Raw genomic sequence first — 143,464 nt, 5'->3', positions numbered from 1 at the left:
AGCCTGCACATGGACAAAACTCCCTTTTTGCAAACACCTCAGGCACTGAGAAGCTGCTCTCTCTTGTCTCCGTCTATCTTGGTTTCTACTGCTTACTGCACCGCTCTGTTGTCCTGCCTCAGCCCTGGACTTTTTGCTTGCAAACCCCATGCACAACACTGCAGTGAGTCTGATGCAACGCCTCCTGCTGGTCATCTTGGGATTAGGTCTTTTCCAGCATACAGAGCGCCCTCTGCAGGCCAGTTGTCCCCATGTCCCTCACAGACCCCGTTGCCCTTTTACCTTGGGGTTCTGCCCCTGCAGTACCCCCACACTCTGGGTCTCCCCTCCTAGGGGAACTCCCAACCCTCTAAACCCACCTTGCCTCAGTGGCTACTGTCAGTCATCATCGAGCCCCCACTCCCTGGGGCAGACTGCAGTCTGTCATGGCCACTCATCATTGGCAATGGGGTAGGACCTGCTGCCTATCCCCGGGCTGCCCCTCTGCAGCCCCAGTACCTTTTGTCGGCTTTCAACAAGGCCTGTAGCCATGGCGTTTACCAGGCTGGAGCTCCCCAGATCCCTTTGCCCTTCCCCAGCACTGCTCCGCTTCAGGTACCTTCCTCTCAGGCAGGCAGCCCTTCTCCCTCCAGGGCTGGAGAGAAACTCTTCCAGCTTCTGCCCCACAGCCCTCTTATCAGAGCCAGCTGGGCCCTAACTGAGCTGTGACTGCTTCTCCAAACAGCCCTAGCCTGGCTGTTTTGAACCTGTTCTCCAGGAGTGGGGCAGCTGCCCCACTACAGTCTGGCATTAGGACTCTTTTGCACAGCTGCTCTGCAACATGAAGGAACCAAATGCTTACCAAGAGCTCTCTAACCTCTACTGTCCTCTTAGTAACTGCCTGCCCGAAACCACTACTCAGTGCCTCAGTGCAGTTACTGAGGGTGAAATTCACCGCTGTGCAGAGGGCCCCATGAAGGTCTCATCCTAAAAGTTAGAGGCAGGTTTAAATCTTGAAGCATGAGGTTCCAAAGCCAGGAGGGACCATTGTGGTCATCTGATCCCATCTCCTTCATAACACAGGCCTGAGAACGTCCCCAAAATAATTCCTAGGTCATATTTTGAAGAAAAACATCCCATCTTGTTTTAAAAACTGGCAGTGACGGAGAGTCCACACGCCCCTTGCTAAATTGCGTCCATGAGTTCTACAGGCTAGCTGCATGTGGCCAGAACATTTATTTCCTTTCATCTGTTTTGGCCCCCTGGTTTGGATGTTGTGGCTTAATGGACTTGACCAAGGTCACTCAGGAAGTCAGCAGCAGAGCCTGAAATAGAAGCCAAGAATACTAAGGTGTGACTCTCCTGTTCTCACTCTTAGGTCCACTTAGCTTCCAACAGAATAAAATATACCTATGCAGAGAAGATAGGGTAAGTGATTTCATACTGTTTGGAGAACCAGACAAAATAATTAGCATAAATCAAAGGAAATAAGACAGATTCTTGTGCCTCAAAAGGAAGGGAAGGAACGGAAAGAAAATAACATTTATTTATTCCCCACTGTCCTCTCAACAACTCACTGCAGTAGAAGTCTCCAAAGCCCGAAGCGGGTGTAAAACTGTCTGTTCCAGTGCGAATGGCGAGATTCCAAAGGCAGTGAGCACATGGATGCTGATGAGAAAATTATAGTTATCGTGCTTTGGGTTGTGTGACAAGTCATTTTGTTGAATTCCCCCAAAAAGCATCATTTGTGGGAGGCATGTGTCAGTCGGAATTTAGTAACTTAATTAAATAAATCAACCAGCCAGAAAGACGAGATGGAGAAGAGCCCGCACAGCCTGATGGGAATATAAAGGCCGAGTCAATGCATCTGCCAGCATGCATAGATCTTCTTGCAATGGAGTCTTTAGTACCGCGGCTGGGTGGGTCACAGAAGGTATTGATCTGCCAGAACAAAGGTGTCTCTGCTATAGGACACCGAGGATGGGGGTGACACCCAGCGTGAAAAATCACAGTAAACCTCAGGGGCATAAGGATATAAATGATCAGCTGAGATAAACCCCTGCCCCCAAACAACCCCAATCTCAGCTAGCAGCGTTACGGAGAATCGAAGCCAGCCAATGCCTTCAGATAGAGCTTTTGCTTCTTTCCCCTCTGTTCCTCCTCCACCGACACCTTGAGTGGCGATTTCAGCAGAGACACCAACGGCCTGTAGAGACTGAGGCTACGTCTACACTTAAAACACTACAGCGACAGGAGAGGTTCTCCCATAGCTGTACTAAATCCCTCTCCCCCAGAGGCAGTAGCTAGGTCGACGGAAGAATTCTTCTTAGCTCTGTTTATGTGGTGACTTAGGTCGGCTTAACTATGGTGCACGGGGGGGGGATTTTTTCACGCTCCTGAGTGACGTAGCTGGGTCGCTCTGATTTCCTGGTAGAGACCAGCCCTTTGACATTCCACGAGCATCCCAAAGAAATGGTCACTACCGGGCAGGTGAGGGCACAACGAAGAGGCAGCACAGAGCTTTGTACTGCCTATGACCAGGGTATTTCATTCTGTGGTGGGGGGAACAACAGGGGTGTCTGTCTATCTCTTTGTCCAGCCAAGAGAGAGAGATACTGTGGTCACCTATCACAGTGAGAGGAGAAGTAGGAATATCTGCGTAAACAGATGGATTAGGTAGACACAGGATGGCAATTTCAGGGTTACGGACCTAGCACCTGTCACAAGCACTAAACTCATTTTAAAACCATTTTTGCAAGTACCCGGGCTTTATGATTGTTACTTCATGGTAGCACGTAGCAGCCTCAATCAGAGGCACCAACCGTGCCCAAACATATATAAGAGATCCTCCCCGAAGGGCTCACAGCTGAAATAGACAAGCCATACTACAAGAGCCTGGGAGGTGGAGGGGGAAGGATGCAACATCCAAGCAGAGCGATCAGAGAGCTGGTAGGGGAGAGAGGGACAAAGAACATGTACAGTGGATAAACAAAACACACCCCTTGGCCAGGAATCTATTATCCCTACTGCTTCAAAAAACCCCACCACCGCTGTAGCCCCTTTGCACATTTTCCTCTGGTGAGGATTTTTTGCGGCAGGAAATTGATTTCAGTGGGCTCTCATTCATTTTCATGGCCCCTGCCGTGTGCTTTCAGAACAAATAGAATTATTAATGTACAGAGTTGCTTGGGCACCGTTAATATGCAACGCCCAGGGCAGCAGCTCCAGTGCTGACGAACTGGGGTGGCTATGGTAGGCACTCACCTGCTCAATCATTGATTGCTTCCGATGTGCATTTCTGGGGTCTGAGTAAAGGCAGAGAGAGAGAGAGAGAGAGAGAGAGAGAGATGCAGAAATGATGCAGAAGAAAGCCCATTCCTGAAGGATTCCCATCCTCTCCTGAAGCAGAGAGAACTAGAAATCTCCCTCTCGATCTAGATATGTATATTATGCTATATCCATGGTATGTGAACTCCTGAGATTTCTATGACAATTTCACGAGACTCCTAGCCCAGATCCAAGAAATAGTATCAGTAAGATTTAAATTAGCATCAAGAATGTTGTCTGGGAATTAACATGGGAGCCAGGCATTTAGGAGTCTACTTCTTGTGTGACCAAGGGCAAGTCACTTCCCTGCTCTCTGCCTCAGTTTCCCCATCTGTAAAATTGAGATAATAGTACTTCTCCTTAGCTCTTTGGGGCAGGGACCATCTTTCAGGCCTGGGTTTGTACAGCACCTAGCAAAGTGGAGCCCTGGTCCATTACTGGGGCTCCTAAACTGCTACTACAAAGCAGATAAATAATAATAAAAAGAAACTCTTTAGAGGGGTGTGCTTAGGCTCGATTAATTAGCATTTGTAAAGAGCTTTGGGATCTTTGCTTTGCTCTAGAAGCGCAAACCATTATTGCCTGCACTGATCCAACCCTCCAGCACGTCGAACCTTCACAAATTGCGAACTTATTAAAATCCAAGCAGCTGCAGCCAGCAGAAAGCCGGGTAATTCCACTATGCCAGGGAAGTGCCAGCGAGTTGGCACAACACAGCACGCGATCTTGTACTATTAGAGCAATAGAAAATAAGTACCATTTGTTAACATGCCAACAGTTCTTTACACTGGCTGATTAAAAAATAATTACCCTCCGCTATTATCGAGCGCTCTCACAAATGAGCTGTGGGAAGCCGTTCCTGTGTGTTTAGCACAGAATGTGGCTTGGTTGTTCCAATATTATTTTAATTAAGTATTTCGGTAAAAAGCTTTTTAATGTAACTCTCTTTTTATAAACATTTGGCCAGATTCTGGTCTCACTGATACTGGTGTAAAGTTGCAATAACCTCTCCACAATCAGTGGAGTTAATCTGGATTTACACTGAGGCGAGACCAGAATTTGGTCTATGTCGTCTTTCAGTGTGAGGGTGAAGACACTACTATGCTGACAGGAGAGTTTCTCCTGTCGGCGTAGTTAATCCAAAAGGTGGTAGCTATGGCGACGGGAGAAGCCCTCCTGTCAGCGTAGTGCTGTCTAGACCAGGGCTTAGGTCGGTGTCACTGCATCGCTCAGGGGTGTGGATTTTTCAAGTCTCTGAAGCGTCGTTCATTCTCTCTCGTCCTCTCCCAGAGGGGGAGTTGTGTGTGGAATGGTTTGGTTTGGTAGGATTTGGTGTTTGAGGATCCATGCTCCTCTGTGTTTCTCTCAGAGAAGGCCGGCTGGAGAAGCCGGGTCCTAGTTCCTGGAGGAGTTCATTCCACAGTCCGAGTCCAGGCCCCAAGAAAGCTCTGGGCCTTTCACAGACAAGCTTTACCCTGATGGTGGAAAGTCCCATGGTACCCAAGGAGCAAAGCTGTCACCATAGTCTTCATCCCAGCGCTTTAGGCTCTGAGATACGGGCCCAGGTCTTTGAGCACCGTGAAGATAAGGACTGAAGCCTGCAACCTGACTTGCTATTCTATGGGGAGTGGAGGACAGGTCTGCTGAGGAGAAGCTCTACAGCGTTCTGTACTAGTTGGAGTTGCCTAAGTGATGATGGCTCCATCCCAAGGTCTGTGGCATTGCTGTAGTCTAGACAGAAAGTGAGGAAGGTGTGGAGAACCAAGGCCAGATCAGGATGGGATGGAGTCTCCTAGCCAGGAGGAGACAGCAGAAAGTACTATTCATGGATGCTGCTATGTGAGGACTCAGCAGCATCGGTGAGGAATCCACAAACCCCTGCTCTGTTTTGCTTTTGTAGGATTTCCTCTGCAAAGCATTTTGCAATATAAAGTACAAAGATGCCTGTAGTGGGGTGGCTGCAGTAGGCCAGTGGACCTGCGCAGACAGGAAGCTCATCAGGGAAGGCCTTATAGGGAGCCAATCAGGGCCCAGATTGGAGGTAGCCAATCAGGGCCAGGCTCAGCCCTATAAGAAGGCTGCTCAAGACAGGAGCAAGGGGTCTGTCCCAGGCCTTCGACAGGGGAAGGTCTGACTCCAGGCTGGGAGACTAGCACCCGGGACAGCGCAGTGCTGGGCAGGCCCAGGGGAGCAGAGGGTAACTCCAGCCAGGTGTCTGTCAGGCTGCAGACCCTGAAGGGAAGGGCCTAGCCGGTGCGAGGGGCCGAAGGGGAAGCGACCCAGGGACATGGACAGATGGAGGGAGAGAAGGAGGACAGGACGGCTGCCACTAGAGGGTCCCTGGATTGGGACCCAGAGTAGTGGGCGGGCTTGGGTCCCTCCCCCTTTCCCCCTTGCCTTGTACCCGGCCGACGGAGCAGCCATCTAGAGCTGCACCAACCCCCTGCCAAGAGGGGCGTGACTTTGAGGGTGCAGTTGGCCACATTGGCCAGGTCGCAGAGAGGCAGCTGATTGACCCCCCCTGGAAGGGGGCGAGGATGGACTAAGGGGCACTGCCGGAGGGCAGTGGCTCGAAGAGGACGCCACGAGCTTGGGAGCAACGCGGATCCAGACACGCCAACCGAGGGCAAGACGATGGACGGGACAACCAGTAGGAGGCGCCAAGTGGTGAGTCCCAACCCCGTCACAATGCGACAGGAAAAACAAATTCTCTTGTACTAATAAATCCCTTGTGCTGCGTGCATAGGACAATTGCTTCTTGGTAACCTTTTTCTCTGATCCCTCCAGACTTTTATTAATTATTAGTAGTATTTATTATTTGTGTTATCCTAGCACTAGAAGCCTCAGTCATGGACCAGGGCCCCATTGTGCGAGGCGCTCTACAGACACAGAACAAGTTAGTCTCTGTCCCAAAGAGCTGACAATCTCCCACAAGCAGTCCTCACTTAGTCCCATGGACTTCCCTGGGGTCACGCACCTGAGTAAACTTCTGCATGGTTCCAGGGCAATCAAAAGTGTCGAGCAAACGCCCATGTACCTCCTCTTCCTTCTTAGAATGCAAGAACATAGGAACAGCCAGACTGGGTCAGACCAATGGTCCATCTAGCCCAGTATCCTGTCTTCTGACCGTAGCCAATGCCAGTCGCTTCAGAGGGAATGTACAGAACAGGTAATCATCAAGGGATCCATCCCGTGTGGCCCATTCCCAGTTCTGGCAAACAGCCTTTGGAACGAATCTGGAAACCCATGGGGTCAGAAAGCTCCACCACTCAAGTTCGCCCATCATCTCTGCAGCCTTTCACCCTACCCGAGGTTGCCTCAGCCTAAAGCTTTCTGAGGCCCTGGTGATCTCTGATCATTACAGACCCTCTGCGTGTGCCTTTGTGTAATAGTGCAGACACTTTCCAGACTGACTCGGAGAGGTGGCATCGGGCAATTCCAGACCTTTGGCATCTTTTAACTTTACAAACCCTGGCCATAGCCAATAAGTGGCAAATGCAGACTAATTTTCCTTCCTTCCTCCCTCTTCTCCTCCCCTCCCCCCATTTGCCTTTTGGCATGTGCTTAAATCGCGGGTCTTGCAGACCTCTTCCCTGATTAGTTTCACTTATCTATTGTTTGTCAGAGAATTAACTCTGCTCATAAATTTTAAGATCCTCGACTGTGTCAAACTGCTGCATCTCCATAGAAGTCCATGAAGCTACACCAGCAGATACCAACTGAGAATCTGGCCACGCTGACTCCAGTGGAATTATGCCTATTTATACTAGCTGGGGGTTTCACCCCATTGGCCTCTTAGGCGCTACACCAATTTATACCAGCTGAGGATCTCGCCCATAGATTTCCCTTGATTCCTGGATCCTTTCCTTTCAGACGGGAGTTCTTTCTTCACTTTATTTCCATTTGAAAAAAACAGGCAATAAATGCAATTGACAGGCCAGATCCTGATGTCCTTACTCAGCTCTGGCTGCTTAGAGGCCAGCGTGACTTGCGGTCTTCCAGCCTGGGGCCTGGCTTAGACCCTAAATCATGAGACTGACGTTTCACAGGTTTGCAATCCTCAGCCATGCCTCCGGCTCCTCTCTCCACATGGCTGCCTTCTGCCCCAGCTCTCCAGAGTCCAACAGGGGAAGGGTTGCCAATTTAGGTTGGATCACATGACAATCTTTAATTAAAGATTAATCTTTGATTCCTGGAGACTCCAGGACAATCCTGGAGGGTTGGCAAACTGTGGAGTCATAGATCCAAGCCACTGCAAAAAGTGGCTCTCTGCTGAGAATGAGCTAAACATTCTTTCCTGGTGTGTGTTATTTCAGCCAGTGCTGTAGTTCAGCGTATCTGCGGTCTATCTATCTTAGGTATTTATCGGACCCCATCACCACAGTATCTGACGAGCTCACAATCTTCAATGCATTTATCCTCACAGCATGCTGTGTGGCAGGGCAGTGCTGTTATCCCCATTGTAAAGGGGGGAAAATGAGGCACAGGGAGGCTAAGTGACATGGCCAAGGTCACACCGGAAGTCAGAGGCAGAGCAGGGAGTTGAGCCCATTGGCAGCATCTTTGGGAAAGATTCACACTCCAGATCCCTCAGTGAGTCTTTTCATTTGTCACTACCAGAGCTGGCCAGAAATTACATGCCGTTTTTTTTTTTTTACTAAATAGAAATTTTTTGCAAGAGAATTTCCATTTTCATCAATATTTTTTTGGATTTAGGTTAAAAAAACTGTAAACCCCCAAAACAACAACAAAAAAAATCAGTTTTCAAACCCTGGAAAAAATTCCAGTTTGGGGGTTTTCTGCTTTTCAGGGAAATAAACTATACTTCCCAATCAACTTTAGCTACTAAAGACAACTTCATGGCCCAGCACTGGTTGCTCAGATACCAACATGGGGAGAATAGTATAGAGGCCTAGAAAAATAGATTAGATTGAACATGCGCTGCTGAAAAATTGCTACCTTTCCCCAAGTGAGGTCTTGACCACTTGTGGTGATTAGAGACCCAGTTTTTCTACCCCAAGGGTGAGATATTAACCCCAATGTCCTGGACAAATACCAGATTGGGTAGTTTCATTCTGCCTCCCTAAATTTCCTCGGGCAGTTTCAGATGTTTCCAGTTTATTAGCCTCCTCTCTCTGTGCTAAGTGGTCGTGTGTCTTATATTACTGCTGTGCTCCAGCCCAGAGGTGGCTGCTTTCCACAATGAGCGTGGCAATTGCTGTATATAGCTTTTGGGAAAGTGCTTTGGTGTCCCTCAGGATGAAGGATGCTAGATCAGTGTACAGAATTATTAGTACTTTGCTATCGTCCCCAGAAAGCCAACCTAGCAATTTCCAAAATGATTTCTTTAATATTACAATTCTTCCTTTCTATTTTGACCAAAGTAATGTCATCATTTGCAGTGGGTGGCCCAGGGAGCATGAAGAGGGCCTGTGCGAGCGCTTTCCTGTCTCCAATTTAAGACCACGTGTATCTATCTTCTGCTGCCTTAACCTCTCCCGGAGACCTCAGCGTGGTTGCAGACACAGTGCAGATTGCTAGAACAGTCGCTCATTTTTCTTTCTTTCCTGGATAATAATTTCATGGTCCGTTAGTTTCCTGTAGCTGATGCCTTTTTTTTTTTTTTTTGCTACTCTGTTTAAATGTTGCTAGCACAGAGAGTGACCAGGTTACCCAGGTAGTGCTCCCACGTCCTTCCAGGGTGACATGGAAATGGTATTAGTGATTCAATAAGCAGAACCCATTCGGTCTATACGGGACCAATCCCAGGCAGCGCTGTATTGCCGGACAAGCCCATCTCTCTAATGAAATGTAAATCCAAGGTGATTAAAGCTGCCCTGGCTTTTTCTCCCCGAACAGGAAAGAGTTAATCCCCGTTCCCTGATTACACTCCATCCTACCTTGCTAGATTTTCCCGCAATTGGAGTTTTGGGATCCTATGCAAATATCAGGTTGTCTTCGCCTTGCCTTCGCGTGGCACTGAGAAAGACACCCAGAAAGACCCTGATGCAGGCACATCAGCCGCAAACTCAGACAAACTCACCCTCCGTTTGCTTCTACTTCCAGTTCAAATATGCCATCTCTTTAGAAGCCCTCCATGGCCTCGCCTACCCTCTGGGTCCCCGCTCACGTTCCCGACTCCCCTCCTTGCAGGGAAACGGGCCAGATGATCTAACAGCCCTCACCCCATCTCAGCCTTCTATGATTCCTTGTGCTTGGCACTCAGATTCCCCTGGCCTCCTGAGCCCTCCTTTCATGTCACCTGGCCCTCAGCCTTCTCCCCTGCAGCTTTACAACTACCTATGGGGGGAAGGGGGGCCAGTAAACAAGGGATTCACTCCAGTTTGGCTTACCCCTCCCTTTTCACAGATGCTCAGGGGAAGGGCCCTGCTTTGTCTGCCTCTGGGAAGGGTGCGCTCCACACCCAGCATCACAGGGCAGAGCCGAACCCCCGGCGGGGGAGTCGTTTCCCTTGAGGAAAAGCCCCGGCTGACTGTATTTTTCTGCGGAGTCCGTGCCCCGTGTTACACTGCCACATTCTGGGTCTGAGTCTGGAGCTGCAGCACCGCGGGAAGAGGGAAAAGCAGTTCTAAGCCACCTGTCTTCCAGGTTCTGGTTGCTCCAAGGGCTGAAATAGGGTTGCCAGTTTTGGTTGGCCGCATTCCTGGAGGTTTCATCACGTGACATAAACGTTAATGAAAGATTAGTCTTTTATTCCTGGAGACTCCAGGATGATCCTGGAACGTTGGCAACCCTAGGCTGAAATAACACCCACCACAAGCTAGAGACGCCTCTGCCTGCTCTAAATTGCAGCACCCTGGCCTGGGCTGCCTATGGACAGCCCAGAATACCTGCAGCACCATGCCCCATGGGTCTGCTCCATCGCCCGCACCATGCCCTCTATACTGGGGGCTGTGAGGGGAGCAGTAGCAGCCAGGGGGAATTCTCCTTTATGGCAACTGAGTGGTGCACAATGGGAGAGAAAATCTGTCCTTTATTCTTAAACCATCTGCGGGGAAAATCTATTCAAGGGGACTTTGTGGCTGGTTTGCATTAATGTAGATTCAGAAGCTCCAGGGAGCGGGGACCAGAGCTGGTTTCTAAGGGTTAAATCATGTGTGTGAGATGTGGCCAGGACTTCGCTCAGGAAGACCAACATAAACACTGGTTGCCCAGAGGCTGGCAGCTTTTCTTGTATGGTCTCATTCTGCAAGCAGCCCCTGGAAGTTGGAAACTGATGTGATAAATGCCTCACATGTCTCAACTGCTGGCACTTGCTTGGAATTCTCTCTCTGGCTCAGACGATTGCATCTTTAAAAATCACCAGGACCATATGCATGCATGCAAAACGCAAAGAAACAGATTCTGTGTAGCTACAAGACAAAGAAACTTTCTTCCTAGGTGTTATCGATTACGTTTTGCTCACTTGGCTATTGCATTCGTCAACACTTATCTTTCAAACGGAAGGAGCCACGCGAGCGCTGGAAGGAAGAAGAGAAAAGATGACTGAAAACGTGAGGGTCAGAGAAACATCCGCCTGCAGGGGATGCATTGGAAAGATAAATGAAGATGCTTTTGTTAACAAATCTGTCTGCCCAAGCCCAGGCGAGATGGCAGGCAGAGATACTTGCATGAGCTTTGATAACAATGGGAATAAAGTATGTGGGGCAGATACTCACCTGGTGTAAATCAACACAGCTGCATTGACCACTCTGGAGCTATCCCAATTTATACCAGCTCAGGGTATAACTTGCCTCCAAGATGGCCCTTTGCCGGCAGACTCACAGGCCTTTAGGGAGAGAAGCTGCAGTTCATTACTAGCACCCTAGGGCAACGAGAAAAGAGAAGAGACTTTCAGAGGGAGAAGAGTGATAAAAGTGCTGAGCGAGGGGAAGCAAAGGGTAAATCAGTCTAGGGTAGTGGTTCCCAAACTGGGGTTCATGAACCCCTGGGGGTTCGTGAAATGTTACAGGGGGTTCTCGGGGGGAAAAATTCCATAATGGCGGACAGAGCTGTCCCTAGGGACCCCGGGCAGCACGGAGTCAGCAGCCCAGAGCCACTGGACTTCTAAGAGCTAAGCAGATCAAAGCAAGCCTATCTATCACACTGAGGAGATTTAAACGTCAAGACTCTTTATAAGAAATGGAAAGGGAGGGGGATATTTTTTGCTGTTTTTAAAATTAAATAGGCAGCTAGTATTGTTTTTTTTTAAATTATTATGAAGAACAAGTTTAAGCTTTGTTGTAACGTGCATTGTTTGCCTGGACTGCTCAAGACCTGAATGCTTGTGTAAGAGGAACTCTTTGAGTTGGCTTCTTAAATACCTTCATTTTGTTTCATATCTGATACTCCTTGATGAAACATAGGAGCCTTGTCTTATAACAGGCTTATTCAAAGTGATACAACTATGAAAGTGAGATCTTGGAAGAGTGTCGCCATTTTCATAATGTAATAAAAATACTGTAATGATAAATAATAATTAATAGTGTGTAATATGCATATCATAAAAACAAATTTTATATTTCCCAGATCACTGCTTTTATCATTTATATTCAGATAAAGGAGAAAATCCCTGGAAATATTCATTTTTAGGAGGGGGTTCACGAGACTTGACTTTTTAAGTGAAAGGGGTTCACAGGTTGTTGAAGTTTGGGAACCATCAGTCGCTCTTCTGTAAATGCAACCCAACTTTTCAGCTGAAGAAAGAGCAGGTGACTATCTGCATCCAAATAACCCTCACCAAAAATGGACAGTTAGGGAACAGCTAGGTTGTGGTGATTCATAAATTCATGGATTCCAGGGCCAGAGAGAAGCACTGTGATTCACCAATCTGACACAGGGCCAGAGGACTTCACTGGGTTAATTCCTGTTTGAGCTAGAGTATATTGCTTGGGGAAACAGCCAGTTTTGTTTGAAAAATTTCCAGTGATGGAGAATCCACCACAGCCTCTGGTAAATTGTTCAAATGGCTAATTACCCTCATTGTTAAAAACGTGCACCTTACTTCTAGTCTGAATTTGTCTAGCTTTCACTTCCAATTACTAGATCTCGTTATACCTTTGTCTGCTAGACAAATGAGCCCATTCTCAAAGTTTGGTTCCCCATGCGGGTACTTACAAAATGTGATCATGTCACCCCGTCACCTTCTTATTGTTAAAATAACCAGATTGAACTCCTGCACTATACGACGTGTTTTCTAATCTTTTAATCATTCTCGTGGCTCTTCTCTGAACGCTCTCCAGTTCTGGAATTGGGGACACCAGAACTGGACACAGGATTCCAGCTGCGGTCACACCAGTGCCAAATACAGCGATAAAATAACCTCCCTGCTCCTACCCGGGATTCCCCTGTTTATGCATCCAAGGATCACGTTAGCCCTTTTGGCCACTCTGGCACCGTATGCTCAGCTGATTATCCACCACGACCCCCAAAGTTTTTCAGAGTCACTGCTTCCAGGATAGAGTCCCCATTCTGTACGTGTGCCCTACGTTCTTCATTCCTGGACGGATACATTTACATTTGGCCATATTAAAAACGCTGCTTGCTTGCTTGCCCACAGTTTACCAAGTGACCCAGATCGCTTTGTGCCGGTGACCTGTCCTCTTGATTATTTATCACTCCCCCAATCTTTGTGTCATCTGCAACCTTTATCAATGATGATTTGACATTTTCTTCCAGGTCATTGACAAAAATGATAAATAGTGTAGGGCCAAGAACTGATCCCTGCGGGGCCCTATTCCCCATCTACAGTTATGTTTGGAGACCTGTCAGTTAGCCAGTTTTGAATCAACTGAATGTGTGCCATGTTAATTTTATATTGTTCTAGTTTCTTTATCAAATTGCCATGTGGTACCAAGTCAAACGCCTTACAGAGGTCTAAGTATATTGCAGCAACACCATTAACTTTATAAACCAAACTTATAATCACATCAAAGAAAGATATCAAGTTAGTCTGATAGGATCTATTTTCCATAAACTCATGTTGATTGGCATGGATTATATTACCATTCTTTAATTCTTTATTAATGGCATCTCATATCAACTGTTCCGTTATTTTACCCAGGATCAGTGTCAGTTTTATAGACCTATAATTACCCAGGTCATCCCATTTAGTTGTTTAAAATATTATTAATTACCACCATGATTGTGCCTAGGAACCTAGTCATGGACCAGGACCCCAGTGTGCTCTGCGCTGTACAAACACAGAACAAAAAGCTGGTACCTGCCCCAAAGATCTTATAGTCTAAGTATAAGACAGGAGAGTCTGGCTTTCTTCCAGTTCCTCGCATCTTCCCCAGTGTTCCAATAGTTATTGAAAATTGATCCAGAGAGCTCCTTGGCCAGCTCCTTTAAAACTCTTGGATGCAAGTTATCTGGACCTGCTGCTTTTAAAATGTCCAACTTTAGTAGCTGCTATTTAACATCCTCCTGAGCATTTGCTTATGTAAAGCAGGAGTTTTCAAACTCTTTACTACATTCGTAGATTTTAACGGCAACAGAGACCATTATGTTCATCCAGTCTGATCTTCTGCATGGCACCGGTCAGAGGATTGGACTTAGTGGTTCCTTCATCTTGCCCATAATTTCTGGTTTCATAGCGGGCACCACATTTTGCTGGCGAGATTGTCTCATGGGCATATCTCCCCTTGCATAGATTCCACCTCCCCTCCCATTTGCAGTCAAGTAGCCTCCAGGTGGCAACAATAGCAGCTGCTCTCTTGGGAAAGGACTATTACGTTTCAAATATATTTTTATGTCCTTTTAATGTGATTTAGCAGCGGGAACAAAAAGGAGGAGCCAGAACAACGTGGCTGGCAAGCTCCCTGCAGACCACCCACAAGGGAGTGTTCCCTGGACCAGTGTCTGAGAGCAGCTGTTGTATGCACCAGAGAAGGGCAACTAAAATGATTAGGGGTTTGGAACGGGTCCTATATGAGGAGAGATTAAAGAGGCTAGGACTTTTCAGCTTGGAAAAGAGGAGACAAGGATATGATAGAGGTATATAAAATCATGAGTGATGTGGAGAAAGTGAATAAGGAAAAGTTATTTACTTATTCCCATAATACAAGAACTAGGGGCCACCAAATGAAATTAATGGGCAGCAGGTTTAAAACAAATAAAAGGAAGTTCTTCTTCACACAGCGCACAGTCAACTTGTGGAACTCCTTGCCTGAGGAGATTGTGAAGGTTAGGACTATAACAGCATTTAAAAGAGAACTGGATAAATTCATGGAGGATAAGTCCATTAATGGCTATTAGCCAGGATGGTAAGGAATGGTGTCCCTAGCCTCTGTTTGTCAGAGGGTGGAGATGGATGGCAGGAGAGAGATCACTTGATCATTACCTGTTAGGGTCACTCCCTCTGGGGCACCTGGCATTGGCCACTGTCGGTAGACAGGATACTGGGCTAGATGGACCTTTGGTCTGACCCAGTACAGCCGTTCTTATGTTCTTATGTTCTAACCTCCACTGAACACCTGAATTTTGCAAACGACGCCCGATCTGAACATTCACCCACTCGGGAGAGTTCGAAATCTGACTCCAAACTCATGCCCACCTCTGATATAATGAACTAATGACAGATTCAAAGTCTTTCCCCGCTCAAATGGGGAGGCTTTTGTCAATAACCACATGCTCTGCCTTTGGGATGGGAGTAAGGATCCAGCGTGAATAAACTAAGAACAGAGAGAACCTTTAGCCCTACACTGGAAACGAACTGACTGCTCCAAGGCTCAAAAAGGACAGATCACAATTTCTTTTCAGCAATTGTTTCCCATTTTTGTGCCCCTCTTTATTTCCTGGTTCAGATGGTGAGGACTGAGCCTGCCATTGCCAGAGGGTGAGGGAAAGAACCATTTGCAGCGTCTTTCCAGCCCAAACAGCAGCAGAAAGTGACTAGTCATCTCAGAACACAACACCTAGGCACTTTACAATCAGGTTTTCGCAGTCAGGTTTGTCCAGCGGCGAGGATGCGAGGATCACCGCTCTGCCTGGGGGCTTAGCTGAGTCTCCAAGAACGCTGAGAGAATGTGGCCTAGCCAGCGATACAAGCTCGGGATGGGGAGCTTGGGCACCTGTGCTCTACTCCTCAATCTGCCCCGACGCCCTGTACGGTGTCACTGCATCTCTCTGCCCCTCAGTTTCCCCACTTCATGGCCGCTACATTGCGATGTTTAATCACAGCTGAAAGGCAGCGGCGGAAGCACAAAGGATCGCAATGACTGGTTTACACGCCGGGCTTTCTCAATGGAACATCTGCAGGGAAAGGACCGGTTCTAAGTGTAACGGGACGGTTGCCCCCTTACTAACACTCAGGGGGTGTGTTTTGGTGGCTAGCTCCCAGCACTAAAAGGGGAGGGGTCGGTGGCAAATCAGGGGCCTGAGACTGACAGTCCCCAGGAACAATGGGGAGAGGCCAATGCTCCAGATCAGCCTATTGACAGGGTGGGCAGCTAATCAGAGAGTCAGGAGGCCAGGGGGTCCCGTCCTCCGTGGGAACTGGAATGGCCTGAGTCAGACAGAGTGGGGCCGAGCTAAGGAGAGAGCAGGGGCCCGAGCTGAGCTGCTGGGAGCAGAGCTGCAGCCCCAAAGCCGGAGCACGGCCCAGAGAGAGCAGAGCTGCCCTGGGGGCAGAGCTGCAGCCCCAGAGCCAGAGGGGCCAGACAAGCAGCCCAGGGAGCTGGGGGCAGAGCAGCAGCAGCAGCCGTGCTGAGGCCGAGTGGAGCTGGAGTTGGCGCTGGAGCTGGGGCCGTCCGGAGCCGGGTGCAGGGAGCAGCTGGGGAGAGCGAGGGGGACCCTGGGCAGTGGGCCCAGCGCAGGGAGACGCCTCAGCCAAGAGGCTCTGCAGGCCAGACTTGGAGGGGGATCATAACCCCGATCGGGCAGGGGCGACGCTGGGAAGACGGGTCCTGCCCCCTAGAGCCTGAGAGCGTGTGGCCACCGCCAGAGCAAGTGTCCAACCCACAGCGTCTCTGCAGCATGGCCAGGGCCTGAGAAGGAGCCTGGGACCTACAAGGAACAGACTGTGACCTGCCCTGACGTTCCAGAGACACTGGTTGTGATGTTCTCGGCCACAGAGCGGGGTGATGTGTTTCCTTTAACCTTTCCCATTTGTCCTTATTCTTTTTTAAAATTAATTGTTAATTAAACAACTTGTGTGGGTCAGGGAGGTGCCCAGTGCAGAGAGAGTACCACGGAGTGGGGACACCCTAGCCCCTGTCCTGGATGACCACAGCAGGGTTGGGGGTCGAGCCCCCCAGGAATCCTGGGCCCAGCCTTGTCGGGGTTACAAGGACTCTGCCAGACAGGAGAGTGGAAGGGGAGCCCTCGAGGGCAGGGAGGCCTCTGGGTAAAGGAAGTGGGAGCAAGGACTCAAATCCTTTCGCTAGCCAAATTCACCGGGGTAGTGCAGAAGCCAGGAAAGTTCCCCACAATAGCGGGACCATTCTCCCGCTTACATAAGCATGACCTTTCTGGTCTCCATCGCTCTCAGATTTTAAATACAGGCAATAAAGTCTACAGCACTTGGACCTAATTAACTGAAAACTCGGGAGCAGTATCAGGGCGGCCGTTGGTGGCTACAAGCCAGGGAATATCAAGAGAGGTGCTGCTTATTGTCAAACCACCTGCCTGATTGGGACATTGTCCGTTCTGTTGCTCTATTGTCCCAATGCCCATAAATTTGACTTCCCCTCCCTCCCTGCTTTACATCTTTATCTCTGGCCTGGTCTACACTACGGGTTTAGGTCGACTTTAGCAGCGTTAAACCGAATTAAGCCTGGACACGTCCACACAACGAGGCCCTTTCTTTCGAATTAAAGGGCCCTTTAAACCGGTTTCTTTACACCACCTCCGACGAGGGGATTAGCGATAAAACCGGCCTTTGCGGGTCGGAATTGGGGTAGTGTGGACGGAATTCGATGTTATTGGCCTCCGGGAGCTATCCCACAGTGCTTCATTGTGACCGCTCTGGACAGCGCTCTCAACTCAGATGCACTGACCAGGTAGACAGGAAAAGACCCGCGAAGGTTTGAATTTCATTTCCTGTTTGCCCAGCGTGGAGAGCACAGGTGACCACGCAGAGCTCATCAGCACAGGTAACCGTCATGGAGTCCTCCCAGGATCGCAAAAGAGCTCCAGCATGGACCGAACAGGAGGTACGAGATCTGCTCGCCATATGGGGAGATGAAGCAGTGATAGCTGAACTCCGTAGCAGTAAAAGAAATGGAAAAGTATTAGAAAAGATCTCCAAGGCCATGAAGGACCGAGGCCATAACAGGGACACACAGCAGTGCCGCGTGAAAATTAAGGAGCTAAGGCAAGCCTACCACAAAGCCAGAGAAGCAAACGGAAGGTCCAGGGCAGAGCCGCAAACTTGCCGCTACTACGCGGAGCTGCATGCGATCCTAGGGGGTGCAGCCACCACTACCCCAACCGTGTGCTATGACTCTCTCACTGGAGAAACACACAGGGAAGACGGTTCGGGGAACGAGGAAGATGACGATGGAGGTACTGTAGGTAGCTCACAGCAGCAAGGAAGCGGAGAAACCGGTTTCCCCAACAGCCAGGATATGTTTGTGACCCTGGACCTGGAACCAGTAACCCCTGAACTCACCCAAGACCCTCAGGGCACACAGGAGACCTCTGGTGAGTGTAACTTTGTAAATATTTGTAAACATTACAAAAAAAAGCAAGCAAGTCTGTTAACGTGTATGGGGATGGAGCGGAAATCCTCCAGGGACATCTCCAGAAAGCTCTCCTGGTTGAAATGGGGTGATTTTATTAAGGGGGACATTCAGAGGCGCCCGTTCCTGCTCTTCTGACCAGAAATGTTCCCCGCTGTTAACCACGCGGTGGGGGGGAGGGGTGAAGTGATCATCCCAGAGAATCGTGTGTGTGTGTGGGCGGGGGTGGTTTACTTGTGTTTGTGCCGCATGTTAACCGGGAAACCGCAGCCCCCTCCTTTTACATTGAAACCCCATTTTAAATGGACAACCCAATTCATCCTTGATATGGGAAATGCGCTGCTGTTTGCAACCTTTCCCGCATGTTAAGAAGGTTAAAAAAGCCAAAACACTGTGGCCTACGATGGCTGCCTGCAAGCCGAAATATGCGACCTTGTAATGAAAGAGTGTACCCATTGTTCCCTAAAATGTGTCTTTTTTAACCACCTCTCCCTTCTCCTCCACCAGCTGCAAATGTTTCTCCTTCGCAGAGGCTCGTGAACATTAGAAAGAGAAAACGTAAGACGAGGGACGAGATGTTCACGGAGCTGCAGATGTCCGCCCAGGCTGATAGAGCACAGCAGAATGCGTGGAGGCAGTCAATGACGGAGATGGGAAAAGCCCAATATGAACGAGAGGAGAGGTGGCGGGCTGAATCGCGGGAAGAACAGAGCAAGTGGCGGGCTGAAGACGATAGGTGGCGTCAGCTTGCAGACAGACGGCAAGAGGCAATGCTCCGTCTGCTGGAGCATCAAAGTGATATGCTCGAGCGTATGGTTGAGTTGCAGGAAAGGCAGCAGGAGCAGAGACCGCCGCTACAGCCCCTGTGTAACCAACAGCCCTCCTCCCCAAGTTCCATAGCCTCCTCACCCAGACGCCCAAGAACACGGTGGGGGGGCCTCCGTCCACCCAGTCACTCCACCCCAGATGATCGCCAAAGCATCAGAAGGCTGGCCTTCAATAAGAGTTAAAGTTTTAAAATGCAGTGTGTCCTTTTCCATCCCTCCTCCCCCACCCATCCCAGGCTACCTTGGCAATTATCCCCCTACCTCTGTAAGGAACTAATAAAGAATGCATGAATGTGAAAAAACAATGACTTTATTGCCTCTGCAAGGGGGAGGGGAGGGTGGGGTGGGGTGGTTGGTTTACAGGGAAGTAGAGTGAACCGGGTCGGGGGGGGGGGTTGCAGGGTTCATCAAGGAGAAACAAACAGAAGTTTCACACAGTAGCCTGGCCAGTCACAAAACTCGTTTTCAAAGCTTCTCTGATGCGCACCGCTCCCTGCTGTGCTCCTCTAACCGCCCTGGTGTCTGGCTGCGCGTAATCAGCGGCCAGGCGAGTTGCCTCAACCTCCCACCCCGCCATAAAGGTCTCCCCCTTACTCTCACAGATATTGTGGAGCGCACAGCAAGCAGCAATAACAATAGGGATATTCTTTTCGCTGAGGTCTGAGCGAGTCAGTAAGCTGCGCCAGCGCGCTTTTAAACGTCCAAATGCACATTCCACCACCATTCGGCACTTGCTCAGCCTGTAGTTGAACAGGTCCTGACTCCTGTCCAGGCTGCCTGTGTACGGCTTCATGAGCCATGGCATTAAGGGGTAGGCTGGGTCCCCAAGGATCACGATAGGCATTTCAACATCCCCAACGGTCACTTTCTGGTCCGGGAAGAAAGTCCCTTCCTCCAGCTTTCGAAACAGAGCAGAGTTCCTGAAGACGCGAGCATCATGTACCTTTCCCGGCCATCCCACGTTGATGTTGGTGAAACGTCCCTTGTGATCCACCAGGGCTTGCAGCAGCATTGAAAAGTACCCCTTGCGGTTTACGTAGTCGGTGGCTTGGTGCTCTGGTGACAAGATAGGGATATGGGTTCCGTCTATGGCCCCGCCACAGTTTGGGAATCCCATTTCAGCAAAACCATCCACTATTGACTGCACGTTGCCCAGAGTCACTACCCTTGCTATCACCAGGTCTTTCATTGCCCTGGCAAATTGGATCACAGCAGCCCCCACCGTAGATTTGCCCACTCCAAATTGATTCCCGACTGACCGGTAGCTGTCTGGCGTTGCAAGCTTCCACAGGGCTATCGCCACTCGCTTCTCAACTGTGAGGGCTGCTCTCATCTTGGTATTCTGGCGCTTCAGGGCAGGGGAAAGCAAGTCACAAAGTTCCATGAAAGTGGCCTTACGCATGCGAAAGTTTCGCAGCCACTGGGAATCGTCCCATACCTGCAGCACGATGCGATCCCACCAGTCTGTGCTTGTTTCCCGGGCCCAGAATCGGCGTTCCACGGTATCAACCTGCCCCGGTGACACCATGATTTCCACATTGCTGGGGCCTGTGCCTTGTGAGAGGTCTATGGCCATGTCAATTTCCTCATCACTCTCGTCGCCGTGCTGCAATCGCCTCCTCGCCTGGTCCGGGTTTCGCCTTGGCATGTTCTGGCTCTGCATATACTCCAGGACAATGCGCGTGGTGTTCATAGTGCTCATAATTGCCGCGGTGATCTGAGCGGGCTCCATGATCCCAGTGCTAGCTATGGCGCCTGGTCAGAAAAAAGGCGCGAAAGTAGTATCTGATGGACCAGGAGAAGGAGGGCGGGAGGGAGGGAGGGCCGAGTGACGACATGGGGTACAGGAACAGGGAGAAACACAAACAACTGTCACACAGAATGGTCCCCCCAAAGATTAAACTGGAAACCCTGGGCTTAGCAGGCCGTTGATTTCACGGAGGAAGGGGAAGCAAATGAACACAGAACAAATCTATTTTTTACATCTTAAGGTGGCAGCCGACGCTGCAGCATGAGTGACAGCCATACCAGTACGATGATGATGGGTACCAATCATAATATACCATCATCTGCCAAAAGGCAAGGGGCTGCTGCTGTGTAGCAATGCAGCCCCACGTCTGCCAGCCCCACGTCCGCCAGCACCCAGCATCGCCCTCGGCCTCTTCTGGGTGCTTAGCAGACAATATTGGGCAATTGGCAGAAAATAGTATATTATGACTGGTAACCGTCATCATCAAAACAGTAGCATGTCTGCCCAGGTGGCCATGATTGACAGCCATACCAGTATGACGACGACGGGTACCAGTCATAATATACCATCGCCTGCAAGGGGCTGGTGCAATGCAGCACTACGGCTGCCAGCCCCACGGCTATCACTCATGCTACACCGTCTACCGCCAAAAGGCAGTTAGCAGCTGCTGCTGTGTAGCAATGCAGTCCCACGTCTGCCGGCACCCAGAGGACATATGGTGACGGTGAGCTCAGCTGTGCTGAGCGGGCTCCATGTTGTCTGCACAGGTAACACAGGTAACCCAGGTAAAAAGGCGCGAATCTATTGTCTGCCGTTGCTGTGACGGGGGAGGGAGGGGCCTGACGACATGTACCCAGAACCGCCCGCGACACTGTTTTGCATCATCCGGGCATTGGGATCTCAACCCAGAATTCCAAGGGGCGGCGGAGACTGCGGGAACTGTGGGATAGCTGTGGGATAGCTACCATAGTGCAATGCTCCGGAAGTCGACGCTAGCCTCGTACTGTGGACGCGGTCCGCCGACTAGAGCACCTAGAGCATTTTATTGTGTGGACATACACAATCGGCTGTATACAACCGATTTCAATAAAACCGGCTTCTATAAATTCGAACTAATTTCGTAGTGTAGACATACCCTCTGTGTGGCCTAGGCAGGAGAGCTGCCTGCGGAAAGGGAGAAGTCTTAGCATGCTGCCTTCATTCATTCCCCTGAAAGCCTCCAAACCCACAAGGCCCCATTTCCGCTTGTGCAGGTAGCGATCAATCCATGGGCTGCCGCTCGATACCATGACGTGCGACACGTCCGCAGGACTCGTTAGCGTTGCTGAAAATAGCACCGTCTCTGGCACAGATTGGGTCACGCGGCTGATTATTCTGAACCCATCGGAGCTGCTATTCAGTCGCTAATTGTTGGCACTGGTTATTGATGAGCAATTCTATACAAATCTTTAATGACTGCCTGGAAAATCATTGCTCCTTTCTGTGAGCTGCCCATGGACCCACAGCATCACAGAAATGGAGGGCTGTTCAAAGTAAATGAACGCAGGGCCTTCCATCTGAATCCGAGAGGAGGAATGAGTCTCTTGCTTGAGATAGGAAGGGGTATTCTAGCAGTTGATAGACCTGAGTGGCTAGTGTAAGTATGGCTGCCCTCTACTGGACAGAATCAGAACTGCTTACCTGTGTGCCATAGCCCCTCCATTGACAGCAGAGATTCTCCGTTGGCTCAATTGCTAAAGGCCCCTGCTCTTTGATTTCAGTTCTACCCTTGCTGCAGCTCTGATGTTCTGAGCTTCCATTGCCTGTATCGCAGGGACAACCACAAATAAGTGATTTATTACAACACGTATAAATTCGCACCCGCTCACCATGCTCTCTGGGGTTCCCAAGGCAGGTGGGTTTGTTAACGTGAGACAAAATAAATCTATCTCCCAGCTGTGGCGCAGCCAACGGTCTGCATTTACAGCTGCCTGCCTCTGTGTCAGTGTATTGATTTGCTCCAAGCATGAGCAAAGCGTCACTTCGGTCCTAATTGAGTGCTTTGCTGCGATAGCCACTTTGAGCAAAGATGGGAACTCAGACTGAGTACATTTTCCTGCACAAAGGCGTTCCAGTTTGGATGCTGGAGGCCACAGTACAGAGTGTGACTGAACTGCTGATGTACACAGAAGCATTAGATTCATTTAATGACTCCTTCTGAGATGTGCTCTGTGTATGTAACTCCCATGGGAACGAGCCAAGGGAAATCAAAAGAGCATGGGTGATTTCCCTGGAGAATGTATCGTGGGATCAGGCCCCCAGGAGGGTCATAGAAGCAGAGAGGCATTGGCTAAAACTAAGCAAAGGAAAACTGAGGATGGACATCAGGAAAAGTTTCCTGAGAGTGCAACCTACCAGACTGTGACAGGGTCCCCGTGAGCCAGCAAGCCAATACACCAGCAATTAAAGCTCCAGTTAAAGTTTAGTCTTGACTCAGAGGTTGCATTTAGGGCACAAGGAAAAATCCTAAACAACAGCAAAGCAAGTCAGAACACTGGGTAACACCTCCCCCAGGGCCTTTCCCTTCAACCAGCCAGCTGGGAGGAAAGAAAACAGTATTCCCTTTCCTTCATAGCCCCATGCCAGATGAGCAAGGAATCTGGTAACCCCGTATGTGCTGGAATGAAAGGAGCACTGTTCCACCCTGTTACACTCCCGTAGAAGAAGGCAGAAGCACAGGTAGAATGGGACCCATCATAGTAGCTAGGTCAGGTGGGCTGGGTAACCCAAGAGTCTTTTTTTCCATGATTCATTTCTATGACTCTCACAATACAACTGCAGCTTTGATTGAAATGTTGGGCATGGAAATGATGCTGGCGGCATAGAAAAATCAAAGTGAGGAGAAAGTCCTTCCATCCGCTCAAACGAGCTTCTCCTGCAGATTCCAGTCCTCCTGCCTTATCGAGCTTTATGCAAATGAGCCACAGCTTGCAAGCTAGCAAATGAGTGTGAGGGGGAAATAAACAAGCCAAAACATGGAGCAGGCTGCCAAGCCATTCTGGTGACAGGAACACCCAGGTCAGATCAGATGAGGATAGACAGATGTCTAGATTAGATAAACAACAATTATTAATTATTATTATTATTATTATTAGATGCTCTTGTGCCTTATGATACACGAGACAAGCCAGTGTTTCCCCTCCATCTGTCTAGTGCCATGTTTTTTGCTCCATTTTACTCTACTTCCATGACAGCAACATCTTTCTCCATGGTTTTCCTATACACCATCGGTTGTCTCCCTCCTTTCTGTCTTCCACCAAGTGGATTCGAGTCAAACGCTTGTCTAGGAATATGGTATTTTGACAGCAGTATAACATGCTGATCAAGTGTCTGATCAACAGGCATATCAAGTGGGGTCCCACAGGGATTGGTCCTGGGTCCGGTTCTGTTCAATGATTTAGATATTGGCATAGAGAGTACACTTACAAAGTTTGTGGATGTTACCAAGCTGGGAGGGGTTGCGAGTGCTCTGGAGGACAGGATTAAAATTCAAAATGATCTGGACAAACTGGAGAAATGGTCTGAAATAAATAGGATGAAATTCAATAAGGACAAATGCCAAGTGCTCCACTTAGGAAGGAACAATCAGTTGCACATATACAAAATGGGAAATGACTGCCTAGGAGGGAGTACGGTGGAAAGGAATCTGGGGTTCAGAGTGGATCACAAGCTAAATATGAGTCAACAGTGTCATGCTGTTACAAAAAAAGCAAACATCATTCTGGGATGTATTAGCAGGAGTGTTGTAAGACACGAGACACGAGAATTCTTCCGCTCTACTCCACGCTGATTAGGCCTCAACTGGAGTATTGTGTCCAGTTCTGGGCACCACATTTCAGGAAAGATGTGGACGAATTGGAGAGAATCCAGAGAAGAGCAACAAAAATGATTCAAGGTCTAGAAAACATGACTTCTGAGGGAAGATTGAAAAAAATTGGGTTTGTTTAGTCTGGAGAAGAGAAGACAGAGAGGACATGATAACAGTTTTCAAGTACATAAAAGGTTGTTACAAGGAGGAGGGAGAAAAATTGTTCTTCTTAACCTCTGAGGATAGGACAAGAAGCAATGGGCTTAAATTGCAGCAAGGGCGATTTAGGTTGGACATTAGGAAAAACTTCCTGTTAGGGTAGTTAAGTACTGGAATAAATCACCTAAGGAGGTTGAGGAGGCATGTACACAATGGGGGCTACCTAGCCCCCCATCACAGCAAGGATCTTTCTAGCATCTGGAGAGAAAACATAAATGAGGGTTGATGGCATCATCACTGGGTCTCTCTCCTCCCCCACCTAAGCTGAAGGCAACAAGAACGCTGGGAAGACAAAGACTTTGAACTCCAGAGACTGGCCCCAGACTGAGAAGGAAATTCAACCTGAGTATTAAGAACCGCAACCTACCTGGAACATCCAGTGGGGTGAGAAAAGCTGTTTGATTCAAATTTTGCTTACTCTGTTCATGTTAAAATTTAGACTGAGATTCTACTTTTATTACTTATGTAACCAACATTGACCTCTGTGCCTAACACTTACAATCCCTTAAAATCTTCCTTCCTGTAGTTAATAAAATTATTTTAATGTTTTATCCTTATCAGTGAGTTTGCCTAAAGTGCTTGGGGAATCTGCTTAGATTGCAAAGGCTGGTGCATGTGCCCTGGCCTTTGATGAAGGTGAACTAATTAATGAGCTTGCCCTGTTCAAGAGAAGGTCTTGAGCAGTGTGAGACAATATATTTCTGGGGTGCAAGGCTAGAGGCTTGGGAGTTTTACTGGTGTTTCCCTATATATAGATCATGAGTGGCATGGAGAACATTCATGCAACTTAGCTGGGTGTGTCCCTGCATTCTGGCGGCTGAGTGATAACAGTCCCTGGAGGGGTTTGCTGCTTCTCACTGGCAGAGCATTGTGAGGGACAGCCCAGGCTGGAGAGGTAAGGGGGCACAGCAGTACACAAGTTCCAGGTTGTACCCCGGGGATCCCGTCATAATAGCAAAGCTCGTATCTCAGAAATGTTATGCAGAAAAAAATCAGAAAGACATAGACATAAGTCGGATGTGAGGACTGAGACAGATCAGCATCAAAGATGAGCCTGAGTCTAGCCCAGTCTCCTGTCTCTGACCATGGCCAGTCCATTTGCTTCACAGGAAGGTGCACGAAATCCTGCAGGAGGCAGTGATGGGATAACCTGCCCTATAATCTGTACAGTGCCCGACAGGCAGACAGACAGCGAGAGTGGGAATTCTTTGGACTCAAGAGCAAAACAATCACTTACTAAAATCCAGTAAAAATAAACAATTATCCCATGCTTCCCGCACTTCAGACTGACAAACCAGAATACGGTGCATTATTGACACAACAGACTCACTAACGTCTGACCGCTATCTCATCAATTATGCCAGGTAACTTACACAACATGGCTAATGTCAATAATGCAGCCCGGCAACTTTATTCCCCGGCAGTATAAAAAAACAAAACAAATAAGGCTCTCTTAATAGGGGAGCTCTGTGACTCAGACCTGTGTGAGTACGCAGTGTCTCCTGCAGCATGGAACGCCTTTGCCTGATGCTCTCTAATGGGGACTGATGGTAAAAACCAAGTCTGCTGAGAACCTGTTCCACTTGGTTTCCATGAGCAAAGCTGACTTGACATGACATCCAGTAACAGAGCAGCGTTAGTCTATCAACGTCCATTCAGAGCTCAGAGACAAACTGCATTTGAATGACTTAAACACACACGGCTACTGCAGAAGGCATAATGTATTAGTGAGGGAGCAAGCAGATTGCATCCCATTGAACTCAACAGCAAAGATCTCAATGAATTCAATGTGATTGATCCTTAGGCCTTTGGTCTTACGACCTGCAGGCATTTTGCCTCCAGGTATGATCTTAGCTCTGGATAGTTAAGCAGCATTGGACCTTGTTGTTCCAGGACATCCATTATGGACTTTGCTATTGCTAGTGATTTTAGGTGGAAGGAGTTCAGATACTACAGTGATAAAACCCTGGGAGAAAGTGTAGGTACTTAGAAGGCTACAGGGTGACTTGATCCTGGCCTATAATTAGCTACACAGGAAGTTTTCTGATACACAAGGGTCTTCAGTCTAGCAGAGGCATAATAAGTTTCAACAGCTGAAGTCAGCAACGTTCAACCTGGAAATAAAGTGCAGTTTTTTACAGTGAAGGTCATTAACCCTGAAAACAGATCGCTGGGGGGAGTGGAGAAATCCCCACCATTTGGTGTCTTTCAATCAAGAGGGGTCTTTCTGAAAGATCCGCTGCACTTCAACCACCAGTTACTGGGCTGGATGCAATCACCGGGTAAAGGTCTCTGGCCGGTGCCATACAGGGGGTCAGACTACATTATCATGATGGTTTTCTCTGGTCTATCAGGCTACTTGGGCTAGAAACACCATCTGCTTCTGGAAGTAACGTAGGGGATTCGTCACATGGGATTCATCCCTCTGAGTCCGTATGGAACCAATGCCCCAGCAATGCCAGGGGACGCTGGGCCGCCGGGCAGCCCATTGCAGTGGTGAGCCCTGGGTTACAGAGGTTACGCGCTCTTGGAGAATCTGGAAGGAAGATTGCCCCCAGCAGAGCGCTTCTCTCGGAGAGGTGCGGAACCGGGCAGCTAGTGCCAAATACAGAGGTGAAATAACCTCTCTGCTCCTACTCGAGATTCTTCTGTTTCTGCAGCCCAAGATCACATCTGTCCAGTTAGCTGTCTGCTTCCCAACTGTTTGTAGTTCTCCTGACCCCCCATGCACGTCCCTGGACCATATTCTGCTCCCATAGGATAAAAATAAGCCCCATAGAAGTTAATAGGCATTATAAATATATAAATCGATGGTACGCCCACATCTTGAATACTGCGTACAGGTGTAGTCTCCTCATCTCAAAAAAGATATACTGGCACTAGAAAAAGTTCAGGGAAGGGCAACTAAAATGATTAGGGGTTTGGAACAGGTCCCATATGAGGAGAGATTAAAGCGGCTAGGACTTTTCAGCTTGGAAAAGAGGAGACTAAGGGGGGATATGATAGAGGTATATAAAATCATGAGTGGTGTGGAGAAAGTGAATAAGGAAAAGTTATTTACTTGTTCCCATAATATAAGAACTAGTGGCCACCAAATGAAATTAATGGGCAGCAAGTTTAAAACAAATAAAAGGAAGTTCTTCTTCACACAGCGCACAGTCAACCCGTGGAACTCCTTGCCTGAGGAGGTTGTGAAGGCTAGGACTATAACAGCGTTTAAAAGAGAACTGGATAAATTCATGGAGGTTAAGTCCATTAATGGCTATTAGCCAGGATGGTAAGGAATGGTGTCCCTAGCCTCTGTTTGTCAGAGGGTGGAGATGGATGGCAGGAGAGAGATCACTTGATCATTACCTGTTAGGGTCACTCCCTCTGGGGCACCTGGCACTGGCCACTGTCGGTAGACAGGATACTGGGCTGGATGGACCTTTGGTCTGACCCTGTATGGCCATTCTTATGTTCTTATTACTGCTGGAGAATATAGGGCTCCCCAAGTTCTGGACAGATATGGAGGTGCCAGCATGCACCCGAAAGACTGTTCCCTTGAAACTTAAACTGAAGCACCCAAGAGCCAGCTCTCATGAGACTTCCAGCCCAAATCTCAATGAAGCACCAGGGGATAACTGCTGCTCTCAATTACACGGGTGTCCACACCATCTAACCAGTGTTTCTCAACCCCTTCCATAACTAGAACCCTCCTTGCCCCTCGAGGGACCCTCTTTCCATCTAACAAGCATCCCCCTCCGATTTAGCAATATGAAATGACAGGATTGTTGTGAACCCCCCTGGACACGTGTTCACAACCCCCAGATTGAGAATGGATCTTCTAAGCGGACGGAGGTAGCTGTCTAGAAGGAGATCTCCTTCGCTGTGCTGGCTTTGCAGATCCCTGGCTTGTCTAAGGAATCCGGATTTCTTACGTTCTGTGGGTGGTTTCCTTTATCTTTTCTAGTGCTGTCAAGGCTGATTCCCCACTCTGGCACTTCGAGTGCAGAAGGTGGGGGCCCACAAGGATTCTAAAAATTAATACTGGCCACTCCGGGCTTGTATTAAACTCCCAAGGTTACAGCTTCTCTCTGACCTTGGCTTAGTAGATGCTGCCACCACCCAAATGCAGAACCCCTTGGAGAGCCCAGGAAGGCGCACTTGGGAATTCCTTCCTGTGGGTACCCTCAAGCCCTTTCACACACACCCCCGGGGAAGAGCTGAGAAAGAAAAACAAAGGAAATCAGCTGTTGCCACCAGCTAATTAAACTACCTGCACAAACCTCTTAAGACACAAAAATCCAATTCTGTTCTTAAAAAAGGTAAATTTTATTAATAATTAAAAAGAAAGAAAGAGAATCCATCTGGGAACTCAGGTTATTGCTAGATTTTTAAAAGAGCAACCACGAGGATTAAGCACCAAGAATAGCTTTCTTGAGGTCCAGCTTAAAGGTTACAAGCAAAACAAAAGCCCCTGGGTTTAGCCCAGAGGAGTCCACAAGCCATAAAGAAATAAAAAGAGATAAACCTAATCGCGTCTTCCTAGACACTTTTCCTGATCTATTACATAGCTGGGGTTTTAACTGAGTAGTTTCTAGCTATGTTACCAAGGATTTTTCATACCCGGCCCCGAGCTTCTTACCGCATAGCTCTGCCCTGTCTGCCTCTCCCCGGGAGAACAACAACAGACAAAAGGGGAGCCTCTGTTCCCGTTTAAAAAGTTCTAGCCCTCCCATTGGCTCTTTTGGCCAGGTGCCCACTCACTTCCTTTTACCTATGCAGAGCAGTGAGACTTTTTAACCCTTTACAGGGAGCGCAATTAGAGAAGAGCTACTAAGACCGTAGCTACACTCAAAACTTCAAAGCGCTCCCGCGGGAGTGCTCCCGCGCAGGGCCGGCTTCAGGGAGTGCGGGGCCCAATTCGAATGTTTTCGGCGGGGCCCCAGTAGGGATGACTAAAAAAAAAACATGTAAAAAAAAAAGCCTTTCATTTCTTAGCAACCGGTTCCCTATAAAAAGTTCTGATTTAAGGGATGTGCCACAGAATGTATTTTTTGTACCAATAGGGTTACCATACGTCCATATTTTTCCAGGAGGAATTTTTAAATTTTAAATTTTTTTAAATTCCTCCCGGACGGCGATTTAAGAACCAAAAAGCCTGACCTGTCTGGGAAAATATGGATGTATGTTAACCCTACCTAAAGTTCATTTTTAAAAAGATGGGCCTGAACTAGAAATGAGCTCCGTTTCACATGGGTGGGTCCCCACCACTCCCTGGGGGTGCACATGTGTGGGTCCCAGCTGCTCCCTGCCCCCCCCCCCCCCCATTGAAGCAGGTGTGCAGGGTTACTGCCCTGGGAACTGCAGGGCACCCGTGGACATAGGGCTGACTGGAGGCAGGGCTGGCTCTAACTTTTTTGCCGCCCCAGGCAAAACAGAAGAGAGCCGCCCTGCCGTACCCCCCCCCCACGAGCGCCGCCGAAATCCCCGCCCCACCAGCGCCGCGCCACCCAAAGACCCGCCCCCCTCCAAGCGCTGCGCCGCCCGAAGCCCCCACCCCCTCCGAGCGCCGCACCGCGCCAGCCCCCGCCCACCCAAGACCTCCCCTGAGCACCACGCTGCCCGAAGTCCCCGCCCCCCCCTTTGAGCACCACACCGCCCGATGTCAGACCAGGCCGTAGTTCATCCTCTTTCTACATTCCTAAAAAGCTCTTCCTGAGTCAGACCTGCAAATGCCACCGCTGCTCAGGCAACATGTGAGGTAGCAGGTCTGTCTGCCCCCTCAACTCAGCCGTCTCTTTTTAAAAGATTATGGTACTTATGCATGCACCAGACTTCAAGCACCTGAGTTCTCCTGCTGGAGACATGAAGAAACTCAGATGTGGAAAATTGTACCAGCAAATTCATGGGTGCCCAAAGCCGCAGCCACACTTTTAGAGGCCACTTGGATAACCTGGGCCCCAAAAGCATTTCCAATAGTATTTAAAAAAATGAAATAAAGTCAATGGAGAGTCGTTAAAAGCCCTGCACTGACCATCTTGGAGACAGACATTCTGCATCTACTGAATAGATGGTAGGTGACGATGTCATCTTCCCACACGAGCCCATGCTATTATGTCTTTTCCTTATCCTGGAGGGGCCGCTCTCTACAGGTGCGGGGCTACTTGTGGTCCATGGTCTAATTAGCTCTTAGTCTCTACAAGTGGGTCAGTTGTGCCGACTAGGGTGAAGTTTTTGTGCTGTGGATATCTGGAATGAGTTGAGGGAACGTCTGAGATGATTATCTGAACTGATTTGTCTAATTTAAACTCCATCCACCTCCCAGTGGCTCTGGATGACCCTGGATTTTTGGCAAAAAGAACAAGGAGTCCTTGTGGCACCTTAGAAACTAACACATTTATTTAGGCAGGCTTTAGCCCACGAAAGCTTATGCCCAAATAAATGTGTCAGCCTCTACGGTGCCACAAGGACTCCTTGTTTTTTTTGCTAATACAGACTAACACGGCTGCTTCTCTGAAACCTGGATTTTTGGGTTGACCTGGATTTCTGGTCCCATGCAGAAAAGGTTGTCATATGGTGCTTACAGTACTTCCTTCCTGGAGAATTCACACTGCATAACTTTCTGTTGTTTTCATAGACAGATTAGATAGTTTGTCACCATAATTAGCTTTCAGACTGAGGTCGTTTATTCTGATTTTTAATGTACAAGAAAAAACAAGAAACAGGATAAAAGTTCATTCATTTTTGTGACAGCTATAGTTAACAGCTTATTAAAAAAAGAAAAACAAATGAGTACAACTTGTCTCCGCTCTTCTGACAATGCAAGATCGCAGGCACCAACTTTATCCATTCTCATGGCACCGGAACAGAAGGGGAAGAGTTATAACATCCATCTATTCTCAAGAAACATTCATCTTCTGTCATCTTGAGGCTTCCTCCTGTGCAGTAGATCAAGTCATTTACACAACATCGTTTTTGACTTAGTCTAGTAAGCTTCACTCATTTACTTTAAAGCATAACAACACGGCTGATGGGCTTCGATGAAAGCGGTACCTACCAAAATGTGCCTAACTATGCACTTTGGTACCTAACTTTTGATACTCGAGTACTTAGCTATGCAGGAGCCTACCCCCTGTTCACAAACGAAAGCTGAGAGTCTCACATATTCACCTGAACCACAAGCTAACAAAACCTTACATATTGCACATTTCGGGGTGAAATCACGTGAGTTGACAACACTATGTTACAAAAAAACCCACCTGATTTACTTTCTGCTATTTCCCTAGGGGATTAGGTCTTGCATTTCTCTCTGCTTGGACCGTGAAACTAGATGAGCCAGTATTACTTTTGTTTCACTTTCTGGGTCCCTGGCACACACACAATTTGAGTTACAATCAGAGCTAGAGGATGTTTGTTGAAAAAAACTTTTCCACTAGAGCCGGGGGAAAAAATTCCCAGAGCGTTACTGCCGGTCGCCGAGCTCCCAGTCCAGGAAAGTACTCTAGCGCGTGCTCTGTTTGAAGCATGTGAGTAACCTGATGGAGGTCAATGAAACCGCTCCCGGGCTTTAAGCTGCACATGTGTGAGCACGTCTTCCCAGAACTGTACCCAGTCTTGTACGCGATTGATGGCCTTAAAGAAAGCTGTATCTTGGGCCAAATTTGACCCAAGTGTGTCACTTCAAAAGCCAAGGTTGTCAAAATACCCTGACCTAAGCAGAACTCCACATCCTAGAGTGCAAATGTCCACACCCCACAATTACTGACGTAGTTGGCTCTAAGTGCAGACAGACACGCGCCTGGGAGGCAGTCCCAGTGGAGAGGACAAAGACTGAACTGGCCATGAGACTGCACTCTCCTTTCATCCTTCCAGGCCAGGAGGGATGGACATCAGCTGGGCGACATACTGCGATCTGCAGTGTCCTTTATACACGAGTGGCTGCGTCACAGCACCACCCGGTGGCCTCAGGGCAGCCATGCACACAGCCCAAGGCCAGAGTTTCCCCTTTTTGGATCCCCAAATAAACACCCCACAGGGTTTTTCCAGTCCCGTCACAACAGGCCTCCTTAGGGGCTGATCTTTTAATTTAACATTCAAAACTAAACACAAACGCCCCTGGCCTGGGCAGAGCCCTTCTTGCCTTAGCAGGCTACTTCCAGCCCTTCCTAGTCGGAGCAATTCCCCGGATCTCAGGGTCCCCCTGCAGATGCAGCTCACTGTGTCATCAGGGGCTGGCTTGGCCCCAGGCTGTCCAGCCCAAGCCACCCTGTCACATCCTTGTTGTGTAGCTCATCGGGTTTTAGTCTCCAGGGCTGGCAAGCCAGGTAATTTCACCAGCAATAAACTCACTGGCAAGTGGTTGTGTTAATGCATTGCTTCACAGACAACGTTTTCAATCCAGAGATAAAACCCCAAAGCCCCGGGGTAGAGAAATTCTAAATGGGATCATTGGTCCCCCAGAAGAAGGCCTGGCGTTGGAGCGACAAAACGTTCTCGCCGGTGGTCGATAAGGCGTGAGAGGAAAGGGAGTAATAATTCCATGAACTCCATGTTTTATGGAGTGTGTATGTCTGGGGTCGGTCAGAGAGCAGCCATGTTATTTGACTGCCAACAGCTGTTGCAAACGGTGCCTGCTTAGCCTTGGGGAAGGAGGCAGTTGTGCTGAGAAAATGGCTACCATATTTGCATTTGACATTTGAAGTCCTTTGCTAATTACACTTGATTTTTATGAACAGCGAGGTTTGGTCCTATCTCTGATGCAACGTATCCAGTCCTGCCTCAACCGTGCTAATTGTGTGGGGGTGGGGAGGGAGGGAGTTCTTTGTCTTGAACTAGCATCTTATGCTACTGAGCAGGGATGGTTTCCAGGGTAAGGATCACAATCTGGCGCTCGATCCCATGACGAGAGTCACCTCCGGTTCAGATGAGATCCATTCAGACAGGGCGGCAGGGACCCTGAGTTCTTTTCCCGGCCTGGCTGTGGTTGGCTGAAGTCACGGGTCTCTGCCCAGGGATCTCTCGTGCAGCCGCCAGTCGAGCATGGTTTGGGCTCTTGTTTCGTCGTATTAAGCCCTCCTTCATGACGGAGATCCCACCTCAAGCCTCCAGCCAGTCCCCTGTCCCGGTGCCCTTAACCTCCTTCCAAATCCCTTCCCCTTCAGCTCCACAATTCATCTCCCTCCCATAGCAACCAGCTGGAGCTAAAACTGGCTCACCTGGGGTGTTCTCCGGGCTCACAAGGCGATTATGGCCAATTGAGCAGCATAATGAATGTACACGCGTTGCAGTTATGATTCAAACGCCTTCATTAAACGTAGTCACTGGCTCCCGGTACCAAGCGATGGCGCCTCTGATTCCTGCTCGGCGTCGATGACTAATTGCGGCACAGCAGCTATTAGACTCGGTTAAATGATCCGTGTGCCTCCCAAATAATGGTCTGTCAAGCTGCACTCGCCCCAAATCAACTTGACAGTCCAAATATTAGCTTGTTTGGATTAATAAACCCAAACTTTCTTACTCCCTGGCGCTTGGTTTGCGACACAGAGGAGCTGTCTCCTTAATTGTTAGGGAACGGAGGTACCTCCACAGCTGGGAAGGTTCAGAGAAGCAGCTGGACTGGATGAGTCGTGCTGAAGGCAACAGCGGTTAAAAATCCAGAGGTTAGTTCGGAAATCGCAGCGGGGATGGCTAAGATCTGGACAGAGTAGCCAGTGCTTCCACCCTGCCCCCAAACTCACCAGCAGGAAATTGAGAGTCGACACCTCGGCCTATGTAACACCAAGGGTCTGTCTTCACCGAGCAGCTGCCCCAGGTTCTTGGCACCTGGCTCTGAGCGCCCGGGTTAGCATCTCCTCAGTGTCAGCATCCCCACAGCAAAGCCCTACCCTCCTCACCGTGTCCTCACTGTTTCTGCATTCGCCAGGTGTGTCTGGCGGAGGGCATGGTTCTTTGCACAGATACGCTCTAGGATTCATACCCGGTCAGCTGTGGCAATTGCGGGAGAACGTCTCTGCCCTCTGAGGGGCATTGTGGGAAGGCACTGGAGGACTACCAGCACTTAGCATGGTGCCCTCAATGCAAAGTGGGTGGGTTCCCACCTGAGTTAAATTGGACCCCGGCTCCACCACCGCCCCGACACCTCCCAGATGTGCCAGGGAGTCCAGGCTTCAGGCTCTTCCAAACCTGGGTTATAGGTTTTTCTGTGTGGATGGTAGGGGGGCTTGGGGCTAAAACTCAGATTAACAGTGCAGTGAACACACTCCCGGAGCCAGCAGGATGAACTCTCACTCGCTGCTTGCACTCCGAGGGCAACATATTGGAAGCCTGTGAAACTCGCCTCTTCCAAGTCACCTGTGTAATGGGCATCTCCTGCCCCACAGTCTGATTCCCAAAGTCTCCAGTGGTTTGGGTGCTGACCCGAATGCATCTGAGCCACCCTGAGTTGGAAATTGGATCTGCAACTCTCATGGCAACAGAACGCCTCGCAGAGACACCCAGTACTTCCTGATACAATTTCCCATCAGTGGTGTAGACTGAGGGGTCAAATTGAGGGGAGGGAAGCAGCGGGGCTCTTCTGAGCTCCGCCCACAAAATAAGCTCCACCCATGCGCATCACCAAAATGAGATACGGCTCAGCTTGTGGTAGGTTGTGCAGATATTCAAAATATGATTGTGCATCAATCTATGCTCACTGAACTTGTCTGCCCCTCGCTGGGGCATGAATAGAGGTAGGCTTGTAACCATCAGATTTTTGTCGGTAAATCTTGATTTCACCGTACACAAAGCCACAAAAATGATATTTCCACTGACAATCGAAACTGACAGAGAGGCAAAGTAAAGAAAAATGCAGCTTGAGAACATATTAGAATCTGATTTACAGATACGTATTTTGTACTCTTTGACATGTGATGTTGACCCCCCATAATTCCGTAAAAGTGTAAATCGATAACAAAAAATTTAAATGTTTTAAAATAAACATTGCCAGTATCGATCGAAATTGTAAAAAATAAAAAATTGAATTCTGCCAAGCCTAAATATGGGCTTTGCTGGGCTGCTTCCGGACTGAAAATAAAATTATAAACACCGGGTCTATCTCCCAAAGGCCACCCACCTGTGACACCAACATAAGCCATCAATCACAGTAAACTACGCAGATCTGCAACCTTCCTGATCCTTTCTTTCCTGGAGAGTGAAACGGTTAACTATGTTGTCATTTAAATTCCCATCTCTGTCCACCTGAGTGAACCCCTGCCTGAGCTGAAGGGAGCAATTCACACCTCTCTCAGCGATTCCAGGCTCTCTGCAGACTCAGGCAAACATCCCTCCAGGAGGCCCACTCAGTTCACATGTTTTAGGTTTTCTTCGCCACCATCCCAAACACTTAAAATGAGATTCTGGAACAATAGCTCAGAGAGGTGTGAACTGCCCCCTTCAATGAGCAAGGGGTCAGCTCAGGTGGACAGTAATTTACGGGATGGCTTTGAAAACACACAAAAAGCCGTGGCCCAAAGGGGAATGATGCCTCAGGGTATGGAAAAGCTCTGCAGTTAGCACAAGACTAAACTGCCTGCTGAGTGCACTCATCAGTATGAACAGAGAAAAGATCTGTACTGGGCCACTCTGAGACTTCTGTCTTACCTAACCACCATGGGAAGGCAAGGGCAGGATGGGACGACCAGCCCTCCTGATGGTTGAGAGGAAGAGGTTAAGAAAAAGGGAGCAAAGGAGGAAGGCAGACCATGGGGATTTGTTAGGGGTGGAGGGAAAGAGTCTTTGGGGAGATGGGTAAGAGCTATTGCGGGGGCTCCCCCAGAATTCACTCACAGGATCCACTCTCTCCTATCCAGACATTGGCACTATGTACCCAGAATGCCATGGGTGTGCCTCACTAATACCCTGCCCAGGAACCAATCAGGAAACACAACATTGCAGGGCGGGGTCTATTTATAGATTCCAAGGAGAGAGGGGACCACTGTGATCAGCTAGTCTGACCTCCCGCGCCACACAGGCCACAGCACGGCCCCACAATAATGCCTGGAGCAGATCGTCTAGAAAATTCTCCAGTCTTGATTTTTAAATGGTCAGTGCTGGGGACTCCACCGCGACCCTGGGTGTTCTGGGGATTCCCAGCTAGTTACCTGCCTAGAGAGCTTAAGAAGCATCTTGATTTTAAATGGGGCATGGGGATAACTTGGAAGAAGCCGCTTTGCCTGCCCCCAGGTTGCTCCTGGGGTGAGGAGACTCACATACATCCCCCGTCCCCAGTTCTGCACCAGCCAGTTTCACATCAACTAAGCACCTTTACGGATTCACTAGCTAACGTGCGTCTTAATCACAGCCGAGGGGGAGCAGCTATCGGTGACCTCTAGTGAAGAACGGCACCGTGGCAACAGGCAATTCTTACAGCTCTCCAAAATGTGCTGCCCCAGTGTCTGGCTAGCTCTGCACAGCTCACTGCCCCCAGCTCTGAACAGGGAATTACAAAAGCAATTACCTACATTAATGAAAACCGCCACTCCAGCTCGACTCTCTTCTCCCCACGGCACCTTGCAACAGCACATTCTAAACTTTCTCCAGACATGCCTGCAGCCCCCAGAGCCCCATCCAGCCTCTCCTTGTTGGTACGGCTTCAGTCAGCAGGATTCAGAATGCTGGAGCTGTTCTATGCCCAGTTACTGGGAGGCAGCTCCTTAAATTAACTCATGGAGAGCTTAAATCCTCAGAGCCAGCCAAGAGGAGAAGGAGATACCACCACTAACTCCCTTAATCCTGGGGCTGTCAAGTACTCATTCAGCCTCCAGCTCAAGCTAGAGCAGCCTCAGGGCTGCTCTAAGTTTCATTGGGCTGCAAAAGCCCCCAGCGGGCGATTCTGGCTGCTGGGGTTCAGTGGAGTGCAGAATGTTCTGGCCACACACCCTTTCTGGTCCTGACATGACACCCCCCGATGCTGGGTGTTGAAAGAGGCGTGGCCCTAAAGCTCGCAGAGATTTCCCTGTACAAGAGGCTGGCCAGGTTTAAGTCTGATTTGCATCACCAGAGTGGAACAAAGCACAGTCTGGCCTATGGACATGGCGGTGAGGTACAGAACCAGGAACCTTATTGATCACGTCTGTGCTGTGAGCGTGAGCAGTTGGACCCAAGCCCCCAGAATCCCATTCTAGCATGCCCTGGACTCAGTGTGAAACCTAGGATGCATTCTCTGGGTGCATAGCCCCTCCTTTGGTTGTTCCAAGTCCTGGCCAGGAATCTAAAGGGGATGTCCCAGGATAGTACAGAATCAATGGACCTCGAGAGGTTCTTGCCAGGTCTTGTTTTTAATACACCTGTATCTGTGTTTCTTGACTATTCATCTGCCCTTTCACTCCAGCCAACATTTCTTTTCCCTGGGTTTGCGGCAATAGAGAGAAGCCTCACCTCCCAAACACACAATCAATCATTCCAAACAGTGTGCAAGCCACGCCTCGAACCAAAGCCCCCGGAAGCCAGGCCAAAGGCTCCCGCTGACCTCGCTGGGCTTTGATCAGGCCCCTCCTGAATAAACGGGACTGGTGAAGAATTCAGAAAAATCGAGACCTGCTCACGGACAATTGGTGAGCGGACAAAAAAGGGGGAAATCCGAGGAGTAAATTGCCCGTTCTGAACAGTTTATCCGCTTTGCGGTAGTGTCGGCGCTGTACTTTAACCTGTTTGTTGCATAGATTCTGAGCTTTTCAGGCCTGAAGAGATCAGGCTGATCTCCTGCATAACCCAGACCGGGGAACCTTACCTCATAATTCCTGTATCCAGCTCATAATTTCTGGTTAAAAAAATTCCTTACCAAGTTCCTCTTATTCTAGCGCTCCCTGGGCATTTAGGCTCTATCAATACAATCATTAACACTGTTTATTATGATTATTTATTATTCAGGTCACACTTGCTTCCCTTCGGTTGCTTTTTTTTTTGTTAAGATGGAGAATCAAGAAAGCGTATTCTGTTTGGATTTGCCAGCTCTGTGCAGTTAACCATGTCCGATTCCTTCGAGGGTGTGATTTTTCTTTCCTTCGATTTACATAGGGCATTTCATCCAGCAGGATCACAAACCGCTTTAGCTATTTGACACACTGCATGAGACAGGAATCATTTCATCGATGGCTGAAGAGCAGCCACCTCTGGGGTGCAGCATGAGAGACGTTTAACAGCACACAGCAACGCTGTGCCACCGTTTAGGAGAGGAAGAGCAGAATCCCGTAACCAGTTAAAACAGCAGGGCGAATGTAATTATCCCACTTGGACACTGGGGCTAACTCTCTAACTTGTACAAAAAGCATCTGGGGAACTTTGGTCACCACATGGCAGTTTTATATCTTGGCTGAAAGCAGCACCAGGATGCTGCTTCGAGCGTTGGTTCAGCATCAATCTAGAGAGAAGAACTCCAGCGACATCATTGCATTGGCCTTCCATCCATGTACGGCTCATTCCCAATGCTGCTTCGCAGTCAACCTCCCGGGCCGAGGTAGCATAGCAACACACAGGCCTACCTGCGCTTAAAAAAAACGGGGAGAATTCATCATGCCTCATGGCACAGGAAAATTCTCTCACTGCATGTCATTGATCAGGAGCACTGTGACTTTCCATCCCTTGCGCATAGACACTAATGCGTTCTCCACTCCTTTATTTTTGGTGTCACTGAGCAGAAAACACGTCCATACATCTTCATTCCCAGAAAAGGCCCTTTCGCACCAAATCGTTCAGCACTAATCCTTTTTGTTTTGCTGCTTCTACGAGCAAACGCCCGGCCGGGCATCTGTCTTTCCCTTGTAAGTCTCACTGGGCGGGTGGCAAAGTAATGTCTGGTGTGGCTGATAATTAAAAAAAAGGACACTGTTTCTGAAAACCACCACAGAGCTGCAGACAGTGTAAAAAAAAAAAACCCCAGAGGACTCCTGATGTGATAAACAGCGACATTAGCATCTGGATAACACGGTAGGGAGATGGGAATGCCGTACTGAGGACTGAATAATGCAGGACTGTAACATACGTTTGCAAAAGGCTCCTTAGTGGACTTGAGTAGTAATTATTCTATGCACCCTCAATAGCACTATACGTTGAATGTAACACCGTTATCATAGAGGTTTTATTATTATCATTTGTATGATCATAGCAGCTGTGAGCCCTAGTCATGGCCAATTGTGCTAGGTGCTGTACAAACAAAGAACAAAAAGATTGTCCCTGCTCCAAAGAGCTTGCAATCTAAGAGACAACAGAGGGATACAGACTGATGAGGCAGTATCACTGTGATCGTTTCTACATTAAGGCTGGCTTCTGATTTTCCCTTAACGCTGGGACTGGCGTGGCTTGGTTTGTATGAAGAATGCAAAGGTGACCTTGGTTGCACAAGCACACACCACACGCGTCACTTATGCACGAATGTATTTGCACCTCTTGCTGAGGTGGCAGGTAAGGTCTTATGTTTCTACTAAGGGGAGTGGTTTGCGCATTGGCCTGCTAAACCCAGGGTTGTGAGTTCAATCCTTGAGGGGGCCATTTGGGGATTTAGTTGGGATTGATCCTGCTTTAAGCAGGGGCTTGGACTAGATGATCTTCTGAGGTCCCTTCCAACCCTAATTATCTATCTATCTATGATTCTGAGTAACATGTTGGGGGTTTTCTTATCGACTGGAAGCTCCGTGGGAAGGCGTGGGGTCTGCCCGGGCAGTGCCACGTGGCTGGGAGGGGGCTGCCTTGCTTTTGTGCTCAAGTGATGGTTTGATTTCCAGCTATGGGGGAAAGTGACTGCTCATCTCACTTGTCTTCTTGAGCAGCCTCACAATCTTACCTGGGGACTGGCTTTGAACTGGATCCACTTCTACATCTGATCAAGAGAGAAACGCTCTCTGGTTCCCTTTGCCTTAGGTGAAGCCAGGCAGACCCGAGCTCATATTGACAGAAAGAGTCCCAGAGGCTTAATAGCAGCAGCGTGTGCTGACACCTTTGGACTAAGGGGTGAAATGAACCTCCGTGCAGAGGGCTAGCACATAGTCTATCCATCACCCACGTCCGACATGCTGGGAAAAGGAGCGAGTTTGAACCCAGATCAGGATTCCATCCTCTTCCCTTTCCCGTCTCCCTTCACTTTGAAGCCAGGAGAGTCTAAGTGCGTCAGGATCTCACCCTCCTATTTTCTGCACCATGTTCCCAACCGTGCCCCCGCTCATGTCTGTCACTCTAATGAATGTGCTATAATCACCCAGAGATCAGAAAGCGTTTCTCTCTCAGGCGAAGGTAATGAGACCTGATTCCCCCATCAGACAGCAGCTGGAATACTGAAGTCTGTGCACTCTGCATTCTGCTCCGGAACCATCGCAAAGAGGAACTCCGGTATCCAGGGGGTATCGTCCTTCCTGGCCATCCAGCTGCAGCGCACCCCATGGCTCTGTAACAGCCACTTGGCACCGCATTGGGCAACTGGAGATGAGCAGTATTGTAGACAGAGACCAAGGTAGCATGGAGGAAGAGGAAGTCACTGCTTAACCAAAGCAATGGTCCATCCATTGCAACATCCTCCTACCCGTGGTGGGAGACCTTACAAAACCAGAGATTTAATTGGTCAAGTGGGTACCACTTGCTAGAGCTGAAGAAACTCTAGTCAGCAGTGCTAGAGACAGAGCTCCCCGGCCTGGGGGACGATGGAGGACCTTGTGTTACTCTGCAGCTCTTCTCTCTTGCACACACACCCCAGGCACACCAGGAATGGTACTAGCCTCCCTTGGTGTTTTGGAGAGAACCCTGAGGCTGGAGAACAAAGAGGAGGAGACTGAAGGAATCTCCCAGCACAAACAGTGAGGACTTCATGTTCCACTCCGGTCACCTTCCCCGCACACAAGGTGCAAAGACAGCCCTGATGAATCCAGCAGTTTGGGAAGGCGGAGCTGGGAGAGCCCCTCCCTGACTCTTGCCAAAGGGCTCGGGTACCTGCAGCAGGAACGTGGGCACCATGGGGAGCAGTCGTTCCGCTGAGCTGAGCTGAAAGTCAGTGCGCTGCAGCCTCACAAGAGGGCCCGGCTCCAAAGCCCACTGGCATGACCAGAAAGCTGCCAGGGCCAAGTCAGGAGTCCTGGGTTCTAAGCCTGGCTCTAGTCCACTCTGTGACCTTGGATAAGTTGCTTTTCTTTTCTGTTTCTCCTTCTGCCCTTTGTCTGGCTTGTCTACTAGGATGGGAAGCTCTTTGGAGCAGAGTCTGTCTCTTGTAGCGCACCTACCCAAATGGGGGCCCTGATCTCCTCTGAGCCCTCAGAGTGCTACTGGAATAAAAAACTACCAATCACACATCACCAGGAGGCCCAGCAGAGGATGAGCAATGAAAGCATTAACTCCTGCGAACAGCACTAGAGAACTATCTGTCTGCCATAGCGGTAGCTTCATCCTTTATTTATGCACCGATCTCTTTTCTACAGGAGGGTTTTTAATTTTTCAGTGAGGTCTGGGCCCCCCCATCACCCAGAGTGGTTTAAATTTTTACCGGTTTCCTCACACACACATAGAGGCAGGAGGACAGTAATTAAAGCAGGTCGGGAGTGTGACGCACTCTGTATGGTTTTATAAAAATTTGATGATGAGTGAATATAATGTAACTGGAATATGCTTCATGCAAAAGGTCTCTTGTAAGGTATCATTACAAAGCTTATAATCTACTGAGTGTGATCATCCGATTTGTATCAAGGTATCACTCTTGTATCTGAAACTAGAAATATGACATATAACTCTGAGGGCCTATTGTTATTATGCAAAGGGTGGGCCGTTAATGGTGGTTTGGAATCTTAATGGCTCCCATCAACCAGGACAATTGACTGGATGGCTCTGTTTGCAGGCAGGCCTTCCTGTGAGTCAGGCTGGGAGGAATGAAGGCTTGGGGTCTTACAGTGACATGCGATCATGTCACATGAACTGGAATCCATCTTTAGCATCCGAAGAAGTGGGCTGTAGCCCACGAAAGCTTATGCTCTAATAAATTTGTTAGTCTCTAAGGTGCCACAAGTACTCCTGTTCATCTTTAACCTGGTGCTTTTCCAGTGAGGGGGGGTGGAAACCCAGAGGGACAAAGGATTCCCACCTTGTGCAAAAGATATATAAAAGGGTGGAACAGAACAAAGAGGGAGAGGAGCCATCATGAAGAATCTCCTAGCTACCACCTGAGCTGGAACAAGAGCTGTACCAGGGGAAAGAATTGTGCCCAGGCCTGGAAGGGGTCCAGTCTGAGAAAAAAAAATTACTGAAGCATCTCTGAGGGTGAGATTATCTGTATTCAGTTTGATTAGACATAGATTTGCGCATTTTATTTTATTTTGCCTGGTGACTTATTTTGTTCTGTCTGTTTCTACTTGGAACCACTTAAATCCTACTGTCTGTATTTAATAAAATCACTTTTTACTTATTAATTTACTCAGAGTATGTATCAGTACCTGGAGGAGCAAACAACTGTGCATATCTCTCTATCAGTGTTATAGAGGGTGAACAATCTATGAGTTTACCCTGTATAAGCTTTATGCAGGGTAAAACGGATTTATTTGGGTTTAGACCCCATTGGGAGTTGGGCATCGGAGTGTTAAAGACAAGAACACTTCTGTGAGCTGTTTTCAGGTAAACCTGCAGCTTTGGGGAAAGTAATTCAGACCCTGGGTCTGTGCTGGAGCAGACGGGAGTGTCTGGCTCAGCAAGACAGGGTGCTGGGGTCCCGAGCTGGCAGGGAAAGCAGGGGTAGAAGTAGTTTTGGCACATCAGGTGGCAGCTCCCAAGAGGGTTTCTGTGATTCAACCCGTCACAGGGAGATTCAAAAATCAGGCCCCAGACGAGGAGATTTATGTTACCCTGATGGGAAATGCAATAATGTCTGTTTTACAAGATGAAAATGACCAGCCTGTTGGTTGACTCGGTGACCTACGGGAATTAAAACAGAAAAACGAAATGAGTTTTTCACTAAGATCGCTTAACAGGCTTTCCGCCAAGGAGCATTGCTGTTAAAAACAAACTGCTAAAGAATGGCAGTTCCCATGAAAGGGCTACCAGGTTTTAAGAGGACACACAATAATACCACCTAGCTCTTTCATACAGCTTTTCATCACTAGATCTCACACCACTAGTCACTCGTTTCAATGTATTTATGTCCTCTAAACACACTTAGAAAGTTGGACAGTGCCCAACTCTTATCCCCATTGCACTGATGGGAAACTGAGGCACAGAGACTAAGGGACTTGCCCAAGGTCACATAGGGAAACTGGGGCTGAGAAGAGAACTGAATCCCGGTCCTAACCTGGTGCCTAACCCTGGACCATCCTTCCTCTCTGATGTGCAATAGGTCCTGAAAAGAGAGCTTAAAATATAACAAATTAAGGTCAAGGTTTGCAAACTGACTAGTCATTTGGGATGCTTCAGCTTTCAGGCCCCCACTTGGGACACCTCAGAGGGCTCTGATTTTCAAAAGGCAGATTTGCAGCATTTTCTGAAAACTGGGCCCCTTAAAGTGGCTCAGGCTGAACAACCCAAAATCCCGAGTCACTGAGATCTGGGCCTAACCCTGTATTAGGTCCCATAATGCAACTGGATCCGCTAGCACTGAGTACTCAATTTCCTGTACCCGGGCCACATGAGAACCTACAAGTCATGTCGCCCTCTAGTGGCTGACCCTAGTGACCATCACAGCCTGCCACTCACTTGCCGTTTAAGGACTCGTGTTTTTGAGCCGAAGGGCCCAGGTTCAATCCCCAGGGACAACTGTGGGGCCTGCAGGAAGGTGGCCACGTGTCTCCGAGACACAGTCCTGATGGCAATTGGCTAATCTACATTGAGGGCTCTGTGTGATCGGGTTGTTCGTGTACATAACCAGCATAACCCGTTGACTTTGCTGAAGAAGTTGACAGGCAACTGTAGAGGAATGTTTGACTGAGAGAGCGGTACCTTCTCCACCTATCCACCTACGATGTGATGCCATGCTCATCACCATGGTATCGGAGCACTTTGTCTCTGCAGTATTCCTGGGTTAAGAAAATAGGGGACAGATTCTCATCTTAGTTACCTCATTCTTATTCATTGTATTTCACAGCTGCCAATAGGCTAGGGACTGTACAGGTACAAAGCAAGGCAGCCCCAAGAGCTTATGAGCTAAGAAGACAGGACAAAGGACATATTATGAGCTCCTGGGGAAACTGAGGCACAGAGCAAGCGAACAAGTGACATGTCCAAAGCCACACAGGGAGTCTGTGCCAGAGCTGGACCTGACCCCGGAGTTCACAAGTCCCAGTGAAATGCCATAACTAGAAGACCACCCTTCCCCCTCATTCTACAGCAACTTTGTTGAAGTAAATGGGGTTACTCACAATTCAATCCAGTCTCACTGAGATTAGAATCTGCCCCTTGTGTCTTTAATATCCTTTGAGCCTAGCCTGGCATTACAGACCCCTGTCTCTCTGCATGTTTAGCAAGAAGACAGCAAGATAAAACAGCACTGACAAGTCCTAAAGCCATGTCATCAGTCCTAGCTGGGGGTGGAGGGGGTTGCTTCAGGGGAAGGGAGGGGAAGTTTATTTGTTTTTTCACACGCTGGAAGCTCTTTAATTGCACTAAGTTGTTTACCAAAGGAGGATGTAATTAAAAGTGAATGGATGTAATTTCTTTATCATCATGAATATTAATTCAAGATAAACACCGCATCAATATTAATTGAAGCGGGACTGGAAGATGAAAGGCAGGATTCGATCGGGGGGGGGGGCTGGCATTTAAACCTTTGGCAAATGAAATTACTGAGAGAGAAAGCAGAACAATGGAGATCTTCGGAACAAAACAAGGCGCTGCCAGACTGGATCAGAGCCATGGCCCATTGCAACAGAAGCGGAGCTGAAATGCGCGAGGCTTATGAATGCTGTAGGAATTGCTGTGTCTTCATCCAGGAGTATTGATATGCAATATTGGTATGGGCCCTGTATAAGACCAGGTCAGTACATGGGGTTTTAAGACTTTCCTGTGGGAGTGCATTGATCTAACCTGGATTGCGCTTAGTGGAATGTCGGTTATCCACCTGTAATGCTTGTATCCCATGGGAACTGGATAGGAAGGCAACACAATGGCTTCCCAGAATTCCCAGAAGTACACACAAGAAAGCTAAGGGGGGGGCTCGCTGATAGCTTCAATGACCCTGGATCTTGTCTCCAGCGTGCTAGAAAGCTGAGCTGGGAACTAGGGGGCAAGAGGCGACTAAGGAATTAAAAAAGTGCTCAGAGGGAGTGAAGGGGGTGGGCGGTTTCCCTTGTGAGCAGCTGTCTAGACAGACAGCCTGGGCCTCCGAGCTCTAGGGGCTGGTGAGCCTTAGGGAAGAAGGAGGGATGCGTTCACTATTGTTTTAAGAGGTTTTCACTGATGTGCTTTTGTCCTACATCAATGATCCTTTGCTTTAAGGAAGCAGCTCGGTCGCTAAGTACCGTTGTCTTTGCCCCAGAAGGACTGGAACTGCAGGGTCTGAGCCCAAGGCAGATCTGCTCTGGTGCTCATGGTTGATACACGGGGGACTGACACCCAGCACCTGGTCTGAGAGTGGGAGAAGCCTGTGTTTCCATCCCAAGAAAGACATGATCACCAAGGCCTGAGACCTAGCGGGGGGGCACTCAGAGTCCAGGAGGAATAGTTAGCACAGTAGCAGATACCCATCCGGTCCAATAACCTCTCCCTAAGAATGGCCAGCCTCAGCAAGGTGCAAGAAACCCCCTAGCAGACAGCTCTGGAATAACCTGCCCATGGAGTGCGTTTCTTCCTGACCCCCATTTGTAAGTGGTTGCCTTAGGCCCTGAAGCATGAGGGTTTCTATGTACCATTCTGTATTTTTTCAGTTCTCCCTCAATGTTCTCATTGGCCTTATCAAAATCTCATTCTTTTCTGAATCGCACCACGCTCTGGAGCTGCCATGGACCAACCCAAACTACACTGGACAAGGGAACCCTAGTGCAGTCACACTCTGAGCACTGCTAACATCCCAGCCAGCTCCGTGTAACCCAACCTTTCCCACTGAGAAACGGCAGGCATCCTCCTGAAAAATAGATCTAAAGCCTGTTTCCTAGGCACCATCCTCTTCTTTCCCTTTGCTCCTCTCCTTTTTTTAAATCTTCACTTCTTAATTAATCTTCAGATCCTCATTTGAGTAACCAACACAACTGTAATAAAAATACACAGTCAATACCCTAGTATAAGATCTCTGTATCTCTTCTGGGTATATTAGCTAGCTGTTGCCTATGTATTTTGATTTCTTTATGAATTACTATATGTATTACAGGAGTCTCTAGATACCCCACTGTGGTAGGGGCTGGAAGTATATATCGCACACACAAATCTACATTAAAAGAACATTGAGGCAGCAAAGCCAAGCACTGCAAAGTTAGCAATGCCAGTTCACAGTTGCCTCTGAAATCTGAATTCCCCCCTCCCCCTTGCTCAGATGCAAACCTAGTCCCAGTAGAAGGGTGTGGGGTGGGACACAGGTCCACTAACAGAGAAGACCGGCTCCATCACATGAGACTTTTTCCCCTTACAAAGCGCTATGTTCCCAGCTTGTAACTAGCATCATGACAGAACAGCCCACACTCCCCCAGAAATCTCTCAAACCCCTCTGCCCTCCAGGTAGCTGTTTATATAGAACTGCCTGGGTTCCCATTCTGATTGGGCCTTCAGTCTGCAGCCCTGCCCCATTACCCCACCCTGCATATGTGAGTGAGATCTGGGGAGGACTTAACCCCGTGACTGCTGGCTGGCAGCCTCAGGGCAGTTCCATAACATTACAAGAAATCCCCAGCCTTGCAGAACTGGGCTAGGGGCTGAAAGTGAAACTAACCAGGGGGAATTTCACCATTCAGAAGAAAGCCACAATCCTGTAATGAGCTCTGCACAGGCCCAGGGGGAGCCCTGCTCTCCTTTGTCTGAGCTGTGCAACTGACGTCTTAACCTTGCTAGTCCCAGGTGAGACTAGCCCAGTGCCCTGATTACATTTCAGTTCCGGCATCCACAGTCTGTCTTCCCCAAGGTATAGAATGTCACAGGGGAATTTTAGGGATTATCCTGTAACCCCCATATTCTTCATTTTTATATAATCATGATCTTACATATAAAGCATGCCTTGTAAAGTACCCGGGGAAAGGTTATGATCTGCTGAAAATCATTTTTCTACCCATATATGTGTATCATTAATGCATATGAAGTTATGAGAATTGTGTAGCATGGCTGTCACTAAAGCAGGCTGTGAGTTGGGGAATCAGCCAGATATTAGCTCCCTAGAGGCAACAGCAGGGAAAGTAACCAACGCCCGGGCGGGGTGTCAAACAACCCATCACCAGCCATTGTCCAGCAAGGGAGCCACAATGCAATGACTCACCTGCATGAGACCACACTGGGGAACTGCTCAACCTTGCCTGGGGACTCAGCAGTGCCCCCAGACATGCCTGGACTTGTGCTCCCCAAGCACATGGACTGAGGGTATAAAACCGAACACAGGGGACCCATGCTTGGCATTTCTCCTTCACCCACCTATGCTGCAAGCAACAAGGACACTCTGAAGACTCCAATTGAGGGGACTGGCCCAGATTTCAAGGGTGAAATCTGTGTACTATGAACTGCACTATCCAGTGGGGTGGTGAGAAAAACAGCTTAGTCTAGCTGTTGCCCAGTCTAATAGGGTTGTGAGTTTAGACTGTGTGCTTATATTTTATTTCTGTTGGTAACGAACTCAGATCTTTTTGCCTATCACTTAAAATCTGTCTTTTGTAGTCAATAAATTTGTTTAACTGTTTATCTTTACCTGTGAGTTTGCCTGAAGCGTGGGGCAAATCTGCTCAGGTTTGCAAAGGCTGGTGTATGTCCACTTTCCATTGATGAAGTGTTGAACCAATTAATAAATCTGCACTGCCCATCTTGAGCAGTGCACGACGGTATATTCCTGAGGTGCAGTGCTGGGAACTGGGGGATTTGGCTGGTGCCTTTCTCTGTGTGATTCATGAGTGAATCTGGGAGCATTCACGCAATCTAGCTGGGTGTGGGGTCTCCACATGCGGTTGTGCTGAGTGATAACAGCGCTTGGAGGTGGTTGCTGCTGATCACTAGCAAGGCATTCTGAGAGAGTTCAGGGGGGCACAGAAGTCCCACAGTCCCAGGATGCACCCCGGGGATCCCGTCACATCCCCCTTCACTTTCCATCAGACACTGCTTTCTTCTTCCCTTCCTCTCTTAAAAGGTGCTGTGCTGTGATGCCATGTGTTGTTGTGCTCTGCCCCAGAAGTGACTGCATTTCAGGGATGGGTGAAATGATTTCTGTATAAATCACTTTGAGAAGAAAACTACTGTATAAACATAAAGTATTGATCTGTTATGATGGAATGTGCCACTGAGAATTCACTCCTGAAGGATGAGTGAAAACATCGCTCTCCCTGAATAAACCTGGGGCATCATCTATTACTATAAGCCACTATATTGCCTTCACGCTTGCTGTTTTTCTCTGCCTCTGAAATGCACTGTTACTCTTCGGTTTCATTTGTATGTCATGCTTTTTATTTTGGGGGCTGAGACACAACAAGCCTTGTGGCTTGAATGAGATAGTAAATACTGCCCCGCGTCCCATCGGGGACTATACGATAAATAATTACCTGCTCCTAGATATAATCAATGCAGTTACGTCCTTAATATCAGCCCAACGCGCCTGCCATCGGTTCTGGAATTCAGAACACAACTTTTTCCCCCAGAACATGTTGTGCGTTGGCTGCAGTTCAGTGTTTCGCCCCACGTTCCATTGACAGGCGGTTGGCAATCGTTTAACAGGTTATTAATGAGAAAGGAGCTGATGGCTTATCAATCATATTCAATAGCAAGCAGGCGAAAATGCCTATGTGATGTATCTGAGGAATGGTCATTTGCTGTCGGGTATGAAATAATACACAATGCTTCCTTGGACAACAATGAACGGCTTCCAGTCCACGTACAGTCCCTGTCCTTTATTCATTCGTCTCCTATCCATGTCTATTCCCTCGTTGCCTGGAGTTTTCATGGGTTTGTATTGTTGCTTCAGGGGAAAAAATCAGTGAAAGGCTCCCTAGAGGCTCTTAAGCAAAGTAAGCGGTCCTCGGAGAACAGGGAAGGACCTCTCGTGGCTCAGTCACCGGTTAAAAGATCGGAAACAACCGGGAGGAATAAATGGCCAGTTTTCACAATGGAGAGAGGTAGATAGCGGGTCTTGTGCTGTTCAATATGTTCACAAATGGTCTGAAAAGAGGGTGAACATTGAGGTGGCAAATTTGCCGGCGCTACAAAATGATTTAAGATAGTTCAGTCCAAAGCAGACTGCAAAGAGTTATCCACACAGAACTGGATGACAGGGCAACAAAATGGCAGGTGAAATTCAACACTGGTCAGTGCAAAGTAATGCACATTGGAAAACATAATCCCAACTGTGCATATACAAGGATGGGGTCTAAATTAGCTGTTGCCATTCAAGAAAGAGATCTTGGAGTCATTGTGGATCGTGCTCTGGAAACTTCAGCTCACTGCACAGGGGCAGTCAAAAAAGTGAAGAGACTGTTAGGAACCATTAGGAAGGGAATAGATAATAAGATAGAAAATATCATAATGCCACAAGGTAAATCCGTGGTGGACCCACACCTTGAATACTGAATGCAACTCTGGTCACCCCATATATACACATATATAGTGGAACTGAAAAAGGTTCAGAGAAGGGTAACAAAGATGATTGAGGGTATGGAACAGCTTCCATGTGAGGAAAGACTAAAAACATTAGGGATGTTCAGCATAGGAAAGAGATGACTAAGGGGGGATATGATAGAGATCTATACATTATGAATGATGTGGAAAAAGTGACTAGAGAAGTGTTATTTATTCTTTCCCACAATACAAAAACCAGGGGTCACCCAATGAAATGAATAGGTGGGAGGTTTAATACAAACAAGAAGAAGTACCTTTTCACGCAACACACTGTTAACCTATGGAACTCATTGCCATGGGATGTTGTGATGGCCAAAAATATAACTGGGTTCAAAAAAGAACTCGATAAGTTCATGGAGGACAGGTGCATCAATCATGGCAATTAGCTAAGGTGATCAGGGATGCAACCCTAAACATCTGACTGCCAGAAGCCAGGAGGGGAAGACAGATGTGAATCTTCCCAGTATTTCTCTGTTCTGTACACTGCCCATGAAGCTCTGGCATTGGCCACTGTCAGAAGACAGGATACTAGGCTAGTGGACCACTGGTCTGACCCAGTATAGCCGTTCTTATGTTCTTAAAGGGTTAAATGGATTCAATTCAATTAAACTGAGGGAGTTTCTTTTACCTCAGGACCAGGGTACCAGACCAGCTCTGGGGTGTGTTATTCTCTAGCTGCCTGCTTCCACTCACAGCATTATAAGGAGTCTGTTCTGGAAAACACAATTTATTCAAGAAGTGATTAAAGATTTGTCTCAATTCATTTTTCCTGGCTCCATCACCACCCTATCTGAGCATCTCCCATGCACTAATGGGTTTATCCTCAGAGCACCACTCAGAGCTAGGGCAGTGCTGCTATCCCCATGTGACAGAGAGGGAAACTGAGGCAAGCTGAAGTTAAGTGACTGGTCTCAGGCCACACAAGGACTTGATGGCAGAGCTGGGAAATAAATCAAGCTCTCCTGCATCTCAGGACAGTGCCCTAATGTGTCCCCACTTAGCAACATGGGTTTGGGGGCTTAGCTAAATATATCCCTCGTTAGCTATTTGAGCCAGGAAATGATGGGAACTCCGCTGTGGGTTCATAGCTAGTTCCGCTGCTACAGTGCAGTGCATTGTGGGTGCCGACCTGCAGAGATGCTCAGCTGAGGTCCCTCCTATCCATCTCTGGTGGTTGGCTAACTGAATGTGATAAGCACTAATAAGCCAGTAGGGCCACTCAACTAGCTTCCCTTTCGATATAGAATAGTGCCGTACTAAACAAGGGCCCTAGGCTGACTCTACTTGTAAGGGTCCCAGGTTCTGTTCCCATCTAAGCAACAAAAAATTTTGAGTGACCTCATGCCAGTAATTTAGGCCCACACCCTCAAAGATATTCAGGCTTTTAACTTCCATTGCAATCAGAGCCACAAAAGTACTTAGATTTATATTTCAATGGACATTAGGAACCTACATACCCTTATAGATCTGGGTCTTTGTCTCGCTGTGCCTCAGTTTCCCATCTGCAAACTGGCACTGCCCTACCTCCCAAGACCATGGGCGAGTACCAGGCACTCTGGGGAGGAAAGCCACGTGAACAGACAGATGGAACATTCCCTCTGTTAGTAAAACAGGTTCTAACATCCAGAGCTGGGCCGTTGCCTTTGCGTCAATACACTCGCTGCATTACTAGAATCTAAGTCATTACTGGGTAAAGTGCTTTGGGAGACCTTGACTGTGAAAGGCACTAATACATACAACTCACTGATTCTCTGCTCTCCTCGCTGACTAAGTCCTGGCCAATTGGTGCCTACGGATCTGTCGTAAAGAGCAAATAAAGTGCCCCTGAGAGCCACTCTGAAGACGGGTCTGGAAGAAAGTTTGACAATCGAAAAAAGGAAACGTAAAAGAAGCTGCTGAGATTGTTTCCGGGCACAGGCTGAAGAGGGGCGGGGTCAGAGCGGCCTTGGGAGGCAGATGAGGAAGAGTTGCTCCACGGAAGGGTTATGATGCATCGGCAGAATTTGCACATGCAGAATTTGAAGCTGGAACAGAGATTCTTAGGTCTTAACCAGGCTGCTGGGGCCATAGATCTCAAAGCAGGGTGAGTGCTGCTGTTTCAAATTGGGGGCCAGGAGGCCCAGCGAGAGAGGAAAGGTTGCCCGGTGACTGGCAGATCTGGGAATTTCCCTCCGTCCATGTGCCTCATCCCTGTAAAGGGACCAGGCCTACTGATCCAGGGGGTACAGTCTATCTAACATATGCACACAGGCCCCCATGACCCCAGGAGCTCAGCACCTCACAATCCTTAATGTATTTATCCTCACAATTCCCTGGGAGGCAGGTCAGGGCTCCCGTCCCCATGGTACAGCTGGGGAGCTGAAACACAGAGAGAACTAGGGCCAGATATTCATCTAAAGGTGCAGCCTGGCGTTTCGGAAAGCCCCTCTAGCTGCCTAGCTCTCGGTGGCTTGCCCAGGGTCACACACAAAGTCTGCCACAGAGCCAGGGGTGACACCCCAATCTCTCAAGCACTAGGCCCCCTGGACTCCTCCCCTCAGTTCAGAGGTGACGGCTGTGTCACATGACGGGGACAGGTGATCTCCCCTGGATTGGCAATATGGTCTCGGATTGGACATATGACTTCACTGTCCCCTGCTATTAATCATCTTCCAACAGGTAACGAACAAGCCAGGGAGTCAGGTTTATTTTATGGCTTTGTTAGAATTTGGCTTAGTGACTAGGAGGAAATTAGCAGACCTCCTTAGTTCTTGAGTTGTAATTGACACCCCCTGCCATGGCTGGCTCCTCCTGGGAAGGAGCAGATAAGCAACGGGTGAAATGGGGGAATAAATGCTACCGGCGCTGTTTAATCCCTGGCTTCGAAACGCAGGCCGCCTCCCAGCCTGGAGGAGACACGATCATTGACTGGCTTTGTGGTCCCCCCTTCGAAAGCTCCAGGACTCTTGAGTTTGTGCTGCTGACGCTAACGCTGGCCCATGCAAGGCCGCGAACCTCGTTAAGTCCCGCCGAGGGCAGATCTGCTTTGAAAACACATCGGCTTTCGCAAGCCTCTGCTGAGCTTCTGCCCAGGAAGGGAACAGACATGGCAGGAGAGAGCTGGGTGTAGGGTCCTTCCGTCCAAGCCACCGTCGCGTCGCCTTGCGCCAACGCCTACTGATGTAACTCTGAGCCTTTCCTCAGCAGGAATGATCGTGGCTCCTCCAGGCGGATGGTTTCAGCTCCGAGGGGATGGGAGACCCGGGTTCAGTCCCTGCTGACGTCTGCATGAATGTCATCACAGTGCAACAAAAGACAGGCTTTAAATGCAGGTGCTCGGCACTGGGCTGCCTAGCAATGGGAGGATGTGAGATGCTGCTAAGGGGGGGGGGGGTGACCTTATCGCCCCCTTGTGGCTGGCCCCAGTGAGGCTAAGAGCTGCTACCTGGGCACAGCTCACGGTGTTACTTCTGCCACTCAGCTGCTGGGAGCTTGAGGCGAGGAAGGTCTCCCCTCGTGCTGCTAAGATCCAAACATGACAGCTAGATCGTAATCTTTACCTGCGATGTTTTCCCAGCACGTCTCCCCATCTGGAGCCATCAGACAGCTCCCCCAGGCAGCCATGTATCAGAGACCTGGAGATGGATCAAATGTTGCTATGCAGCGTGTCCCACACTGGCAGTATGATCCCCAGTCCTGGAGAGTAAAGACCAGCCCAGCCCAGCCCAACCTCTCCATGTTCCAGGAGAGATTTCTGCCATGTGTTCTCCAGGGCCTCACCCAGTAACATTTCAAATGTCCCAATGAGTGAGGCTCCCAGCACTTCCCTTGAGGGGTCCAGTCAGGAGTCTAGCAGCTCACGCGGTTAGCAGCCGTGCTACTGCACACGGACGAGATGGGAGGGTTCCCTCATCTGTTCACTGCCCAGCCTCCATGACGTCTCTCTAAGCCTCTGCAGGCATAACTCAGTCGGAGAATGGGCCTCTTTGTGCCTCTCTAGTTGCTGCGCTTCGAGGATAAACGTCTGCGACAGCCACCCGCGACACGCGTTACTCTTCAGCTCAAGCATCAGCAGAGGCCTGTTCTTTCCCTCCTCACGGTCAGGGGTTCAGTCCCCAGTAATGACACAGGTGGCGTTAGTTATGCACACAAGCAGCTTCAGAATGACAATCTCTCCCGTGGTGGGACACTGAACCGGCCCCCTTGCAGCCCCTGGCTTAGCCGAAGGAAAGACAGGGCAAACAAACGGTTGATCCAACTAGCGGAGGGGTTTGACTAGCCTCAGCATGATCTGCAGCTGGAAGTCGGTCCCTTGCAAACGCTGCGGCTTGGCTATCATCCCCTGACACCCGAGTAATCACATCGGTCACGCCGCGCTCTTCCACTGCCGCAATTTCATGGCTCCTCAGCTGGGGGAAATCGTTATGATTTGGGCTTGTCTTAAAGTATTAAGGCGCTTTGCGCTTCCCTTTAAAGGGATGTAGACGTGGGCGGGGATGGGGCTGTGCTGGGAGGGGGCGTCTCGCTCTGGCCCCCGGCCGAGCCCAGCACTCCACAGTAACACACTTTCAACGCAGACAAGGCAACGTTCATCTGAGTGCATGACAGGGAAGAGAAAGGAGCTGGGTGGGACGCTTTGACCCTGGCCCGTGTATTGCATTAGAGGAGAGGGAGGGAACTAGTATGTCACAACCCAGGATTGCCTAGTGGTTAGAACACTAGCCTATGACTTAGGTGACTTGGCTTCAAATCACAGTCGTTCTGTGCCTCAGTTTCCCCTCTGTACAATGGGGTTGATAGTACATTGAAGACTGAGAGATGCTCTGCTACCATGGTGGCATGTACTGTAGAAAGACGGGGGTGTCAGCCGGGTGGTTGACCAAACTTAACTAAGAGGAGGCTGCCTCGTTCCCTGAATGCCATACTCGTGTTCACGTCCTGGCCTAAACCATCATGTGGCATTGTGCTGTTAAGCCGCTTCCACCCCAGAATGAGCTCCATTCCCGGGATGAAAGATTCTTCGCGGCAAGTACAAACCATAACAAATCTTCGGCCCCCAGGACCTAGCATTCAGTGTGTCTGCTGCCACCGCCACAGGGTATTGCACCACGGCAGCGGGAATAATTCAGCTCCTGATCCAAATCACAGGTGGCCACCGTTTGTGGCAAAGGAGAATCCCTTTCAACTCTTACCAGTGCAGGGCCTATGACACGCATAGCTGCCCCACTCATGCATAACAAAGTCCTCCCGAACTCCTGGTGAGAAAAGCTCCCTGTCATGGTTTTGCCGCAGAGGGTATTTTACCAAAGCACTCATTTCGAAAGAGTTTGGAGGGGTTGGAATTGCCTCTTTCCTTCCCTGGGCTTCTCACGTCTGCATAATCAGAGCCCTGCTAGATGGTGCAGATACGGCTAAGGAACTCCCTTTACACCCCTGGCAAGGAAGGGATTTAGAAAGCGTGGATGTATGTACTGGTTACATGTCTATTCTTACCCCGGCTGACCTGAGCAGTTTGCCAAACTCCAGGTGTTGCAGATTGTTCCACCTCAGAGGAGAAATTGACAATGGAATGAGGTATTTTCTTCATTGCTATCTTGTTTATTTACAAGGACCGTATGAAGTTCCGTTTCCCTGAACACAGGAGGAAACAAACACCAGGAGACGGAGGGTCCTGTGGCACCTTTGAGACTAACAGAAGTATTGGGAGCATAAGCTTTCGTGGGTAAGAACCTCACTTCTGACTTGCATCTGAAGAAGTGAGGTTCTTACCCATGAAAGCTTATGCTCCCAATACTTCTGTTAGTCTCAAAGGTGCCACAGGACCCTCTGTTGCTTTTTACAGATTCAGACTAACACGGCTACCCCTCTGATACCAGGAGATGGTTTCCTTGCTCACATCAGCACCACCAGAAGCCCCCTCTCTGGGCTTCTCCCAGGACCACACACCAGGCTTGTCCAGGTTGTGTCTGTCTCATTCTCTGTCTCCCTGTTTGCTATCTCCTTCTCTTGCAATGCCTTGTCAAAGCCCTCCTCCCGCATAATTCAAATTCCTGGGCGAACTCCCATATGCCTTTGTTTTAGGGAGTGGCTTGTCTCCTCCAGCTATTTTAAACAGAGGGCGGGGCCCACAACCTCAGCAACGCTTCGCCCAATCTACAGAACTATGGCCAGATCTCCATCCTCTCGAAAAATCCCATGGACAGCAAAGGATTTAAATCCGGACAGGATAAGGCCCGTAGCTGGGGTCTTCTCCAATTGTAAGACCTGCTTGTTATAATCATCCTTCCAGAAGAGGGATAACAGCTGGCTTAAATATTGGCACAAAGGGTCCCTAGCAATCAGTCTGTCGCAGATCGCAGACTCACCACCGCAGCGCCTCCTTCTGGTCAGTCCGGGAATTAGCTCTTTTCCAGCCCCGGAGCGCCTCCTGCTGGCCGGTGTCTCTTCTGCCCCCCTGTCCCTCCCGGACCCTGGTACCCTTTTACCTTGGGGTTCTGCCCCCAGCAGTACCCCCACATTCTGGGTCTCCCCTCCCAGGGGAACCCCCAACCCTCTAAGCCCACCTTGCCTCAGTGGCTACTGCCGGTCATCAGCTAGCCCCCGCTCCCTGGGGAGACGCAGTCTGTAATGGGCACTCATTGGCAAGGGGGGTGGACAGGCTGCCTCTGCCTATCCCCGGGCTACACCTCTGCAGCCCCAGTACCTCCTTGGGCCTTTACCAAGGCCTCAGCCCTTGCCTTCCCCCAGCACTGCTCTGCCCAAGGTACCCGGTGCTCCCAGGCAGCTGGGCCCTGGAGTGAGACTCTCTCCAGAGCTAGAGAGAGCCTGTTTGCCCTCTTTTATCAGCCTGGCCCTGATCCTCTGCCTCCCAGCCTTTTCTGATTGCTCTGCCCCCGCCCTCTCCACAGGCTGGCTTTTAACCCTTTCAACAGGGCCGCCCAGAGGGGGGGGCAAGTGGGGCAATTTGCCCCAGGCCTCAGGCCCTGCAGGGGCACCACGAGCCCTGGCCGAGAATCCTTTTCCTCACCCAGCGGCAGTCCGGGCCTTCGGCGGCATTTCGGCGGTGGGGGGCCCTTCAGTGCTGCCGAAAACGTGGCGCGACTGAAGGGCCCTTCGCCGCCGAAATGCCGCCGCCGCCACAGACTCGGAGCGTCGCCCGATGAGTACAAGCTCCCCCGCTTTGCCCCAGGCCCCCTGAATCCTCTGGGCGGCCCTGCCTTTCAGGGCCGGAGCGGGGTGACCGCCCCGCTACACATTCCACAACATCCCTAGCCCCATTCCCCAGCCCCACTGTTTTTCCTCTGGATCTCCCCTCCAAACACCGATCAGTGTCACCTCTGCTCAGCCTGGGAAATCCGACCAGAGCCCAGAGCAAGGCGGGGTGACACTGGTGAGTTTTGGCCCTGAGAATGTTTTCACAATCCGATTAGAAGGCACATGAAATGGGGGAACCCAGAGCACCCCGCCGGGATGGGTCAGGGCGAGACGCTCACTCTCCTAGTGCGTAGGGAGGATGAAGACACCCTGGCTTTGCTAAAGAGAGATTAAAGTGCCATCTAGTGGGCAAAAGAAGCCCCTGCACCACCACAAAAAATTCACCGCCTCATGTCGATAGCGGCCTTGCAGCTGTTCTTGTTCCTGGTATTTTTAAAAGCAGCGAGGGCCTAGAGCCCGCACCAGTGACAAAGACAAGTTACAAACAGAGAGAAAACAGTGACATCCCTGGTCCCTTGTCTGCATTCAGTCAGGAGAGATGGTGGCAAATATAAGAAGTTGCTTTTCCTATCTGAACAGTCTGGTGAAAGGGGCTGGCTAGACAGCCTTGAATCCCAGAGTGATGGGGGCTGTATAAAGAGAGACTTGTGCCGAGAAGGTAGTTTGGGTCCCTCTGCCTACCACACTACTCTGGCCCCCTTTTACCAGAGTCCCCGAGCACCTCGCAATCTTCAATGTGTGAAGCCTCAAACACGCCTGTGAATGCGGGTGTTCTCCCCACGGTACGGCGAGACAGCGGCCTTGTCTGTGCTGCTGAAAAAGGTGCCTTTTTACCCCAGGGTAATGCGTGCGCGAGCTCTCCGGAGGTAAACACTCACAGGCGGCAGGCCCCTTTCATTCGGCCACAAGGTGAACAAGGCGAGGTCAGCGCTATTTGCCCACCAACGGTGCATTTTCTTCCCAGGGGTTTTGCGTGTTAGTTCCCCGAGGTACGAAAGACACAGCTGTTAGCAGGGAAGACAAGGCCTTTGTGACCTGCCCCAGCTCACCCGGGAAGCCTGGGACAGAGCAAGGACTTGAAACCAATTCCTACTCTAGCGCTCTAACCACTAGGACACCCTTCCTCTCTCTCTCGTAATACAAGAAAAGGAGGCTAGAGCTGGAATCCAGGCTACCTGTGTTCACCGGGGTCACAACACGGAGGCTGTGCTGGTCATCCTGACGGAGGGCTATGGATGGAGGTTGAATGCTCATGCTAACATTGTTAGATCTGCCGGCCGCCTTTGATGCTGTTAGCGCTGAGGTCTGTTCGGAATCCTGGCCAGGACTTTGGACCAACCAGAGAAGCGACAGCACTTGAGGAGGTTTTGCACTGAGCAAAGGGTGTGCCAGGCCAGGGCTTGGGGAGTTTAATCAGTGCTGCGCTCAGGCAGGATCGGTGCTGCTCGTAGTGGTGCTAGGGGGTCTCCGTGCCTTGGGAGTCACGTTGGCTGGCTTCGCTCTCTCCTCCAAGGGTTGCGACATGCAGAGGCCCCTCCCGAGCGCCGTCTTGCAGGGCGCTCCGGGCTGAAGCTGGGAGAGATCAGGAGCTCCGCTGGGCAATGCGCTGATGACGCTGCTCTGTGGCTCCGGGAGCACAGGCGGTGCTGCCATCTGCGTCAGTGCCAGGGGAAAGGGGCACCAGGGTGGAAAACATCAAGGTCAGGCTTAGTCCAGGAGGAGAAATGATGATGCCGGCAGGCAGAGGGGAACTCACTCCACGCAGCCCAGGGGAAGCCATGTCCAAGGGTCCTGTTGAACTTTTCACTGCTCATAGATAAGCAGAGGGCATCCATGGTCACCAAGGCTTTCCCCCATCTCCAAGGCTGGGCAGCTGCACCCTCCCCTCTCCAATGCCACCTACCCACGGAGATCCATGTGCTGACCACCACCCGGATGGACTGCTGCAATCTGCACCGCCTTGGTCTGACCCATGGGCCACCTGCTGGGTGAGAGCACATCCCGCTCGTACTCTGCACCAGCTGCCAAGCCCAGACAGGGCCAGCCCCTTCCTGGGGCCCCAGGGGCATCCTGCTTGGACTAGGGATACAAAGCAGCCTCTCCTGAGTGTGGAGCCAGGCCCGGAACAGCAGCAGGGCAGCGAGTGGCCCAGCTGGGCCCCCCCGCCGACCTTGGCAGCCCCTTCAGTGATATCAGCACTCTGGTGACATGAAGCCACGCCCAGATTCGCAGGACGGACAGACGTCGACGAGTCTGTTACGGAGCCTGCACCAGTGCAGGGAAATGAGCAACGCTTGGGATTCGTGCAGGGGCTGGATAAGGAAAGTTTCGCACTCTTCGGTTCTGTGGCCTCGGTAGCCCGCAGCTCTCTACCTGCGCCACCAGGGGGCTCCTTGGCCAGGTTATTCCTTAAGAGAGCATCTGTGGCTGCCTGGCCACACCTTGCCCAGAACTCACCCCAAGTCATGCTGCAGACGGCCAGCACCTCTGCCAATCCGGCCTCTTGCTTAGGAGCTGCCTCGTGACCATAGGTGCTGCGCGAGGAGCAGGGTGGTTGGTGGGTCAGGATGCAGGGGTGGGTGCAGAGGTCTGGAGGTCATCTTCCACCCTGGAGGGCAGGGGGCAGATCGGGGAGCTGCGGGTGCAGCCATCGCTGAGTTGCGTCTTGTTTAAATAAAAGCATGTCCCTGTTAGAATACACGTGCTCTTCTCTTCGTGCCGAGAACAACAGTGGTGCCTAACGTTCCCCCTCCCTTTCCCCCCGGGTCTAAACAATCAGGCCATGTGACTCATTTTTCCCCTCTATACAATCAGAAGAACACTGCCAGGGTGCAGCAGGGAACAGGCAGAGGGAAAGGGGCAGGACCACAGCTGACTGACACCGTTGTTGTGCCTGATTTACACCATTGTCGGGGAGGGCGAAATCAGGCCCCAGAAGTTAAAGAAACGCCTGCTGAAGACCAGCTGGATTTACTAAACAGTTTGCACTCGGAGCTGCAAAGTGCGATGCCCTTTTAATGAATCGAGTGCCACAGGCCAGAGTCATGGGGTAATGAGCTTTTAACTACACACAGGAGTGACACATCTTCGGGGCTTTTCTACAGTGGAACAACTGAGTCAATTCAAAAGCTTGCATCCAGCTTGGAACTTTTTGCAGGCATGTGAGCGGCCGAAAGAATCTCAAGAGCGGCTCCTGCTCTCAGACATGTTGCTTAAACAGCAACCGGAAAAGGAGACCTGCAAACGGGGGGATTGGCGCTGTGCATTTTTGTCTTTACGGTGGGTGATGAAGGCCTGGACGGTTAAAAAACTATGTGTGGAGGAATCTACATGGTCTTTTACCTGAGAAATGCACCTATCTTGTTTATTCTAGCAAACTTGGAGGAGGACTGGGAAACTAGTCGGATTATGACATGCCAGGTGTCAAGGAAGTTCAATAGGATTTCATCGAGACAGGGAGTGATTTATATTCAGGCAGTTCTAAGTGCTCCTTTTATATTACTATCACTTAACTCAAATGTCCAATCAACGCTTAGGGGAAAAGCTCTCTTTGTTAAAGAGCCATCCAGGCTATTAAGGGCTGAGACAGCTCCAAAAATACATCTGTGTCCTCCAGCAAGACAAGGACAATAAGACTCCCCATTTCTGGTATTTCTAAGATATTTAAGAAAAAATGGCCAATTGAGGAACGTAAGAATTGTCTGACTGCACCAGACCTGAGGTCCATCTATCCCAATATCCTGGTTCTGACAGTGCCCGGCACCAGATAATTCATAGGAATCGTAGAAATGTAGGACTGGAAAGGGCAGGACAAAGTATTATCTAAACCATCCCTACCAGGCATTTGTCTAACCTGGTCTTAAAAACTTCCAGTGGCAGAGATTCTACAACCTCCCGAGGTAATTTGTTAACTACCCTTAACTACCCTTATAGTTAGGAAGTTTTTCTCAATGTCCAACTTAAATCTTCCTGGCTGCAATTTAAGCCCATCGCTTCTTTTCCTGTCCTCAGTGGCTAAGGAAAACAATGTATTGCCCTCCTCTTTGTAAGAACCTTTTACATACACAAAGACAGTTACCATGTCCCCCCTCGGTCCTCTCTTTGGCAGACTAAACAACCCTTTTTTTTTTCAATCTTTCCTCGTAAATCATGTTTTCTAGATCCCGTTCATCTTTTTTTTCTTCTTCTTCTTGCTCTCCTCTGGACTTTCTCCAATTTCTCCACATCTTTCCCAAACTGGTCACAATACTCCAGCTGAGGCTGAAGGTGCAAGAAAACTCGCAGTAGGCAGATGTAGGATAATTTGCCCCTGACATTTGGTCTCATCCTAATCCCTAGCAGTTACAGATTGGCTTAAACCCTGAAGCAGGTTTAATATCCCTGCCAAAATTGTTCTTGGGTGCAGTGTGGTTGTAGCCGTGGTGGTCCCAGGATATCAGAGACAAGGTCGGGGGAGTGTGGAGCACACTCCTGTAATGATCTTTGTACAAACTATGCCTAAGGAGGTATCATTTGTAAAACTACCAACACACTGCTCGTTCATATTGTTGTGTAACGTATGTTCAAAAGGTGTGTTAAGAGTTATGAACATAAACTGAAATCATGACCGAAGTGTGTTTACCAGACAAGTCTGGGGAAAGAGGTAAACACGCTTCTCAAAGACAAGGGACAAGTTGGCACCTCTAGCCAGGCGTCATCAAAGCTGATTGGCAATCACCTGTCAATGGCCATTCTTTGGCAAGGAAGGGGGGCAGGAACAGATCGAGTTGCGTTTTAGCAAACAATATGGAACCTCTTTCACTACGAGACTCCATGTCTCCTTCCTCACAGCTGGAATGAACTTTATTTGGGAGAAACCTCAGGAAAATGCATTTCAAAGGATGACAGGACTATAAAAGTGAGGGTCAAAACACCCCAGTTCATCTCTCTTTCACCTAGAAAGACAAAGGAACCAGCCCTTTGACTTTGGGGGGAGATCCTGGCCTGAGGATGGGGTCAGCCATGTTGCTGGGAACTGGTGATAAGGATTTTACCTTGAACCAAGTATAGCTTATTACGTTTTAGCTACTAAGAAGTGTTTCCTCTTGATTTTTCTTGTAACCATTGCTGATGTTAATACTTTGTACTTGTACTCACTTAAAACCTACCTCTCTGCAGTTCAATAAACTTGTTTTATTTTTGACCTAAACCAATCCGGGGCTGTGTTTAAGGAGAACTGTTTGGGAACTCCAGTTACAGTGGCAAACTCTTGAACATTGACCCTTTACAGAGGCAACAGACCGTGAATATCTGAATTGTCCAGCAGAGGGCAGGAAAGCACAGAACACATGCTTTGGTTTTTGGGGAAATTCAGCACTGGGAGTGTGCTGAAGTCGCTCTGCAGGTGGTAACCAAGGCTGGTGGAAAGCAGAATGTGGGGTCAGAGTTGCTGGCTCAGGCCTGTAGCTATACACAGATACTCAGGGGGTGACCTGCCTGCTGGCAGGCTGTTGTGAGTGGCCCAGGTGGAAACTACAGCAGCAAAGCATTATGTGGCACCCCGGGTTGCAGGGCAGGTGGTGACACAACCGCCCCCCACTGGTCTGTATTGCAGCCCGCAGTGCGACAGTGAGGTCATATCTTTTATTGGACCAACTTCTGTTAGTGAGAGAGACAATCTGTCAGGCTTTCACAGAGCTCCTCTTCGGGTCTGGGAAACGTGCGCAGGGGATACGTCCACACTGCAGTTAGACACCCGGGACTGGCCTGTGGCAGCTGACTTGGGCTCAGGCTAAGGGGCCCTGACTCTAGGATCCTGCAAGATGGGAGGAGTTGGGTGGGTTTATAAATAAACACGGAATCCGGGTGCTTGTGTCATGATGACCTGTAAAACTTCCTAAATGAACAGTGATTGGGGGGGAATAGCAGCGACAGCTCCTCCCTCAGAGCCCCCGGCTGGGTTTTTTGTGGTTTTACAATAACATTTTCCTAATTAAAAAACAAACAAACCTTATTTCTTCCCCTGCGGCTGAGGCGGAATCCCACACAAACAATAGAGGGCAGCAGTGAAACTGACACATACCAACTGCTGACAGGAAACATGGACAAAAGCAGAGCGAAATATTTTCCTTCCTTCATTTAGAATCATCTTGGAGGTCTCAAGGAGCCAGAGAAGATGAAGGCCTTTCAGCCGGAAGTACAGGTCTTAAATCAACAGGTCCCCTCTAATTACTGAGTCCCAGCCCTGCATCAGAGAGCTGGTAAAGTCCTGGGCGATTTTAGAAACATGCTGTTTAGAATAAGTTGTGCTAGCACATCCTCATTTTCCTGCCTGGTTGCTTTCCTTGTCTGGGTGTGTGTTTAACATGCTGCATGTGTACCCAGGCCTGCCTGCCTCTGGGCATCTGCAGGTTTTACATTAACCGGATTAAGCAGACATCGGCAAACAGCTATTAAAATTTTACTCCGAAACTCTCAAAGAGCATCTTGTCTGGCCGATGAGTGGGTGCTCCCTTCGATTCCCTGCTGATGGTCTCCTTGTTTGCAGCCCATATAGATTTTGTTCCCATTATGTGTTATAGGCAAATCATTCCTTTTGTTCAGAGAAAGGGGGAAGGAATCTATTTAGGGTAGGAAAGCATTCAGGGTTTTAGCTGTTCCGTTTAGAGATGTGTCTGGATCAAAGGCCTGCATCCCTGAGCGTTAAGGGGCTCTAAATCCAGAACCGAACCCAGATCTGAATGTTGCCGTTAGCCCCGGAATGAGAATCCTGAACCCATCCCGTCCTGAGCTTTGCAGGGGTTGAAAACCTGGATCTGAGCCTAGATCTGACTGGTGATTACAAGCTTTCTCTGAAACCAGAGTGGAACCCCAAACTCTGAACAACTTCGGAGCTGTGGCGGGGACAGGCTGAAATCTGGTCCCCAAAACCCCTATCTGAATTCCAGCGCCCGGGCCCAAGTCTAATTTCAGTTATTTACATTGGACAATTTTGTGTTTCATACATTCCCGGCTCGTCTTGTGCTGGTGTCTCTGCAGCGCGCCCTGTTGAGAAGCAAATTTTAGCCATCTGGCACAGCAGCCTGGAAAAAAAACGTACAACACAAACACACACACACACATACCCTTGCAGATTTAGAAAGACAAAAACCTAGCTGAGCCCTATGGCTTTTGTTGAAGTCCAGGAGACATCCCTGTGGAGTGAGAGAAGGGACTGTGAGAACAGCCTGGCTGAGCGGAGGACAGTTTCAGCACAGTCAGGTTTGTGTGTGTAGAACTGTAGCAGGCAGAGGAAGGCGTGACCTGCATGGAGAATGCCAGACAACTCCAGTCACACATACACACACACACACACACAAATCTGGGTTGAACAAAGATAAGGCAGACAGCGGAGCGTTTGGGACAAGACAGCCTATACCAAAAACACCCTCATTCCAAGCAGATCAGAAAACACCAACAGCAGCAAAATGAAGTAAGTACCCATCTGGGAAACTGACAAGGAGATTCCCATGCTATTTGGGCAGAGTTGGGGAGGGGAATTGCCTCTGGAAAATACTTTACTTTGATGATTGCTTTTTTTCGATTGCTTAGCCTGCGAGGCAAGCAGCAAATAAAACATTGTCTGCGTCTCGAATCCATGCCAGTGCTGGGATTGCGTGCTGGAGTCCCCGGGAATTCTAGCTTACTGGGGGACGACTCACCATGCAGGCTGGCTTTTTTGGGTTGCAAAGAAAGCGCGTGATATCATTGCCGCTTAGTGCTTTATTTACACAGCGTTCGCTGGGATTCTGAAAAGTGTGAGTTTCAGCAGAGGCGTTACATACTGTACGTGTTTCTGTTTCTCTGTTCACACCAAAGTCATTTTTCTCCCTTTCCTGAGGATAAGACTTTCCTGGCATGGCAGAGAAGTTTGATCTTATTTTTCCTTCTCTGTTACTGAGAAAGCAAAGCAAAGACATAACAGGCCAAATCTTTAGCTGGTGCAAATTCGCGTAGCTCCATCAAAGTCAAGGAGGCTCACACGGTTTACACCAGCTACAGATCTGGCCCCATAGATGTTTTTCAACCAGAAGAGAAACAGTTTTTCCCTTTGCACATTTTTGTGGTTTCGAAGAAGCCATCAGAAAGTTGCATGTTAAAACTCATTTGCGTTGAGAGAAAAATTGATCCAAATTTCTCAGTTCTCGTTAACTTTCTCTGCTTCTCAGCAAAAGCTGAGGGAAGTGACTGTGGTACATGAAACCACCCCAGATATCTACTGCCTTGCTTTTAAAAGGACTCCATCAGGTTAAAAGTAATTCATAGATATAGTTTTAATTTCTTCACTGGCATAGCTAACTCAACCCCGATCTCTCAAACATTTATCCAGGCTTTGTGCATAAATAGTTCCGTTGCCTTAAATGGCTTCTGAAAGTCAAGGCCTGAGTACCTAGTTTTTAAAACTGAAATAATATTTTTAATGGATTTGACTTTTTACACAGTCCCTTTAGTGATGCACTTTATTCACTTGGATAATGGAATTAAACTGCTTAGGTTCTGGTTAGTTTCAAGCACAACAGAGGCAGAATGTCTCATGCCAAGCAGACCTCCTGTTTTCACTGGTTTTGTTAAAAAAACAAACCTAATTATATTAGATTTTTGTGCCAGAAAAATGCACAAGACTGGGCATCAGGATGGCTGGATTATCAGCATTAATTTCTTGGGACCTGAGACAAGCATAGAATCCAAACTCTGCTGTGACTTTGGGCAAGTCACCTAGGCCCAGAACCAGACAGGACGCCTGAGAAATGGCTGCTCACTTCCATTGATTTCAGTAGAAATTAGGAGCCTGTCTGCCTTTGAGGATCTGGGCCTTAGTTTCCCCATCTGTAAAATGGGGATAATACCTACCCTCCCAAGAGAAAGAAAGAAAGACTCACAAACAGAAAAGAGGGAAATAGATAAAAAAAATTAACTTTAGCCTCTCCTTACATAACATACACAATATGTCTATTGTAGTGCAGTTATGGAGATATATAAGCTTGGAGAGTCAGCGCTGGTCTACACTGGGAACTTACATTGGCCTAGCTACGTCTCCCAGGGGCATGAGAAATCCACACCTCTAAGAGACGTAGTTATGTCAATCCAACCCCCGGTGTAGACAGCACTAGGTCACCCTAGTGTCTGCCTCTGAGAGAGGTAGATTACCCACGCTGATGAGAGAACCCATCCCGTCAGTGTAGGTAGTGTCTACAAACCATCAGTCATTCAAGTTTAGTGAGATGAGGGTAAGTACTAATAATAAGGCTTAGCTGTTACAGCCCTGATTCGTTCATTAAGTCTATTTAAGAAGCTCCATTATTTTATTAAACTTTTGCATGTTTATTCTTCCATTAAATTAAAATTTCCTGAACAAAGCAACATTAGTTGCTGTCTGTTCCTCAGAAAGCGTTAGGTGCCCTGGGTTTGCAAGGAGGCCGTGTGCACAGATAGGAAATATTAAGCCGTAGATTGCACCTTGCGCTATATCTTTCAAAGACACTTGATTCCCTATTATCTGAGTCAGCACTGCCACTCCCACCCCCAACATGGGGCTAGAGGACGCTGGGCTGCTTGGGCGCCCACCGGCTGGGTGAGATGAGGTCCCGACCGCTTGCGTTCATTAACAATCCTAAACATTTCTCATCAGAGTCAGATTATTTGCCCCATATCTCACCAAATTCCTGTTTGGAGTCATTACAATCTGCCTAAGGAAATCCCCCCCATAGAGGAGCCATTCCTGGTTTCATAGAGTTCAAGGCCAGAAGGTACCATCAGGTCATCTTGTCCCACCTCCTGCCCAGGAGAGACTGTTAAATTCCACCCGGTTACCCCTATTTTAAGCTCAAAGGGCGAGTCAACCTTTCCAGTGCCATTGGCTGGATGCTAGTTGTGCAGGGCACCGCCATAGGCCACATACAGAAATATGTGCTCTACAAAATGGTGGCCTTCATGAGGCATGACCTCGCAGGTATGGTGCATGGGAGGTCGCACCGCTCAGGGCTGCCATTTTGTAGAGCAGGTCTGCTGAGGGGGGAGACACGTTCAGGGGCTGGATGGAATCATTCCCTGGGCCAGATCTCGCCCACAGGCTACCAGTTGGACTACCACAGAGACTAAACTGCATGCCACAAGGAGAGAACAGGAGAGACCGAGGTGTCGCTAAGGCCCCTGCACTGGCAGGGAATTGTTAAGTGAGACATGCCCAGGTGATTTTGGCAGGTGAACCACATCCCATGCTGCAGAGGAAGGTGAAAAGAACCTGCATGCTTGCCATCCTGAAGCCATAGTGTACCGGTCCCAGGCACTTTTCAGAGTAGAACCACCCTTGAACGCAGGACAAACCAAGTAGATGGTGTCCTCGATGGGTTTCAGCCTGGAGAAACATTAATTTGATCTTCATGTGTGTATTGCAGGTACCTTCTGGCCTGGTCCCTTTGTGCCTTCCTATTTGGTAGTGCAGCTGCCATTGAGTTGACGGACATGTTTGGGGAGATCCAGTCCCCTAACTTCCCAGATTCCTACCCCAGTGACTCGGACGTGACTTGGAATATTTCGGTGCCGGATGGATTTAGAATCAAACTCTACTTCATGCATTTTGACCTGGAATCGTCCTACCTCTGTGAATATGACTACGTGAAGGTGAGATGCCCAAACGGCTCTATGCCATTGCTGTAGTGTGTCAACCCAAGAGCCAGGAGGGCATGGAGGTTGGCCGCGTTGGAGAGCTTAGTGTAGCAGCAGCATGGGCGAGGAGCTTTTTTCATTCCCAGGGCACAAGCGTTGCCTTTCCAAGTAGGAAACTAAAAGGAAGCTGAGTTGGCACTTATCAGCCAATGGCAAAAGGGACAAAGGTAGATCGGGTGATGTTCTTTATTGGACTAACAGATGTGTTGTGAGGAGGGACAGGCAGGATGTTCAGATTCAGGGCTTAGACCCAAAGTGTGGACCTGAACCAAACGCCAGCACACCGTGATGCTCACTAGAGGAGAACCTGTGGTGGCGAATGTGCCAGGATCATGGCAGATGGCAAAGATAATAGAGGCATAATGCCAAGGCCAGGAACATGCATAGAAGATGCCTTTAATTTGGAAAGGCTTTTTCATGTGCTGGGCCTCTCATCTTGAATGCTAAGTGATCCTTGCAGGATTCGCCTCACCCTCTAGTGAAGAAGAATCCTGTATCCAACTCAAACTGTATCCAGTTCAAGTCATTAGCTATGGGCTTGAGCTGCTAAAAGTTTGGATCTGGTCCCAGACTTCCCAAAGGTCGTCAGACCCAAAGGTTTTGTCTGGTCCATTACAGGAGCAGGGATTGGCTGTTAAAGTTTGGATCCAGACTTCCAGGCCATCTTTTACAGTCACCCACATTGTAGGTAGGACTTTCTGGTTGACATCCCTCCGTGGGAGGTGTAGCAACCCTGAGCAGTCCAAGATTTCAGGCTAACACCTCCTCTGAAAGATAGCATCTCCAGCCACACCACATTTCCTTACTACCATCCTGGGGCAAACAGAGCCGTGCTGCCACGGAGCGCCACCTACTGGAGCAGCCAGTACAGACAAGACAATACGCCTGTAGTTAGCTCCCCCTTTCTGTGCTGACCCTGGCCTATAGGACTGGACATACGTTACCATTCCCGAAGGTTGTCAGTAGAGACGAATCCAAATCCAACCTCCAGTTCCAAACCCCACCAATCACTGAGATGGGAGGAGCGTCGATCTGGAGCTGACTTTCACGCCTTACCCCCCCTCTCGTTTCCAGCTCATTTCAATTTCTGCTTTGAGAAAACAAAACAAAAATGCTGGTATTTTATTTTTCCTGCTTTAGTTGTTGTTTGAACTGCTCCAGCATGCTGGCACCGTTTCCCTTACTAACGGCGCTCGCTGCTATTTGATTAGTCCTTTCTGCTTCTCCTGGCTCTCCTCCAAGAACAAAGGTCACAGACACATACATACATATATAACTTTACAAAAAACCAATGAGCTTGAAGATAGAATTCACTGGAAACTCCCCAATTCCAAGCATTACCCTTCACCCTCCCCCAACCCTCACATTCTCGTCATAACAATCCCTTTTATTTGCACCTGGTGCCACTTGGCAGCAGAACTCTCCTTGCCCCTGGGTTTCCATAAGAGGCTGGTATTTTTCACAGGGATTTAAATCTCAGCTGTATAAATTTGCTCCAGGCTGAAATTGACCCTGCAAAGCATCAGCCAGGGAATGACATTCTTGATGTGAAACGCTCAGCAACATCCGTCTGGCTGTTTTGATGGTGACCTGAAAACGATCCATATGTATTTAGATGAAATAATTACAAAGTTCTGACTCAAGTGACCTGGCTAGAAAAAGTCAGGAGAGTGTCCAAGTGGCTGTGCGAATCTATGGAGATTTCCATCCTTGGTTCATCTCCCCAGCTTTTGTTAATATCGGTGGATTTTATGAAGGGGGCATACGCTCTAAAGGCCCATCGAACTGAGTGGGAGACTCTCCATTGATTTTGAACCAGTCAATGCACTCTACAACATCACCACTGCACAAACACCTGGGCTAATCCATTGTGACCATTATTGTAATACGGAAGAAAATCCTGGCTCGGGACAGGACGAGGAAAGGTTATGTGGTGCGTTGGCCATTTGCCTCTGTTTCCCAGAGGTCAACACGACTGAGGCCAAGAGTCATATTAGCCAATAAGCCGACATGGGTGAAGGCTTCCAGATTGACAGCTGCTGAATTCAGGGCAAAGGATGAATCACCTCTGAGCCAATCAGAGAACATGTCCAAATCTCTGCTTCCTGATTGGTTCGTCAGAGATGAACTTTTCCGGAGCTCTAAATCCATTCCTCGTTTAAAACAATCATCGTAAAAACAATAAAGAAAGAGAACTTGCTCCTTGCAAGGAATTGGCAAATTAGACTTGGGAACTGTGATGAGTCTAGTGAAGGGCACGAAGAATTCCTCCTACAAAGAGAGATTGAAAAGATTGGGCTTGTTCACCTTAGAAAGGAGACGTATCAGAGGGGCCAGGAGAAAAGTACAAGAAATTACACACACACAAAACGACATGAAAGGAATGTTAAGGGAGCAATCTCAAGCACTCAGAAGCTAGGAGATACCAGAATGAAGGTCTCCTGTGCAATCTTAATTCGGCCCCCTTGTACGTATGCAGTATGAAACCATCTTTAATTGTAGGAGCACGTACTATTTTTTTCCAGAGGATCCCTGCCTTAATCAGTGCCAGGGACGGATGGTGCTCACTCAATATTTTCTTTTATCCTCATTGTTCGGTGGGTGGCCCCAGCCCTTATTTACTGGCCCCCGTTCCAACTCTGCTCTGAAGACAGAATCATTAATTTCCTTGTGGGTTTTTCCAGGGTGCTTATATCAAAGGGCTTCACAGACATTCATGGGTTTATTCTCCCAGCCTGCCTACGAGGTAGGGCAGTGCTATTATCCCCTTTTTACAGGTGGGGAACCGGGATGCACAGAGACATTAAGGTCATAGGTGTTCACTAATTTGGGGTGGCTGATTTGAGCCCGCTAGGACCTGAGTTTTCAGCATACTTAGTATTATACCGCACTTGATATGTTCACAGCTTGACTTCAGTTGTAGCTGAGTGCCCAGCACTTCTATAAGTCAGGCCCCAGCTTCTCAAGTCAGGCAGCAAGGAAATGAGGGACCCACAGCTATGGCCACCTGTGAAAAGGCTGGTTGAAGTGACTTGTCCAGTCTCACACAGGGGCTCTATGGCAGAGACAGGGACAGACTCCAATTCTCCAGCACAGCGTTCAGCATGAATCTGTCCCTTCTCTCCCAGCCGGCCCCTGCCTTGTTCGCTGCACACCTTCCAGCTTCGGCAACAGATGAGGCAGAGATCCTACGGACAACAGCCTCCTTCCCTACCAAACCCTGATTCGCCCCAGGACTGTCCTGTCCCAAGCTCTCTCCCCCCCACTCCCCCAGGTCTGCCTCTTGTCCCCCCTGCATTCGAGTCAGACAGCTTCCTCCACCACACTGGGACTAATCACAGCATAAGGCCTAGGTACTGCTTAGTGGGAATGAGGTTATTGGAATGTGGGTAAGGAATGGTGTCCCTAGTCTCTGTTTGTCAGAGGGTGCAGATGGATGGCAGGAGAGAGATCACTTGATCATTACCTGTTAGGGTCACTCCCTCTGGGGCACCTGGCATTGGCCACTGTCGGTAGACAGGATACTGGGATGGATGGCCCTTTGGTCTGACCCAGTACGGCCGTTCTTATGGTCCTCCTGGGAAAATCTGACTCAGTTTTCAGGTGAACCGGTGCCAATCGGGGTGGTTTTGTGCACGGTTCCACCTGAGACTTAGGCCTGGTCTACACTACGGGGGCGATCGATCTAAGTTACACAACTTCAGCTACGTGAATAACATCGCCGAAGTCGACGTACTTAGAGCTACTTACCACGGGGTCCACACTACGCGATGGCGACAGGAGACGCTCTCCCACCGACTCCCCTTGCGCTTCTCGTTCAGGTGGAGTACAGGAGTCGATGGGAGAGCGATCTGCGGTCGATGCATCAATCACCACACATCAGTCCCCCAGTATGTGTAGACAAGCCCTAAGCGAAACGCCTCAACTTCGGTGGAATTTCTCACCTTGCTCGGACCCAGAAAATCAAACCAGGGATGTGACTCCGAAATAACAACAGATTGGCGTGATCTCTTGCGAACCAGACCGAGCAGCTTCACACAGCTCCGGGTAATAGAACTGGAGGAGGGGCAGCTTGAGATTCACCTGAACGAGAGTCAATGATATTCATTGTTTATGTCACCTCAGGGCACTTTACGGGCAAACTGGGAAGAAACAGCCTCATCTCCAAGGAGCTTACTGTGCTGGGTTGAGGTTTTCAGCTCTAACTCGGGGATCTAGACACACAACTTCCATTCCTTTCAAGGGAGGGATTCTGCCAAAAGCCCCTACCTGGATTTGAAAATTTCACCCTAAGGCCCCGTCCATGTTCCTGCAGTTTTATGCACGCAGCAGGGATCTCTGTCATAGGAGTCAGCCTGGCGGATTTAATAGCAGGATCAGGGCTGAGGTTAGACATTCCTGACATCGATTTTAATCTGGTCATTTCTTTATTATAATTAAGAGTCAACCCTTTGAATGAGTTGACTGCATCGCACTCACATCACGAGCCTATGTAACCCACATCCTCCCTTCCCTGGTCTTTGCATCAGCAGTGATTCAGGAAATCACTTAAGCTTGTACTTAAGGCCCATTGATATCAGTGAGATTTTAGCATGTGCTTAAGTGCTTTCTGGAATTAGGGGCTCAGTTTGCAACCCCCACATGTTGCACATTGTGTAAATGTAAACAGGGCAAGAAGAGTCTCTAAGCCTAGGTCTACACTACCCGCCTGAATCGGCGGGTAGAAATCGACCTCTCGGGGATCGATTTATCGCGTCCTGTCGGGACGCGACAATCGATCCCCGAATCGACGCTCTTACTCCACCAGCGGAGGTGGGAGTAAGCGCTGCCGACGGGAAGCCGCAGAGGTCGATTCGCGTAGCTGAATTTGCATATCTTAAATCGACCCCCCCCCTTTAGTGTAGACATACCCTGAGGGCTTGTCCAGCTATTCCGGAATTGTTCCCCCTGTGAACACTCTAGTCCGGAATAAAAATCACTCTGGATTGGGAATAACTAGTGCACTCGCCAAGTTTATTGTGGGAGAGCTATTCTGATCAATCTCCCCGTGTAGACAAGCCCGTACTGTTTGTTCATGCAGCACCCAACACAATGGAGCTCTGAACTTCTGGGTGGCGCTGTCACACTGACCGACACAGGGGAGGGCGTGACTGTAAGATAAAGTCAGGCGACTTTTCATTGTTGAGATCAGGCCTGTCTCGAGTGGCTGCAGATTTCACATTCACCACTAGATGCAGAGGCAAGAGAGGCTGATTAGCTAGGAAAGGCCAAGCCAAAGAAGGGAGCTTTTAGGAGCAGCTGGCGGAGAAAACCAAGGTGGTTAATCACATTGGATCAGGGAAGCTGCCCAATAGGGGCATCATGAAAGAAGCCGGTATTTACCTTAATCCCAGGAGGAAAATCATTGCATTGTGATACTGACGTGATTCCCCCGAGGACTGCAGCTGCATTCAGCGCGTGGGATGCAAAGGATCAGCCTCGTGCTGTTTGAGGCACTGCGCTACAGGCTCCGGGTTTGCCGGCCCTAGCCCACAAGGAGTGGAAGGAACCGGTGGAGACCCTGCTCTTGCGAGATGTCTCCAGTGAAGTATATTGCAAGACCACAGGCCAGGCTGGACTGTGGAAAGGCCAAATGGTTCCCCAATTGGTTGCTTTATTTTAGAAGTGTGTATAACACTGCAGCATGGATACATCTTGTGCCACGCTCAAGCCACACGATGCCCTCTTGACAGCATCAGTGAGCACCCCGTCCTGTGCACATTTTTCACATTTCCGTGGGACTGCGACTTGCTGCCATAAAAGGATCCCCGCGGATTTGCCTTTATCGGCCGTTGTTTCCCCGGCCCTGCGCTGGGCCATGTTGCACACTTGCGTGGTGTTTGGTGAGTCCCACGTACAGATTCCTCCGCTCAGTGCTCGGACCACAGTGCTGCAAAGGAACGTCTGGATGTACTGGATGATGTAATCGACAACATTCCTAGAGAAGCTTTACCGCAACGTATGGTCAGATTCATGGCATTCAAAAAGGCCGTATTCCTGGCCGATCCAGAGAGTGGAGATTCCCACCCCATGGGAATATCGTCTAGTGACATACAGTCACTGTCCTGTGTCACCCACCCCTACCCAGATTAAGTGTACAGCCACGGGGATGGCCAGGACACCACTGCATCTGACTGATCCCTCACTGCCTTGAGACCCTTAGCAGCCAGGGTAAGACAGAGTTGCTCTGTCTTTATTACTGGCTCCAGGTTTGTACATCGTTGCCCTCATCCCACTCTCCATTGCTCCCAGCCTGGGCTTGCAACAAGCACAGTTCAGCCAGTCCAGAGAACCTGGGGCTGTAGCTAGAGTGAGACCCTAGCAATATATAGAGATTTTTTAAACGTTTTCTAAACGATGGGCCAAATGAACTGCTGGTGAAATGGAATTGTGTCCAGTGGTGAATTTGTCCCTAACTGCCTAATTTGTATGTGCACATTTGCAGGCTCAAGTGCCTCTAAGTACCAGCTTAGCACAATCACACGCATATTTTCAGGACAATTTAGAAAACGTAGCCCATAAAATGTATATGCACCTAGGATCTTCATTCAAACCATCTGCTGGGCTAGTGTAACAGCAGTGATCTCTGTGATCACCAGGGAACTCCAGATTTAACAGCATGAGTGTCAAGAAAGAGATCTTGGAGGTATCAGGGATAGTTCTCTGAAAACCTCTGTTCAATGTGCAATGGCAGGTAAAAACGCGAACAGAATGTTAGAAACCAATAGGAAAGGGACAGATAATAAGACAGAAAATATCATAATGTCGCTGTATAAATCCATGGTACGCCCACGTCTTGAACACCGCCTGCAGCTCTGGTCACTCCCATCTCAGAAAAGATATATTAGAATTGCAAAATGTACAGAGAAGGGCAACAACAATGTTCAGGAGTATGAAACAGCTTCCATATGAGAGAGATTAAAAAGACTGGGACTGTTCACCTTAGAAAAGAGATGACTAAGGGGGGATATGATAGAGATCTATACAATAATGATTGGTGTGGAGAAAAGTGAGCAGGGAGGTGTTATTTACCCCTTAACATAACACAAGAACTCGGGGTCACCCAATGAAATTAACAGGCAGCAGGTTTAAAGTAAACCTAAGGAAGTATTTCCTCACACAATGCACAGTTAACCTGTGGAACTCATTGCCAGGGGATGTTGTGAAGACCAAAAGCATAACTGGGTTAAAAAAAGAATTAGACGAGTTCCTGGAGGATAGGTCCATCAATGGCCCTTAGCCAAAATGGCCAGGGACACAGCCCCATGCTCTGGGTGTCCCTAAACCTCCAACTGCCAGAGGCTGGGAGTGGACGACAGGATGGATCACTCGATAATTGCCCTGTTCTGTTCATTCCCTCTGAAGCACCTGGCACCAGCCACTGTCGGAAGACAGGATCTTGGGCTAGATGGACCAATCTGGCCATTCTTATGTTCTTATGTCAGTGACTGGGATGTGGGTGGTCACGCCCAGTGGCTAGAGCAGGAGTCGAGTCAGAGCCCAGGCTCAGAGCTGGAGTGAGAGGCCAGAAGCCAGAGCCCAGAGTCAGCACCAAAGTCAGAAGCCAGGAATTGGAGCCGAGGGTCAGCCTGGAGTCAGGCAAAGCAGGAGCAGGGATGGGTTCAGGGCAGAGGCAAGGAAAAAGCAGGTATCAGGTACCTGGAGGTATCACAACTGTGAGCAAATGCATTAAGCAGCTGCTTAGCACTTCCTAACTCTACCGGTAGTTAAGCACTGGAGCAGGTGACCCAGGAAGGCTGTAGACTCCCCGTCATTGGAGGTTTTGAGGAACAGGCTGGACAAACACCGGTCAGGGATGGCCTAGGTATGTTTGGTCATGCATCAGTGCTGGGGACCGAACTAGATGACCTCTCGGGGTCCCTTCCAGCCCGACATTTCTAGGTTTCTATGGATAGAGACACAAACATTGAGACAGAATCTGGAACCCTTCCAGGGCGATGGCATTTTCTCTCAAGACGAGTCCCACGTACTCAACGTAAGAGCCGCGGAACCAGGCTTGCAGAAAAGAGCAGCGTCCTCACTGAAGGTATCTGCAACTCTTTATCTGCGATGGACTCCATCCCCTCCAGCACATGGCGCGGTGACAGGCCTCTGGCAGTAAAACAAACAGCAAGGTCACCCTCCCTGGTTAATATTTGCTGCTGCTGCTGAGGACTGTATACTTTTTCATAGATCATTTACATCCCGAGAGCCGGCTGGTAATTAAATCTCAGCTGTTTGTTTGGAGTGTCCCCGTCCAGGGTCATTATGTCAACATTTTCACTAGAGAAGATGTGTCCCTTCGGGAAACATCAATTGCAGCGGAGAAATTCACTGCAAGAATACGCTGAACTGAATCCTGGTTTAAAAAACAGCAACAGTCTCTCTATTGCCTGTTAAATCCTCTTAAAAGTTGAACAAAATGCCTTCGGCTTTTACCATCTTTTCCAATTCAGTCCACCTCGCGTCCGTAGTTCAAAGCCATTTGCACTCAGAGGGTAATGATTTATGAGCATACCACGGCATTTCTTCTTGGGCAATTGCTGAGGGGTCCAGAAGAAATGAGGTCTACCTAGGCACACACTGAAGCAAGAGATGCAGCCCCTGCTCCGTCAGATTTCAGATTCGAGGCCAGATCCTCAGCGGGTTTCAGTCACCATAGTTCCTTTGACTTAGGCAGAGCTACAGCGGTTTTGTGGACACTGCCCTTTGTATGGCACGGGCGGAAGGATAAACAGGGCAATAACACCTTGGAGATTGTTTTGAAATCCCCAAGTTAATGGAATTTCGTAAGCTCCAAATGGAATTTGGTCTTTCTGCTCAGCACTGGAAATATCTGCAGCAGGAAACCAGCACAAAGCAGGCAGTCAAGAACCGCAGCCATCACCGCTTCCTTTGCCCTCCCAGGAATGCACTAATTGGACGGAGGAGAGCAAAACATACCACTTGTAATGTATATACATGGCTCATTAGGCAGAGCAATCCCAGGGCAGGGCTGAAGGCCCTCTGGGAACATGACAGCAGGAGGGGAGATACCGACAGATTGGAGAAGGACCTTCAATAGCGTCTGCAGAGCGTCTCTGCCTTTAACGTGTACCGCCGTCTCGTGAAATAAGTCACACGGTATGTGGGATCCTCACAACGTTCCCAAAGATGATTCTTATTATTAGAGATGAGGCCAAGTTGGGACATGAGCCCCAAGCCCCCTCGGTCTCAGCAGAAAGTCAGATCTGAAGGATGTAGGACAGGTTCTCCTCTGCATCAGGGGCAGAACAGCGGATCTACACCCCTGGAAACTTTGAGGGAAGTTGGGGCTCAGAACCGATGGCGGAGACCTATCTTCATTCATCGTTTAAATCTGGCGGTTGGGAGGGGAGGTGTTGAGCTGACATTTCAGCCGGTGTTCTCGTCTCCTTGTGGGAAGGAGTTCCCCAGTCTATGTCCAACTCCTGGGAAGGTTCCTGTCTCCGACACTTGTGACCCTCCCCCTGTTGGCGGACAGATTCGTTGTTCCAGTACAATGGAGCTGTGGTGGGAGATCACAGTTGCAGAGGGGGTGGTGTCTCTCGGGTAGCTACGGTCAATCCCCCAGAGGGCTTTGAGTATTGGGGCAGAGGCCTGGTGAGGCAGAGCAGAGAGCAAAGCGCCCAGCTGATGCCTTCACAGCGTCGGCAAGCAGAGGGGCTGCTGCGTTTTGTGCCAGCTGGAGCGTTTTCCGGGAGCTTTCATTCTCCATATGCTGCCTCTGCCTTGTAGGCGCCATACTGCATGCAGATGGCTTTCCACTTTGTGCGGCGGGCCTGTCTGCAGCTGGCGTTCGCACTGGATCGGTCGGACACCGAGGCCAGCAGACAAGTGCTCACAGTAACGTGAGATGATGTATGCCCTGGTGCTGCCAGCATGGAGTCTGGGCCTGGAGTCTAGGTTAAATCTAGCCAGGGTTGTAGATCGACTCCACCTTTACATATCTGTCCTTCATTTAATGCGAAATCTAAAATTGTCACGGTCCAAATGCTGCCCCCTGTCTCTGTGGGTCAGGGCAAGGCAGAAAGGGTGGGCTGTACGTGGGGCCCTACGTCCCCGGTGAGCCAAGAGCCAGGGTCCCACAGGGGCTCCCTGCACCCCAGGGTTTGGAGGGGAGGAGCTAGGCATGGGCTCAAAGCAGTGGGGCTGGGGCCAGGGGAGCAGCACAGTGAAATCCTCCAGCCCAGGAAGGGGGACGGCACGAGTGCCCAGGGCTGCTGCTGCCTTGAGGCAACAGAAATGGCCAGGCAGAGATGTCGGGGGGATGGATGCCACGCCAAGCTTGCCACCCAGCCCCCGCTCTGAGCCTGGCACCTCCCCCGGGCGCTGGGTTGCAGGCCTGGCACTAAGGAAAGAATTTGCAGCTCTGCATGCTGGCGAGAGCGTGAGGAACATCTTGAAACCTCCTGCCTGTCACGCTCACAGTTTCCACACACACACCCCTCACTCGTACAAACACAGCCCTGTCCAACTCACAACCCCCCACACGCCCATTCCCCTGACTTCTACAAACACACACACACAATCGCCGCACACACCCATTCCCCTTCCTCGCACGCACACACTCACTCGCCTCTCTCTCACACCTGTTGCACTCTCAGACCTCGTCATTTGGTTGGCGGGGGCCCCCGTGTCACACCCACCCCTGTCCGCATCCCGACAGAAACAGGAGCTCAGTCGCTTGGCCGCCCATCCTCACATTCCCAGGACAGGCCAGATCGTCCAAACCCACCAGCATGCAGAGCCCTCTCCTCTGTGGGGCACGGGGAGCAGCTGTTCCAAACCCGGAGACCAGACAAGCCTCCAGAGGGAGGGAAATGGGAAGATCAGGGCAGCCTCAGTGCTGATCCATCCTCTGGGCAATGGGGGATGGCTTCTTTAGTCCTCCCCTTAATAGAATTCACTTGGCATGAAAGGGAGCAGTGCTGGCATGAGCTGGGAAAGCAACATTCCTTCTTCCCCCCGCCCGTCCCCCCCGTGGGAGGAAGCAGGGGGGCTCTTCCTATTCAAATCTCCTCATAGGAATGCAGGCAGGGTGCTGCGAACAGCAGCTGGAAGGGGTTACAATGCACAGGCCAGCATGGAGCTAGGAGCCAAGGGAGAGGACAAGCTGACAACAGAAAACCACAGCAACGGGCCCAGATGGGTTTACCGCAGCAGCGTTCATCTGGGGTCTCTCTCTGCTCTGTACAGCAGGCAAGCTGCACACCCGCTGGTTTGCACTGAGGGTCTGGCAGCGTCATTCCCAGCATGGGTACGCGTACTCCCACCGGCCTGATGGAGCCAGCATGCTACAAATAGCAGTGTACCTGTGATCTGCATGGGCAGCAGACCCCAGCCAAGATCCTAGGGGCGTACTCAGGGTGGCTAGCCCCTCCCGCAGCCTGTGCACCGGCTCCATCGGCGCTCACACGGGTATGTCTGCCCAGGATGGAAATTGTACCTCCAGCACCAGTGAACTCCAGCAAAGGCGTATGAGAGCTTATTCCGACGGGTAATTAAACAATACCAGTCTACTGAAATCCGGGGCTGACAGTCATTTAACACGATTCATTTGTCCCCCTTCCGTGGAGAGATCACAAGGAGGAACATTTTCCAAAGCAGCCAAAGTTCCATTTTCAAAAGTGACCTGCGGGACTTTCAGTGGGACTGGGGCATTGAAGCCTTTTGAAATTGGGAACCAGACATCACTTCAGATGTGTTAGAAAACTGGACCCCAGCGCCTTTCCCAAACATCAAGGAATTTAGCCTCCCCGTCCCACTAGGAGTCAGGAATTAGCTCCATTTTATAGAGGGGAACGAAGAGCTACAGAGTAATTTACCTCAGGCCAGAGGCAAGCTGGAGCAGAACACAAGAGTCATCTCTCCTTTGCCACAACGCCTACAAAAAACCTCTCGGCGGTTAGGCGGCTGGTGGACTGAGATGACTCTCTCTGACGTTGACCAATACTGTCGCACTGTGGCCTTGGTCACCTCTCTCTGCCTGTATCCATCGGTATACTTAGGCTGTCAGCTCTGTGGGGCAGGGCGGGTCATTTCCGTTCTGTGTTTGTACAGCGCCTTGCACAGTGGGGTCCTGGTCAAGGACTGGGGTGCCTACGTGCAACCATGCTATGAATAATAATCGTAATAATCACTTCTATATGAAATATATTCGGCTAAATGAAATTTCACTGAAATGGGCTGTTTCATCGGAGCCGAAATGTTTTGGAGAGACATATCAGTTCCAATGACGTTTTCATCAGAATGGTTTTGAGGTCTGATGCTCTCGGGTTATTTCTGAGCAGAGAGAGAGGGGGCGAGTGCCATTTGGACACAATTCCATTTCGCGAAAAAAGTTCAAAGGGTTTTGGTTTTGTTCTGATGCGTAACGAAAACAAATTTTGAAACCTCAGGAATAGTTGTGAAATGGAATTGTCCCACTGCTGACGGTTCTTATAATCTCTGTGTGTACCACATAGGCCCCAGGAGGCCAGCATGCAAAAACACAAGCATGCAAATTCAGAGGGGAAAGTTTGGCGATTGGGCTGGGGTGGGGCGGTACTTGGTCCCATCTGCTTATTTAAAAAAAATCTCCCTGCCCCCGTTCCTAATCTCTCTTTCGGATATTAAAACTGAATGCAATTCCACAGGTTCCTGATGCAGTTCAGTTACTTATCGCACTTTGCTCAGCTGAGACAGTAAAACTAGGCTGGTCAATTTCACTTTGGTTCCTAGTCAGTTTCACTTTCTGGATCTGGTTCACAGGACAAAATCAGTTGCGTTTGGGTCTCCAACACTGCAGGGGAGCGTACATCCCAACAACACTCCAAACACTTCTCAATTCAATTTTTAAAAATAAGCCTGTGGAAATCTTTGGGTTGGTTTGTTTCTTTTTAACAAAATCTAAACGCTGGGCCTCCCTCTCCTTGATGGCCTCCCTTGAACTTGCTGATTGGAGAGCCCTTTGTCGCTCTGTTACGCTGCCTGGCATTCTCCTGGGGTTCTGAAGAGGCTCCCAGTAAGCGCATAGAAGGATTAAGCGGTGCCCGTGGAGCTGATCAGCGTATAGGCAGGAGATGGGTGCGGGGAACCTTCCAGAGGCGAACAGCTGTGAATATAAATTGCACACCTTGGCTCTAACCTTCACATTCTCTCCTCCTCCCTGATTCCCCCCTCTCCCAAAGCAGACTCACCTCCCCTGTTCTCTGTTATGTGTAGCTGATATTACCAGGTCTTTTGAATGTCTCCCTCTGTCTGACCAGATGGGTGAGGTAATATCTTTAGCAGGCCAACTGCTGCGGGTGAGAGAGAGACGCTTTCGCTTGGAAGACACAGAAATAACCCCTGATTTCTGTCCGGGAATAGCACACACAGCCGTGTCCCTGACCCTGCATGTGTAGGTCAAGCTAATGTTGCGTTATGTCGCGTCGATGTTGCGTCTTAGGGGCAGAGGAATCACCACATTGCATCAGATCAACGGCCCAGCTAATGCAGTCCGTGAGAATGGCCAGTACCAGCTGAGGTTTCAAACATCCATAAGGGACACTGATAGAACAACCTCACCTAGAGGAAGCTTCTTCTTAACCCCAGGCAGCTGGCTTTTGCTGCAACGATGTCATGAAAGATGCATAGCCATGAGCGCGCTGGGATGGACAGTGTATGGGGGAAGTCTGCAGTATCCTTGCCAGCACTGGGCCTGGTGGGTGGTTAAGCAGAAGACTTCGGTCTTCAGGGATGTAAATCTGGCACCTTTCAATCTGGTGACCCTTTGGCAGCCGTCGAGAAAAGTGTTGTTGGTTTCTCTGTCTGCCTCCAGCATAAAGCTGTAAGTGGCATCCTGTAGTCAGGCACAGCAGAGAGGTTCGAATCAAATGGATCACGAGGAGTGGGCTCTCTCTCTGTTCCCTGGTACACTAGCAGGGTTGGGGGTGAGTGGAAGTTCATCCAGACGCTGTGCAGATAAAGAGGGAGCTTCAGGCTCCAGCAGTGTCGATCTGACATGTCTCGCTAGCTCTTCATCCTCTAAAATGTAGATATATCTTTTTTAATTACAATAAAAATAATAACCCTATGGAAACTATTTTTTCATACCTCATGAGAGAGTCATTCCTCAGCTGTTCTTAAGCACTGTTAATTAAGACAACCTGCTGAACCATTTCAAGTGGTCACATGATAGATGGCGCTTGACTCTCCGCCTAAGCTGCGGCAAACAGAATGTGAGTTCAACAGGAAGGGGGACTTTATGTGGCTGCAGGATGGGCCTGGGCAATGGGGCAAGCCACCAAGAGCAGTTGCAAAGATGCCAGCTTTGGAGTGCTTCAAAGCTCATCTGTTCTTCATCAGTTGGAGACGCCTTTCTCAATGTTCAACTGCAAGTTATTGGGTTCAGTGGTGTTTACTTACCCAGCCGGGGAGAAAAATTCCCTTGGCTACAGACATTACTGAGTGAAGTCTGGTGGCTTGTGCTGTGTAGGGAGGGGTCTCACTGGCTGATCATGGTGGGCCCTTTGGGTCTTAGTGTCTATTAAATGGGTGGTTTAGGAAGAAATCTATCTTGCCCTGATACAGGATTGACTAGAGACCTCACTGGAAGCTCTTCCACACCAAGTCAGTCTCCTCGTTGATGCCTTTGGTGGCCTGAGCCCTTTCCTATGAGTAGAGTGTCCACTGTGAATACCGTGCACCATGCTGGTTGCCTCAGCTGAGCAGACGGGTGAGTCTCCAGCCATGGCTTGTGTTAACAGAGTCTTTCTTTGGCTTTTAATAGGTTGAGGCTGAAGACCAAGTCTTGGCAACTTTCTGTGGCAGGGAGACTACAGACACGGAGCAGGCCCCTGGGCAACAGGTGGTCTTGTCTCCGGGTCCTTACATGGGCCTCACGTTCAGATCTGACTTCTCCAATGAGGAGCGCTTCACTGGCTTTGATGCCCATTACACAGCAGTGGGTAAGTAGCCCCTTTGCAGAGCCCCTGGCTCTCCGTCATTCTCTCTTCTTTATCATCTTCTGATTTAGTCTTGACCCCTGCAGTGGCAAAGTCTGTTGCGTGCACCATGGGCTGGGTAATAACACGAGAGGACTCCATGTTTCTAAACCTAAACTGGTTCTTTATTAGGAAAACTATTTACAGAGATTCTCCAACTGCAGCTAGCATTCCAGCCATGTGCACACAGACTGACTTGCTGGTGCCTCTTCCTAAGTCTTCCCCCTCTGCAACCTCTACTCTTCCCTCCAAGTTCCAGGCAGGTTGCTACAGAGTAACAGATAGTCAGGTCGGTGTCTGTCGCTCCCCAAAGTGCCCTCAGATTCTGGGAATTGGGGCTTCAGGCTGATATACCAGCCCAGCTCCTGCGCTCCAAGACTGGCCCAGCATCACCTTTCCCTCTCCTACACTAAGGAATCCACAGTGAGATTATCCTACCCTCAGCCCTCAATTTTGGGGACCAGGCTTCAGACCCCTTAATCCACCCTTGCATATCAGCTGCCATTTGGTGATGTGGAGAGAACTTTTAAAGGAAATTGTTCCATCTACTATTTATGGCTGCTCTGAGAGACTCTTACATCCGGGTGACATCATGCAGTTACTCCCGAACTATGCCGATGTAGCTGAGAGCAGAATCTGGCTCGAAGCGTTTAGAAGGCAACACACAGTGATCAGAGCACTGGGAGACAGAGGGAACAGCCTAAGCATGTCCCCTTGTAACACACATGCACACATAGCCCTAGGGCCCTGGTCCCAGCAGTCGAATTCCTGCCCTGCGGGGGCACTCCATTGATAGACAGTGAGTTGCTGTTACAAACAAAACACTCGCTTTTGGCTGGACGGTTGGATGTGTAAGGCGGTAGGATCATAACCTCCATCCCCCCAGCCCCTACGCGGTGGTCCAGGTGTGCCGATTGCCAGGGCAGGCTGGTGCCTCCTTTTCTCACACCAGTCAGCCCTGTGCTCACCCGTCGTGGGATGGTCAGATGTGGGCTATTGCTTCAGCCCATTACAGATGAGCTATGAAATCTGGTTCGAAACCGCATCGCCATTTGGTCTGAGTGCATCCTAGCTCCTCCTCGTTGCCTGTGCCGGAGGGGGGTGGGGGGTCTCCCGTCTTGGTACCTGCCTTTCTAACGCCCCGCTCTCCTCTCGCTCCCCTGCAGATGTGGACGAGTGCCTGGAAAAGAGCGACGAGGAGCTGGCCTGCGATCACAACTGCCACAATTACATCGGGGGGTACTACTGCTCCTGCCGATTTGGCTACATCCTGCACTCCGACAACAGGACCTGCAAAGGTACGGCCCGGCTCCGGGCTCTGCACATCGGGCAGCAGGGACAGCTCATGCCGCGCTCTCTGCCACGCTGGGGTCTTCAGCCCTTATGGCAAATCTGCCCTCCCTTGCCTGTGTCTTCTTTCCCTGGGACTTGGGGAGCACGCTGGGCGACACCAAAGAAAAGACTGACCTTGGCCCAAAGAAGGCTTTATCTTCGGCCTTGATCGTGCATCAGGACTGGCCAGTGCAGATTCCTGCGACCGCACCGAGCTCCACTGCTCACGAGGGTCTCAACACGCTTGTTTGGAGCACACCTGTAAGGGGGCTCCCTGCCCCCGAGCAGCATGCAGGGGTTACGGCAGGGAAGGGCCAGTGGCTCCCCGATGATGCAGAGCCACCAGCCAACTTCCCTGGGAGTGTATGAGGGTTGGAGCAGCGATGGGAGCTGTGAGAGCAGAGCAGCCTGGGGATGGAGATGTACTTCCATGGATCCCAGTAGATCTTCCCTGCGTCCAGCACTTGAGCTTGGGATGCGCAGAGCACTTCCTCTCAGCAGCGATGGGCCCGATTCCCCTCTGGCTCGCACCAGCATAACCCCATTGGCCTCGGCGGCACCACTCCTGGTGGGCGCGGGTGTGCATGAGATCAGGTTCCGGGCCAGAGGTGCCCTGTCAGCGAGGTTAGGTCAAGGTGTTCTGAGGGGAGATTGCCCAGGTCTAGGACTAGGAGACAACACGGGGTCCACAGGAGCATTAGCTGCTCTACGGGGCAGCAGGCCGGATTTGAACCCTGGGCTCCGTCCAGGACCAAGGGTCTAGCCCAGAGAGGCCGGTTGCTCAGGGTTCCCGTGTGCCTTTCAGTGGAGTGCAGCAGCAACCTCTTCACCCAGAGGAGCGGGGTGATCACCAGCGCTGATTTCCCCAGCCCCTATCCCAAGAGCTCCGACTGCCTGTACCGCATCGAGCTGGAGGAAGGTTTCCTCATCAGCCTGCAGTTCGAAGACAGCTTCGACATCGAGGACCACCCGGAGGTGTCCTGCCCCTACGATTACATCAAGGTGAGCTGGCTGGGCTGGCCCCAGCTCTGGGAGATCTCCGGGCACGAATCCCCCCACATTACCTCACCTCCTAGCTCATCGGACCACCAGCGACCCAGGCCCAAGTGGGGACAGCCAGTGGGAGCGGAGCCCGCTCACAGCAGGGCTGAATATTTACCAGAGCTCCGCCCCGGACAGCTCCGGCTGAATTTAAGCCCTGCCTGCAAAACTCAAAGCCCACCACTGAAGATTTGCTCAGGTTTTACTCAAGCAAACTCCCTCCATTCCCTGAGTAAGAACAGAGCCCCAGCTCACCCCCGGTTTGCAGCACCCCCTGCTAGTCCAGCACTGGAGCCCGCCTCGCACCCCCAGCTTTGCCCGTGCACCCCATTCCTGAGCCGTCACACAGCACCATGGCTGGGTCAGTCCTGAGCGTCTCATGGACCCCAGCCTGCGTGTGACCTTGCGAAGCCTTTGAGATTTGGGCAAAGATTCACTGGAAACCAGTGAGCAGTGCCCCTCCTTGTCCCTGCCCCGGCATTTCATAGAGGGGCTAAGGGTCTATATCTGCAAGGCCTCCGGGTGTAGTGAGAGTAGACCCACGCGCCAGCCCCAGGTGTAGTGAGACCCACACGCCAGCCCCTGCGTATAGTGAGACCCACACACCAGCCCCCGGGCATAGTGAGACCCACACGCCAGCCCCCGGGCATAGTGAGGATCTGAACTCTCTGCATTAGCTCCTCTTGTTGCTCCTGGCAGATTAAAGCCGGTCGGAAGGAGTTCGGCCCTTTCTGTGGGGAAAAATCTCCAGGACGTCTAGAAACCCAAAGCAACAGCGTCCAGATCCTGTTCCACAGCGACAGCTCAGGAGAGAACCGAGGGTGGAAGTTATCCTACACGGCAATCGGTAACTGCTCTGGCTTCTTCCCTTCACCGTGCATGGGGGGCTGGACCCTGTGGATGGAGACCAAGGCTCCACCTGGTCCCGAATCCTGTCTCTGACAATGGCCAAGGCCAGAGACTTCAGGCAGGGGATGGGATAGATCTTGCATAATGAATTTAACTGAGCCATCCTGTCCTTTGGACGGGGACTTCTCCCTGAGCGCGGCTGTGTCCTCAAACATGGGGACAGGGGTCTCCCATGATCCTCACTAGCCAGTGTCACTGCACATGCTACTGCTAATCAGACAAGCATCAACCCCCCTGTAAGGGACCTTTCTGGACCTTACCAAGCTCTTTATTGACCTCACTAACATCCTGCAGCAGCGAGTTCCAGAGGTTAACCCTGCACGCTAAATGGGCTGCCTTTTTAATTTCATGGCGTGCCCTCCCTCAGTAACGTCACTCCGTGCCATTGCCACAGCTGTCTTGAGCCAGGCCTGGGGAATGGCTTGAAGTCTGTGTGCAGCCTGCCCGGCAGCGCAGCCCAGACTGGCACGCAGGAGCCTGCTGGCCTGGAGGGTGTCACCTGTCCACATTCAGCGCGGCTTTCTGGCCCCCTCTAGTGGTGGCGGGCCCGCAGAAACAGGTGGCGGCAGCCTGGGCTAATACAGCTAGGTAGTGGGCTGAGCTTAGGACAGGCTTTTGGATGCAAAGGTCCCTAGGGTCAGTTGCTGCTGCTGGCATCTCACCCAGGGGCGCAGCATTGCACGGAGTGGCCCACGGGGGGACCTGACCTCGGGTGTGTCTCTGTGGGGATGTAAAGGCAGCAGCTCTGCTGGGCTGGCGGCGGGGGAGTGTTTGCCGGGCCGTGGTAAAGCCTGTCTCTCTGCACCGCTCCCACTGCGGAGTTCTCTGCTCCCTCCATTCAGAGACTCAGGCTTTGGCAATGAGGACGGTTTCTCCAGCTCCATCTCTTCCCCAGCCTTCACCCCCCGCCCTAATCCTCCTCCTCTGCATGGTGCTGCCCAGGAGAGGTCACTGAGCCCGTGCTAATCAGTGCAAGTGTCACACCGCCCCACCCACGGGTGAGCCAACTGCTGGGTTCCTTGCTCCCCCCAGCGGCTTGCCCTGACCTACCAGCCGGATGGTTCAGTCCCAGCCTGGTACACGGGGTGCCAATCACATTGCAGGTTCAGCACAGCAGGCAGCTCACCCCGGGCATTAGCTTAGCTGCAGGGACCGACTGGCCCCGCCAACAAATCTTTTTGCCACTTGGAAACCACGTGGATGTACCTGACTCTAACAGCAGCAGTGCCGAGCATTGGGCCACTGGGAGAAACAGGAGGTCTATGCTACGTCCGCAGTCATCGGGCCTCATCTCATCCAAAACATTAGAAAATAGCCAGGCCAGGGCGTGGGCAAGACAGCTCGGGGGGGATTCCAAAGGCAACCCACTAGGAAGCAACGATATCTGTGCCCCTCGTGACACGCCCCTCTGCCTGCAGGTCTGGCCCAGTGAGAATTGCTGAGTACTATTATCCTAACAAACAGCTGTGGGTCCTGGAATTTCAGAACAGCCTCCATAGGTTGGGGCTCCCCCCACGCACACTCTCGCCAGTCAGTCAGCGTGGTCTTTCTTTGTCCCCCCCTCGAAGGGAACCCGTGCCCACTGGTGCAGCCGCCAATCAACGGGAAAATCGAGCCCTCGCAGGCCACATACACGTTTAAGGACCAGGTGGTCGTCAGCTGCAACACCGGCTACAACGTGCTAAAGGTACAAGAGCCACTGGCTTTGATCTGAGAGTTTGGGGCAGTGGGCCAGGTTCTCTTCTCTCTTACACCAGAGGAAACCTGGGGCCACGGGGGGCGCTCCACGGGTCTGGCGTTCGCGCCAAAGGCAGGTCCTTATTTAAGGACGCCTACAGTGTTCTATGGTAATGAGCCAAAACCCGGGCACAGGAGGTCAGGTTAGATGATCGGATGGTCCCTAAACGCTCTGAAACGATCCCGGGATGGGCGTCGTTGCCACAGGAGGCTGCAGGTGCCCCCTGCAAGGCCCCAGCGATACATGAGCAAGCCGCCTCATTGTCCTAATTGGGCCAGCTTCTCTGCTGGTCTGACTCTACCGCAGCCAAGAATTTGGCTCTCCTTCACTAAGAGGTTCCCTTCATTTCAAGGCAACCGGGCTCTTCCATTATCTCATTTCCTTTCCTCGGACAGTGCTCGGAAGGGAGAAATTAATTAAACAAAAGCTCGTCAAACTCTCCCAGAGCAAGAACTATCCACAAGGGCCCACTACACTTACATCCACAAACTAGCCACTAAAGAAGTGGGACGAGAGAGAATACAGCACGTCCCCCAACTACCAGCTAGACCTCTCGCCCACGCCAGCTAACTACCTACAAATAAGCCAGACGCGAGGCTTGGCATCTTCCCAAGAGACGGAGGCACCTGGTGTGCCGCTGTCTGTGATGCCTCCCAAGCCAAGCAGGGCTGGTTCTTTGGTAGGTGACCTCCACAGAGCAGCTGGTAACTGAGGGAAATGTTGAGAATCAGTGGGTGGAACTCTTACCTCTGAATCAGTACTGAGCTGTCCTCAGCTCTACCTACCCCATCCCTGGGGCTTCATAAAATGATCTCTCTCTCTCTCTCTCTCTCTCTCCTTATATAATCTGTCTCTAGCATCACTCCTACATCCCAGTACACTAAAACCCTATGATAGGTTGCTCCATCCTCCTCTCTAGGTTCTAATACTGCGCCCACTGCCATCATATTTGAAAACAAACAAACATTTCTTTTCTAATTTTCTTTCAAACTCAGTAAACTGAGGGGTTCTTAATGAAGAGGAAACTCTCTTTGTTACTGGCTTGTCCAGCGAGCAGCGTCTCTTTAAGGTGGATAGCTGGCCCGGTCAGACATTGGGAAGACGAGTCTTTGCAGTGGGAGGGGAAGGTCCTTTGGCTGCGTGGATAATGGTTTTCGCTTGTCCCTTCCGCCCAGGATAACATGGAGAGCGACTCCTTCCAGATCGAGTGTCTGAAGGATGGAACATGGAGCAACAAGATCCCCATCTGCAAAAGTAAGAAACCCGCCCCCCCTACCCCCCCTCATCTTGTGCAACCACTGAACGCTAAATGGAGCTACCGTGCCAGGCTCAGAGTGCAATCTGCTGCTCAGAGGCACCTCACCAGCCAGGGTGGCTATTAATTATACCTCTGAAATCCAGGTTGGCTTTTTCTCCTAAACGGAACAGAGGTTGTGCCCAATGCCACAGGTTGGGTGTTTTATTTTTTCCCTTGAGTGACTTACTAATGCAATTGGATTTCCAGGCTGTTTGAGCTTCTCACATCTCAGACGGCCAAGCAAGCCACAGCCTGGCACATCTGAGTAAATCTTCAGCCAGACATCCAGTGCCCCTTGACATCTGTGGGAAGGCTCCAGTTAACTTTTCTGGGAGCTGGATCAAGCCCGAAAGCAACTAGCAATGGGTGGGGGGGATATGGAAAGGTTCAGGTGCCACTTAAGACCTTCTCAGAATTTCTTTCATTCACAAAATCTGGGTGGAGATCTCACCAGAACAGTCTTTGTTGTGATCGTTCCGCTCCTTCGCTTCTACTCTCAGCTGCGGGGAGCCGAGTTCTGGTGTGAATCTGGACTTGCCCAAGTCTGGGAGATGTGTGGAGCTGGGTGGATGGATGTGGTTACTCTGCCCATTATAGACATAAGGGCCATTTGTTAAATCTGAATTTCTTGCCAGTTCGGGGGGGGGGGGTTCCAAACCACAGCTTTGGTGTGGTTCTAACTCTACCCAGAACTAGGCAATGCAGAGACAAATCAAACGAATTAGAAATGTTGGCCAAATATTTTTGCAAACCTCAAAAAAAAAAAAAAAAAAGTTCCATTTGAAGGAAAGCGTGAAGACTCACACCATGCCTATGCTACAGACTTTGGTCGACACAAGCTGCGTCGGTGGACAGCTGCCAACGTTAGTATACCGCTTGTGCACGTGCGTACCTGACTGCTTGCACACAGGGGAGAGCTGGTAAGGGGCTCACCAAGCTGAGCTTCGCACCGTTCAAGGAAGTCGTTTTACTTCATCACCATAGTGGGGCGCTTATATCAGCCAGAGACGAATTTGAGTGTAGACACTTGCACAAATAGGTCCGTGCAAGGCGACTTATGTCGACCTAACTTTGTAGTGTAGACCAGGCCTCAGATCACTTCTTATGTCTTCTGACCCAGTTCCCCCGTCTCTGAAATCAAGCTAATGAAATGCACTATTTACACCCTTCATCCCAATTATTTTTTTCCTGCAACCACTGGCTTTTCTCCAGCATGCACAGCTATGGCTCTCCTCACTAACGTCTGCCTTTTGAACTAGTGCCCTGGTTTCCATGTCAGGGAACGTATAGATTGCTTAAACCCGCATGTCCTACTCTCATGCCATCTACAGGTGGCTCTTACAGAACAGGAATAGCGGCATCCCCAGGGTTTTAGGACACTGGGTGGTACCAGGTTGGCAGTCCAGGCTCACTCTTGTGCTGCAGGTGAAGCGAAAAAGGAAAGGTAAATGTTCCTCCAAATGATCAGCTGAGTGAAATGTTCAAGATTAAAAAGCTAGTGCCAGGGTAAGGAGCCTTTGACCTCAAGGTCATCGGTGCCGATCCAGCTCAGGTCAGAGGTAACCAAAAGGCATCATCATCTGACAGTGGCCAGTGTTAAATGAACTGGCAGAATCCACCCCAGGGGCATGTAGGCATGCGTGCAGTTCTACACTTGCGTACCAAATGATGTCCTCTATGCAACACGACCTTACACATATGGCACTTGCGAGGTCATGCTGTGCGGAGAACGCCGTTTTCTTCTAGAAAATGGCATCCTCTGTGCGCACTCGGGGGCCGGACGGAATTGCACCTCCTGTCCTGGGGCATGCAATGCATGCGTTGCACACGCAGACGGCACGCCACTGGTCCACCCAGTTCCTAGCAGAGGACTTGTGTGCGTTATGAAAAACACCATCCCAATTGGCATTAGCTGGCACCCGAATGTTGGCAATGTCAGCTTGGAGTCTGAACTCCCCTCTGTCCCCTCTAGGTAGTCTGTCAGGGGCCTGGTCCCCCTGCAGCCCCCATTTGGGTCACGTCCTTACTTGGGCTGTCATCATTCAGGTTGTGGATGTTAACATCACCGGCCCAAAGACAGAAACCCAGCCCTCCAGCTAAGCTCCCCTGGAGTTCACCCCCACCAAGGTTAAAGGCAGAGAGAAAATTAAACAAATGAGTCCCAGACGAGTCCCCAGCCTCTCTTCCTTCAGGCAGTCTTGGGCAAGCCACAGTCCGGCTCAATGTCCTCTGCTCAGCCACCGGAAAGGGTCTTGAGGTGACTGTTTATAGCCTGGCTCTCCTCTCAGGGGGCCTAGACAGTCTGTGGTCATGGGAGCAGCCCCTGCCTTCCATCAGGCCTCGCCCTGGGAGCTGGAGACTTGAGGTCTGTCCTCATCCCAGAGCAGCCTTTTGCTGAACTTTCACACCACTCCTGACAGGCCGGGCAGGGCTCGGTGAGCCCAGAACCACTCCACCATCCTTTCCTGGCTAGTGCAGGGTTTGCACACCCCGACACACAGCCCCGGCCCGGTCAGGTGGAGGCACATGGGGCAGTGTTGGGGAAGAACGCACCAAGCTGGTGCTGATCTGTGATGAATGGAGGAGGGCTTTGGCCTCCAGAGCAGAACGTTCAGAACCGTCCAGTTTAACTCCTCTACACGAAAGAAGTACCACCAATCCCCAAACACTGACAGTTTCCTTTATGCTCCGATGTATTGAACTTGCTGCCACCTATTCCAGAGCAGAGAAGAGGGAAGGGTGGGGGAAGTCAGCCGGTCTCCCTCGCTTGGCAATCACCATTCAGGAAGTCTCGAGGTCAGTAAAAGGGGTTACAACTCCAGCCACTGCAAAACGTTCTACTCACACTGAGAGCAATGGCAGCCTGGCCTGAAACCCTTGTGGGACTCTTTGAACCTTGACTCTTAGCCCCTATCATCCATCTAGCAACCAAGCACACACTTGAGGAGAGATCATAAGAACGGCCACACTGGGTCAGACCAAAGGTCCATCTAGCCCAGTATCCTGTCTTCCGACAGTGGCCAATGCCAGGTGCCCCAGAGGGAATGAACAGAACAGGTCATCATCAAGTGATCCATCCCCTGTTGCCCATTCCAGCCTCTGTTTGCCAGAAGCTGGGAGACACCATCCCTGCCCATCCTGGCTAATAGCCATTGATGGACGTATCCTCCATGAATTTATCTAGTTCTTTTTTGAACCCTGTTATAGTCTTGGCCTTCACAACATCCTCTGGCAAAGAGTTCCACAGGTTGACTGTGCGTTGTGTGAAGAAACACTCTGGTGGCTGACCAGAGGACCAAGGTAGGTTTTGTTGGTTATGGATGGAGGAGCTTCCGAAGGCTTTGGGAAGTAGCGCAGCTTGAAGAAGGCCCCTGCATTTTGGAGGTTGACCGGAGCTCTTGGGCTTCAAAATCACAGTTACAATGTCACGGGCACGGACCCCGTCCTAAGGTTTCCAGTAGATCCAGCCTGTGGCTAGGCTGGGCATGCTGGGATTGCCGCTTCTGATCCCATACCAGCCCAGGAAGCTCACTCCCAGCCTTTGATCTTTGGTGGAGCTCGGACCAAGATCCCGCTTCAATCTTTGGAGTCTTGGGACCCATTCGGCTGATCAATCCAAACCCCTGTGTGGAATCATGGATCCAAATCCTGTGGCTTGGACCCTTCTGTAGCTGTGAGGAAACATTGCCTCTCCCCCATCTACTCTCTCTCTCCACACACCCATGTATATCCAGGATGGGCGCCTAGGATTCTACTCTCTTGCTAATCCATGCAGTTGCTTTGAGCCATAGATGCACATTTTGGCTCTTGTTCCTCTCTTGTATTGGTGACACTTGGGAACAGGGGACACTCTGAGGACCCAGAAACGTTGCTGGCTGGAGTTTTCCTGATCCACAACTTTCTCCTCGCAAATATCATTGCGGGCGGGATCTTTATTTGAAAATAATAATACTACAGGCATCTGCAGAACCCACTGCATGGTGGTGTTTGTAAGGGTACATTTTGGTTTGCAAATCTCGCTGAAGATGGAAAGCGTGACGCTGCTAGAATTGCTAAACATGATCATATCTTACAATATTGTCTTTGAAGCGTGTGGAGCAATTATTACTGTAAAATACAAAGGAATGCCCCTAATTCAGTCAAACCTTGAGTTTCCAATTCCCCTATTACTATACCAGTCTCCCACTGATTTTGTTTGGAGCTCTGCTTGTGCGGAGACTGAAAAAAAAACTAGAACTGGCTGGAAGTTTTTCCTCACAAATGTTTTTCCCCCACCAGCTTTTGGACCAAAGAGAAATTGTCATCAAAATCTTTTCAAGGTTTCGTTGAAAAATTGAAACCCCCAAAACTGTCAGTTTTGGTTGTAAAAAAAAAAAAAAATGGAGGGAGGGGGGGAAACTGTTGTCAATTAAAATCCCTCCAAAGAAAGAATCGATGAAAAAGATGCACAAAAATGAAACTTTCCCCCCAAAACATTTGGCCGTAAATACATAGATTTTGGACCGAGCGCTAATAAACACTGATGGGGGAGCTGACTTGGGCCCAATGAGGAAAGTTTCATTGGAACGGGAGCTGGCCAAGCTGGTGTGGGCTGCATCCCACTGGGGATGTCAGCACAGTGAGGCCAAGGAGGATGTGTGAAATGAGGAAGCCCATAGAGGACTTTTACTCCTCTAAGAGAGGTTTCCCTTTAAGCAGATTCCATTGCACTGTAGTGCCTATAGATTTTTAATAGAGATGGATCCCTGTGCACAAACTCCAGAGCACAGCAGTCAGTGTGTACAACCCAAGCTGCCTTTCACGCTTGCTGAATTGATGCCGCGGAGCGTTAACAATTTCTGGTGTTATTGGGCTGTTTTTCCTGCATGAACTTCCTCTGCTCATCCACTGATTCTGCTTTCTCTCTCTCTGCTTTCCTCTTTCCCCCCTTCTCCTCTGCTTTCGGTGCAGCTGCAGAAACAACCGACCCCCGGCCAGAGAGAGGAGCTGAGTCGGACCAAGCGACAGCATGAGCCCGGGTGCCATCAAGCCACACCCCTTAGAGTGGCCAGAGTGTCTCTTAGACGTGTCAGGGAGTCACTAGGGCTCCAGCGGGGTATCCCCACCCCGTCACCCTTCCTGACCTGTATGGGCCACAATGGGATTCATCGCTGCTGTACGTACGGGGCTGTGCGCTTAACCCCTTTCTGCCCGGCCCGCGCTTAACTCCGGAAAGGGAAAGAAAAAACAAAACTGAAACGAATTCAAACGCTCAAGCCCCCGCCGGAAAACAAACAAACCACCCTCTAGGCTGCTGGGAGACATAACACACGCCCGGGAGCTCGCATCCTGGCGCTCTCCACGGACACAACCGCTCCTCCCACTCCATCCCAGCCCCGCTCCCCACTGCAATGAAAGTCCTTCTGCACAGCTTGCCGGCCTTGTCTGTGCTTGTTTTGTTGGCTTGGTTTAATTTAACTCTTTGCTCTCTGGGTAAATCTGGGAATCTGTTTCAGTGTAATGAATAAGAAACGTTCCTCCCTCTAGTCTAGCTAAATAGCATGAGGCAAAAAATGCCAGCCTAGGTCAGCATGTTCCAGTGCATTTCAACCCCCTGCCCCCAGCTCTTTGGGACTAAAAGGTGCTTACAAGATAGATCCACGGGGAAGCTGTCTGTGATCACAAGTCTCTTTAACCTGCTTTTGCCAGCCCAAAGCCCTGACACAACTGGACTCTTCATGGTTCCGTGCTGAGGGTTCCAGCTCCTTGCCACCCATCCCAGATCTAGCAGAGACCTCCAGGGCCAGAGAGCACTGGCTAGCAGGAATTGGGGCAAGGGCTGGAACCATGCTATTGGGGACAGAAAGGGGGAAGAAAATAGAGCAAGCCAGGGAAAGGAGCGGGGGAGTTGGGGGGGGGGAAGGGCTAGGTGGTAGTGATGGGCATGGGCAGGGGAAATGATACACCGCAGCGGGAGTGATGGGGAGAGAGTGGATGAAGATGGGCTCTTGAGAGCTTCCCTTCATCTGCCCCACATGGGAGGACCAGCAGATCTGTCTTCTCTTTCCTGCCATGGGGACCGGCAGCAGTAGACCCCCATGGAAGAAAAGCTACAGAATTCATAACTACCTTCACCCCAAGCCAAATTCACTGTCCAGGTCAAATGTATCTTACTGTGAGAGCCCCACACTTCTGGACATACCTGCTAAGGCCCCATCCCCTTTGCTCTGTTCCCAGGACTCTGCATCTGCTAGGTTGCTGAAAGAATGTTAGGAACCATTAGGAAAGATCAATTAATTATAGATCAAGAATTAGAAAAAGTACAGTGAAGGGCAACACAAATGATTAGGGGTCTGGAACAGCTTCCATAGGAGCAGAGATTAAAAAGACTGGGACTGTTTAGCTTAGGAAAGAGACGACTAACAGGGATATGATAGAGGTCTATAAAAGCATGACTGGTGTGGAGAAAAAGGGTTATTTACCCCTTCTCATAACATAAGAACCAGGGGTCACCCAATGAAATTAATAGGCAGCAGGTTTAAAACAAGCATAAGGAAGTATCCTTCACACAACACCCATCGGCCTGTGGAACTCATTGCCAGGGGATGTTATGGCCAGAAGTATTAGTGGGTTCAAAAAAAGAATGGAAAAGCTCACAGAGGATAGGTCCATTAATGGCTATTAGTCAAGACAGTCAGGGATGCAACCTTATGCTCTGAGTGTCCCTAAACCTCTGACTGCCAGAAGGTGGGATTGGACGGCCGGGGATGGATCACTCAATAAATTGCTCTGTTCTGCTCATTCCCTCTGAAGCACTTAGCACTGGACACTGTCGGAAGCCAGGATACTGGGCTAGCTGGACTATTGGTGTGACCAGCATGGTTGTTCTGGGGTTCCTGGGGGCTACACTGTGACACAAACCTCAGTAATATTTAAGGCCTGGAATCAGCATTATCGTGAAGCCTCAGAGAGCTTCCCAACGGGGTAGTGCCAGGCCAGTGAAAAGGGATCTTCGCGTGACTGAGAATCAGGACCATGGAGTTTAACTTCACCCCATACCACCCGAACACCACCTCCCTGCAAAGGCTGGCCTGAGGCAAACCCTGCGTGTACGAGTCACAAGGCACGACATTTTCCATCCATAATCCAGTGCAAATTCTCTTCATAACACAGGCACCCGGAGGGCCAGGAATCAGGTTAGGTCATTCTTATGAAGGGTACAAATGGCCACTGGGTCACAGGTTGTACCGACTGTCTCCTCCAGTGGCAGCGGGGGGTGGGAGCAGACATTGTGAGGGGTGAGCAGAGGAGAAATAGATCCCGGCTCTAGATTCTGCAGATTTCAACACCCTGAGAAGGCCACATCCTCAGGCCATTGCTGCCAGCACCACTCCGCACCACTCGTGGTTCATGAGGAAGGCCTGTGACCCGGCACGTCTCTGGCAGCTTGAAGCCCTTGCTAACTGGAGGCCTTTTCCCCACAGCGGGCAGCATGAGACTGAAAGGAGGAGGAAAATCATGATGATGGTGCAGAAGAAGCTGCCATCTCTGGATAACCATTGTCTCTCCATTCCTGACCCTCCCCTTTTGCTGTCCTTCTCCTACTGCAAACCCACCCTCAACGACTCCTAACCAAGTCTGCTCGGGTGCCACTCAACTCTTGCGCAGTGTTTTGAAGCAAAGGCCCAGCGACTGGGGCAACTGAGTGTGCCCAGGCCCGGAAGTAGCGGCAGTTGAAGGCAGAGGCCCTGGGAATGGCGTGACAGCATTACCGTCATCCCCAGTGGTAATATCTTGTGGGGGGCATTGATTGATACACGCTGGTAACGCCATAATACTGCTGCATATGGACACCTGAATGGCCAGGGTTGTCTGGGTCCCTTCTAACTCCTGATGGTAAAGGGTTAGGGCTTTCTGGTCACCAAGGGCATAATCTGTAGTCTCAGCCCAGATGGCTTTGACATCCAGGAGTGCCACAAGCAAAGGCAGAGCGGAGAAAGAAGACAGAGTGGGTCTGTCTGGAGAGAGATGTTCGGACAACACCACCCTACCCCTCTTTGTTTGGTGATTCTTTTCCAAGAGGCTCATTGCTCACCTGTAACTCAGAGCCTCTACCGAAAACCAATTGTGTGGAAGACCGAGCCAATGCCCATCTCTGCCTGGGCCCTCAGCTCCCCCAAGCAGGTACCCGAGGCTTAGCAGGTAAGAGAGCGCTGATCTTAGAGACCTCACCACAGTTCTTGTAGCCAGTTTGACTGTAGTCTATGAAAGTTCTGTTCAGCTTAGTAACTACAGGTGGTTCTCTGTGTGTGTACAATGCCTAGTTCAATGCAGCCCTGGTTCATGACACGGGTTCCTAGGTGATACCCTAATACAAACAATAGTAATTAACAACAACAGCATACGTTTCGCCTGGGCTTTCCTATAACACCCCGTTGTTACTGCTCATGGTCAACAGGTCACCACCAGGGCCGACTGCCGGGGTTTTGCCGCCCCAAGCGGCGGTAAAAAAAAAAAGAAAAAAGAAAAAGAAAAGCTGTGATCAGTGGCACTTTAGGGGCAGCTCCACCATGCCGCTTTCTTCTTCGGCGGCAGGTCCTTCCCTCCAGCCACCGAAGAGCCGGACATGCCGCCCCTTCCCCTTGGCCGCCCCAAGTACCTGCTTGCTGCGCTGGTGCCTGGAGCCGGCCCTGGTCACCACAGATGTTGATTAGCCCCAGAGTTATGACAGCCGCCTCCATTTCCATCCCAAACGTGTTGCCACTTTAAAATGTGACAAAGCCCCAGCCAGGAAGATACAAGAAAATAAAACGGCAGGGGAGGAAGTTTTGAAGTGATGTGGGGTTTGTCTGGTTTTACCGTGAAGTTCATTTTTTTCCTATAAGGGCAGTTGCGTGACTCAGACATCACAAATGTGGCCCCTTGGCTGATTATTATTTATAGAGCGCTAACCATGTGCTATGCAGCTCAGAGACAACTATGATGTCCTTGTCCAGCAGAATGGGCAGTCTTGATATAGAATATCAGGGTTGGAAGGGCCCTCAGGAGGTCATCTAGTCTAACCCCCTGCTCAAAGCAGGACCAATCCCCAGACGGATTTCTGCCCCAGATCCCTAAATGGCTCCCTCAAGGACTGAACTCAAAACCCTGGGTTTAGCAGGCCAATGCTCAACCCACTGAGCTATCCTTCCCCCCTTCTCAAGTTGTAGAATTCGCAGAGCTTGTCTTAACCAACGTGTTAGCTCGAAGTATAACTTGAGTGTTGCTGCTACCCTGACTCCCATCCACGCACACAAATCTCTGCTTAAGTTCAGTGGGGCTTTAAACTGACATGTTTCAGGCATGGTGGAAGCTCAAGTCTTACTGCTGCCCCATCTACTAATGCAGTGGGCATGGGACTCCCGCTGGTGTTAACACAACTCATCAGCGGCTGACCCAATCACGCTGTGTTGCCCTGGTATTATTCTGCAGCGTGGCCGCTCTCACTGACGCTATGCTAGCTCATCACTTCAGGGTGGTAACAGTGGAGACAAAACCTAAGTCTCTGATCCTTCAAACACTTCCTAGCTGGCGTGGTGCTTGCTAGGGGAGTCGTTCTGTTGGTTTCTGGCAGCGCTTGCAGGGCTGAGTTCTAGACAAAGTGCGGGATGGGGTACAACAAAAGCCCAGCAAAGCCGCAATGCGAGTCAATGGATAGAGCGGTGGGCTCGGCTCCAGGACACGTGGGTTCTCTTCCTGTCTCTGACCTGACTTACTGAATGACTTCGTACCAGGCGTTTCCTGCCTCTGGTCGCCTCCCACCCTGTGTCTGTCCGTCTTCTAGTCAGCACGTAAGCTCATCGGGGCAGGCAGCATCTCTCGCCCTGTGTTTGCACAGTGCCGAGCATAGTGTGGGCTAAGGTATCATAATAAGTAGCAGCCCATTGAGAGGATCAGAATTCAGAGCACATCCTGCTTACCGCACCAAGTTGCCATAGGATCTTTAAAGATCAAGTGGCCTTTTTCACAGGCTTTACGTCCTACGAAAAAGGCAGTTGTAGGGGTTAGTATGAGCAGGGGCTGCCCTTTGAACATCCTGCCCTTGGGTTTAGATCATTAGTTTGCTCTTGTGCTGGTTGTTACGTTCCTGGGGCTGCATTGCTCCTTCTAGTGATTAATTTGCTGCCTGACAATTCTACGTATTTGTCCACCAGCAACTGTGCAGCCAGATAAAGCTACTGACGTGTTTAGCAGGGGATCCTCCCTTGTCTGGGCCCGGCTGGTCATGATTACACCAATGCCTGCCTTTCCCAGGCTCTGATGGGAATGAATACTCAGCAGGAAGCAAGGCAAAGTGTCATAACTGAGTGTCTACAAGCTCTGAACATGGTCAAATCTTTTGAGAATCCAACCACGGCCCAGGTACCGAGCTCCACATGCAGTACTCAGTCCAGCAATGGCATGAGCCCTTCGCAGTTCATTCGCAGAGTTCCCGTGATGCCATCAGAACCCCTTTGACACACATGTCTGACCGGTTAGCTCCTACTCACCTGTGCAGTATTCATTCCCTAACCAGGAATATATAGGGATTTTATGGTAACAAATCCATAGCTGCCTAGTGATTTCAGTTAACACTACAATACACACCACAGTCACTCAGACTTTGACAGCAATAGCAGGGCTAGAACTCAGTCTTCTCATCCCAAAGGCCAGGCCCTACCACTGGAGCCAAAAGAGAATCTCCCTTAGCTATTAGCAGTATAATGCCTATGACACACAGTTGAGCAATCCAGTGCAACACAAGGGTGCATGAACACACTGGCTAGTTCATTGCATCAGTGACCTGGACTTCGACAGAGTCATATCTGCACACAGACTGACTGGAGTTACGGTTCATCACAGGAAACCATTGCCCTATGTAGGGATGGAGTGGGCAAACTCACAGAGGGAAGGGTCGGTAGGGGGCATATTGCAAGGTGTTGTGTGGCGAGGCTAAATCGTGAAATCATGGCCTGTTGAAATCAATGCCAAAATTCCCACTGACTTCAACAGGGCCAGGTCTTCAATGGGAGTGATTCCAATGGGAAAGGGCTGAGAGGGCCTGTTGGAAGGAAAGGGAAAGACGAGGAACTAAAGACAGATATACCCCTCCTCAGTGCCCAAAGGGTTAAAACCATCTCACTCGCACACATCCCCACCTGCTGCCGGCCTAGCTCTGGGGGGGCTGGCAGGCCAGCTGACATACAACCCCCTTTCGAGCTCCCCCAGGGGCAAGCCATGCAGCAATACCCAACAGAGGCAGTGGGCAGAGCCTGCTACAGCGGGATATGTACGTAAGCTACTAAAAATCTCCTTTCCTTGTGGACTTTTAGTTGCTGACTGCAAAGCACCGGTGGAGCTGGAACACGGGTCCATCACCTTCGCCACGAGGAACAATCTCACCACGTACCGCTCAGGGATCCGGTACTCCTGCCAGCAACCCTACTATCAGATAGCCCCAAATATCACTGGTGAGACCATCCGCCGCTGGGGAAGGGGCTGTGGCCACTCAAGCGGGGGTGGGGCTCTGAACAGGGAGAGCGGGCGGCATGCTCATGGCTGGGCTAGTCGATGTGCACGAGGCTAGTGTTAATAATAAGCACGCATCTGCGGAGCATTGTGCAAATAATCTAGGGGGTATCTAAGTGTATCTATTACATAGATTGGGCATAAGCTTTTGTGGGTAAAAAACCCCACTTCTTCAGATGCCTGGAGTGAAAATTACAGAGAGGCATAAATTAGGGTTACCATATTTTGTGCCTCCTAATGGAGGACACCCCCGGGGGCCCCGGCCCCGCCCACGCCCCCGCCCCAACTCCGCCCCCTCCCAAAGTCTCCGCCCCCTCCCCTGCTTCCCGCGAACATTTAATTCGCGGGAAGCCTGAAGCAGGTAACGGGGGTGGGGGGGGGGGGGAGGAGGCGCGGCCCAGGCTGGCCCCCCCGGCGGCCCGGCGCACCCCTCGGCTCCCGGCTCCCAGCCCCGCGGGCCCGGCCCGGCTCCCCGGCCCCGCGGGCCCGGCGGCCCGGTACTGCGACCCTGGCCCGGCCTGGCCCCTGGCCCAGCACCGCGCTCCTGGCCCGGCTCCCGGCCCGGCACCATGCCCCCGGCCCCGCGACCCCGGCCCCGCACAAAGAGGCCCCGTCTGAGCCTCCCGATTTTCCCGGACATGCCCGGCTTTTGGGGATTTCCCCCCGGACGGGGATTTGAGCCCCCCAAAGCCGGACATGTCCGGGAAAATCCGGACGTATGGTAACCCTACACTGGCACATGAAGAGAAGGGAGTTACCTTACAAGTGAAGAACCAGTGTTGACAGGGCCAATTCAGTGAGGTTGGATGTGGTCCACTCCCAATAATTGATGGAGGTGTCAATATCAAGAGAGGGAAAATTGCAGGGAAAAATCTCCCTGGACAGTCAATAACAGATTTAAAAGTAGCCATCCTTCAACAACAACAAAAAACTCCAAAAACAGACTTCAAAGAGAAACTGCAGAGATACAATTCATTTGCAAACTTACCACCACCAACTGGGGCTTGAATAGGGACCGGGAGTGGCTGGCTCACCACAAAAGCAATTTTCCCTCCCGGTATTGACACCTCCATTGAAGCCAATCAGTATAAAGCATTCGGCTGCCAAACCCAGAGTGTGCATGCAAGAGGATTGCACCGATAGAACTAAATGGCTTTCCAACCTGACTCCGTTAAATCAGGGCTGCAGCAGGGTGTGAACCAGCCCTCACTGGCGCACACCACTGCGGGGACGCTTGCCGGGATGGCGGTTTGAAGAACCAGTCTTTCCCTCACAACAGTGGATTGAAATGCGTTAGCCTCACTAATGTTAGTGGGCTCAGTGTCAGGGGGAAATGTAACAGCCTGTGATATGCAGGGGGGTCTGTAATAGTGCGGGACTCACCCTGCTGCGCCTCCTGCTGGTCTCTGTTGGGAATTAGCTCTGCCAGCCTTGGAGCGCCCTCTGCAGGCCAGTGATCCGCCTTGCCGCTGGCCCCATGTCCCTCCCAGGACCCCGGTGCCCCTTTCCTCTGGGTGCTGCCCCCTGGCAGTAACCCCTCAGTCTTAGGGTCTCCCATCCCCACGGAACACCCACGAATAAGGCCATTGCCAGTCACCAACTAGTCCCCACGCCCTGGGGCAGACTGCATTATACGCCACTCATCATCGGCAAGGCTGGGTTTGGACCTACTGCCTTTGCCTACCCCTTGGCCGCCCTCTGCAACCCCCAGTATCTATTTGCCTTTTGCTAGGCCGCAGCCTGGGGCTTTCCAGGCTGGAGCTCCCCAGCCTGTCCCCAGCCCTGCTCCACTCAGGTACCCTGTCTCTAGCGCCCTGCAGCCAGGCCCATCTCCCTCTACAAACAGAGACAGACTGCCTGAGCTCAAGCCTTTATAGGGCCAGCTGGGCCCTGATTACGGCATGGCCCCAGCTGAGTCTGCTTCCTCCCAATCAGCCCAGGCATCTTGCCCTTCCACAGCCCTCCTCCAGGGCTGTTTTAAACCCCTCAGGGCAGGAGCGGGTAACCACCCCGCTACAGGGTCAGACTAGCTGCTCTCCTGGTCCTATGGATCTGACACAGGGCCTGATCTTCAGAAGATCTGAGCGGCCAATGCTCCAGACAAAGTCAATGGGAGCTGGAGGCGCCTAGCACCCCTCCAGGTCAGGCCCCTGGAATCACCGAGAGACAATACAATTGTCACAGGGTCGGCTGCTTCCTGAGCTCCCCCTCGTGGCCAGAGGTGGACCTGCGGCATTCTGCCTCTGTTTCCCTTCTTCAGGGCCCTTTAAGAACCCCCCACCCAAACTCATCTCTAGCTCAGCCATTCCCCAAATGGAGTTTTCCAATCCCTGTGAAAGCTGCGCTCCCAGTCGGCCCTCTGGGAGCTCCCAGGCCTTCCCTGCCTGGAGTCTGCTCACTCCCAGCAGCCATTCCCTGCCTTGGCAGGCCCCGGTCTCCCTCCAGCTTCATTCTGGTACCTCTCCCCACACAGCCCCACTCCTCAGCAGCTTCCTTAGAAAGGAACCCGCGGATCCCTGCTTCCACGTGCCTCCTGGGCTCTGAGACCCCACAGGGAGGGACCCAGAGTCCGGACTCCAGTCAGAGTCTGAACATCTACGCTGCAATTTCATAGCCCCGCAGCCCCAGCCAGAGTCGGCTGCCCCGGGCTGGCCACAGCTTCTGCCTTGGGGCTCTGATTGCAGTGTAGAAATACGCTCATAGTACAGCGGTCAGAGCATCGATAGCCTGGTAACATCTCCGCTACTCTCCCCTCTTACGGGGAGTGGTCTGCAGCGACGACAGGTCCCAGCATGCAATGCTTCCAGCCGGACCCGAGCAGCTGCAGTCTGCAGAGACTGAGGCCCGGATCCTCAAAGGAATGTAGGTGTGTCACACGGCGGGAACTGACCGCCATGGCGCCTCCTGCTGGTCATCGGGAATTAGCTCTTTCCAGCCTCTGAGCGCCTCCTGCTGGCCGGTTTCTCTCCCTTGGCTACCAGCCCTGCTGTCTCTACCACCTCTGGCCCCGCATCCCTCCCACACCCCGGTGCCCCTTAACTTGGGGTGCTGCCCCACAGTACCCCCACACTCTGGGTCTCCCCTCCCTTGGGGGAACTCCAACCCCCCTACACCCACCTTGCCTCAGTGGCTACTGCCAGTCTTCATCTAGCCCCCGCTCCCTGGGGCAGACGCAGTCTGTAATGGGCACTCATTGGCAAGGGGGTTGGACAGGCTGCCTCTGCCTATCCCCGGGCTACACCTCTGCAGCCCCAGTACCTCCTTGGGCCTTTACCAAGGCCTCAGCCTGGGGAGTTGCCAGGCTGGAGCTCCTCAGCTCCTCTTGCCTTCCCCAGCACTGCTCTGCCCAAGGTACCCGGTGCTCCCAGGCAGCCAGGTCCTTAGTGAGACTGTCCCAACTCACAGGCCTCTTATCAGGGCCCGCTGTGCCCTGATTGAGCTGGCCACACCCTCAGCTTCCCTCAGCTGCTCTCACTCCTTTTATTCCAGGAGCGGGGTAACCACACTGCTACAAGGTACCTGACTCCCCTGGATTTCAGTGCATGCCAGGGCTCCGCTTTAAATACTCTTACTGCTCCATAGTGATGACAGTGGCATTGCCAACTTCCATCAGCCACATTTGTTCTCACAGCCACCCTCTGGGCACGCCTTGGCACCAGGGGATGCGGCTCGTAGGGTGCCCCAAACCCATCCAGAAAAACAGACCCGCTGCTCCAGGCTAGGGGTGGAGATTGGAAGGATTTGCTCACATCCCAGCCCCCCTGTCCATAATCCTGCTGCTACCCAATCGGCCTCCAGGCCTAGTGTGCAATAACCTTTGGCATGCTGGTTGCTTCCTGGATCAGCCCAGCCCAGCACATCTGTCCTGCACTACTTTATCAGGGACTAACAGCCTGGCAGGGAGAAGCAGATCACAGCAGAGTCTTCGGCCTGAGCATAATGGGCACAGTGCCCTGGGACAGTGCAGGGCTCCGGCCACCACTTGTTTGGCACTAGGACACCGGACAGTGACATGCCACAAGCATTCCGAAAAGGCTGTAGGGGAGCGGAAATCCCCATAAACATCGGCGTGCAGATGCCCCGCGGTGCAGTCTGAGTAACGTCTGTAATTTCTCCATGCCCTGCAAAATCATTTCAGGGGAGGAAGGCAGGGGAGGGGCCTTTCACACAACCCATCTCCCCTCTGACAAACACATAGGGCCAAATTCCACCATCAGGGCACCTTTGCAAGCCCAGCATAGACTCTGGCTCCTAGAATATATTTATGGCAATACCCCATTGGCTGCATGTCTGAACATGCGTAGCTGACCCACAGCCAACAACGCATACACCTGCTGCATGTGCAAACCCTGCATAGGCAACAGACAGCCGGTCATGCAGGTGTGCGTCTATGCTGCCAGTTAACGTTTCGCTTTCTTCCAGGCACGTACACCTGTGATGCTAAAGGGGTGTGGAAGAGCGAGGAGCTGGGGACCAAGCTGCCGTCTTGTCGACCAGGTACCTAGAGAGCTCTGGCATGATGCACCAGCAAACGAACTGCCGTCTCGTAGCAGGGTTGTTTATGCCATGAGTAGGCCAATCCATCATTCGCTCTCCAAGGGGTAACAGAGCATGACGCAACTGGTACAGGTTGGGGAAGGTGGGGGTCTGTTCAGCACAGCTCCGCTGGCTTCACTCCATGGCTGGGGCAGCCCGATGCCTTCACTATACAGTGGTGCCCCAGGTTGTGATCCACAGGTACGTCACCTTAGGAACACCTGAGCAGCAGGTAGGGACAGTGAGAATCCGCAGCGCTGTACACAAGGGATGAGGGGCCTTGTGGCTATAAAGGGCAGAGCAAGGAGCAGTAGCTGTGTGTCACCGAGATGGGGCTGGATTCTGAATACTCCAAAGTCCACAGGAGTTGAGCTCCGGGGGGGTGGTTCAGGGCCATCTCTAATGCCAGGTGGCCAACTCCTGCCCTGCAGGTCACCAGAGGTGTTAACGCGATTGCACTGGTGGAACTTGGCCCAGCACCTTAGAACCTGCCTCAAGCCGCCACCCGAGAGCCCAGCAAAATTCAGACACCCGGCAGGGGCGGATCTTAAATAACGGCCCAACAGCATCCCCTCTGGGGAGTGCTGTACTGGGCCCGCTGAGATCTACTCCGACAGCACACCGTGCTCCACAGACGTTTACTGAGTGGACCCCACTAGGCCCCTGGGTGAGAACTAGCCCCACTTCACAGCTGGAGACACTGAGGCTGAGCAGGTAAGGGACTGGCCCCAGGTGGAAGGAGAGGCATTGTCCGAGGAGGGAATTAGGCTCAGCAGCTGCTAGGTACCCTGCCTGCAGTCAGACCACCTCATACTGTGGCTTCGGTGGCCGATTGCCTAACGCCAGTGGCTGTTAATGCAGGTTTTCTCTGTGTACGCGCACCCAGGATGCAGTGTTTTAGGAGCAATTAGACCCTAGAGTCTGAGCCACAGAGAGAGGCAGCAAAACCGCAGCTGGCTCCTGGGTGAGGAAAGGCATGTATCTGTTCCTCTCCCACCTCCACTCCTCCAGCTCACTGCCTGCTTTGTCTCTGGAAAAGAGAGAACCCCCGACTCTTGCCCTCCCTCTGATTGGCACACACGCCTCACTCCAGTCTCTGGCAAGCATACGGCTTGCTACAGCTGCACTCCAGCCAAACGTGCCCTGCCTTACCCGCCCACCCCCTACGGTGCGTGCCGCTATCTCCTGGGACCCCGCAGGCCAGCAATGATACCTCTCAGTGGACATGAAAAAGGCAAACATTCCCCTCTGCTCACAGCACATACAGCATTGGGCAGAGCTGTCTGCCCTTTAGAAACACCCTCCCCCACCCTTTCCCTCGCCTCACAATGCACCCAGATCTGACCTGGCCCTGGGCAAATCCCAGCACGTGGTTTCTGGGAATATTTGCTGGGACTCGTTCAGGAATCCCACACTCCTTTAGCGGTCTTGTCCCAAGAGCCTTTGTGGTCGGGATGCGCTGGCAGGAGTGTTTGTGGGAAGCGAATTTCAGGCCAAGCTCACAGTTATTCACTGAAACTGACCATGCAGCCACACACCCCTGTATGAAGTGCTTGCAAGCTCCCCTAGTCAGGGAGGACTAGACACAATATCATGGGACTTGGCTGGCAAATCACACCGAACCGAGAGAGTGCAGGCGTGGTACGTTTCAACGACCCGACACGCTGTACCCGGTCAATCCAGGGACAGCCCAAGCTGCAAAGCATCTGGGTTTGGAACCCACCATCGTTTGGGAGGTTTGGGCCCAGGCTGCTGGAATGCAGCCAGATGGTGGTGACTTCACTTTGCTCACTGTCAGCTGAGCTCGGGTCCGACCTGTGACCTTTAGAGGTGAAAATGGAGCCTCATGTCCTATTGCCATTTCTCTCCCTGATCTCTGCACCACAGTCTCCGTGGTGAAACAAACACAACCATGTTAATTTCAGCCCCATTCCTACAACTCTTATTTTCTTTTTACAAAAACATACATTGTTAAATGGAAAAGGATAAAAGTCGCCAGAACGTGTGTGTTCCCCCTCCCACCCCCAAGGTTCAAGGGTTTCAGGGCCAATGGAGAGTGAAGAGGATTGATTACCGTGTGTGTGTGTGTGTGTGTGTGTGTGTGTGTGTGTGTGTTTTTTTAAGTACAATTATGGGCCCCAATCCTTTACTTGGATCTGCATGGACAGATCTCTGGAGGGGTGCACAGGTTTGATTGCAGGGTTGGGGCCAAAGCCAGAGAATAAATGACATTGTGGCTCCATATTTATGCTCTCTGAACCACTGCCAAGGACACGGGAGTTGCCAGTCCTGCTCAGACCCCTGGCCATCTAGTCCAGTAAACTGTTTCTAGCAGTGGCCGCACCAGATGCTCCAAAGGAAGGTGTGAGAATCCCCTAAGCTGTGACTGTGGCAACCTCCTCTTTTCTGGTTGCTCCTTGCCCCCCTCCACGGTGCTCCGGCTCCACACGACCGGGAGCCTTCGGTGACAAACATTTGGACTTGAGTCATTGGAGCTGCTGTTTGGGCTAGGGACTCAATGCAGGCAGCCTTTGTGCGCCACTTCCAGTGCGCCCGCTTCTGAGCCCCGAGGGCAGCCAGGAGCTCATAGAGACTCGGGGGTAATGAAGCGTGACAGCGGGAAAAAGCTGTCCAAATATCTGTGTCCGTTCAGCTGCGGTTAGATTCCTCTCCCCCTTTTGGCTCCAGCCAGGTGCCCATCGCTACTAAACCCCTCTCTCAGCCCCTGCTCTGCATCCCCCATCTGCCATTAGCAAGAGCAGTTCCAGGGCGTTCAGTGTGTCTTATATTTTTATTAGAATAAATATTTGGCTAGAAGAGCTTCCTCTAAACGCGGCCCATCGCCTTAGGAGGAAAGGCAGCGTCCCGGCAGCCTGACAGCTGGCCAGAGCTGGGATACTGGAACTGTTTGGCTAAGCACATTTTATATTCCTGACAGTATTTGACATGGCAGGGAACCTAAACACACACACATGCATACACACACACACACACACACACACACGTACACACATGCACACACACGTACACACACGTACACACACATACATGCACACACGTACACACACATGTACACACACGTACACATACATACACATATACATACTCATTCACACACATACATGCACACACACACATATACATGTATACACACACACACATACACATACCTACACGTACACACACATACACATACACACCACATACACGTACACATATACATACGTACACGTACACACACATACACATACCTATGCGTAAACACACACTTACACATTCACACACACGTATCCATACACACATGTACATGTACACACATACACACACATGCATATACACGTACAAACATATGCACATACACATACTTACATACACACATGTACACCTACACACACCTACATGTACACATACGCACATGTGCATGTGCACACACATGCAAGTACACATACACACATACACCTACATGCATGTACACATATACATACACACACGTACACACCCACATACACAAACGTACATGTACACACATACCTATACATGTACACACACATACATGTACATGTGCACACACACGCATACACACATGTACATGTACACACATGTACATGTTCAGACGGGCACGTACACACACATACACATATACACACATGCTCACACACGTACACAAGATACACATACACAAATGTACGTGTGCACACACATATGCATACACACACACACCTACACACGTACACACATGTGTACACACACATATGCATACATGTACACATACACATGCACACGCATGCCCACTCACATACATGTACACATGTACACATGCATGCGTGCGCACACACACACATTTCTGGGAGGTTTCATCTTTTCAAGTCAGACTTTCCCCAGTGCTGGATTTCAGACAGAACAGTGTCATGCTGGTGTACCAAAATCGGCAGCACGGAGGAATGAAGCTGATCACGTCCCTGCTCCGTATTATGGAGCTCAGCATTATTGTGCTTCCTTAATCACTGGGGCCCTCTCCCAGAGAGGCAGAGCAGTCTACCGGCTTGAGCATGTGGCTGTGAGCCGTGAATCAACCGAATCAGCTACTTAGTGGCTCCCCACACTGAAGTCTGTGAGTGTCTGAATCTGTCCCTGGCTTGCTCTGTGACCCACTTTCCCAGGCACCAAACAGAACAGCTGCGATCTGTCCTCCTGTTGCTTTCTTTTATCTTCTCCGCTCTGTTCTACACCATGCCAGCCTCCCTCGGAAGGCCTGGCTAGAAATCGGAATTGCCAACTGTCTTCCTCTAGCGGGCACCTTTCCTTCCCAAGCGGAGAGAAATGAACTGGAGAAACAGTTAAAGGGGATAATTCACAGGCATGGGAGTAGCATATTAGGGCTCTTGGGAGATTCATTTGGGGCCTATTGACTGCAGTGGGCTATAGATCAGGCTCTGAAAGCCTGTACTGCAGTGCTTGGCAGCCAAACCGATTTGCTTGCATCAGCCTGGCAAAGGGGAAGGTTGTTTGGTAGCCAGAAATGTGGTGGGGGCTGGAGAGGAATCACTGCTCGTGGAGTCATTAAGGGAAGACAATTCTCTGAGGTGCACCAGAACGCTGTGTACCCTCCAGGCACCATGCTCTGGAGAGAGCCGACATATCAGCTGGATTTTCTTAAAGAACCCCTGTATCGAACAGATCTTGGGACAAGGAGCTGAGCCAGCAGTGAGAACATTTCCACCCAAAGGGGGCGCACTGCGAGAGAGTTGGAGTTCAGTTCCCCCGGCTTCCCGGAGAGCAGGAAGTGTCGCATGAGTAAGGACTGAGTCGAAATTGCACAAGAATGTCAGGCTTCTGCAGAATCAGACGTGTGAAGCTGAAAGGGACCTCAAGAGGTCAGCTAGTCCAGTCCCCTGCGCTGAGACAGGACCGTGTAAACCTTCACCAACCCCGGCTGGTGTTTGGCCAACCTGTTCTTAAAGTCCTCTGCTGATGGGGATTCCACAACCTCCCTTGGAAGCCTGTTCCGGAGCTTAGCTGCCCTTAGCGTTAGAAAGCTTTTCCTAATATCTAACGTACCGATTGAACCCATTACTTCTTGTCCTACCTTCAGTGGACATGGAGAACAATCGATCACCATCCTCTTTATAACGGCCCTGAGCATATTTAAAGACTGTGATCAGGTCACATAGAGCAGGACAATTACCCCCCATATTCATGTATTACACTCCTGTTACTACACCCCAGAATGACATTAGCCTTTTCACAGCTGCATCCCATTGTAGACTCAGTCGGTTTGTGACCCACGATAGCCCCCAGCTCCTTTTCAGCAGTGCTACCACCTCGCCAGTTATTCCCTGTTTTGTAGTTGTGCCTTTGAGTTTTCCTTCCTAAGCGTAGCACTCTGCTTGACTGAATTTCATTTGGCTGGTTTCAGACCAATTCTCCAATTTGTCAAGGTCGTTTTAAATTCTAATCCTGGCCTCCAGAGTGCTTGCAACCCCTCCCAAGCTCGGTGTCATCTGCAGATTTTAGTCACACGCTCCACTCCACTCTGCAAGTCACTAATGAAAATATTAAACGGTACCAGACGCAGGACTGACCCCGGCAGGACTCCACTAGGTACGTCCTCCCAGTCTGACGGTGAACCATTGAGCACGGTCTCCCAGCCACTTGGGCATCCATCTAGACCACAGCTCCCCAGTTCGCTTATGAGAATGTGTCAAAAGCCTCACTATAGTTTCATTTAAGTCAAGATTCATCGTGTCTACTATTTCCCCCCACCCATCCACTAGACCAGTAAACCTTTGGCCTCTTGTTCTTAATATTTATTATTTCTCTTTTATTTCACTGGATCAGGTCTTTATTTAGCATCAGTTTGCACCTGTCTTGTTAATAGCATTGATTAAAGCATTGTTTTAGAATGGCCATTTAAATTGCGACCCGGCCCTGCAGACCTAGGACACTGCAGAAGACATGTAACCCGGGCCTAGTATTTGGGGGTCTTAGCATAAGTGGGATGATACCCACCTACATGGTCCACGGATAAAGACCAGAGGCCGGATGCTGCTCTCAGTGACACAGGAGCAAGGCCTGATTCAAGTCAACGGACTCCTCGCGCGCTTAAGGTTACGCACAGGCTTAGCTGCTTTGCTAACAGCTACGAAACCAGCTGAGTTACATCAGTGCAGAACCGGTGCCAGTGAGCTGGGGCTCCGCTCCCTGTTTCTGAGGTTCTTCTGGCATCGGCCCGGTAATATATCAACTGCATTAGGAAACCGAATGCTTTCCCTTTGAGAGCTGCAAGAAAACCGGTGATGTCTGTTGAGGGGACAGAAGATGGCCACAAGGTCTATGATGGGGCAGAAGAAAGGATACAGGGAGGGAGTCCATCCCATTAACTGAGCCACGGGTCTTGGGATCAATTCGATTTCATCTACACAGGCATTGCATTCCAGCTTGACTTGCACGGCACGTTGATGGCAAACCGTGAGTGGGGTCCAGCGCCATCCCAGCTCCAGGGCGGGGTGGGGATGGTGCAACTTGTTTTTGTTCTGTTTCATTTGCCAACCTAGGCTAGACCCGAAGACCGTCCAATTCTGGGCGAGGTGCACTGGCGGTGGGACCCTTGCAGCCTCGTTTCAGTGTGTGTGTTGGGGGGGGACAGAGAGAGTTCCAACTCTTCCCCCCACCCCATGAAGGTATTCTGGGCTTCCAAGGTGCAATGATGGATGATGCTAGGCAGCGTACATGCATCATTGCTGGTAGATTATGCCAAGGGCCTATCTTTTCCGCCTAAGTGACGCTGATAATATGGCACATTGCCTACTCACAGCATGTCCTTCCTACAATGTGAGTCCGTCCTGTGGGGTCAGAAATCCAAGAGGAAACTCTGCCAGCAGCCTTCAGGGGTAACACATGCATTGGTAGTAGAGTGCAAGGGTAGTTCATTTAATTACATACATCAGTGACAGCACAGGACAGAGGTCACCAAGGGAAAGCAGGATGACCAAGAGGCAAGGACATGGGCAGGAGAGTCAGGAGACCTGGTTCTAATGCCGGCTTTGCCACCAATTCACTGTCTAAATAGACAAGATAGAAAAATAGGGAGAGGTGAAACTGAGGCACAAAGGTCACCCAGGGGATTAATGGTAGAGGTAGGACTAGAACCCAGGTCTCCTGAGGCACATGCCAGTGCCTTGTCTACTGGACTGCTCAGACCTAGTGATGGAAGTAATCTGGCCCTACTCCAAAGCCCATTGAAATCAATGGACAGACCCAGTGACTTCAGCAGACTCTGGAGCAGCCCCTATAGGTCCTGACTGACATTAACAGGAGCAGAATAAGGCTCTGGAATTGCTAAGCAATTATGGTTATTATCACCACCACCATCATCACCATCCCTGTCACAACACTAGCGTAATGGACCATGGTATTCCACTAGAAGGTCCCTTCCAACCCAAGTAATTCCACCTTCCACCAAGCTATGGAGGTACAAACCTATGGAGCAAGTGACTATCTTTAGGGACGCAAACCAGGTAGAAAATGTATGTACCCATTTTCCAGACATAACAGAGAGGGCCCATTCAGGACATGGAATTGGGGTGCCCATGTCATTTAAAATCACCCTGTCCACGAGAATAAGGATTGTCCCCTGGGGACAGAAATAAGAGTATTTGGTTCTTAAGAGACCAATCCAAACTGGCATAATCTACTGGAGAATCGCCTTTCTACTGTTTCCTGTGGAAGTGCTCGCCCCTGTTAGATTAACTGTCCTGTCCTTTCTCTCACCAGTGTGTGGCCAGCCAGTTCATCCTCTGCCTGGGATAATCAAGCGCATCATTGGAGGGCGGAACGCGGAGCCCGGCTTCTTCCCTTGGCAGGCCCTGATCGTGGTGGAGGACACGTCCAGGGTCCCCAACGACAAGTGGTTCGGCAGCGGGGCCCTCCTCTCTGACTCCTGGGTGCTGACGGCGGCTCACGTCCTCCGCTCCCAGCGCCGGGACAACACCATCATCCCAGTGTCCAAGGAGCATGTCACCGTCTACCTGGGCCTACATGACGTGAGGAACAAGAAGGATGCCGTCAACCGGACGGTGGAGGAGATCATCCTGCATGGGGGATTCGACATCCAGAACTACAACCACGACATCGCCCTGGTCAAGCTGAAGGAGAAGGTGACCATGGATGCCTACGTAATGCCAGTCTGCCTGCCCCAGTTTGAGCACGAGCTGGAAGGGCCTCACCCCAACACCTTGGGCCTGGTAGCCGGCTGGGGCATCTCCAACCCCAACATCACCGTGGACGAGATCATCAGCTCAGGGATGAGGACGCTGTCCGACATCCTGCAGTACGTCAAGCTGCCGGTGGTGCTGCATGCTGAATGCAAGACCAGCTACGAGTCCCGCTCAGGCAACTACAGCGTGACCGAGAACATGTTCTGTGCCGGCTATTATGAAGGGGGGAAGGACACCTGCCTGGGAGACAGCGGAGGAGCCTTCGTCATTCAGGACCCCGGGACCCAGAGGTGGGTGGCCCAAGGCCTGGTCTCATGGGGTGGGCCAGAAGAGTGTGGAAGCAAGCAAGTGTATGGGGTGTACACCAAAGTGTCTAACTACGTGGACTGGGTAGAGGAGAAGATGGGATCCTCACAGAGGTGGACATTCCTGGATCCTGAACTGAAGAGATGAGCTCGCCCCAGCCAGCAGGCACGACTCTGGTCTTCTGCAACCGGTAGCAGCAACTCTAAGTCCCCTCCAGCCTTATTTCACGGGGTTTGCTTGGCATCACCTTCCTTCATGTGCTGTCGTAGGAAACGTCCGCTCGGCAGTTCATGGGAAATGAGCTGATGGGCCTCAGACAGGTTCCTTAGCGGGACAGGCATCCACCTCACCCAGAAGATACCACCACAACTACCTGGCCCATGTGCCGGCGTCTCCGCAGAGGGGCCAAAGAATGGATGGGGCTGTGGAGACTGACCTGCACCCTCACTCTTGCTGGGGGATGGTTCCTTCAGGTCAGGGTTGACGTATCCTCACGGGGGAAGCCGTGCCTGCCACTGCCTGACCCGCATCTCGCACTGTGCAGAGAGGCCATCAGTACCCAGGGCTGTCAAGCCAGCACATTCCACCAGCTCTACACCCACTTCTGAAATTCCTCCGGGGCGGGGAGAGGCAGGAAAACCCAGCTGTACCGACACAGGGCCCACAAAGCCCTTCACCCTGACTCTAGAGAAAGAGCTCACCTCCTTGGTAGCAATAACAGGGGAGGGGAGGGGGTTCTTGCTGATCAATTTATCCTGCTTTATCTTCAAACCAAACTCCTGCTGGGAGCTCCCTTCAGCACCAGGCAGTCGGTGGTGTCCTAACATCAGCCCAGAATAAAGGCCATGGTTCCACCAGGGCTTCTGGCTCGAACTGGCTGGGTCAAGGCACCAGAATCAGGCCCTTAACTGACATGCATTTGGGGGCAGGGGGGGTCACTGGCCCGAATTCAGAGTGAAACAAGATATCCCAGCTCTGTCCTCTGAGGCCAGGTCCTGATTATCGTTTACACTGGTGTAGATCCAGAGTCACTCCACTGACTTCAACAACCCACTGGTTAGCAAGAAAGCCCCGGTGCACGCTTTCCCGGCTGTTCCCGCCTCTGTCTTCTCAGCTGGCTTTTCAGTGTGGACACACAGGAGCAAAGGTGTGAAATCCATCCCGCTCCCTTCCATTGGTGTCCTAGGCTGGAGTCTGGGAGGAGGTTTCCTCGCTCCCTTTCCTAGTATAGCATCAGTAGTTCAGTGATGATAAGGATACGCCCGTTCCACCTGTGCCATGAGACGCCTATAAGCACAGTACACGGAGGTGCACTGAGAGGCCTCTGTACTGTACTACACCCAGGCTTTTCCTTCTTCCCCCTACAAAGCGCAGACTGCCAAGCAACGGCCTGAGCTTATCCCAGATGGGGAGAGTCCGGGTGCATTTCATGGCACTTACTATGCATGACCCTTCCCCTGCTCTAGAGTTAAATGGGCCACATTGTCCCCGCTGAGCACGTCATGCTGGGAGTTACAGCACGTGCGATGGAGCTTAACACCATCAGTGCCTGGTGAGAGGACGAACCCCTCTTGCTAGCAAACCCAGCTTGTTCCGAGAGCGAGATGGGCAGAGGATAAAGCAGAATAAAGCCAGGCAAAGGAGTGGGGCTTGCATCCACACACACACACACACACACACACACACACACACACACACACACACACACACACACACACACACACACACACTGCAGCTTGGCAGGCGTTTGCAATCCTTTCCTTGCACTTCATTTCCAGCAGGGTATGCCCCATGTGAGTTCTCCTTTGCGTTGGAGGGTTCCCACAGCCAAATTGAGTCAAACCTCCCGTGGTTGCACATTGAAGCCACATAAAACTCCTGAGTTTGAATGGTGTCAGCACGACTCCATAAACTGACCCAGATTTGGGCAGAAGTCAGCCCCAGGCTCACTGGAGACTCATTTCTGGGTGTGGTGCATGTCACAGCTACCGGGCAAATGGCACTGCTGACCCCTCCTGGTCTCTCTGAGCGCCTCCCCCATCCTGAACCTCTGGCCTCGAGTCGTCAGCCGGCATAGGGTGGAATCACACGATTCTCCCTCTCTCAGACCGGGTCTGGGCTACACTCCCATTACGTTCAGCTCCTGCAATGGGCCGGGACGGTGGTACCCAGTGACCGGATCCCTCCTTAAAGCAAAGAATCGTTTATTTACCATTTCAGCGAAAGCGGCTTTTACAGACCAAAACAACACACTCCGTGCACGTCTAGCTCGCCAGGTGTTTAAACCGTCACCCTCATGAGGGTCGGTCTCCTCTGTGTGCTTGTGAACCCCCACGTACACTCCCATAGCGATGCCGGGTAGTAAAACGCGGAAAGGTAGTTGCTCTCCGATGGATACGTGCATGTAGCTTCTGCTGGGCCAAACCTTACTATTCTGGCTTGTTTTTACTCAGACCCGGGGAGCTTTGCCTGGGTACGGGGTGAGCAAACACCGAGCTAGACCCTCAGGCTTTGACCCACAATCATTTAAGCAGTCGTATAGCAGCAAGAGGAGCGAGATCCTCCAGAGACCAAAGGAACGTGTCTATTGTACACGCATGCTATGGCCTGTATTCCCGACTATGCCGCGTAGCTAGAAGATATTATATTTTTTGTACTCTATTCTGTCAGCTGTCGAACGCTGTGTATGGACAGTCTGTATCATTCTGACCGGGAAGGAAATAAAGCCCTGGTATGTACAAAGCATGTGTGCTGGCAATCCACTGTTCTAACCGGGAGACTGCAGCCTGAGTGAAGTTCATGGGACTGCCCCCTGCATTCACCCTGCTGTGCTGTGCTGCTCCCCTTCCACAACCTCGGGGCTTCTTCTTTCTGTGCATCCCCTCCCAATGCCCTGGCACCACTAGCGTTATCCTCTTCTTAATCCAATCACAAAAATAATGCATCAAAGCACGGGGAATAATGGGATGGGTGAGGCTCACCAACGCCCAACCCCTGCAGCCACGGGGAACTCGCCATATGTGGATACACCTATTTGATTCCAGCAGACAATCCCTGCTCCCAAAGGGAAGTGAAACATCACTCCACGGTCCTGCCAATGTGCCCTTGGGTGGGGATTTCCTTCCTGACCCACGATCAGTTTAGCCCTGTGTGCATCAGTGGGATTCAACCTACTAATGACCAAGTGTCCTCTCCTTGCTGAAGACTGAAAATCGGGGAACACGCTCCTCTGCACCGAGACTATCTGTGATGTGTCTTCGGGCAGAGAGGAAGGAGCAGAGGAACTCATATGAAACAACAAATACCTCCATGCAAACATCCTTCTAATAAAGGAGAGAGAGGGACGATAAAGTACACCTCTACCCCGATATAACGTGAACCAATATAACACGAATTCGGATATAACGCGGTAAAGCAGCGCTCCGGGGAGGGGTGGGGCTGCGCACTCTGGCGGATCAAAGCAAGTTCGATATAACGCAGTTTCACCTATAACGCAGTAAGATTTTTTGGCTCCCGAGGACAGCGTTATAATTGGGATAGAGGTGTATCAAAACTGGGGCTAACTAGAAGGCTGCTTTCAAAGTTTCCAAGTGGTTTGACAGCTTTTCATGCCGTGCCGACCCATCCCCAGCTGCTGGCATGCGCCGTGCCAATCCACCACCCCCGTCCTAGCTCTTTGAGTGCTGGTCCATCTTCCAGCATGGCTAATTCTTTGAGTGCAGTTCACCCCCGCACAGTGCCAGGCCTTTGATTCCCATCCCATCATCTCCAGTGAATAGTGCCTTCCTTTAGAAAGCGTAACCTACATAATTCAGAGTCATACCATGGGAGACCATGGACCATGCACATACTGGATTTATGATCCATCTAGCCCAGTATCCTGTCTTCTGACAGTGGCCAATGCCAGGTACCCCAGAGGGAATGAACAGAACAGGGAATCATCAAGTGATTCATCCCCTGTCACCCATTCTCAGCTTCTGGCAAACAGAGGCTAAGGACACCATCCCTGCCCATCCTGGCTAATAGCCATTGATGGACCTATCCTCCATGAATTTATCTAGGGTCTGTGGGACCCGGGCTTGTGGACTCGGTGTTTCTAAGGCTGGGTTTACAATCACTGAACCTGGGTCTCCCAGCCGTGCTAACGTGTCTATACTGCACCATGCAGACCTTCTGACTCAGGTCTGCAGCTCGACCTGCGTCCTCACTGCAGCATGACCAGCCGTCGACCTGAGTGACAGGTCTATGATAGAGCTATGAAGACCCTGGTTTACAGCGCCGTGGAAGACAAACTTTCCATGATGTACGAGCATCAGTCCCATTGACATTCAGTGTTATTGGTGCTTCTAAGTCACTTGGTCACCTCTGGAACTCTCCCCGCCTACTGCCGTCGGCCTCCTTGGCAACTTGCCTGCATAAGAACTGAGCCAAGGGACTCGGGACTTGTCCCAAAGTGCAGCTACATTTTTAAAGAAAAACAATATCTCCGGAATACAGGCTGCAAAGTGAGTTGCTCCATGAGCCTTTTCTCTCTGGAGGCCTGGGGTCCCCATTGGTTGGGTCTCAGGGATGCTAGGGGGCCATATTTTGCTCCATGATAATCTAGTATCTCCCAGGTAACTCCATCACACTTATGCCGGATATATTTAGAGAAATGACATCAGATGCGGGGGAGGTGAACTGAGGGGAAAGGGGTCTTGGGAACTGTTTAGAATTCAACAGGAGATGATTTCTTGTTGTTGTCTTGTAGTAACATCTGACTAGGCCGAATCCTGAAGTCCTGATGCACTCTTCACTCCAGTTTTACTCAAATTCCCAATAAAACAGAGTAAACAACTGATCTGGGGATTTGCCTCCATCTATGCTAGAAAACTTGGCGTCTCAGGTGGGTTTTGTCTGTGTCTCTCTTGTGTCTGACCTTACTCCTTGCGGTTTCAGTGTGTGGGAAGCCAAAGTTTTCCAGGAGTTGGCTGGCCCGGATTTCCAGTGGACACTATGCCAAGAGAGGAATATCTCCGTGGATCGCCATGCTGTATAGGGGAGGACAGCCCTTCTGCGGAGGCTCTCTGCTAGGTAAGAATCTCTTTGGTACTGAGTGTAATCTGAGATTAGACCACAGAGTGCATTGCAAAGCCATGAGTTAGACACTGAATGCTCAGTGACTGGAGGGCTATGAAGATGTCTCTACATGAAGTGGGTCCCATGCAACCTTGGAGAGCAGAGTTTGTTTTACCGGGAGAAGGAAATTCAGATCAGACACCAGGGTTCTCCCCTCATCTCTTCAGACACGACATAGGTGCCGGCTTCCTCCGAGCCATGCTCAACCCCCCGCTCCACCCCAGGCCCTGCCCCCACCTGACCCCTTCCCCCAAGCCCCCACCCCCGTCCCACCTCTTCCCACCCCCGCTCCGCCCCAGGCCCTGCCCCCACCCCATAGCCCCGTCTCTTCCTGCCCTGCCCCTGCCCCTGCCCCGCCTATTTCCTGCCCAGTTCCACACCCTCATCCCAGCGTGCCCCATCCCCACTCCTCCCCCTCCCTCCCAGAGCCTCCAGCATGCCGCGAAACAGCTGATCGTGGCAGGCGGCAAGTGCTAGGAGGGAGGGGGAGGTGCTGCTCGGCGGGGCAGCAAGCGGGCGGGAGGCACTGGTGGGGAGAAGGGGGAGCTGGCTGCCAGTGGGTGCTAAGCACCCACTAATTTTTTTCCGTGGGTGAAACACGACCTTAACTTCCAACCAGGCAGCCAGCAGAGGGGACAATTTAATACCTTTTTCCAAAAAGGCATCTCCGACACCCCCTCGTGCTGCCCTGGGACAGAAACGGGGATGGTTTGGAGTCCACACGCAAGACATGAACCCACCAGTGACTGGCCCACTAGGCCCACTGTTAAGTGAGCCATGCCCCTGGTGTCTGAGCACACGCACTGCTGGGGGATGGGCTATAAAGGAGATATAAGAACGTAAGAACGGCCATACTGGGTCAGGCCAAAGGTCCATCTAGCCCAGTATCCTGTCTTCCAACAGTGGCCAATGCCAGGTGCCCCAGAGGGAATGAACAGAACAGGGAATCAAGTGATCCATCCCCTGTCGCCCATTCCCAGCTTCTGGCAAACAGAGGCTAGGGACACCATCCCTGCCCAGCCTGGCTAATAGCCATTGATGGACCTATCCTCCATGAACTTATCTAGTTCTTTTTTGAACCCTGTTATAGTCTTGGCCTTCACAATGTCCTCTGGCAAGGAGTTCCACAGGTTGACTGTGCGCTGTGTGAAAATAATACTACTTTTGAAGCAAAGATATGCTCTGCTTTAAACCTATGCTGCGGGGTTCGATCCTGCATAGCACGGTCACTCCTGCGGGGAGGCCTAGGAGGGGAATGAGCACCTCCGAGCTGCATTAGCAGGCTGAGGCCCAAGTGTCAGACCGTGTCAGATATGCCTGGTCCCTGTGCAGACCTTGAACTCTTGCATGACAAGGCCTGGGCGTGCAGGGGGACTGAGACCCTCTGTGCGAATTCTGTGCCTACTGCTTACCTTGCCTGGAGCTCCCGCGTGGGCTCTGCCCCCAGCGGCGGGGGAGCAGAACGACCTAGTGCTGCCCGCTGGTTTCCTTGCAAAGACTCATGGAACTCTCCCCCCCACACACACGAAATACCGACAGGAGCGGGGTGGCTGGGTTGGATGGGCGCCATCTCGGGGCAGTGGGGAGCAGGAGACCGCCTCCTGCTGAGCAACTCCTGGGTTAGTTTGATGGATCAGCGGCTCTTTGGCCACCTTCTTGCCAGCTGTTTCCTTTGACCAGCCAGTAGCGGGTCTCAGGGCTCCCCTCCTAGAAGGCCCTGAGAGCTGGGACTCCCCTTAGGGTGAGTGGGCTTTGGCGGCCTCTCGCTTGTTTTCAGCCCCGTGCCCCAGGAGTGTGGAGCAGCCCCTCTGCGCATGGGGTGAAATTCAGCACAAAGCCTCCCTCCCACGTGAGCCCCAGTTCAACCCAGAGTCCAGCACACGGGGTCTGCGTCCCACTTGGGTGTAAGCAGTGCCTGGCCCTAGTGTGTGTGACACACACACACACCCCTCCGCAGAAGGAGTTCAGATGCCACAACCGCCCAGCCCTGGGGACCAAGAAACCCTTCGAAAGCAGCAGATGGCCTGGAGGGCATCCAATGTTTTCTCAGCGTGGTGCTCCCCATGGAGCAGAGGTGTTGAGAGATGTCACTGATCTGTGTAAAGTGCCCGCAGAGCCATAGATAAAAGGTGCCATGTACTTTATAAGCAGGGTTATTGTTCGAGAGGAGGTCGGGTGTTGTGAGCTATCCCATGGGTGGGGACTGGGCTGAATGCGTGTTGTGAGCTATCCCGTGGGTGGGGACTGGGCTGAATGTGTGTTGTGAGCTATCCCGTGGGTGGGGACTGGGCTGGACAGGTGTTGTGAGCTATCCCATGGGTGGGGACTGGGCTGAATGCGTGTTGTGAGCTATCCCGTGGGTGGGGACTGGGCTGGACGGGTGTTGTGAGCTATTCCGTGGTTGGGGACTGGGCTGGACGGGTGTTGTGAACTATCCCGTGGGTGGGGACTGGGCTGGACAGGTGTTGTGAGCTATCCCATGGGTGGGGACTGGGCTGGATGGGTGTTGTGAGCTATCCCGTGGTTGGGGACTGGGCTGGACGGGTGTTGTGAACTATCCCATGGGTGGGGACTGGGCTGGACGGGTGTTGTGAACTATCCCGTGGGTGGGGACTGGGCTGGACGAGCGTTGTGAGCTATCCCGTGGGTGAGGACTGGTCTGGATGCTGTTGTTAGCTATCCCATGGTTGGGGACTGGGCTGGACGGGTGTTGTGAGCTATCCCGTGGGTGAGGACTGGGCTGGACGGGTGTTGTGAACTATCCCGTGGGTGGGGACTGGGCTGGACGGGTGTTGTGAGCTATCCCGTGGGTGGGGACTGGGCTGGATGGGTGTTGTAAGCTATCCCGTGGGTGGGGACTGGGCTGGACGGGTGTTGTGAGCTATTCCGTGGTTGGGGACTGGGCTGGACGGGTGTTGTGAACTATCCCGTGAGTGGGGACTGGGCTGGATGGGTGTTGTGAACTATCCCGTGAGTGGGGACTGGGCTGGATGCATGTTGTGAACTATCCCGTGGGTGGGGACTGGGCTGGACGGGCGTTGTGAGCTATCCCGTGAGTGGGGACTGGGCTGGATGGGTGTTGTGAGCTATCCCGTGAGTGGGGACTGGGCTGGACGGGTGTTGTGAACTATCCCATGGGCGGGGACTGGGCTGGATGCGTGTTGTGAGCTATCCCGTGGGTGGGGACTGGGCTGGACGGGCGTTGTGAGCTATCCCGTGGTTGGGGACTGGGCTGGACGGGCGTTGTGAGCTATCCCGTGGGTGGGGACTCGGCTGGACGGGTGTTGTGAGCTATCCCAGGGTTGGGGACTGGGCTGGACGGGTGTTGTGAGCTATCCCGTGGTTGGGGACTGGGCTGGACGGGTGTTGTGAGCTATACAATGGGAGGGGACTGGGCTGGACGGGTGTTGTGAGCTATCCCATGGTTGGGGACTGGGCTGGATGGGTGTTGTGAGCTATCCCTGTGGGCGGGGACTGGGCTGGACGGGCGTTGTGAGCTATCCCGTGGGTGGGGACTGGGTTGGACGGGTGTTGTGAGCTATCCCACGGGTGGGGACTGGGCTGGACGGGTGTTGTGAGCTATCCCGTGGGTGGGGACTGGGCTGGACGGGTGTTGTGAGCTATCCCGTGGTTGGGGACTGGGCTGGACGGGCGTTGTGAACTATCCCGTGGGTGGGGACTGGGCTGGACGGGCGTTGTGAGCTATCCCGTGGGTGAGGACTGGGCTGGACGGGCGTTGTGAGCTATCCCGGGGTGAAGAACTGGGCTGGACGGGCGTTGTGAGCTATCCCGTGGTTGGGGACTGGGCTGGACGGGTGTTGTGAACTATCCCATGGGTGGGGACTGGGCTGGACGGGCGTTGTGAGCTATCCCGTGGGTGGGGACTGGGCTGGACGGGTGTTGTGAGCTATCCCGTGGGTGGGGACTGGGCTGGACGGGTGTTGTGAGCTATCCCGTGGTTGGGGACTGGGCTGGACGGGTGTTGTGAGCTATACAATGGGAGGGGACTGGGCTGGACGGGTGTTGTGAGCTATCCCAGGGGTGGGGACTGGGCTGGATGGGTGTTGTGAGCTATCCCTGTGGGCGGGGACTGGGCTGGACGGGCGTTGTGAGCTATCCCGTGGGTGGGGACTGGGTTGGACGGGTGTTGTGAGCTATCCCAGGGGTGGGGACTGGTCTGGATGGGTGTTGTGAGCTATCCCAGGGGTGGGGACTGGGCTGGATGGGTGTTGTGAGCTATCCCTGTGGGCGGGGACTGGGCTGGACGGGCGTTGTGAACTATCCCGTGGGTGGGGACTGGGCTGGACGGGCGTTGTGAGCTATCCCGTGGGTGAGGACTGGGCTGGACGGGCGTTGTGAGCTATCCCGGGGTGAAGAACTGGGCTGGACGGGCGTTGTGAGCTATCCCGTGGTTGGGGACTGGGCTGGACGGGTGTTGTGAATTATCCCATGGGTGGGGACTGGGTTGGACGGGCGTTGTGAGCTATCCCGTGGGTGGGGACTGGGCTGGACGGGTGTTGTGAGCTATCCCGTGGTTGGGGACTGGGCTGGACGGGTGTTGTGAGCTATACAATGGGAGGGGACTGGGCTGGACGGGTGTTGTGAGCTATCCCAGGGGTGGGGACTGGGCTGGATGGGTGTTGTGAGCTATCCCTGTGGGCGGGGACTGGGCTGGACGGGCGTTGTGAGCTATCCCGTGGGTGGGGACTGGGTTGGACGGGTGTTGTGAGCTATCCCACGGGTGGGGACTGGGCTGGACGGGTGTTGTGAGCTATCCCATGGGTGGGGACTGGGCTGGACGGGTGTTGTGAGCTATCCCGTGGTTGGGGACTGGGCTGGACGGGCGTTGTGAGCTATCCCGTGGGTGAGGACTGGGCTGGACGGGCGTTGTGAGCTATCCCGTGGTTGGGGACTGGGCTGGACGGGTGTTGTGAACTATCCCATGGGTGGGGACTGGGCTGGACGGGCGTTGTGAGCTATCCCGTGGGTGGGGACTGGGCTGGACGGGTGTTGTGAGCTATCCCGTGGGTGGGGACTGGGCTGGATGGGTGTTGTAAGCTATCCCGTGGGTGGGGACTGGGCTGGACGGGTGTTGTGAGCTATTCCGTGGTTGGGGACTGGGCTGGACGGGTGTTGTGAACTATCCCGTGGGTGGGGACTCGGCTGGACGGGTGTTGTGAGCTATCCCAGGGTTGGGGACTGGGCTGGACGGGTGTTGTGAGCTATCCCGTGGTTGGGGACTGGGCTGGACGGGTGTTGTGAGCTATACAATGGGAGGGGACTGGGCTGGACGGGTGTTGTGAGCTATCCCATGGTTGGGGACTGGGCTGGACGGGTGTTGTGAGCTATCCCAGGGGTGGGGACTGGGCTGGATGCATGTTGTGAACTATCCCGTGGGTGGGGACTGGGCTGGATGGGTGTTGTGAGCTATCCCATGAGCGGGGATTGGGCTGGACGGGCGTTGTGAGCTATCCCGTGGGTGAGGACTGGGCTGGACGGGCGTTGTGAGCTACCCCGTGGGTGGGGACTGGGCTGGACGGGCGTTGTGAGCTATCCTGTGGGTGGGGACTGGGCTGGACGGGTGTTGTGAGTTATCCCATGGGCGGGGACTGGGCTGGACGGGTGTTGTGAGCTATCCCGTGGTTGGGGACTGGGCTGGACGGGTGTTGTGAGCTATCCCATGGGCGGGGACTGGGCTGGACGGGCGTTGTGAGCTATCCCGTGGGTGGGGACTGGGCTGGACGGGCGTTGTGAGCTATCCCGTGGGTGGGGACTGGGTTGGACGGGTGTTGTGAGCTATCCCGTGGGTGGGGACTGGGCTGGACGGGTGTTGTGAGCTATCCCGGGGGTGGGGACTGGGCTGGACGGGTGTTGTGAGCTATCCCGTGGGTGGGGACTGGGTTGGACGGGTGTTGTGAGCTATCCCATGGGTGGGGACTGCGCTGGACTGGACAGATGTGCTGACTCTGTTATGTTCTAGGAACCAAATGGATTGTCACTGCTGCTCACTGCCTCCACGAGGAACTGGAACCGGAGAACCCAGTGTTCCGCAGCTCGGATGTTCTCAGCCCTTCATCATTCAGAATAATACTGGGTGAGTGACCAGCAATCCGCACTGCACACTGGCTCAAGGGGTGGCCATGGGGCAGAGACAGGTCACTGGCTATGTGGTCCTCCAGGCGGGCAGAGGCATGGCCATCTCCCATGATCCCATGGCCTGGGTAATTAAAGGCAAAGTGGGCTCAGGCCAGCACCCTTCATGCCATTCCCCTGTGCGATTGCTGTGTGTGTCCTTGGTTCACACACTGGCTCACCACTTCCTCCAGGAACCCTTCAATATACAGCGTCTGATGTTCTCTGTGGCTCCTCTCTGCCCCCGCCTGCTAAGCTGGGTTCCCTGCCGTGGGAGCCCCACAAGCTAGTTGTGCCATGATGATATGTTATGTCTGCCAGGCACAAATTTGCTAGGATGTGTCCTGCTCTGAGCTATTTGCTTCTCCAAGCCCCCGAACGACTTTAATGGGAATTCCCTCCCCTTTGGGAAGGCAGGGTGATGGCCTCCCATAACTGCATGTAGCCACCTCTCCCTGGCCCTCCTTCCTTCACAGGGAAACACCGGACTTTAAAGCAAGACGACACGGAGCAGCAGCTGCAGCCGAAGAACATCATCATCCACCCCTCCTACAGGGCGGCCACCTTGGAGTACGACATAGGCCTGGTGGAGCTGTCTGAGCAGGCAGTGCTGAATGATTACGTGATGCCGATTTGCTTTCCTGATGGCTCGCACCACAAAGGCAAGAGCTGGCTCTCTCTCCTCGCCCACCCAGGGACAGTGGTGGGCCAGCTCCGAAACGGGCAACAGAAAACTGGCTACAGCTCTTGAGATTCAGGGACTGACCTTGCAGAGGTGCCAATCGGTTGGTCGCTCCTGCTGCGAGCAGGCCATAAAGCCCAACTGCCAGGCTAAACACAGACCGAGGTGGTAACCAAAAGATATGTGCAAGACAGAGACCCCAAGGAGGGTGGAGAGGAAGTGCTTATGGTGCCTCAAGGGGCTATTAGTGAGAGGCCATGGGGCAAAACTGATCCAAAGGCTAGAAAGATTTTCACGACACCCAGCCTAGCTGTGGGCAGTTTGTTATGGGATGATGGCATTATCTCCCCAAGGGAGGTTTGGATGGTCCTTCATGTCAGTCACTGGACAAAGTGCTAGCAAATACGCGATAGGGACAAGCTTGACTTGGGATCAGGATGGACTAAATGACCTAGAGGTGCCCAGCTCTGACCCATGTGATTCTTTGATCCAACCCCCGGAGTTTTTCCTTTCTCTCTGGTTCTCCTGGCTGCTGTGTTCTTTATCCCGTTGTCTCTGGGCAAAGGGGACAGAGGACTGTTCCAAAAGGCATCTCCTCTGCCTGAGACAGTCAGACACAGACTGTCTCAAGAACCGCTCGCCATATGTGTGAGCCCCACATCTCCCCAGGCAGCCGTCCCTCCCGAGACCTGCTTTGCTTGTGACCCTCACTGCACCTAGTTTCGGAAGAGGGGACTTACAAGCTAGGATCAGTGCCTCAGGCCAATATCAGAGCAGCTAAGTGGAAGGATGCACTTTTAAGGATTAACGATGCAGCGGGCTACATGAAAGGAATTTATACACCTGCCCTGGACTCCTCTTGTAAAACAAACCAGGCACGTTGGATACAAAATCTGCTTTGAGGGAACTAACAGTTGCCTGGGCACAGGCCAGTTCTGGGGTAGTGAAAGAATGGCTTCACATAGTCTGATTCACTGCCATGTTCAGCAGGGTCCAGTTAATAGCAGAATCCTCTTCCCACACCCGAGTATCCCTTCGCTAGCAAACTCTTCTTGATTTTGCTTTCAGATGCCATGGTCATTGTCAGCGGATGGGGGAAGGAATTCTTGAAAAAACGCCCTGAAGCCTTGATGGAGGTGAGAATTATTAACCTGAGAATACCAGGATCTAGGGGCCGGAGCACAGGGATGGGGGTCTAGCGTCCTGCCTCTGACACCGGCCTCCTCTGTGACCTTGGGCATGTCACTTCCCCTCTGTGTGCCTCAGCTACCGCAGCTGTAAAACGAGGATGCTGGTGCTGGCCTCCTTCTCGGCAGCCGAGTGAGAGTTCGTTTTGTCCAGCGCTGGGAGCCGAGCAGCACCACGGACACGGCAGGAAGTGCTGCCGTCAATGCAGTGCAAGGGCTGCTGGAATCCTGGTAGTGCCTTGCCTGGAAAACTCTGCAGAAAAATGCATCTGTCTAAAGCCAGAGTGGCTCCAAACTCCATGCCTGTTGGGTACACCGCTGCAGTCAAACAGCCACCAGGGCCTTGAACGGGAGTAAACCCACCTCTCGGCCTAGCATCATTTCCCCCAAATCACTGCATGCGGCCGGCGACCTGGGAGAAACCAACAGACACGTGTTGAGCAATGAGCAAACACGAGCGCTTTGCTCAACCGCTTCACTCGGCTATGAGGCGTCGGGGGCTTTGAAAGACATCGATTGCGGACCAGGCTGCCAGCAGCAGAGTCCAAAGGAGAAGCAGGTCAAATCTTCAGCATCAACTGGAGACGTGTAAGATCAGCTGTGCTAATGGAATCCAAATGGCTTGGCTTTCTCTCCCTTTACAACAGGCTGTTCATGAATGCTGCATCAAATGGGAACATGGTATATTCGACTCACTCTAGCCCCACCAGGCCTCACCTGTTGCTTCAGTGTGATCTTAGTTTGCGGGTCAGCCCAGATGGCTCGTCCTAGTCATCCTTTTCCCAGACAAACCCCAACAGGAGGTGCTGGGGGACCTACAGGCAGATCTCATGGTGCCAGTGTAGCCCATGGAGCATAATTATTATTTGTTTGGATGATGGTGGTGCCCACAACGTGGTCAAGGGCTGTCCACATACACAGGAACACGTGGTCCTTGCCTTGAAGAGCTTAAAAATCTAACGGCTTGTCTCCACAGCAATCTGAGGTGTGTGTGCATTCACTGATTAGATTTCAAGGCCTGAAGGAACCCCTGTCATCACTTAGTCAAACCTCCTGTATAACACAGGCCCTCGGACGTCCCACCAATAACTCCTGTTTGAATTCAGCAATGGGAGCGTGTTCCCAGGGTTTCTGGCATGTTCACACAGCTCACGCTGTAGCCTGCGCTACTGCATCTCCACTGATATTTTTCACCAGGCTAGCACGGGTAAAGCTAGCATGGGTCTGTCTACCTGATCCAGAGTCACACTTGGGATTGCAGTGTAGACAAAACCTACCAAGTCAAGAAGAGCGCGGGAGACAATCAAGGATAGGTAGCGTGTGTGTGTGTGTTTTAGAAAAAAATACACAGTCGCCCTCAACCTATCCGTGGTTAGCGGGCCAGTTTCTTGTAGCCATCGTGGTAGGGGTGGGTCTGAAAGGAGGCCATGTTGTGGCCTTGCAGATCAGTTCTCGGAGGGCAGCATGGAAGAAGGTGCAACGCGGTGAGTGGGAGAAGCAGACAAGTGCATGGATGAGGCTGCGGCACTGGTGGGGTGATGGGGGCAGGGAGCAATGCAGTGGAGACCAGAGCAGATCAGGGAGGGTTTATTACACCTTTTGGCAAATATTGGGAGAGCCCATAATCATCTGGCACCTCGGAGCCTCACGTCCACCTCCTCATCCCACCACCTCTGCTTAGCTGTGTCCTCGTGTCCCTTCCTGTTCCTAAGCTGTGTTCGTCCCTTCCATTACTGGATTTACTCATGCCGGCGGCTTTTCCAGCTGGCTCCCTGTTCCATCGCTCTTTGGGCCACACTCTGTGGTCAAACACACGAGTGTGAACGGGAACTGCAGACACGTATCTGAGGGCAGGATTAGACCCTTTGCGTGAAGGCATTCGGCGTGAACGCCCACACCTGCCCTCTTCTAGTAGGACATGATGAGGAAGCTTTCAGTATACACAAGGAGCTGGGTCTTCTCCATCTCTGATTTCTATAGGTTAACTGATGTGGTTACAGGTGTATGCCCCACACCGACTTGTCGTGGTGGTCTGACCCCTCTGACAGTGGCTTGGCCATGTAGCAATTAAGAAACCTGCTACAGTGTTGAGTACGGGGGGAAGGATCCTTTGGCTCAAGCACTAGGCACTTTTGCTTTGGGATCTAGATGTTCCGGGTTCGATCCCTGTTTCCGAGCCCCAGCCAAGGGTGCGGATAACAAAGAATAAAGGATGTTTGGGCTTCTGTAGTTGTAGCTGTGTCAGTCCCAGGATATTAGAAAGAGAAGGTGGGGGAGGTGCTTGCAGAACTCAATTTGTGTTTTCTTTATCATTTCAGTGGATAATATCGGTGTTTATTTATACGCTTTTTTTTTTGCAATTTTTATCAATTTAAATATTCACAGGTGTGGGAAATCCTGGGCCGTTCAGGCAAAGGTGGGTCTCAGACAATTATTTCATGCCAGTTGAGTCTGAGATTCCAAAAGTGAAAGCTTTATAAACCATTAAGATGCAAACTGCGACCATCAGATGTCAACATTTTAGCCTCGACTCAAACACTCACAAGTTCTCAAGCAGCATTTTTCTGACTTGGGCCACGTGTGAATTTCAGTTGCTCTTCACGGAAATATTTTTCCGTTGGTTTGTGTGTGTGCGGTTTGTGTGTCTACAGAGTTCGGTGTGTGAGATTTAGTGACATTTACCACTACAAATCTGATCCTTCCAAGCCTACGTAGGTACAGCAGGGGCCGCCGCTAGCCAATGGGCACCTGGTAACTAACTGTTTTTCCTGTCTTGCAGATTGAGATCCCACTCACTGACCACGCATTGTGCCAGGAAGCCTATGGGAGGCTGAAGAAAAAGGTGACGGATGATATGATCTGCGCTGGAGAGAAAGAAGGTGCAGCTTCCTTCTAAACAAACCAGCTTTGGTGCCAGGGTGTCCTTCCATCCGCCCCAGCGGGAAGGTCTCACCCTCATGCTGCCTGTTAGACACCTGGCGAGGGGGTGAACTCGAAGGGGGTCACAGCTCTTTACCAACTCCTCATCTGAAGAGGGGGCAGAGGGCACGTCACCCTGTGCAGAGGCCAGCTCGAGGCTTACGCACCACCCAGCAGAGCTTACAGTGGATTGAAGAGATGCACAGCCCTTGTGCTGACCCACTCCGTGGTGTGACCCATCAGCATGGCCCCATCTGCTTCCCCCGCACAGGTGCTATCCGTCAGGGGACCCGGATGGGGCTCTGTGCCCTGAGGCTGTGCTGAAGGGCTGGGGCCAGCAGGGGGCTCTGTCTGGCAGGGAAAGAGCAGTACTCCCAGGGTGTAGCTGCAGCCCCTCACTCAGAGTCTGTGTCTGCCTCTCCAGAAGAGGAGGGTGACTGCACTTTGTGGTTGCAGCCGTGGGGGAGCAAGATGGGCAGGGAGCCTGATCCTGGCAGCCGAGACGGCCTATACGGAGCCCCTCCTGCTTCCCATCCAGACAGATCCCTCTGCTGACTCTGACCCTTCAGCGCAGCCCTGTCCGGTCATGAAATCATAGAAGTGTAGAACTAGAAGGAACCTTGAGTCTAGTCCGCTGCCTTCACAACAGGACCAAGAGATGCACAGAGAACCATCCCTGACAGATTTTTGCCCCAGATCTCTAAATGCCCCCCTCAAAGATTGAACTCACAACCCTGGGTTTAGCAGGCCAATGCTCAAACCACCGAGCTATCCCTCCCCCTTACACCTTTGATGGGGTCATGCCCCACACTTTGAAAATCTCTGATCTAATGCAACCAAAAGTTATTGGGCTGTTGTCAGGAATTCCTGGGTGAGCTGCCCTGGCCTGCGTCGGACGGGACATCAGAACGGATGCTCACCGTCTGGCCTTACAGCCATGAACTCTGGGAAGTTCCGCAGTGGGGATGGGCTATGGACAGAGGTTTACTCCATGCAGCTCCTGCAAGGGAATCAAAGGGGACGCAGCATCCGGTTTGGTTCCAGACAGATAGATTTGCCCATACAATGCCAGCTCCTGTTTCCTGATAAGATGTGGTCACATCTTAACACCTGGTTTTCACATCTCCTTGAAACCAGCTTGAGAAGTTAACCCATATTTTCTCCTGTGCTGGATGTCTTTGGATTGGGGTGACCAGATACCAAGTGTGAAAAATCAGGACGGGTGGGAAGTAATAGGTGCTTATGTAAGACAAAGCCCCAAACATCAGGATTGTCCTTATAAATTTGGGACATCTGGTCACCCTACTTTGCATGAAACATCAAACCAAGGTCCTGGCCACATGTAGTCACTAAAAGTTCTACACTACTTTCCATATCAGAGTGTTAACTCTGATGTCCTGGCCAAATTTTAGGTTGGGTCATTCTGCCTCCCTCTATTTCTCCTTTAGTTTCAACTAGGTCCAGAATTCTTCCTCCTTTCCTGTCTTAAATCGCTTCTCAGCCTTGCTGTGCGCTGGTAAAGAGTTGCCAAGTTTGCCACTCAGAGGTGGCTGCATTTTAGTGGGGGCACGCGGCTAACCCTGTCCGTAACTTTGAAGTAGCAATTTGCAAAGTCTGCAGCACGTTTGGGTCCCTTGGGCACCCCAGAAATGACCAACCTTCTCTTCTTCCTGCAGGAGGAAAAGACGCTTGTAGCGGAGATTCAGGGGGGCCCATGGTCACATTAAGCAACCAGAATAACCACTGGCAGCTGATTGGCACGGTGTCCTGGGGAGATGGATGCGGGCAGAACGATCGATATGGAGTGTACTCCAGCGTGTCCAAGAGCTTGGCCTGGATTCAGCAGGTCACTGGGGTGGAATATTGAATTCTCTGACCTGCTCACAACCCCGGCTAGGTGAGAACAGCTGGGAGGTGCAGCAAGTTTGCCAGGTCTGCAGCAGACAATGAAGTCGGTGATACATAAATGGGTCGTTCCAATTTCTGCCAAAAAAGCCACCTCAGGGAGATGCCTTGGATGCCTCAGAGTGTAAATATAGTGGCAGGAAAGGCCGAGACTGGATTCCTGCACCTACCTGAACTGATCTGTGACCTGAGCCCATCTCTGCAGGGATAAGTCAATTTCCCTTTGGTTTCCAGGCACCGACAGCCACGCACGGACAACTCTGCAATTCCTTGTAACTGTGCGCTTACCAGGAAAGGACAGGATAAACCTGATGCCATAATCAATACTAATGATTTAGACTGGGGGGAATCCTGCCAGAGTTTGGGGTTTTACAAAGCCCATGAGACTTTTTTTTTTGTTTTTAAAAAGCTGGGGTTTTGCAAAACTTCTCTGTTATGAAACACTGCAAAGGAAAGTTTGCTCCTGAAACCAAATAATTATTTTTAAGACCATTGAATATTTGTAAAGTGCTTCTAATTAATTGGCAGCCTATGGTATGCAAGCAAAGGGCCCAATGCTGCAAATACTGAAGTATTCCCTACTGTGATGCTAATGGGAGCATTCAAAGTACACCTCTACCCCGATATAAAGCTGTCCTCGGGAGCCAAAAAATCTTACTGCGTTATAGGTGAAACTGCATTATATCCAACTTGCTTTGATCCGCCAGAGTGCGCAGCCCCGCTCCCCCTCCCCCCCCCCCCTCCCCGGAGCACTGCTTTACCGCATTATATCCGAATTCATGCTATATCGGGTCGTGTTATATCGGGGTAGAGATGTACTATGCCCAGTAATATTTCCAGGATCAACCCCGAAAAAGATAGTATCAGGGGGTAGCCTTGTTAGTCTGTATCCACAAAAACCACGAGGAGTTCGGTGGCATCTTAAAGACTAACAGATTTATTTTGCCATAAGCTTTCGTGGGTAAAAAACATTTCTTCAGATGCATGGAGTGAAAATTACAGACACAAGCCTGAGAAAGATACTCCTTCTGGGAATAGAGTGGATGAAATTCACCCCTCTGTGTAAAGCCAACACAAGATCTATATCACATTTAAGTCATAAGTGGGACTTAGGTGGCATGTCCGGGTCTGCCCAGGGGTGAATTTTTACCTAGGCAGAAGAATGTCTTTCAAAACATGCAGCCACTCCAAATTCAGGATCTGCCAAAGCAAAAGGGTCCTAGACCCTTGGATGTTTCAAGTTCTTTCCTCAGCGTACAACCCATGCTTGTTAGATGGGCTCTAAATTTGGCTCTAACTTCTCCATTCCCTTTCCCAATGACTTTGTTGTCTCTAGCAGGCAGCTGCGTCTCAGTAACCCACAGGTTAAACAATGTTATTCTTTCAACACCCAATATTCATACCAAGGAAAGAGGGGGTGGTTACAGCGAGCGGAACTTTGTCCAAATCTATGCCCTGATTCTGCCCCCCTTGAAACCAGTAACAAAACTCCCCCTGACAGAGCAGCAGCCGGGTCAGACCCACTGCCTACTGGAATACACAGGCCTGCCGGTGGCAGTTAGCATTTGCACTTGAGGAGTTACCTGTCTGATACTCTAATTAAAGCCTATTAAAATTAGGTGATGCTGAGACAACCGGTGCCCACAGGATCAATCCAAACCCACTGAACTCAACAGACAGATGCAAATTTCAATGGGCTTTGAATCAGGCCCTAGGTCACCATGGCTCCTGCTGGATGATGCTCACCAGTCGGGTACCAAAAGGCTGCAATGATCACGTAATAAAGCTCCCCATTCTGTCAACTCTGCCAGCTTCAGCGTCGGCTTTTCCTGGCTTCGTTGGCATGGTCTGAAAGGTCCACCAGACCCGGTCGACTCAGTCAGTCCACAGCGGGCAAGCCAAACACACAGTGATCCTTGCAAGATGCAACATGTAACACATGCAAAAAACACCTCAAGCACATAGAAGATGTATGCAACATATAGGAAACACAGCGCATGTGCAGCACTCCAACGCGACCTGTGTAATACCTGGGCTCGTATTCTCTCTTGCCTTTGAGCTACCGTAAGGGCCGCCGTTTAGCTATTGTTCTTCTAGCATCGCTCAGGAAGGAAGATCGGAAGCAGGTCTCTACAACTGCAGGTGAACAGGGTTTGTTAAAAATGACTATGGCTTGCACCTTGCAGTTCGAGTATTTATAACCTTGTAACAGCCTTAAAGAAGCACTCGGCAGCCAGCGGGGAGGTAGCTGCACATAGGCTGAGAACAGAGAGAATAACAGAAATTAACAATCTGGCTGGGCAAGTAGCAAGCAGCTACTGTCCCAGAAAAGTACATTTCACATCAAACTAGCTGAAAACCAACCAGTGCCTCTACTTCCCTGCCATGTCTTGAGTGGAGGGGTCAGCTCTCTGCCATAGAATGGGGAGTGGGCCAGACACTGACCTCTGAGAGACCCTGGTGATACAACCTTACTGGCTGTCTTTCTCCCCTGAGGAATTCAGGATGGGGGAGATATCGGGGGCATGGGGGGGATGGCAGGTAGAAGGCCACTGGGTTACTTCCCAGAAAAGACAGTGGAAGGGAAGAATGGGGTGACCTGTTGTGAGGTGAGAGATCTCAGCTCAGCCAGGCAAAACCCCAAGCCAGGTGAGACTCACCCTTACAACACTCACTCAGGTCTGTGATACAGGAGAGATGGGGCTGAAGCAGAACCCTGGGTCTGAGCTCTGAGTCGGGAGCCAAATGTCCTGGCCCTGACCCTGATCTCACTGGTACTGGCTTTCCCCTGGGGTGAGCGAGAGCAGAATCAGGCCCCGTATCTCCCCAAATCCCTGCACCAAAGGCCCCTAAGGACCCTGTTCATTAAATGCACGGAAGTGCTGTGCTGGGCTTTGGCCCCTCTGTGCTCGCCCAGCAGCTGATCCTTGCAGCGGAGGGCTAGAAAACAGGGCGCAGAGAAAAGAAAAAGCAATGATGGACGCCACCTTTGCTGGCACCTCTCGACCTGTCGGTGGCGCAAGCCCTGTTCTGCAGCGAGCACGAGGCAGGCAGAGTCTGGCTGCTGCGTCCAAGACGAGGACAAGGTCACTGGGATGGCGCATGTCCACTCGCTGACCCCGTGACCAACAAGGGGTCAGGCACCCGCAGGTGTACACGTCTTATGCACGGTGCGTACCACGGGCAGGCCCCTATGCTCTGCCCACCGGACTCACTCAGTGACAGCCTCTAGACCGGCTACAACAAGGACAAGTAAGGGAGAATGGGTCAGCGGTGCGCACCACGCAAAAACTGCCGGGGGGCACCCCGGCTTGCTAGAGAATATTGGCCCAGAGAAGCTGGGATACAGGGCACTACGGTGGGCTACTCCAGACCTAGCCTCAGGAGGAGAACCTCAGTGTGCGCTTGCTATCCCACCCTGCCATGCTGCTGGCATGGGGGGAATTGCCAGGTGCAGTAACTGACCCTTACACACACACACACACACACACACACGAGCTGTAACTCTGTGCTCCTCGGCCATCACAGAGGAGCTAGGTAACAGCATGGCTCTGCTGCAAAATTCAGCTCTGGCGCTCCACCTCCACCAAGAACTGAGACTGAATCCCAGCCTTTCTGTGCTACATCACGTTACCGCTGCGTGCCTCAGTTTCTCCATCTGCAAAATGGAGGTAACAATGATCCAGGAATGCTTGCCCTGTGCTCCAAAAATATAACTGCTCAATAATATTATTTTTTAAACTCTGATCGAACTATTTCTCGTAATGCCCAGTGGTCAGTAAGCCAGCCGTTATCCAGCCGCAGTACCTGAATTCCTTTTACTGATGGATTATTGTGTAAACTCAGTCAAGGAAGAAGAAAGGAGAATGACTAAGGGAGATTCTTGAGCAGGAGGGGACGGAAGCTTTACTTCAAAAGAAACCAAATTCCTTTCCTGGGACGTTTACCAAAGGGAGTTGCGTCTTCAAAGGGGGAGCTGCAAGGACTTAGAGCCAGATTCTGATCTCATGGACACCAGGGTAAAAACGGAGTTACTCAGATGAAGTCAATGGCACAAAGATACTGCCCTAAAAATGCCTACAGACAGAGCGATTAAATTAGACAGAAAACCACTGTGAGGGTAGATTAGGTTGCTGCTGAGTTCAGAATTCTATCATCTGTATTCCAGTTTGTGCTGGGAACTGTCCAAACACGTAGCGAGAGCCAGGCCCTGTCCTGAAGAGCTTACAGTCTAGACAGACAAAGAGTGGGACAAAACAATGATCTTCATCCTCCTTTCCCCAGAGAGAGTAAGAGACATGCCAAGGTCACACCAGAAGTCTGTGGCAGAGAAGCTACAAGAAGAAGTTTTTTAAGAATCTCCTTTTTATTTGAAGAAATGTTTTTTTAGCAAAGAAAATGAGGCCCGGTACGTTTCTATAGCATCCGTCCCAGGAATGCCATTAGGCATGGCGTGATTAGACTCGGGGCTGGTGCACAATGGAAACCAACAGTCAGTGTGTTTCTTTGGAACAGACAGAGCGTTCCCAACAGAGACAAGGGGAATCACAACTAGCGCTGGGCAATGCTGTCATACCCACGCGCGCGCACACACACACACACTCCCCTCAGAAGGGGGGGAAGGGATGCAGCACAAACCCCCCGACATCGGAGCTGGAGAGAACCCCTGGACAGTCTGCTTTGCCTGGAGATTGTGGAAGTCCCTCTCCTATTGACTGGAATGAAGCATCTCGGGCACAGCACCCGGCCGTTCAGTCCCAGACATTGTTCCAGCAGCCAAACCCCTGGTTTGGGGAGTGGCGCTTTCCTGGCTGTTCCCTGCCAGTGGGAATGAAGACTCGAGCGCAAATAGTGGGGTGGGGCGTTTGGTCACCACCTGTGCCTGGTGCAGCAAAGGAGGGGATGGAAGGTGAGCATGACTGAAATCAGCACCCGCTCCAAGCCCCTTCTTCCACTGAGGAACCTCAGGGAGGCTCCTAAAGTCAGAGGGGCCTCAGGTGCATGGGGCCCACGTCAGAGCTCTTAGTGTGTCATTTCATTTCGGTCTCATCTGCACGTACATGAACAACGTGCCCATGTGTGAGACAGAGGGTGTGAGTGTGCATGTGTACCGGGACAGGCAAGAGCTGGCAGGAGACATCGAGTCACACCTGCAAACGCAACGGGAAACACGTTATTCCTGGAAACAAGGAACACAGCTGCTCCTCCCTAAAAAAAAACCTCAGAAAACACAGGGCTGGCTTGTGCCCTCGGTCGCAGTGGAATAGCTGAAATCGTTGACACCAGTGGCCTTTCATCAGGGGTTACTTTGGCCCGTTATGTTTCACTGGATGTGTATTTTCAAAGTTCAATAGCTAAGAAACAGCTTAAACAAACACAGGCCTGCTGGGAAGTCCCTGGCCGCTTTTTAGCAGCCAAAAAGCCACTTTGGCTTGAAAGACAGAGCTACAAAAGAATTCAACTTCATTAGAATGCCCAGCGGCGTGCGCTGGGTTTAGTATAAAGCAAGCAGAATAATTAACTCTCAGTCACAGCAACTTTCTCACCGCTGAAAGAGCCCAGCAGAATTTTCAAATATCTTAGCTGGCTAGTAGGTAAAATACAGAGGAGCACGGAGCTCGGGACTCTCCCAGGGTTGCCCAGATGAGATTTCGGTTGCCTTTAAATTAGACCAGCCATATGTTTGATTCAATGCAGATTCATTTGCTTCAGGCTGGATTCTGTGCAAGGCCCGAGGAAGATTTCTGAGGCTCTATCTTTCTAATAGAGTTTTATACTACTGCCCACCATCGCAGCATCCGATCACTTTCCAAGTACCAGCAATAGCAATAGCAAAGTCCAGAGTGGGTTTTATGGCACTTCTCCCTTTTCAGGGTAAAAACTCAGGGGTAGGGTTGACATTTGTTTCGATTTTATTAATTTCGATTTGGCTTTGGTTGGGAGGGGTCGGTTGGGCAGAAGGGGCAAAACTGAGACGAGAGAAGGAGCATTCATTGCCTTGCCCTTCAACAGCACAGGCCCCCGACGGAGATTTAACCCAACCAGGCTTCTCTAGGTTACGTCTGTCCCTGAGTCAATCATTGTAGCCCAAAGGCAATAGGTGGTTTAAAGTGTTGTCTGGGAGGAATAAAATCGCAGGCTAAGGGCGCAGGGGCGCCATCTGCAGGCACAGGCTCAGTGCAACACTTTGGTTGATGCCTCTCTCCTCTGGGTTCAGGACAGAGATTTCCTTTCATACCCAGCCTAATAGAGGGGTGGGAATGGGGGCTTGCAGGTGGGGTGGGGGCAGAAAACTCACCGGAAGAGCACCTTGTGGAAGCATTGCACAGATGCACTAAGCAAGGCCACGCAGCAGCATCTCTGATTGCCTGTAACAGGGAATGGTTACAAGTGAGGATTATCTGTGCCCATCCGATGTGTGTAACTCAAACACCTCCTTGAGCCGAGTCAGCGCTGTCCCTTGGACACAAGAGAGAGATGGACAGAGCGGGCGTCTCGAAACATTAAGACTGCAACCTCCTGAATTCCGGAAATGCCAGCACTAAGGTCGCCCGTGCAGCTTTAATCCAGCTCCCTTGTGCCTATGAATTCTGATAAGGTAGTTTACATGATCGGGCACTATATTTTCCCCAGGACCTCTGCTTCTTTCAGTGCACAAGAGAGGTGGTTCTTGGGAATGACGCAGGCCTGAGAAGCAAATGAGGCTAGATAGCCCCTGCTTCATTTGGTGCAGAAGTTGATACTGTGATGGGTGAGCCTATGCCCGCCCCACCCCCCAGCCAAGGGAGAGGAACCACTGGATCCAGGCTACAAAAGAATCCTTAGAACTGTGGGTAAATTGTCTAGTCAGTTGCTTCACCCCCCTTTGGTTCATTATGAAATATACTCAAGAGACTAAATAATCAATGTCACTCAGGTTTATTAATATGGTCTAGGGCAAAGGTTCTATACGATACCAGTCTCCGCAGAGCTGCTCCGTGCCAGGTGTGTTCCCCAAAGTGACAGCCCTAAAGCCATCTTTTTATACCCTACTTATTTACCAGTAAAAGCTAGTACATACATCACCTGAAACTGGATTTCATTAATCAGCTTTTCACCTTGTTTGTTCCTGGTACCACAGTGTATCTTTTGACAGGTTTCAGAGTAGCAGCCGTGTTAGTCTGTATCCGCAAAAAGAAGAACAGGAGTACTTGTGGCACCTTAGAGACTAACAAATTTATAAGAGCATAAGCTTTCGTGGACTACAGCCCACTTCTTCGGATGCATATAGAATGGAACATATATTGAGGAGATATATATACACACATACAGAGAGCATAAACAGGTGGGAGTTGTCTTACCAACTCTGAGAGGCCAATTAATTAAGAGAAAAAAAACTTTTGAAGTGATAATCAAGCTAGCCCAGTACAGACAGTTTGATAAGAAGTGTGAGAATACTTACAAGGGGAGATAGATTCAATGTTTGTAATGGCTCAGCCATTCCCAGTCCTTATTCAAACCGGAGTTGATTGTGTCTAGTTTGCATATCAATTCTAGCTCAGCAGTCTCTCGTTGGAGTCTGTTTTTGAAGTTTTTCTGTTGTAATATAGCCACCCGCAGGTCTGTCACTGAATGACCAGACAGGTTAAAGTGTTCTCCCACTGGTTTTTGAGTATTTTGATTCCTGATGTCATATAAATTTGTTAGTCTCTAAGGTGCCACAAGTACTCCTGTTCTTCTTTTTTTAGTGTATCTTTTGTTCTTCTGACCACATGCTTTCCAGGTCTTAAGGGGTGTGAAGACACCCTTTCAGCCTGTACCAGGATAAACAGGCTTGACACGGTAGCTATGAGGCAATGCTCACATGTCCTGATCCTGACCGTTTTCGCATCTACTTAAGCCAAAGTCAATTTCAGCTAATGAGAGGTGTTATGGGACACTTAGTTGTATAGCCCAGATTGGCCTGTAACTTTATTATGATCTGTTCACTTATGCTGTTGTATTAATGCTTAATAATATATATACTTAAATGCTTGGAATATATATTGCGGGTGGTATTACCAGCGTAAAATGTAAGTATGCTAGTCAGCGTATACTAGTCAACAGGAACAACCCATTTCAAGGGCAAACCGAAGAGTTGCTTCACTGTTAACCACAACATTACACATGTGGCTTTGTAACTACCCAACCTGCATTATGGCATTTAAAGAGACAGCAACTAAGCTTCCCCATCACCTTGGCTTTTTCAGTTACTTACTTTTTTTTAAAGAGGCACACAATTATTGACGGAACAATTCATTTCCTGCACAAGGGGAAAAAAGGGTGACAAACACAAAAGGTAACTGACTACATCACAGCGAAGCAGTCGGTGTTATGAGTTGCATTAGGGGTACATATCGTTTTTGTAAAAGTTGGATCCACGATTTTGGGCATGTTTAGTCTAGAGAAGAGGAGGCTGAGGGAGATGTGATAACTCTCTTCAACTCTGTCCAAGGCAAGAGGACGGTGATCAATTGTTCTCCATGTCCACCAAGGGTAGGACAACAAGTAATGGGTTTTGTTTGCAATAATGGTGATTTAGGTTGGATATCAGGAAAAACTTTAGGGATAGCTAGGCGCTGGAACAGGTTGCCAAGTGAGCTGTGGAATCTCCGTCACTGAAGGTTTTTGAAAGCAGGGTAGACAAACATCTATCCGGGATGATCTAGGCTTACTTTATCCTGCCTTAGCATGGGAGTGGGGGTGGACTAGATGACCTCTTGAGTTCCCCTCCAGCCTGACATTGTATGATTCTCTTTTGAATTAGCTCATTTCCTTTGGCCCATCTTTCCTCAAATAGTTCAGTTGCTAAATCCAGTCTCTCTCCTTGTTCAGTTTTCCATGTCAAATGCCTTAAAAAGCAGGAAGGTAACAGATGGAGCCAGCTGCATAAGTCGTCACAAATCATGTTCATTATTAACGTAGCTCCTTTCTAGGTTCATGGATCCAACGTGTTGGTTATTTAGATTTGCCAAATAGTCCAGACAAATAATTTCAGTCTCTTGGACTGTTCACAAACTGTTCGTTTTAGCCATTTGTTACTCCTGGTGTGTGGTTGGTCACCTAAGTCATGTGGTATTGTTTCTGCTCCTTGATTAGCCAACTGGAAGTTTTCAAACAGGAGAACAGTAACTAGAGAAAAGCAAGGGATGAATGATGTAGTTCTGGTTAGAATTTTCCGACGCAGAATCATTCCCACCAGACTTCATGAAGTTTTTGGGGACTTCAAAAATGTTCTTGAATCCCTAGTAATTATCTACACACTCAGGTAAAATAAGAAATACAAGCTCACCAGTCAGAGCAAACAAAACTACTGACTGTATTTGCAATTATTCATGAATCGAGGGGGTTTACCCCCACTATTTGACTAGCTTTAGTATCCAACTGTTCATATAAATAAAAATCAAAATGCAAATAGTCCACAAAACACAGCAAAACACAAAACTACCGCAAATCGTGTCCTGGGGTAAATTGTGTGATGGTAGCTGAACTGGTGGCATTGTGTCTTTGGATGTCCCATGGTACACTGTGTCTTTGGGTCTTCCATAATACATCGTGTGTTTGGGCCTCTGATGTATTCCCAACCGACAAGCCTCACAATGGTCACTCCAATGTGGTCCATAGTGCCGTCCTATCACTGTAACCTCAGATAACTGGGCCACATACTCTCCATAGCATTTCTCTCTAATGCTGATGACCAAGTTCTCCAAGACCTTCTGGACTCTTTCCTCCTTGAAATTTGGCTCTTCTAACTTACCCTTGGAGCACTCATAACATTCTTGTCTAAAGACTCTCATCTTCACCCAACCTTTTCTCCTGTGCTGGTCCAGGTACATATGGAACAGAATAACCACTTGACTTGATGACCAGAAATGCTGGCAAGATGAGCACTGGAAGCTAAAAAGAGGAAAGAGATATAGCATGCACAGGGTGACCAGATGTCCCAATATTATCGGGACCATCCTGATACTAGAGGCTTTGTCTTATATAGGCAACTATTACCTCCCCCACCCCCAAAAAAGTGTCTCCATGATTGGCAGCTCCGGCAGCTGCCTGTAGATGCGGTTGAGTTGCTTGCCTGCAGACAGGAGAGGCTCCACTCCCGCTCCTGCCCAAGCTCAGTATGGGGTTTGTAGATTCCATTACAGCAACCAACCAGCAGCGCCTGCTATCAAACTCAGGGCTAATTAAAGGCCTGGGGCCAACCTCAGATCTGGTGTAAGCAGGTGTAATGCTCACCACGCTGTGTCCGCCACTGCCTTGCCTTATTTTAATGCATTTCAATGTAATTACAGATTCCTAGATTCTAAGGCCAAAAGGGACCATTGTGATCATCTAGTCTGTCCTCCTGTGTAACATAGGCCAGAGAACTGCCCTACAATAATTCCCAGAGCAGAGCTTTTAGAAAAACATCCAGTCTTGATTTTAAAATGGCCACTGATGGAGAATCCACCACGATCCTTGGTAAGTTGTTCCAATGGTTAATTACTCTCAACATTAAAAATGTACGCCTTATTTCTAGTCTGAATTTCTCTAGCTTCAACTTCTAGCCATTGGGTCCTCTTAGACCTTTCTCTTCTAGATTGACAGTCCATTATTAAATATTTGTTCCACATGTAGACAGTTATAGACTGTAATCAAGTCACCCCTTAACCTTCGCTTTGTTAAGCTAAATAGATGGAGCTCTTTCAGTCTATTGCTATAAGACATGCGTTCTAATCCTTTATTCATTCTCATAGCTCTTCTTTGAACCCTCCAATTTATCAGCATGCTTCTTAAATTGTGGGCACCAGAACCAGACACAGGATTCTGGCAGCACTCACACCAATGCCAAATTCAGAGATAAAATAATCGCTCTGCTCCTACGTGAGATTCTCTTGTTTATGCGTCCCTGGGTCGGATTAGCACTTTTGGCCTCACATACAGCAGATTATCCACCACCACCCCCAAATCTTTTTACAATGAGGTAAAACCGGAGTAGCACCTTGTATCAGGCACCATCAATGTCAGTCCAGCACCTTCCACCAGCACTCAATGTACCAGAGGCTTTCACAACAATACATGCCCTTGGGGTGGTATTGCCCTGACTGCCAGGCAACTGGACATAGATCTATACATATTCATACTGTAGCTACTTGATGGGCGAATCCTCAGCCAGTGTAAGTTGACCTAGCTCCAGGGCACCCAAAGGAACTACTCTGATTTACAACAGGTGAGGAGCAGGTTAGTCCCTACCTGTTCTAACACCGTGCTACACCCCGGAAGTGGCCAGCAGCAGGTACGGCTCCTAGGCGGGGGGGCCAGGGGGCTCCGCGCACTGCCCCTACCCTGAGCACCAGCTCTGCACTCCCATTGGCCGGCAACT

The 143,464-nt window shown here is 50.8% G+C and overlaps 2 protein-coding genes across 4 annotated transcripts in view; one reads left to right on the top strand and one right to left on the bottom strand.

Annotated features, from left to right (window-relative positions):
• Positions 1-64,683: 64,683 nt before the first annotated feature.
• MASP1 (MBL associated serine protease 1) lies at positions 64,684-133,883 on the top strand. 3 transcript variants are annotated; one of them, XM_054039417.1, is made up of 16 exons: positions 64,697-64,978; positions 67,941-68,166; positions 83,024-83,201; positions 84,404-84,535; positions 85,375-85,571; positions 86,310-86,457; positions 88,088-88,206; positions 89,433-89,511; positions 100,885-101,022; positions 105,503-105,577; positions 119,077-119,211; positions 125,237-125,350; positions 125,865-126,050; positions 127,139-127,206; positions 130,037-130,136; positions 131,853-133,883. In XM_054039417.1, the coding sequence occupies exons 1-16, from the start codon at positions 64,974-64,976 to the stop codon at positions 132,041-132,043; spliced, it is 2,091 nt and encodes a 696-aa protein (XP_053895392.1). In that variant the 5' UTR covers positions 64,697-64,973; the 3' UTR covers positions 132,044-133,883. The 3 variants fall into 3 exon arrangements, with proteins under 3 accessions (XP_053895391.1, XP_053895392.1, XP_053895393.1); XM_054039416.1 differs by lacking the exons at positions 119,077-119,211; positions 125,237-125,350; positions 125,865-126,050; ... (1 more) ...; positions 130,037-130,136; positions 131,853-133,883 and adding an exon at positions 113,390-118,978 and having other exon boundaries at positions 64,684-64,978; XM_054039418.1 differs by lacking the exons at positions 100,885-101,022; positions 105,503-105,577; positions 119,077-119,211; ... (3 more) ...; positions 130,037-130,136; positions 131,853-133,883 and adding an exon at positions 94,505-94,963.
• A 5,040-nt stretch (positions 133,884-138,923) lies between these two features.
• LOC128842989 (receptor-transporting protein 2-like) overlaps positions 138,924-143,464 on the bottom strand; it is a 7,241-nt gene continuing 2,700 nt past the window's right edge. The window contains exons 2-3 of the mRNA XM_054039420.1: positions 141,548-141,996; positions 138,924-141,231 (exon numbers count right to left, since the gene is read on the bottom strand). Of these exons, the coding sequence (XP_053895395.1) occupies positions 141,062-141,231; positions 141,548-141,996 (619 nt within the window). The 3' untranslated portion in view covers positions 138,924-141,061. The remainder of the gene's footprint in view (positions 141,232-141,547; positions 141,997-143,464) is intronic.

This window comes from Malaclemys terrapin, chromosome 9 (assembly GCF_027887155.1).
Source record: "Malaclemys terrapin pileata isolate rMalTer1 chromosome 9, rMalTer1.hap1, whole genome shotgun sequence".
Classification (NCBI taxonomy): domain Eukaryota; kingdom Metazoa; phylum Chordata; order Testudines; family Emydidae; genus Malaclemys; species Malaclemys terrapin.
Note: the sequence above shows the minus strand (reverse complement) of the source record. Positions and strands in the feature narration are given on the sequence as shown.

What these genes read in the sequence shown, in the direction of transcription:
- MASP1 (XM_054039416.1), top strand. An exon ending in GTGAATATGACTACGTGAAG is followed by an intron (nt 68,167 to 83,023) that starts GTGAGATGCCCA and finishes GGCTTTTAATAG; the next exon opens with GTTGAGGCTGAAGACCAAGT. An exon ending in GCCCCTACGATTACATCAAG is followed by an intron (nt 85,572 to 86,309) that starts GTGAGCTGGCTG and finishes TGCTCCTGGCAG; the next exon opens with ATTAAAGCCGGTCGGAAGGA.